Raw genomic sequence first — 144,179 nt, forward strand, 5'->3', positions numbered from 1 at the left:
CATGTAGCACAAAATAATTTGATCCACTGTCTGCCTGTATGTTCTCAATGTAATATCAGTCCAATTTGCCATACACATCTAATTAAGTCCCACATGTAACATCATTGTGAAGCACAGTGATAGCAACAAAAATGTTATTGGCATATTCACATTTATATATTCCACACTTGTCCTTAATTCCCCCAGAATGTAGGCTACTTTATTGTTATTTTCTTTTGTACATTTTCTCTTCATTGTCTTCTTTCATTGCTGCATATCTGGCCACAGTAAACAGGTAATCACTCAGCCTGTTTAAAAACGTGGCAACATCTTGATCTGCCTCACCTGAGCACACGATAGGAGCAACACGACGCTCCGCTCTGCGACAGATTGTCCGAGCTACATGCAAAGCAGCGCTGCTCTTACCCCCTGAGGGTAAGATGAAGTTGGTGAGCGGTGAGAGTTTGTCTGTGAATTCATCAATCCAGCGTTCCAAGTCCACCACTGGTTGAGGGGAGAATCTGTTTTTCTTCACGTGACTTTCTCGTGCATATGACAAAGGGGTGGCGATGTTTGAGCCCACATCTTGCATAACACACTGTATCCTGTCTAGCTGATAAGTGAATTATGGCTATGGCTGAAGACAATTCATCGGCACTTCCTAATGCTTCAAACACCTGGTCTCCTTTAGGTCTCCGTTCCCCGGTGAAGGTGCTAGAAAAACCTTTGTCTCCAGTTTTGGTGTATATTATAAGGATCCTACTCCTTCTCCAGTGACAAAACTTCTCTCAAATACAAAGGAAGTCCTTGTCCGGTTCAGGTCTAGAACTTGCCTGCCCTTATAATACAAGACAGTAGATGAGTCGGTTTGATTATTACTGAAGCCATGTTCTCTGTTGTCATATTTACAATGTCCAATAATTAATGTAAAACATTCCTGCTGAGGAACTCTCTCAACTCAACAAAGATCTAAATGCGTACTGTGGTATCTGAAAACCACAGACTTAAAGGTTTCTATTGCTTTTGTAGTTGCCAACAACGCCATATTGCAGATAAGTTTGTTGTCCCAGAGATGAGAATGAATGGTTGTAGAATGAAGGAGTCATCACTAGTTAGTGAGGTTTCGTTGCTTCCAGTTTATTCAGACAGTACAGACAGTATAGAACAGCCAACCATCTCCACAGCCCAACGGCCTGGAGTGGCACACACAGTTAGATACACTTCAGTATGGTTCTTTATAGCAGTGGTCACATTTTGAATAAGTGGGTGGGGGTCAGCCTCCAAAAGTTAGACCCCCCCAGACAAACAATAGATCCCCCTTTTGGTCCCTGATTCGATTTGCACCTGTATGAAGCAGGAAAGGGGATGGAGACAGACCTCCTGTCTCTCATGTAGAACAAAAGGCAATGCTGATTGTAACCCCCACTCAGGGCCAACAGCCACCTCTTTGAATACGCTCCCCTGTCTGTAGGCTACCTGTGAAGCAACCATATGGAAATATACAGCAGACCCCCCATGGGAGACTTCAAACGTCTTCCACAAACACGTATATTTCAAAAGAACCACAAAGAACCCGCCCCCCATGAAAAGCGACCGGAACACCAACCAGGAAAAAAAGTTAACATTCAGGAAAACTAAAACAGCAAACAACATCACACAGAACAATGCACATACAAAAACCAAGATTACATAGTACAGCGACACGGTGAATTACATCAATAGACACATCCCCCAAAACTAATTAGCGTGCAGGATCCCTCTGTTAGCCTTTTAAACTCCAGGATAAAACATTACACAGCCCCCACCCAGTGGAAGCTGACAGCACACAGTCGAATCACGCCCACCAAGCGATAACACCACCCCCCAAGATCAATGCCCCCCCCGCCCAGTCACCAAAATATACTCAAAGATAGCCTAATACTTATCCCTAAGTTTTACACCGTACCATCAAGCATATATGACAACTACCACGAAAGTGCCCACACGGAAAAAAGAAGGCAGCGTACCCCCCAATGAAACAATAACCCACAAAGTAAACTCACATTAAACACAGGAGACCAGAAAGTAAAAAAATACCCTCGCATCACTTCCCATGGCAGCCATAGCCCCATAGTTTAACCCACCCTTATCACAAAAACATAACCCCAGGTCCCATATGCGCAGTGTCCCGTTCGATAATGTCTCTCTTGCAGTCTCCCTCAATGTCATCTTCTCACCCAGCCGTGCTCCAGCGCCGTACCCAGATTTTCCAACAGATAGCCGCATGTTTACAACAGAGCGCTCCACTTGCGATCGCTGAAGATGTGTTACCACACTCTTCACGAAGAACCCCATCATCGCAAGTCCTCCACTCTGCCGGCACCCGCTGTCCTCTCCCCACAACATACCCGCCACGAAGAAATTCGACACACCAATTTCTCCGCTCTGCCGTCCGCACCGCAGCGCGCCCTTCTAGCGATCGCAGAAGATATGTTGAGCAGCCAGATGAGTCGTACAACCGTCCTAGATCTGGTCATGAAGTCCTCTCCTTGTAGATTCTCGAAAAGTTGCCGTCATGTCGTCCCGATGTCCCGCCGCACGTTCTTTCGACGCCTGGCTCAGTATCCCTGGAGACTTGCGCCTCCAAAAAAACAAACCAACACGACTGCCGACTTCGACGCCATAATGTGGTATCTGAAAACCACAGACTTAAAGGTTTCTATTGCTTTTGTAGTTGCCAACAACGCCATATTGCAGATAAGTTTGTTGTCCCAGAGATGAGAATGAATGGTTGTAGAATGAAGGAGTCATCACTAGTTAGTGAGGTTTCGTTGCTTCCAGTTTATTCAGACAGTACAGACAGTATAGAACAGCCAACCATCTCCACAGCCCAACGGCCTGGAGTGGCACACACAGTTAGATACACTTCAGTATGGTTCTTTATAGCAGTGGTCACATTTTGAATAAGTGGGTGGGGGTCAGCCTCCAAAAGTTAGACCCCCCCAGACAAACAATAGATCCCCCTTTTGGTCCCTGATTCGATTTGCACCTGTATGAAGCAGGAAAGGGGATGGAGACAGACCTCCTGTCTCTCATGTAGAACAAAAGGCAATGCTGATTGTAACCCCCACTCAGGGCCAACAGCCACCTCTTTGAATACGCTCCCCTGTCTGTAGGCTACCTGTGAAGCAACCATATGGAAATATACAGCAGTACCCAACAAAAACAGAAGTCTGTGTGTTCCTGTCCATCACTTGCCCAAATATAGAGTGACTCTGACATCATCAATATGTCATATTATGTCAGTCAGTCTTGCCCAAATATGGAGTTACAGCTCCAGATCGAGGTTATTTTTTTAATTTTGATATATTCACAGCTGATGGGAACATGTTTCAGATATTAAACATGAAATCTGTTGATTCACCCTTTCCATGCTCACCCTTTTACTTAATAACGTACGCAATGGAAGGTAAATCTGGTGTCTCTCAATCTCTGCTATCTTTGGTGGTGACACCTGCAGTCCTACTGCTATTATTACTGTTGTCACTAAAACTACCACCATTCCTAATAATGTCTAAATAACAGGCATCACATTCCACAGGCATCATATTCCACACACCACATAATGCTAAAACAATTGTTGGAAGTTGAGCATGTAAAACATTACATTCTTAATTTCACCATTTTCATTCAGGTCAGCATCCAAATAAGTCCTGTTTCCATAGCACAATAGAACCCCCTCTCAAACAGCATACGGTCATTTACACTCCTTTGTAATGTAAGTACACACAAAGTGGAGATCATTGCTTCTTGCCTAACAATGTAACATAGACAAGTGGCCAATTGTCCTGAACACTAATGCAAATCACCCGTTCAGGCAGTATACTCCAGCTATCGGCACGAACCAAATGGAAACAAGTTTAAGATGTCAAAGACGAAATCTTTAGGTAGAACATAACTGCTACCCTTTGTCAGGCAACAAATCAGTTTGAGCACATAACATTTTTGCAAGATAACATACGATGCAGTGTAAACCCTATATTATGAACACAGTGTTGACACAGTTATGAACACACCGTGTTCTATTGTTCTGCCTAAATTGTGTACAAATATGTTTTCTAAAGGTACTTGATTGGCCTATCCATCTTAATGGCTGCTTGATTCACAAGACTCTCATTCACACGTGGAGTATAAAGTCACAGTTTGTTTATATTTTGCTTCACTTTAGAATCCAAGTGCTTTTAGTATTACTCAAAAAGTCACCTTTTATTAATTTGTATTAAATCATTGATATATTGTCATTCAGTAGGAATAACAATACAGAGCAACACTATTGGTTAATTAACCCTGACTTAAAAAGGTAAAATAAAGAAAACTATCCATTCTGAAAGTCACTTTGATACTTAAATGAGAACAGCACAACTCAACTCAGATCATGGCTTGTGGACAAGCTAAGACCTCCCAACCTCAGGGCAGACACTCTAACCACAAGGCCACTGAGCTGATTGTTGTGTACCATTTAGCAAAAGATATGGCACAAATAATATGGAACATCATTTAAAGTTTAAACTAGAATTGTACTGCCCTACAAAGATCATTGATCATCAATTGACCAGTTACCAGTTGCTTTAGCAGGCAAAGGGTATTGAATGAGTGTGGGGGAAGAAGGGAGGGATGGAGCGAGTATTGGAGTAAGTTGGGTTCTGATTGGTGGAGAGATGGTTGAATTGTTCTTTGTACCACCTCTGGCCAATCATTCAAAGCAGTTAGTGGTCCCACCTCAGGCTCTCGGGTATAAGAAGGGTTTGTAGTTGTCAGTTCTCCACAGAGATCCTCCAGGATATCAATAATTTCTGATCAGATCTGACTGTGGACTCCAGACTTCAGGTGAAGATGAGGAACCCACAGGAGGAACCCAAAGACCATCAAGACCCCAGTAAGTTTTTTCTTCCTTTCTCTTGTGTTTCCTGTTCTATCATACTTGGTTTTGTTAGAGGTTTTGGACCTCTAACTTTGTGTTAGATTTTGATTGTTTGTTTTGTCTGACAGTTTGTTGATGCTTCAAGAATCCTAGAACCTTAACCATTACTGAAGTCAAGTTGTACTATTGTTATACAGTATATCAAATGGATTTGTTGTGGTTTATTTTCTTGTGTTCTCATTTAGCTTTCTCAAAAAGGCCAAATAAGGAAATCAAATTGCCCTCAGACTAACTTAACTACTTTTTACTACTATTTAGTCGTAGTCAATTGAGGATGTGGAACAACTTGATGTGATTGCAAATGTGTAATGTTTCTTTCTACCTCTCACCTATCTTCCCGCTGTCTTTGTTTTCAACCCAGTATCGAATCATCAGTCCGGCTTCCTTGTGCTCCCAGCAGTAAACAAACACAGAAGATTGGATAAGGCAAGACAGGTACGTAGTTTGTGGTGTTGCCAAAGAAATCCCAGATTTACCACTGTTGAGTTTATATCTGTCAGGAAAAATTGTTACCTTTTTGGCAGACACAGGAACAACCGTTTCTGTCTTAAGGCAGCAAGATTTAACATGTTCTTGTACAAAATGCACAGAGACCACAGATCCATATGGACAACAGTCTGTTGTTATCCTGATTCACTTGAATGGAATGATAGTTCAACATTCATTTCTTGTGAGTTCTAAACTTCCCGTGTCCGTATTGGGCTGTGATTTATTGAGTAAACTCAATTTGTAAACTCAATGTTGATGTTTACCTGATGGCATTGAAGTTCACGATCGATCAAATACATACACATGATGATGTTCTTTGCGTGTCACGTGATGATGTAACCAATTCATTCACAATTGGTTGAAACAACGGGTGCGTGGCGCTGTTCCGACGCCTCGCAGCTCCGACAGCCCGCGAGTCCGACAGCCGTCCCTGGGAGGCCTCGACCCGGCCCAGGGAGCCTCAAAGCTGGGTACTCGCTCCAGTCCGGGGGACCCACGCCTCCGGGGGACACCCGGCTCTCCAGGCGGTCCCGTGGACCCACTCTTAAGCACCCCTCGGCGGGCGTTAAGTGAAGTGGCAGGCCGCGGCCAAAGCACCGCGTGGACCTGGTGGTACAAACGGCGACGAGCGCCCATGGGACTATTATGGACTTAGCGCGTTGGACCCGGCTCACCGGCCGGTCCCGCGGACCTACTCTTAAGCACCCCTCGATGGGCGATAAGTCGGGGGGTCCCGCGGCCTATGGACCGCAGGCACCTGGTGGTACAAGCGCTGCCGCAAGAGTTTTCATGCCCATTAGCAGGGTCTTATTTCCTCGCTGAGGACTGTCTTCTTCACTCTACGGCTTGAGCCGATGTCATTTCTCTTGGCTAAAGGTTTCGCTGGGTAGAGGACAGTGGGAATCTCGTTCGATTAACTCGGGCGATCCCCGCGGCGTGCGGATCTCCTCGCCGAGCCCCGTGATGGGGCTCGAGGCGAGGCCGGCCGCGGTAGCCCTCGAGCGGTCCGTGGCAAGACAATGGGAATCTCGTTCGAATTAACCCGGGCGCAGCCACTGCCGAGATACGGGACAACCGGGCCGCAGGGCAGCACGACCAGCATAGATACGTAGCTGCTCGCAGGTTCATGTCAGGCTCCCCCACCGCCGACACCATCAAGGTAACTTGACTTGCGTGTCGGGGGCTCTGGTTTACTCGACTCCTGCGTGCCCCACACACTATGTGGTCTGCACCCATATAAAGTACTGTCCCGGCGTGGACACTTGGCAGTGCCTGCACGCCCAACTCACACAAGTCTGCTGTGCCCTTTAAGACAAGCATATGCTACTGGCAGGATCAACCAGGTAGGCCTCCTGTTCCGCCGCGGACGTCGCGCCCAGCTGAGGCGCGCGCCGTGGGGTTGCCGGTCCGCGGAGACCGCCCAGGCAGTGCGCGCCTCCGGGAGACACCACACCGCCGCCCTCCTCACGGGGGGTGAGGAGGGCGGCGGTGTGGTGTCTCCCGGAGGCGCGCACTGCGTCGGTCACCACTTCTTCCGTTGCCCCTCAGCCGGACGAAAGCATGTTACAGGGGATTGGTGCCCGTGGCCCGTTACGCAGCTGTTTGGTCGGTCGCCGGAGTACGCGACGCAAGCAGGGTTTGAGAAACGGAGTCTCCGGAGCGCGCCTTTGCGCCCCCGCGGCGTGCGGATCTCCTCGCCGAGCCCCGTGACGGGGCTCGAGGCGAGGCCGGCAGCGGGGGCCCTCAGGCGGTCCGTGGCAAGGCAACTAGGGCAGACGGTGCGTCTCGGTCTCGCTCGGCCGGGTTCGGCCGCGGAGGAGTGCGGAGGACAGGCCACCGAGGCCTCTCCGCACGTGGTCCCTCCGCGCCTGGTCGGGCCCGCAGGCTGCAAGCAGCGTCCACCGAAGCACACGAGGTGACGGCGGGGCCCTTGCAAGAGGCGGGCTACGAGTGCCTATCGATCAGGGAAAAGCAGCGGGATCCACGGCCCTTGCGGGCGGCATGGTTCCCGTGAGTGGCCACCGTGGCCGACGGCGGGCCCTGCATTCGGGCAGGCCTGCCGTCCGTGGTCCCAGCGTCCGCACGCTGGTCCTTATATCCGGTCTGGGAAAAGTTGGCGATACTCCCGGGAGAGAATTTCAAAGGAGGGGGCCAGGGCAGAGCCCAGATCCTCGTGGGCTCCACCAGGACCTCCAGGGCGACCGTCCGCCCGGCCGTGCCCGAGCGGAGGCCTCTCTCTTCCCATAAGCCCGCTGGCAAGAGGCCTCCGATTTCATGGTTCTCTCCCCCCTCGCGGGGAGGGGGGAGAGGGACCCACGGCCACCACCACCCGGGCGCCCCGCTCGGGCACCCGGGCCGCCCCGAGACGGAGCCTCGCCCCGGGCTTCGGGACGGCCGAGCTCCATAGGTACATTCTGGAACAAGTCGGCGCCTCGCCAGGGAGACTTTTTCACAGGAGGGTGGCAGGGACGAGCCAGGCGCCTCCTGGGCCACTGGGAGGGGACAGGGAGGTACGACGCGGAGATCCAGGACAAGGGACCCCTCGCGGCCCCGACACAAGTTGAGATTTTCGGCCGGGGGTCCTCCAGGGGGTCCCTGGGGACCTCTGGAGCCCATGCAGACACTTAGAAACATTTTCGTTTTTTTTTTTTTTGGGAGAACCAGGATTTTGGGCGGTCCGTGTCGCCGTCTCGGCCCCAGGCAGGTGCCTCCGTGCTGGGCATAACTACCCGATGGCACGGGTCGGCCTTTCAGGCACCTCCAGGAAAATTCCTTGAGGCAGGAAGGCAGGGGCCCACCTCCTCCAGGGGCTCCTGGACTTAGAAACATTTTCGATTTTTTTTTGAGAACCAGGATTTTGGGCGCTCCGTGGCCCATCGCTGCCCCAGGACGAGGCCTCTTCCTGGGCATGGTCCCTACCTACGAGATGGCACCAGTCGGCCCTTCTCTCTGGCTCTCCCTTCCACACAGGCCAGGGGCCAGGGAGCCCAGTCCCTCACAACACAGTGCCGGGTGCACACTCGCCCGCTCTACCCGCCCCGGGAGCCACCGTCCCTGGGTAGGAGGTGGTCCATGGACCCCCGATGGGGACCAGGGACCGGGGACGGCGCCGCCTTGTGGACGCCGGCGGTATTGCGCCCCAAGACAACAGCCTTTTACAGGCTTGTGGATCTGCTCTTTTTTCAGCCGTTTTGAGCCCAGATTCCGGCTGTCGGACCCGCGGGGCGTCGGAACAGCGCCACGCAACCTGAAACAACACCCTTTTCACACTCACTGCAACTTCACACTTTACTTCAAAGTAAGCTACTTAATGTTTTTAAAAGTAAACCTGGTGTCTGTCAATCTCTGCTAGTTTGTTGTAACACTTGTCAAAATAAAGCAGATAATTCACATTAGAAAGAAAGCCTGTGGATATGACACTAAAATACACCAAGGAATTCACACTGGAGCAAAACCCAAAACAGTGTGTTTGTTACTTCACTTGCATGTTCAGCCTTAAAACACAGTTGATATACTGTATTCAGTGTACATTCATTGTTGATAGTCTATGCATATATTCATATAGTCATTTATATACTGATAAGACTGCAATGTTACAGTGTTAAGCTATGTGTATTGTAGCTGTGTTTATAATATCACACTGGATTGTACTTTATTATTGTACATATTGTAAGTATTTGGACATACAGCGTAACACTTTTTTTCTAATAAACATTCAAAGTTAAGAGGTGGTTTGTGATGTGTGATTTATAGGAGTACTGTGTGGTGATATGGTATTGTGTGGTAATTTCAGCAATAACATGAATAACCCATGGGGTGGCAATAACACACAGGTCACATACACATTCTGACAGATAAACTAAGATGCTGTGATGTACGATCACATCATTTTCAATAGTGAGCAGTTGTTTTTCCACCTAAACTAGTTCTGCCTGGTTCTATTTTTCTGAAGGAATGTGCAGCAATCATTTGCAATTTGGTTGACAGTGAACTATTTAAGTACTGTGTTTATGTTAATCATAGTAATCATATTATATTCAAAGTCAGTTGATAATGAAAACAGCACAACATGCATTGTTGATGCATAGTCTATGCTCATATTCATTGTAGATATAAAGTCATTTACATACTAATCGTTGATAGACTTGTATGCTTAAAAAAATATCAGACCTTTTTGACCCTTTAGATGGGTACTGTGGTCATTTCAGTCAAAAACATGAAATATCATTTGGAAGCCATAACAAACTTTGTAATCTTAGAGAATATACAATGTTTCACAGATCAACTAAAATGCTGTAATGTGCAACCACATATTTTCAACACAGTATAGTGAACAGTTTCTTCACCGCCTGGATCTACCTGGGTTCTGTTCTGAAGGAATTTGGAGCAATCATTTGCAAATGAGCTTTCTATATAGTGACTGAACTGGTCAATATGTCGCAATGACAAATATGACAAATAGATACTCCCAGTCACACACAGGGACATAAGAGCTGTTTGTTGTCTCCGCCAGGCCGAAAGACATGGCGAGAGTATGTTTTACCCCCTGTCCGTCCGTCCGTGTGTCCGTCCGTCCGTGTGTCATTCTGTCTGTCTGTGTGTGTACAGCTAATCTCCGGCACGGTTGGCTTGATCACAGCGAAACTGTGCACACACACTCCCTGGATGCCAATTCAGAACCTCTGCCCCAAATTTGTCACATGGGCCTGTTATAGCGCCACCAGGAGGCCGCTTTTTGCAAAACAACATTTTGACAATAGGATTTTGTCCAAACATCACGCAAATCGCTACACAGTATCTCTATAGTCATTAAACGAAATGGGTCTTTCAGTTTTTTCATATTCCATCCTGATTGGCAAAAATGGCTTCCAAAGTTTGCAGGAGTGCTCTGTTTTGAACACATCATGAACACAGCATGCAATTTCTGTGAAATTTTGTGAAATGCCACTGGAACATTTTTAAATCAGCCTCATGGTGGCGCTATAACAGGCCGATTCGTGTTTTTACCTATTACTGCACTGATCTGTGTAAAACTTTGTATGTGCACTCCCTAGAGGCCAAGGAAAAACCTTTGCCCTGCATTTTTCACATCTGCCTTTTATAGCGCCACCAGGAGGCCGACTTATGTAAAACATAACACAAACATAACATTTTTTTATATTACTCCTTCACATTTTATCCAAATTTCACGCAAACCGGTACACATGATCTCTATAGTAAAGTGATCAAGACGGATTGTTTGATTTTTCATATTCCATCCTGATTGGCTAAGATTGCGGTCAAACTTTGCACGCACATTCACACTTGTTGAGGAACAAATGCCACCCTTTTTAACATTGGCCTGTTATAGCGCCACCAGCAGGTCTAATTTTGCAAAACACATTTCTGGAACACATCAGCTTTCAATTCCAGAGCCACAAACCAACAGTCACTGAACATGTTTCACTGCCACACCGGACCCCAACATGACAGCAACAGAGCCACTGTACATCTTGAACCACATCAGCACATGACACGAACAGCATACAACAAAAACATCATACAACATAAACTGCAGCAGCATCCAGCAAAGGAAAAGGAAAAATTAGGTATGTCACAATTATATAATGACCTGATCGCAAGTATTTCAGATAATCGCAATACTTTTTCGGAAGTCTTGTTGAAGCAGCAAGACTAAAATATTCCTAGTGCACAGACTGGAACTCATACTGGGTGCAGGAATACATAATTCATATTTGAATGAATGTTAATAAGCATGGTCCTAATTCCAGCTAAGCATCACAAAGCTACGTTATAATTGTCCCTCCTGTCAGTGGAGTCATTAATTCACACAGATAGTGTGTCTTTATCACAATATGCCCACATATGGATTACTGGTGTCATAGTACTGACACAATTCAGATCATAGATGTTGCTAAAATAGCCATTCAGGTTGAGTAAAGTAGCTATTCCATATAATGTTGTCATCACGCAATGATATCACACAGGGGCGTAGCACCAAATTCTTTTTTTTTTCCCCGGGGGAGGGGGGGGGGCCCTATTAACTCAGTCCCACTTACACCCCCCCTGTGACGCCCCTGAAAACATCATTATTACATCAGATGTAATTGTCCTTTTAAATTTTGTTATTTTAAAATGTTATTTTCCAACACAACACCAGTCAGGAACTTTTGGAAACATATTACCCTACCTTCTAACAACCTCTTCTGTAAATTAGTTGCACTGATTCACAAAGTGGTGCTGGTGTGTGAAATGTTTAACTGGACAGTACATCTGAAAGGAGCACATAGGCTTTCCTACCCAACTGCTGTGGTGGTCGGACACAAGCTCTACTCTTTTGAAGGATACAGTAACAAGAACAACAGGGATCAGATTGAAGTCCACATCTTCAACACAGTGTCTCTACGCTGGAGGAAGTTGCCCCCATGGACAAATGGAAGAGGAGAACATCACCTTGAGGTTCCCTGCGTGCACGGGGGCCACACAGCTGTTCTGGTAGAAGATATTGCATACATCTGGGGGGGATATCCTTACTGTAACGTGCTTTATTCATTTGATGTTGACAACCACAGATGGTCCAAACACAATATTTTTGGTACTGTTCCGGAGGACAGGTGCCACCACTCAGCCTGTGTCTTGAGGAAGGTCATGTATGTCTTTGGAGGAGACACCCAGATGACTGGATGCACTAATGACATCTACAAGTTGGACACCACCACAATGGTCTGGTCTTTAATTAACACCAGAGGCACACCACCACCTGCTTCATCAAGTAACTCTGCCACCATCATCGGGACAAGGATGTTTGTATTTGGGGGCTGGGGGAACCAGGGTGGCCAGTATAACATCATCAGAGTGTTTGACACAGAGACCAACAGCTGGTTGACCACGCCCTCTGCACAGCTTATTCTAGAGGGTCATGGTCATTCAGCCTTTGCCTACAATGGAGAGCTGTACATATTTGGTGGCTTCAAATGGAACCAGTACTTCAATGATCTGTGGAAAATCAATCCACAGACCTTCTCATGGAAGAAGGTTGAGCCCAAAGGGAAAGCCCTGTGTGGTCATGTATCTTGGATGGGTTGTTGCATGGTGGGAGAACGTATCATCCTCTTTGGAGGATACCACACACCTGAGCTGTATATCTTAGATTTAAGTCCTAATCTGAAGATGTTATGCAAGCTAGCAGTTATTCAGTACGGTGTGGAGCAGTCTGAACTCCCACATGACATCAGATGGGAACTGGCTGTCATGACTGCCAACAACAACTGTAAACATAACACCCCTATAAAAAGACAAAATAACTGTGATCCCACTATAAAAATAAAAAAAATACAAAAATAACTGCAGGTGGCAACGGGGTCCAAGCATAATAGATTATGAAGAGAAAGATGATGGCTCTCAGGATAAAATCTAGACGAAGAAAAAACATTTGAAAATAAGTGGATAAGTGGTTGAAGATGTATGGATGGATGGGTGGATGGATGGATTGATTCACCACATTAAGAACAATCTGGGAACCTATTCGGTAAAAAAAGGAATACGAGATCTTTTATTTTTAATTTCTCTTGAGAGATTACGTGAGAGAGAGAAATCCGCAAAGAAAAAAGTCACGCACAATATCCTTGCACACTGAGTCCGATGCGTATTAATTATATTTGTTTCAATGTTTTCGCAAAACAATCTTATTTTTTTGTCATCAAGAAGTGAAGATGATTTTTTGGTCCTGTCACTTGTGAAAAAAAGAAAAAGGAAAATAGAATCTTTGGGTTGACATTCTGTAAACAGGAAGGAGAGTTTCATACGTTGTTCAAGAAGCTGGATGGTTTTACATTTTCTTTTAGGATGTCAGTGGCCCAGTTTGATGCTTTGCTAGCAACACTGGAGCCACATATTGAAAAGAAGACCACCACACGTAAATGAAGTCAACGAACACAACACCAGAGGCAGCTCCAAGGATCATGTTCAACCCAGATTTGGCACTACAAAGGGAATTAACTCATTCTCATGCTATGCAACAAAACTGTGTAATGCCCTACCAAAACGAGTAAAGGAGTGTACAACCCGACTCACTTTCAAAACTGACCTAAAAAAACACCTTCAGGGGGCTGCAATTCCAAACTGGCCCCTGTCATTGTCTTAACCTAACAACCCCCCCCCCCCCCCCCGAGTGACCATCAGTTTGTATTGAGAGAGAGAGCATGAGGACCCGTATGAATGCAGACACACACACAAACAGGCTGGTGAGGCAGACACACAAACAGCCACGGATGTGTTACGGGTCCCAGGGCTGCTGGGTACCACAGTGACAAAACTGCTCCTGAATTAAACAGGAAAAGACACGGAACAATGAAAAGACTTGACTTGATGTTTCTCTTTCCAGAATGTAACTGAAGAAAACCGGAAGGGGTGCTCCCTTATATTGGGTCCCCAGAGAAACTGGGCTAAAAACAAACGTTCCGTCTAAGAACAAACGTTCCGTCCTCACTGCTTCACGGATGTTTAACATGAAATGTAAACAGTAGTACAAACGAAATTGTAGAACATAATTATCAGACTTTAAAATACATATAAATGGGGTCACACTCTCTTGGGGGGGCCACACTCTTCCCAACAACAAAAGTGGCTCCTGACACTTTCTTAAAATAAACAATTTCTTTCAAAGAAAACTTTCAACATCCTTTTAAGGAAATCAAAATACAAAGTACAAAACCTTCACACCATAGAGTGTATGTTCCTGAGAACTGACTGTGTATGTCGTGATCTTTCAATAATCACGTATTGGGTAAGTATCATGTACTGGGTAGGTATATGGGAATTGGGGGAGAGAGGGTTGGATGAGAGGGGGCTGGAGAAGAGGGGCGTATTGGACTGAGGGTAAGTATGGTTGCGGGTAGAACAGGTGGGTGTACGGCATGAGGTAAGTATCAACAACATTGACTGAGGGGTGGGACTGGTATGTGGGGTGGCCAAGGGATGAATAGGTGAGCATACGGCCTGGACGTCTTTCCCTTTCAGACCGTCTCAGTGGGGTAGGGGAGTTTGTATCAGAGTCTTGGGCATCTTGAAGCAGCTCCTGCTCCTCGTCAGACTGAGGTACATTGCAGACTGTCTGAACATCATCCTCCTCTGATTCAGTTTGATGAGGCCTGACCTGTTCCTCTTCAAACTGTATTTCCGTCTCCATTGACTCTGAGACTGTTTCAGGCAAGGTTCTGATCTCCACTTGTCTCTGACCGTTATCATTTTCTCGGACTGGTTTGGGCAACACTGGTTCATGTTGGACTCTGACCTCTTTCCTAGAGGTCTGAATAGTCTTTCTTTTGGATGAGGACCGTGTTTCCAGTGCTGGCGTTTGTTCTCTCTGGGACACGTTTGGCTCAGACCATCTTTCTGGTATCCTCAACCAGTAACTTTCTTCTGACTCATCTTCCGAGTCAGATGTTTCAGCACTTATAGCTTGGTCTCTCACATCATTTATTTTTGTCTGATGGGGTCTTTGGCTTTGTGGTGGCCTAGAGGTTTGCTTGGTTGGCTGTGGTGGGAATTCTACTGGTAGGTCATTGACAAGCAAGAGCAGGTTTCTGTGCAGGGTTCTGGTTTTCTCTTTGTTACCGCTTTCTGGGTGGAGGACATATACTGGATTATCTGAAATCTGTTCTTTCACCACCAGTAGTTACGCAATTTGCCAGGCCCACCGCGCTCACCCAAATTCCTTACCAACACTCTGTCCCCTGGTTGTAAGACCACTCCTCTAGCCTTCCGGTCATAATAGGACTTGCCCTTTGCACTAGAAGACAGGCTGTTACTATTAGCAATACGGTATGCTTCAGTCATTCTTTTACGCCATTTCTCAGCATACTCTTTGTGTCTCACCGGATCCATCTCTTCTGACAGACCGAACACAAGGTCAACAGGGAGACGAGGGTGTCGACCATAGAGCAGGAAGTGAGGGGAATAACCGGTAGATTCATGTCGGGTGCAATTATAGGCATGGACAACCTGTGGGAGATGTTCTTTCCATCTTTCTTTTTCTTTGTCTGTCAATGTGCGTAGCATCTGTAACAAGGTGCGGTTGAACCGCTCAGCTGGATTTCCCTGGGGGTGGTAAGGGGATGTTCGGGAATGACCTACCCCTGAGAGTTGTCCAAGTGTTCTGAATAGTTCATTCTCGAACTCTCGTCCTTGGTCATGGTGTAGTTTGTTCGGAAAACCGAACCTTGGCACAAAGTCACTGTAAATCCGTTCTGCGGCCGTCCGGCCTTATTTATTTTTGGTTGGGTAGGCCTGTGCGAACCTTGTGAAATGGTCGATCACGACCAAAATGTACTCATAGCCCCCTTTGCTCTTTTCGAGATGCAGGTAATCGATGCAGACCAGTTCTAGAGGTGAGTTGGATTTCAGGCTGCTCATGGGGGCGCGCACATGGATTGTGGGCTTTTTCTGTGCAATACAACAACATTTCTTGGTCACATAATCCTCTATACATCTTTTCATATAGGGCCAGTAGAACCTTTCTCTGGCTAGGTGTAGTACTCTCTCCGTACCCACATGCCCCATGTTATCGTGAAGGTGACTCAATACCAGGGACTGGTATTTGGAAGGAAGGACTAACTGTTTTCTCCCTGGTGTCCGTCGGTACAGGACTCCGTTATCTAGGTGCAGCCGGTTCCACTCGTGGAGAAGCTTGCGAGCAGATCCCTTCACTGCCCTTCTAGCCTCCTCTGAGACTCTATCATTCAACTCTTTGAGCCTTAAGATCTCTCCAATTGTGGGGTCTTCTCTCTGGGCTTGACTCAACTCATCATGGCTGATTTCATTTAGGGGTGTACGAGGCTGTGGGATCACATCACCGGAGGAGACAAGGAGAGCAGCCACCCAGGCAACATCTTTTCTCTGAGCTACTTGACTTCCCTCCCAAGATGCGTTCACCACCTCCTGTGACAACTCCTCTGTACACCCTGACATGTAGCCATCAATATCAAGAGGGATTCGGGACAGGGTATCCGCATCAATGTTAGCTTTCCCAGGCCTGTATCTGATGTTAAAGCAGAAGTCTGACAATTCTCCCACCCAGCGGTGACCAACTGCATTAAGTTTGCATGTGTTCATGACATACGTGAGTGGGTTGTTGTCAGTGAATATGGTGAAGTGTGGAGCGTAAAAGAGATAGTCACTAAACTTCTCACACACTGCCCACTTTAGCGCAAGAAACTCTAACTTGCCGCTGTGTAAATGATAGTTCCTCTCTGCAGCCGTTAGGGTTCGTGACCCGTATCCAATTACACGCAGCTTTCCGTTCTGCTGCTGGTAGAGAACGGCTCCGAGACCTTGTTCTGAGGCATCAGTATGAAGGACGAAAGGCAGTTCAAAATCTGGATACGCCAGGATGGGGGGGTGAGTTAACATGTCCACAAGTTCCTCAAGTACACTTTGGTGCATAGCAGTCCACTCTATAGGCGCTCTCGATGACAGCTGTGGTCCCTTTGTTTTACTCTGACGGGGTTGGGCTTGCGTTGTTAGGAATCTATTCTGGAGTAACTCATACAGTGGCTTCGCTATCTTTGAGAAGTTTTGTATGTACGAACGGTAGTAACTTAAGAAACCAAGAATCCTTCTCAGGTCACCTACAGTGTGTGGGGTCTTGGTTTTCAAGGCCATTACGGCCTCTAGGTCTTTGGGGTCGACTCGAACACCCTCAGCAGACACCAGACGCCCTACATAACGAACTTCTCCCTTGAACAGTTCGCACTTCTCCGGCCGGAGTTTCACTCCCCGACACTGTAAAGCTTGGAGGACCTTGCGAACCACCTCCAGATGGTCTTCAAAAGATCCTGAGTAGCACAGTATGTCATCGAGATATGGTATGCAACACTCATCCCTCAGAGAACACAGCATCTCCTCCATGCTTCTCTGAAAGGCTGCCGGTGCATTAGACAGACCAAACGGAATCCTTATCCACTCATAGAGCCCCCAGGGTGTGATGAAGGCAGTAAGATGGCGTGAACCTTCAGCCACAAAACCCTGGTGGTACGCTTTACCCTGGTCAAGGATGCTAAACCAAGAGTACCCCCCCAAGGTGTCTAGCAGGTCCCGTATGCGAGGCAGCGGGTGTCTGTCTGGGATTGTTTTCTGATTTAGGAGACGGTAGTCTATACAGAGACGTAGCGTGCCGTCCTTCTTCCGCACACACACGACAGGGGCAGAGTAGGAGGACTTAGATCTAACTATCCATCCCTTCACCAGGAGGTCCTGGATATACTCTTTAACCTCTTTAAACAGCGGTTTTGGAATGGACGTGTACGTCCTCTGCACTGGAATGTCATCTTTTAAGTTAATCACCATTTGCAGACTAGGGTTACATCCGATGTCATCCACATTCCTTGCAAAAGCCTTTGACTCCTCATACAACATTCTCTCAGCCATCTCTTGGTGTTCTTCCTTTAGATGACTGAGGCTCACGGGTGGATGCCACAGGGATGGAGCTGGTTCCACAGGTGCAGCGGTGACCTCATTGACGGTTACTGTGGCTGTCAATTCGTTGGGAGGATTAGCATCCAACACTCTTTCAATCTGCTGCAAGGTGCCCAAGGCTGTCTTTCGTGGTAGGGTGACATTATGCTTAGTGTTGTTGCCGACAGCAATCACGACATACGGTTTTTCAGGGTTGCGTATCTCCAACAGGCCTGCCCCTACATCCAGCTGCTCTAGTGGCTGGCTGCCCTCCTCTGCCTCAAACAACACCCAACGGTCAGAAGAGTCTATGGTTTGCGGAACCCGGCACCTCACCCAGGCTACTTGACCAGCGGGAACGACCATGTCATTTACACCTGTTCTTAGGCGACCTTGTTGCACACTCTTCCTTGCTGTCTGAATAAAGTTCACAATCGCTTCTGCTTCCTCACTAGGAACAGAGATGGCATTATGAAGCAATTTCGTCAGAGTAGGCATCAATCTTTCTGGTTGTTCTTCAATGAGCTGCTCTAAGACATTAAAGCCAATCAGTGGTTTCTCCATGGCCAGCCTACTGATAAGGAATGGGACACTGATGGACAGATTGGGGTCCTCATTCCCTGGTAGATTGATCTTGATGGCTACCCAGCCCTCGAAAGGGATAAGATCTCCAGTAACTGCATACACCTTTAGCTCTTCCATCTCCTCAACAATCTCAGAGATGGGTCGCATGTGAACATCGGGCAAATGGCTGTCTTTCCAGGCACGGCTCATCAAACTGACCTGTGCCCCTGTGTCGAGTAACGCGGTCACTGCCAAGCCATTTAGTTTGCATTGTATTAGGGCTTTCCTTCCTATCAAGTTGGCAACAGCTCCACGCCTAGTGCATGGCGGCTCAAGACTAGCCACTCCGAGGACAGTGTGGGAGGGAGGGTCGGGTTTTCTGCCCTCATGTTTGGCCTTCACTCTCACCCTTCCAGAGTGCCCAGTTTGGGGCTCTTTCTCAGATCCGATCACTCGCTGCCCCGCTGCAGTGACCGGTTCAAGTTTCCCTGGTTCTTTTGTTTCTTTAAACAGCCCACAGCCCTGTGGCCTTCCTCCCCACAAGAGAAACAATGATTACAGTCTGACCGGTTTTGCTCTACACATTTTGAACAACCGTAAGGCCTCTCGCTCTTGCTTCTCTCCTTATTTTGAGAATACTGATTCCCCTGGTCTGAGGCTTGTGGCTGTCTTTGCCGTTGCATTGACTCAATCATGTTTGTGAGCTCATCTACTTTGGCTGCAAGCTCCTTAATTTGGTCTGGCTTTGTTTTGACTGATGTGCTCTCTTGCTTGGTGCTAGGTTCTTGGCCGGTATTGAGCTCAAGCTGTGCACTATGCGCATTTGTGGTCGGCCGACGGGAAGAAGAGCCTATCCTCTTCTGTCTCTCACTTTCCTCACTAGTGATCTTCATTACATGACGGAGTATTGTGTCATCACCTACATCACTCTTTGACAGGAGAGGTTTTAGTTCTCTGCGTATGTCACCGTGTTTGTAACCTATCCCCTGGTAGACTGTGTGTAGGAAGACATCTTGAACAGTAGCTGCACTGTACTGTATGCCTGCATCTGACAGTTTGGATGTGAATAGGATGCGCTGTTTCAACCCTATCACACGGTAGAGGAACTGTTGTGGTGTCTCGTTCTCATCTTGTTTGGCACACATTAGTTCTTGGAATAACTCTGTGCTGTTTTTCTCTCTTAGGTGGGCCTGGAGGAACCCCTTGAGTTCAATTACAGTGAGGTCATCTTTATTAATTAGCATATCTTTAAACGTTCCAGGTTTTATCATTCGGAGCACACCACGGACAATTTCTGTGTCAGAGAAGCCTTCTCTGTCCCCTTCCTCTATCTGCTTACAGACATTATTGTAACTGATGTCGGATGATTGGTCTCCAATCTGACCCCCTTGTACTTTGAACTCCCTCCTCTGGAGGTAAGCCAGTTCTCTTAAGGAGATCATCCCCTCACGGACAGGCTGGACAACATACGGACTTGGACTATGAAACGGACTAGTCTGTGGGGGTAAGGGCGGGGAGTATGGAGGCTGTACTGTAGGTAGCATAATGCTTTGTCTAAGCCTCTTGCCAAGCTCTTCATAGCTAGTGAGCATATCCATTAAATCCATATTTCAATAACAGAGAGGATCGAGTTGTTATACATGATAATTTTATTGAATGGAACATTGAAGGCAATTATTCAATAAACATTATAAACATTTTGGCGATTAGACTCCGTTAACATTTATCGTACGTATGCAACGTACATATGTATAGGATATGCTTAATAGGGAGAACCCCCCCCTGTACATGAGTATGAAATATGATTAAGGGGAGAATTCCGGGAGTCTAGACGCTGGTGGTGGCAGTGCGGAGACGAGACCCTCCTTCCTTCTTAACTCTAGGCGCTAGAGACAAGGTGGAGTTCGGGGATGGAGGTGGGTTGCTTGCTGCATGCTGGAAAGAGAATGACCAGTGTGAGAGGCAGTGATATTTAAAGGCGGAGTCCAACCGCCTGATTGGCTGACTGCAGGTTGGCAGATTGGCTGCAGAGCATATGAACAACTCTAGATCTCCTTTATTGAATTTGCGCTGTGAGCTACATTTCAATAACAGAGAGGATCGAGTTGTTATACATGATAATTTTATTGAATGGAACATTGAAGGCAATTATTCAATAAACATTATAAACATTTTGGCGATTAGACTCCGTTAACATTTATCGTACATATGCAACGTACATATGTATAGGATATGCTTAATAGGGAGAACCCCCCAAAACAACTTACCGTGGCAGGTGAGACCTGAATGAAACAGAATAACCTGTTGATTCCTGACCTTCGGGAGTCCTAGGCGATGTCCGCTGCTGTGCGGTGCCCCACCGCGACTAGGATCAGGGACGGCTCATGATGAAGAACTGCATATGTTCTTGAGCCGTGATTGAGTGTTAAGCAGGGAGTGACACCAGATTTTGAGACGGCAAGAAAGGCTAGAGGCCTTCAAGGCGTCTTAATGACGTGAGAAACCACCACCACCAGCTATATATCGCTGACGATGGAAACCGTCAGTGGTTCTTAAGCATGTTAAGGCGTTTAAGCAGATGAACTGATTTTAGCATGTTAAAGTGTTTTAGCTGATAACAGAAACAGGATAAATAACGAGGCAATGGCAGGGACAGAAGAACACCAATTCATGGGGAGGAGAGGTGAAGTTATTTACAACGCTGAAGTATTCCTATTGAGAAGGGACGGCCAGAATTCACTGAAGATATGGGATAATCCGCTATAGTGATACATGACTATCTATGTGTTCGACAGGCCTGATGAATGCAGAAACCTGTTGATTCCTGAACTTCAGGAGTCCTAGACGGTGTCCTAAAGCGATGTCCACTGCTGTGCCGCATCGCGAGTAGGAGCGAAAAAGGACATTCTATTCCTATCCTATTTAAATAAATCTGATGAATAAATACGGTTGTGTGAAAAATCTATGTGTAACAGCATCTTGCTGTGGACCTCGGCATTTCATTATTTAACTATACTAAAATAATGCAGCATGCATCTTAAAAAGAGGTCATCCTACAATTAATGAGAATGAAGTCTACTACCAAGTGTAACAGCAGCGTGCTGCAGACCTTTCCTATCCACACAGATAAGAGGGATGCAGCATGCGTCCGTATATAATCCGCTATAGTGATACGTGTAGCTTAGCGATTAAGTTGGAGCAATTCCTGACGCCAACTGGCAGAAGCCCATCAGGGGTGGTTGCTTGGTCGCTGAAAGGAGAATGAGAGGTTAGAAGCAGTGATATTCTAAAACATGTAGCTTGATGTTAAAGTAGTCATTCCTGAGATGCTTGCTGACTGAGAAATGACAGGTTAGATGCAGTGATATTTGAGGATTTGCAGTGGAAGTGGAAAGTACTTGCATTACACAGATCGTCAACATGGCTCGTCTGTCTCGGGATTAGCGAGTCCTTAGCGCCACTGACACTTAAACGTACTTATCCGTTGACATGACCTTTAACCAGCAATACATGCATATAAGTATTTTTAACACATCCTACTATAATTCTACAAAGCTCTGTAGAGCGAGGTGAGGCCAAGTTCGGACCTGCCCTGATCTCCTCAGTGGCTGGAGCAATTGATTTGAAGTTGAACGCAGCCATTGACCATTACCATGAGCGTGGAACTGCGAAGCCCGTTTTTCGATTCCACCAATTCTCGGCTGATTAGAGTTTGTGTGAAATATGATGCCATGGATACGGGGCTGCCCAGCTATGGGACGAACTGCCTCCCGGGTTGCCAGATCGTGTGCGCATATCCCTCCACGGATGTGTCGACCGGGTGTGGACTAGTTTATCATAATTCTAACAGCACTATAATTTCCTTCCATTTGATAAAATGAAACCCAGTCACTGACTGCAGATAGGAAGCAGAGCCCAATTGGTTAGGGGTGCTCGGTCAGCTTTGTGAATGGAACGTTTTTTTAACAGCGTGGCAACGGGAGTGACGTAGATGATGCGAGGTGCTACAAGCATGAAGCGTCAGATCTTCTTTATTGAATTTGCACTTGGAGTGATACAATGCAACATTTATTAAATAAAATGTACAGGTTATGGCGATTAGACTCCATTTGCATTTTAATAGAGTAGAATAAGAATAGGAGAGAAAGCCCCAAAACAAGGAGAGTTAGGTTTAAGGGGAAAACACCGTGAAGACAGAAACGAACAGCGAGTGATGGGCTAGAGAAGCCCAGACATGAGATGACACTTAGCGAGGAAATGAGCGTGGCCGGAGCCCGCAACGGCAGAAGCCAGGGAAAATTTAGCCAGCAATGGAAGGCTAAGGAGATGCGTGGCCACCGCGGCCTTTAGAACGACAAGAGAGTCAGTGCGAGCCGGCAAGAAGTCAGCGCGGTTAGCTGTTTTCTTCTTTCAGCTCGATTGGCAGTTTGCTTGAGAAGTCAGCGCGGTTAGCTGTTTTCTTCTCTCAGAAGTCAGCGCGATTAGCTGTTTTCTTCTCTTAGCTCGATTGCCTGTTTGCTTGAGAAGTCAGCGCGGTTAGCTGTTTTCTTCTCTCGCAGTCAGCGCAATTGGCTGCCGGCACAGCGGCCGTTTGCAAGTCAATTGAAGTCAGCGCGATTAGCTGTTTTCTTCTCTTGAAGTCAGACGTTTGACTGCTTGCACATGAAGCCGTGTTGGCAGCATGACGCCGCGGTTGGCGATTTGAAATTAGAGGTGAAAGAGAAATTAGAGGGCCATCGCGGCTCATAGACTGACCCATTTTGTCAGGTGAAATTTAGCCAGTACTGGAAGGCTAAAGCTACTAGAAATAGCATAGACTGCTTTTACGCCAAATACAATGTAGTCGCCAAGGAGGCTTAAGTTACTAGAAATAGCATAGACCCTTTGAGTCAGGAGAAATTTAGCCAGCAATGGCCATGTAGTAATGAAATGAGAAAATGGATAAAGAAAAGGCCTGCTAGGCCAGCAGAAACGGCAACTTGAGCATTAACATTGTGATGATGGCAGCAATTTAGTACGGCAACTTTAGCATTAACGTGATGAAAATAGCATTAGCTATATTAGCCAGTAGTCGGCCGTGTTAGCAGGCTCATAACTAACCTTGATTTAGCAGTGGTTGAAGCATGAGCTGAAGCTGTAGTAGCAATGCAGTCGCAGTGTTAGCAGAATCATGACCGACTGCTTTAGGGATTTAGCAGACGTGAAAGCAGCAGGCTGAGTAAAAGTTGCGTTAGCTCATAGCAGCAGCAGATGAAATAGCATAGCTGTAATTCTTAGCAGACATGTTAACAGCAGATTGAGTGATGGTAGCATCAGCTGTAATGATAGCCGACCTGATAGCAGCAGGCTGAGTAAAATGTGCATTAGCTCATAGCAGCAGCTGTTGAAATAGCATGGTTGAAATGCTTAGCATACATGATAGCAGCAGATTGAGTATGAGTAGCATTAGCTGTAAAAAATTTATGATAGCAGTTTGAGTATGATTAGCTGAAGTTGCGATGCAGTTGGCAGCATTTAGCGGACTCATGACTGACCTTGAGTTTGCAGTAATAAAACGAAAAGAATTAGCTGACTGTAGTAGTAATAGCAAGCAATTTAGAGGCATGGACATGATAGCTCAATTTCCAGCACGCAGCGATGGTTTGCTCTCATCTATCCAACCTAAAGCTGAAATGCAGACAGCAGCATGAGCAGACCCATTACTAACCTCATGGTAGCACGGTTGAAGTAGTATAGTTGTAAAGTTTTGGACAGAATAGCAGCAGACTGATTAAGTGTAGCATTAGCTGAAGCTGTAATTGCAATGCGGTTTAGCAGAATTTGCCGGCTCATGACTGCAGCAGTTGACATTGCGTAGTTGACATGATTAACAGTAGCCTGAGTAAAGGTACCATTAGCAGTTATGTTAGCAGCAGTTTGAAAAGTTAGCATTAGCAGTGATCATTGCAGACATGAGTTAGCTGTAGCAGCAGGAGCAAGAGCAGTCAGCATTAGCTGAGTCATTATTGCATTCATGATAGCCTTACACACTGTTGAAAGCAGGGCTGGAATGAAGGCAGCCATTGCACCTGGAAGGTGTGTGGCCAGATTGTTGGATAAGGCTGAAGCACCAGCTGGTGATTGATGGAAAAAAAAAAAAAACCTAATCATGGAAGGAATGAGTTAAAAAGCGAAACATCAGATCTAAAGTAACCCTGAAAAATTATTGAGAAAAAGCTGATGAGCTGCCGCTTGTAGCTCTGTGTGTGTAAGCTGCAGAGCATGGAGAGCGCACGCTTTGTTTGTAAACTCTGTGTGTGAGCCACAGAGAGAGCATGTTTGCTTGCTGCATGCTGGAAAGAGAATGACCAGTGTGAGAGGCAGTGATATTTAAAGGCGGAGTCCAACCGCCTGATTGGCTGACTGCAGATTGACTGCAGGTTGGCAGATGAATTTGCGCTGTGAGCTACATTTGTGGCACCAGTAGGGTTACCAGTGCCTTCGGCTTGGGACATTTGGTTCATGGCATCGCCTGTGGTGGCGGCAGGGACAGTTTGGTGTGGTGTAGTGACACTGCCATCTGAACTGTGAGCAATATTTACTGTGTGAGTACCGGTCTCTGTGTTGTGTGATTTTAAACCACCTGTGTCATCTGATGAACAGTCATCACGGTTATGAATAATTTTAGCAATAGCATCATTCAAAATCAACAGTTCAGTCATACCATTATCTTCTAATTCAAGCAAGTGCTTACTATTCAGAAATGCACTTACATAGTCGAAACAGGCCTCGTGGTCTCCTTCGATCTGCTCAGATAGTTTCGGGTCAAGCCCTGGACCTAAGTTCTGGGCGAGTTGGAAGAGGTCTTCTGCTGACAAGGAGAGCAGTTTTTTTCGAATGTCCCACACAAGACGCTTTCTCTCACTGTCAGCCATGGCAGTAGCTCCTCTTTATGCTTCACGCCTAGTTATACAGTTCAACAGCGTCTTGATATGTCCTTCACCCTGGGTGTGACACAGTTTAACAACTCAGTTCCTGTTCTTCACACTGGGTGTTATACAGTTCAACAGCGTCTTATTGCCTGACTCTCTGACAACGGCTCTGCTCCAGCAGCCGATGCTCTGCCCCAGCTGATGACAACGACTCCAGCTGAGGACAATAACTCCAGCTGACGACAACGACTCCAGCTGGTGATGATAACTTCAGCTGACAGTGACGACTCCAGCTGGCGACGACGATTCCAGCTAACGGCTCCGCTTCCGCTGACAGCTCTGCTCTAGCTGACGGCTCTGCTCCAGCTGACGGTGACTTTGCTTCAGTCGCCAGCTCTCTGCTCTAGCTGACGACATTCTGCCTTTACCGACAACGCTCTGCTTTAACCGACAGCTCTGTGCCTTTAGCTGACAGCGCTCTGCTTCAGTCGACAGCTCTCTGCTCTAGCTGACGACTCTCTGCTGGCATCAGTCGGTTCCAGGTGTCATTTGGGAGATCAGCGACAGACCAGTAGGTGGCGCCGATCCCGGACTAGCCCCCAAGATTTGTTACGGGTCCCAGGGCTGCTGGGTACCACAGTGACAAAACTGCTCCTGAATTAAACAGGAAAAGACACGGAGCAATGAAAAGACTTGACTTGATGTTTCTCTTTCCAGAATGTAACTGAAGAAAACCGGAAGGGGTGCTCCCTTATATTGGGTCCCCAGAGAAACTGGGCTAAAAACAAACGTTCCGTCTAAGAACAAACGTTCCGTCCTCACTGCTTCACGGATGTTTAACATGAAATGTAAACAGTAGTACAAACGAAATTGTAGAACATAATTATCAGACTTTAAAATACATATAAATGGGGTCACACTCTCTTGGGGGGGCCACACTTGCGCGCAACTCTCTATTGTATATTAGGATGTATAAACATATTTTGAAAGTAGCAGATCTACAGGCTCACAATTCAATTCAATTCAATTCAAAGGGCTTTATTGGCATGAGAAAACATACGTTTACATTGCCAAAGCAGAAAGCACAATACAACAATACAGAAATACAATCAAAACAAAAAATATGTACATTTGAAAGTCAGAATCTTCAATAGATCAATTTCTATGTACCAAGATCACTGGGTGCAGGTATAGTGCAGGAATATACACAATGATTAGTCTTTATGGTGGTTGTGTTCCGTTTGATATCCTTCTCCTATCACAGCAACTCACAAATCTTGCTGCTGTGTTTGCACATTGTTGTACTTCGCCTAGCAGATATGGGAGTTTTTTGTCATTGGTCATGTTTTCAAAATCTCTGTGTGTGGTTGTAATCTGTGGGAAGTATGTGTCTCTGATGTCTTGGTACAATGGACAGACGGTTAGGAAATGTAGCTCGGTTTCCACTCCTCACAATGCGATGCATTGTGAGCTTGTAGATCTGCTATTACAAATGGCCGAAATGTATATAGGGCTGAAGTGGTTGTTTTGTAATAATAACCAAAATCTACAAAGAAACTAATAACTAAAGTTTTAAAATAATTATAGTGGAGTAAAAAGTACGATATGCCTCTGAGATGTAGTGGAGTAGAAGTAAAAGTAGTGCAGATTGGAAATACTCCAGACAAGTAAAAGTACCTCAGAATTGTACTTAAGTACAGTACTTGAGTACAAGTGCTTAGTTACTTTACACCACTGCCCAGTCATGCATAATGCTGTTCTGGTAGCTGTTCTCTTTCATTGCATAATGTGCGCTAACTTCTTGACGTTCCTTTTAATTGTTTCATCAATTTATAAAGCTTGTTGAAAACATAGAACATTCACGTTTTATAGAAGGACACAATATGAGGAGGCGCTCGGTACTGCACCGGGTAGACGATGAGCAAGAACGGCACATGGAGACCGTGGGTCCCGACGGCCGGACGCTCCGGTCGGCGGGGTGTGGAGACCTTGAGTCATCACTCTAGAAATCTGGCATGAATTGCTACCTGGGACTGCTCAAAAGATGAAAGACAGCTGCGGAAAATGCAAAAAATCAACCCTGGTCCGAAAAACCTTAATACGGACGAAATATTTCGCTGCATTGTTCAAACGTGATTGACATAACGTGAGGTCAATTTCTTTTTTTACATGCTCCGAAATTTGCTCCAATATTCGGACGGAAAAACGCACCAGTGTGCAAGGACCTTAAGACTGTGTTAAACTTCAGACTGGAAGGCCAAATCTAAGGGGTAGGCTTGTCTGTTTGGATGTAGTGCAACATGTAGCACAAAATAATTTGATCCACTGTCTGCCTGTATGTTCTCAATGTAATATCAGTCCAATTTGCCATACACATCTAATTAAGTCCCACACGTAACATCATTGTGAAGCACAGTGATAGCAACAAAAATGTTATTGGCATATTCACATTTATATATTCCACACTTGTCCTTAATTCCCCCAGAATGTAGGCTACTTTATTGTTATTTTCTTTTGTACATTTTCTCTTCATTGTCTTCTTTCATTGCTGCATATCTGGCCACAGTAAACAGGTAATCACTCAGCCTGTTTAAAAACGTGGCAACATCTTGATCTGCCTCACCTGAGCACACGATAGGAGCAACACGACGCTCCGCTCTGCGACAGATTGTCCGAGCTACATGCAAAGCAGCGCTGCTCTTACCCCCTGAGGGTAAGATGAAGTTGGTGAGCGGTGAGAGTTTGTCTGTGAATTCATCAATCCAGCGTTCCAAGTCCACCACTGGTTGAGGGGAGAATCTGTTTTTCTTCACGTGACTTTCTCGTGCATATGACAAAGGGGTGGCGATGTTTGAGCCCACATCTTGCATAACACACTGTATCCTGTCTAGCTGATAAGTGAATTATGGCTATGGCTGAAGACAATTCATCGGCACTTCCTAATGCTTCAAACACCTGGTCTCCTTTAGGTCTCCGTTCCCCGGTGAAGGTGCTAGAAAAACCTTTGTCTCCAGTTTTGGTGTATATTTTAAGGATCCTACTCCTTCTCCTTCTCCAGTGACAAAACTTCTCTCAAATACAAAGGAAGTCCTTGTCCGGTTCAGGTCTAGAACTTGCCTGCCCTTATAATACAAGACAGTAGATGAGTCGGTTTGATTATTACTGAAGCCATGTTCTCTGTTGTCATATTTACAATGTCCAATAATTAATGTAAAACATTCCTGCTGAGGAACTCTCTCAACTCAACAAAGATCTAAATGCGTACCCAACAAAAACAGAAGTCTGTGTTCCTGATCATCACTTGCCAAAATATAGAGTGACTCTGACATCATCAATATGTCATATTATGTCAGTCAGTCTTGCCCAAATATGGAGTTACAGCTCCAGATCGAGGTTATTTTTTTAATTTTGATGTATTCACAGCTGATGGGAACATGTTTCAGATATTAAACATGAAATCTGTTGATTCACCCTTTCCATGCTCACCCTTTTACTTAATAACGTACGCAATGGAAGGTAAATCTGGTGTCTCTCTCTCAATCTCTGCTATCTTTGGTGGTGACACCTGCAGTCCTACTGCTATTATTACTGTTGTCACTAAAACTACCACCATTCCTAATAATGTCTAAATAACAACAGGCATCACATTCCACAGGCATCACATTCCACACACCACATAATGCTAAAACAATTGTTGGAAACAACAAGTTGAGCATGTAAAACATTACATTCTTAATTTCACCATTTTCATTCAGGTCAGCATCCAAATAAGTCCTGTTTCCATAGCACAATAGAACCCCCTCTCAAACAGCATACGGTCATTTACACTCCTTTGTAATGTAAGTACACACAAAGTGGAGATCATTGCTTCTTGCCTAACAATGTAACATAGACAAGTGGCCAATTGTCCTGAACACTAATGCAAATCACCCGTTCAGGCAGTATACTCCAGCTATCGGCACGAACCAAATGGAAACAAGTTTAAGATGTCAAAGACGAAATCTTTAGGTAGAACATAACTGCTACCCTTTGTCAGGCAACACATTTTCAGTTTGAGCACATACATTTTTTGCAAGATAACATATGATGCAGTGTAAACCCTATATTATGAACACGGTATTACAAGCAGGTGTTCTTTCACCACACCATGTTCTACTGTTCTGCCTAAATTGTGTACAAATATGTTTTCTAAAGGTACTTGATTGGCCTATCCATCTTAATGGCTGCTTGATTCACAAGACTCTCATTCACACATGGAGTATAAAGTCACAGTTTGTTTATATTTGGCTTCACTTTAGAATCCAAGTGCTTTTAGTATTACTCAAAAAGTCACCTTTTATTAATTTGTATTAAATCATTGATATATGGTCATTCAGTAGGAATAACAATACAGAGCAACACTATTGGTTAATTAACCCTGACTTAAAAAGGTAAAATAAAGAAAAACTATCCATTCTGAAAGTCACTTTGATACTTAAATGAAAACAGCACAACTCAACTCAGATCATGGCTTGTGGAAAAACTAAGACCTCCCAACCTCAGGGCAGACACTCTAACCACAAGGCCACTGAGCTGATTGTTGTGTACCATTTAGCAAAGATATGGCACAGATAATATGAAACATCATTTAAAGTTTAAACTAGAATTGTACTGCCCTACAAAGATCATTGATCATCAATTGACCAGTTACCAGTTGCTTTAGCAGGCAAAGGGTATTGAATGAGTGTGGGGGAAGAAGGGAGGGATGGAGCGAGTATTGGAGTAAGTTGGGTTCTGATTGGTGGAGAGATGGTTGAATTGTTCCTTGTACCACCTTTGGCCAATCATTCAAAGCAGTTAGTGGGCCCACCTCAGGCTCTCGAGTATAAGAAGGGGTTGTAGTTGTCAGTTCTCCACAGAGATCCTCTAGGATTATCAATCATTTCTGATCAGATCTGACTGTGGACTCCAGACTTCAGGTGAAGATGAGGAACCCACAGGAGGAACCCAAAGACCATCAAGACCCCAGTAAGTTTTTTTCTTCCTTTCTCTTGTGTTTCCTGTTCTATCATACTTGGTTTTGTTAGAGGTTTTGGACCTCTAACTTTGCTGTGTGTTAGATTTTGATTGTTTGTTTTGTCTGACAGTTTGTTGATGCTTTGATTCCTAGAACCTTAACCATTACTGAAGTCAAGTTGTACTATTGTTATACAGTATATCAAATTGATTGTTGTGGTTTATTTTCTTGTGTTCTCATTTAGCTTGCTCAAAAAGGCCAAATAAAGAAATCAAATTGCTCTCAGACTAACTTGACTACTTTTTACTACTATTTAGTCGTAGTCAATTGAGGATGTGGAACAACTTGATGTGATTGCAAATGTGTAATGTTTATTTCTACCTCTCACCTATCTTCCCGCTGTCTTTGTTTTCAACCCAGTATCGAATCATCAGTCCGGCTTCCCTGTGCTCCCAGCAGTAAACAAACACAGAAGCTTGGATAAGGCAAGATGCCACGGCTGTGACCAGTGTGGACAACCCTTCTCTAAAATGTACAGACTTGAAACACATCAGGGAATTCACATTGGAGAAAAGTGGAGTGGGAAATTGGATTACCCATGCTGTGACCAGCTTGAGGACAACTGTATGACAACATTGAATCCAGAGAAACAACAGGTAGTTTGTGGTGTTGCCAAAGAAATCTCAGATTTACCACTGTTGAGTTTATATCTGTCAGGAAAAATGGTTACCTTTTTGGCAGACACAGGAACAACCGTTTCTGTCTTAAGGCAGCAAGATTTAACATGTTCTTGTACAAAATGCACAGAGACCACAGAGTCTGTTGTTATCCCGATTCACTTGAATGGAATGATAGTTCAACATTCATTTCTTGTGAGTTCTAAACTTCCCGTGTCCGTATTGGGCTGTGATTTATTGAGTAAACTCAATTTGTAAACTCAATGTTGATGTTTACCTGATGGCATTGAAGTTCACGATCAATCAAATAAATACACATGATGATGTTCTTTGCATGTCACGTGATGATGTAACCAATTCATTCACAATTGGTTGAAACAACAACTTGATTAGATCTGTGGATTCACCCTTTTCACACTCACTGCAACTTCACACTTTACTTCAAAGTAGGCTACTTAATGTTTTTAAAAGTAAAGCTGGTGTCTATCAATCTCTGCTAGTTTGTTGTAACACTTCTCTAAAATGTCAAAATAAAGCAGATAATTCACATTAGAAAGAAACCCTATGGATGTGACACTAAAATACACCAAGGAATTCACACTGGAGCAAAACCCAAAACAGTGTGTTTGTTACTTCACTTGCATGTTCAGCCTTAAAACACAGTTGATATAAAGTATTCAGTGTACATTCATTGTTGATAGTCTATGCATATATTCATATAGTCATTTATATACTGACTGCAATGTTACAGTGTTTGTAAGCTACTGTATGTGTATTGTAGATGTGTTTATAATATCACACTGGATTGTACTTTATTATTGTACGTATTGTAAGTATTTTGACATACAGCGTAACACTTTTTTTCTAATAAACATTCAAAGTTAAGAGGTGGTTTGTGATGTGTGATTTATAGGAGTACTGTGTGGTGATATGGTATTGTGTGGTAATTTCAGCAATAACATGAATAACCCATGGGATGGCAATAACACACAGGTCACATACATATTCTGACAGATAAACTAAGATGCTGTGATGTACGATCACATAATTTTCAATAGTGAGCAGTTGTTTTTCCACCTAAACTAGTTCTGCCTGGTTCTATTGTTCTGAAGGAATGTGCAGCAATCATTTGCAATTTGGTTGACAGTGAACTATTTAAGTACTGTGTTCATGTTAATCATGTTACATTCAAAGTCAGTTGATAATGAAAACAGCACAACATGCATTGTTGATGCATAGTCTATGCTCATATTCATTGTAGATATATAGTCATTTACATACTAATCGTTGATAGACTTGTATGCTTAAAAAATCTGACCTTTTTGGGATTTCGCCCCTCCTGCCTTTTTGACCCTTTAGATGGGTACTGTGGTCATTTCAGTCAAAAACATGAAATATCATTTGGAAGCCATAACAAACTTTGTAATCTTAGAGAATATACAATGTTTCACAGATCAACTAAAATGCTGTAATGTACAACCACATATTTTCAACACAGTATAGTGAACAGTTTCTTCATCGCCTGGTTCTACCATGGGTTCTGTTCTGAAGGAATTTGGAGCAATCATTTGCAAATGAGCTTTCTATATAGTGACTGAACTGGTCAATATGTCTCAATGACAAATATGACAAATAACAAGCTGGAGGGCAGAGATACTCCCATACACACACAGGGACATAAGAGCTGTTTGTTGTCTCCGCCAGGCCGAAAGGCATGGCGAGAGTATGTTTTACCCCCTGTCCGTCCGTCCGTGTGTCCGTCTGTCCTTGTGTCATTCTGTCTGTCTGTTTACAGCTAATCTCCGGCACTGTTGGCTTGATCACAGCGAAACTGTGCACACACACTCCCTGGATGCCAATTCAGAACCTCTGCCCCAAATTTGTCACATGGGCCTGTTATAGCGCCACCAGGAGGCCGCTTTTTGCAAAACAAAATTTTGAAGAGAAAGATGATGGCTCTCAGGATAAAATGCAGACGAATATAAAACATTTGAAAATAAGTGGTTGAAGATGTATGGATTGATGGATGGATGGATGGATGGATGGATGGATGGATGGATGGATGGATGGATGGATTCACCACATTAAGCGTATTAATTATATTTGTTGCAATGTTTTCGCAAAACAATCTTATTTTTTTGTCATCAAGAAGTGAAGATGATTTTTTGGTCCTGTCACTTGTGAAAAAAAGAAAAAGGAAAATAGAATCTTTGGGTTGACATTCTGTAAACAGGAAGGAGAGTTTCATAAATTTTCTTTTAGGATGTCAGTGGCCCAGTTTGATGCTTTGCTAGCAACACTGGAGCCACATATTGAAAAGAAGACCACCACATGTAAATGAAGTCAACGATCACAACACCAGAGGCAGCTCCACGGATCATGTTCAACCCAGATTTGGCACAACAAAGGGAATTAACTCATTCTCATGCTATGCAACAAAAATGTGGAATGCCCTACCAAAAGGAGTAAAGGAGTGTACAACCCTACTCACTTTAACTTTAACCAAACCCCCCCCCGAGTGACCATCAGTATGTAGTTTGTATTTAGAGAGAGCATGAGGACCCGTATGAATGAACAAGGTAATTCAGACACACAGAAGCATCAACAAATAATATATACACAGGACAAAAACAAAAGAGAAACAAAACAATGCAGAGTTAGGACAGAGCAGGATAGCTAAATACGACTAAAAGCAAGAGAGAATAAGTGAGTTTTTAGTAAGGTTTTAAAAGCCCCAATCGACTGGGCAGATCTAATGGGGAGGGGCAACATATTCCAGAGCCTGGGGCCCGCAGCCGCAAAAGCACGGTCACCCCTACTCCTCAAATTAATCGTATGAGCGACCAGCAGTAGCTTGTCCGCAGACCTCAAGGCCCTGGTTGGGATATAAGGCTCAATTATATCAGAGAGATAGGAGGGTGACAGGCCTTTAAAAACAAATAAAAGAACCTTAAAATCAATTCTAAAATGAACAGGGAGCCAATGAAGAGTGGCCAGGACTGTGGTTATGTGGTCACGTTTTTTAGTGCCGGTGAGGAGGCGGGCGGCTGCATTCTGGACCAGCTGTAGACGCCTAAGTGAAGCCTGATCAATGCCAGTATAAAGTGAGTTACAGTAATCTAATCTGGAGGAGATAAATGCATGTATGACCATCTCCAGCTGTTTTTGTGGGAGATAGGCTTTGACTTTAGCTATGAGTCTTAGCTGGAAGAAGCTTGTCTTGACAACAGAGCTGATGTGTTTGTCAAGTATTATCAAAAATAAAACCAAGATTTTTGGCAGAGGAATGGATATTTGAATTTAAAATGCCCAGGGAGTTGGAGGGTGGGACAGGATGATGGCCAAAGATTAAAATTTCAGTTCTGTTTTCATTGAGGGTGAGAAAATTGGCGTCCATCCAGGCCTTGACATCGTGGAAACAGGTGAGAAATGGCTGGAATGGATCATTGGAGTCAGTTTTTAGCGGAAAATAAATTTGTACATCATCTGCATAACAGTGAAAGGGCATATTGTGCTTTGCAAAAATTGATCCTAGAGGTAACATGTAAAGGATAAATAAAATCGGACCTAGTATGGAGCCTTGGGGCACTCCACATGAGAGGGGAGTCGCAGGTGACGCAAATTCCCCTATGTGCACGGAGAAGGTTCTATCTGAGAGGTAGGACTGGAACCAAGTGAGGACAGTGCCGGAGATGCCAACAAGGTGTTCAAGACGTGATAATAAAATATTGTGGTCAACCGTGTCAAAGGCCGCCGAAAGGTCGAGGAGCACCAGTGCAGCAGGGGAACCGTTATCAGCTGTTAAAATTAAATCATTAAAAACTCTAAGAAGGGCTGTCTCTGTGCTGTGGCCAGGTTTGAAGCCAGACTGGAACTTTTCGTGGAGACCATGTGATAATAAAAATGACTGAAGTTGTGAGTACACGACTTTCTCCAGGACTTTAGATAAAAAGGGGAGCTGGGAAATGGGCCTAAAGTTGGAGAGGATGGAAACGTAGAGATTTTTCTTTTTCAGTAGTGGGTGTACAACAGCATGTTTAAAAGCGGGGGGTCAAAACCAGATATGAGGCAAGAATTTATTAGTAGGAGGACACTAGGACCAACCGCACCAAAAACCTCATTGAGAAGGCGGGGGAATGCAGTCGGAGGGACAATTTGACGGGCGTAGGAGCATAACCATGTCAGTAAGGGCAGAGAGTGAAATAGGCTCAAACTGAGAGAGAGTTGCAGGACATGGAGAGGGGTGGGATCTAAGGCCGTGAGTGAATGTGCTGCCCTGAGGTCAGAGATTTTGGCAATAAAAAAATTCTGAAACTCGATGCAGAGGGCGAGGGATGGGACAATGGGAGGGGCTTCGCGGGGGTTAGTGAGGGAGATGAAAATATTAAAGAGAACCTGAGGTTTATGGCTGTTATGGTGACAAGATTGGAGATGTAGGATGATTTAGCAGCTTTCACTGCTCTCTGGTAGTCGAAGAGGGAGCCCCGTAAAATGTCCAATGAAACGTGGAGCCTGTCTTTGCGCCATTTTCGCAGTGACAAAACGTCTCTCAAATACAAAGGAAGTCCTTGTCCGGTTCAGGTCTAGAACTTGCCCTTATAATACAAGACAGTAGATGAGTCGGTTTGATTATTACTGAAGCCATGTTTTCCGTTGTCATATTTACAATGTCCGATAATTAATGTAAAACATTCCTGCTGAGGAACTCTCTCAACTCAACAAAGATCTAAATGCGTAACCAACAAAAACAGAAGTCTGTGTGTTCCTGTCCATCACTTGTCCAAATATAGAGTGACTCTGACATCATCAATATGATGTCATCAATATGTCATATTATGTCAGTCAGTCTTGCCCAAATATGGTGTTACAGCTCCATATCGAGGTTATTGCAGTTAAGCTTTTTTCATTATGTTTTGTATTTTAATTTAATTCCGTTTTTTTTTTTATGTATTTACAGCTGGTGGGAACATGTTTCAGATATTAAACATGAAATCTGTTGATTCACCCTTTCCATGCTCACCCTTTTACTTAATAACGTACTCAATGGAAGGTAAATCTGGTGTCTCTCTCTCAATCTCTGCTATCTTTGGTGGTGACACCTGCAGTCCTACTGCTATTATTACTGTTGTCACTAAAACTACCACCATTCCTAATAATGTCTAAATAACAACAGGCATCACATTCCACACACCACATAATGCTGATATTGTAACCAATGTATCCACAATTGTTGGAAACAACAAGTTGAGCATGTAAAACATTACATTCTTAATTTCACCATTCTCATTCAGGTCAGCATCCAAATAACTCCTGTTTCCATAGCACAATAGAACCCCCTCTCAAACAGCATACGGCCATTGACACTCCTTTGTAATGTAAGTACACACAAAGTTGCTTCTTGCCTAACAATGTAACATAGACAAGTGGCCAATTGTCCTGAACACTAATGCAAATCACCCATTCAGGCAGTATACTCCAGCTATCGGCACGAACCAAATGGAAACAAGTTTAAGATGTCAAACATGAAATCTTTAGGTAGAACATAACTGTTACATTTGTCAGGCAACAAATCAGTTTGAGCAATTTTTTTGCAAGATAACATAAGATGCAGTGTAAACCCTATATTATGAACACAGTATTGAACACAGTATTGAACACATGTTCTATTGTTCTGCCTAAATTGAAGGAATGTAGCATCATTGTGTACAAATATGTTTTCTAAAGGTACTATCCATCTTAATGGCTGCTTGATTCACAAGACTCTCATTCACACATGCAGTATAACGCCACAGTTTGTTTATATTTTGCTTCACTTTAGAATCCAAGTGCTTTTAGTATTACTCAAAAAGTCACCTTTTATTAATTTGTATTAAATCATTGATATATTGTCATTCAGTAGGAATAACAATACAGAGGCAACACTATTGTTTAATTAACCCTGACTTAAAAAGGTAAAATAAAGAAAACTATCCATTCTGAAAGTCACTTTGATACTTAAATGAAAACAGCACAACTCAACTCAGATCATGGCTTGTGGACAAACTAAGACCTCCCAACCTCAGGGCAGACACTCTAACCACAAGGCCACTGAGCTGATTGTTGTGTACCATTTAGCAAAGATATGGCACAGATAATATGAAACATGATTTAAAGTTTAAACTATAATTGTACTGCCCTACAAAGATCATTGATCATCAATTGACCAGTTACCAGTTGCTTTAGCAGGCAAATGGTATTGAATGAGTGTGGGGGAAGAAGGGAGGGATGGAGCGAGTATTGGAGTAAGTTGGGTTCTGATTGGTGGAGAGATGGTTGAATTGTTCCTTGTACCACCTTTGGCCAATCATTCAAAGCAGTTAGTGGGCCCACCTCAGGCTCTCGAGTATAAGAAGGGGTTGTAGTTGTCAGTTCTCCACAGAGATCCTCTAGGATTATCAATCATTTCTGATCAGATCTGACTGTGGACTCCAGACTTCAGGTGAAGATGAGGAACCCACAGGAGGAACCCAAAGACCATCAAGACCCCAGTAAGTTTTTTTCTTCCTTTCTCTTGTGTTTCCTGTTCTATCATACTTGGTTTTGTTAGAGGTTTTGGACCTCTAACTTTGCTGTGTGTTAGATTTTGATTGTTTGTTTTGTCTGACAGTTTGTTGATGCTTTGATTCCTAGAACCTTAACCATTACTGAAGTCAAGTTGTACTATTGTTATACAGTATATCAATTTGATTGTTGTGGTTTATTTTCTTGTGTTCTCATTTAGCTTGCTCAAAAAGGCCAAATAAAGAAATCAAATTGCTCTCGGACTAACTTGACTACTTTTTACTACTATTTAGTCGTAGTCAATTGAGGATGTGGAACAACTTGATGTGATTGCAAATGTGTAATGTTTATTTCTACCTCTCACCTATCTTCCCGCTGTCTTTGTTTTCAACCCAGTATCGAATCATCAGTCCGGCTTCCCTGTGCTCCCAGCAGTAAACAAACACAGAAGCTTGGATAAGGCAAGATGCCACGGCTGTGACCAGTGTGGACAACCCTTCTCTAAAATGTACAGACTTGAAACACATCAGGGAATTCACATTGGAGAAAAGTGGAGTGGGAAATTGGATTACCCATGCTGTGACCAGCTTGAGGACAACTGTATGACAACATTGAATCCAGAGAAACAACAGGTAGTTTGTGGTGTTGCCAAAGAAATCTCAGATTTACCACTGTTGAGTTTATATCTGTCAGGAAAAATGGTTACCTTTTTGGCAGACACAGGAACAACCGTTTCTGTCTTAAGGCAGCAAGATTTAACATGTTCTTGTACAAAATGCACAGAGACCACAGAGTCTGTTGTTATCCCGATTCACTTGAATGGAATGATAGTTCAACATTCATTTCTTGTGAGTTCTAAACTTCCCGTGTCCGTATTGGGCTGTGATTTATTGAGTAAACTCAATTTGTAAACTCAATTTTGATGTTTACCTGATGGCATTGAAGTTCACGATCAATCAAATAAATACACATGATGATGTTCTTTGCATGTCACGTGATGATGTAACCAATTCATTCACAATTGGTTGAAACAACAACTTGATTAGATCTGTGGATTCACCCTTTTCACACTCACTGCAACTTCACACTTTACTTCAAAGTAGGCTACTTAATGTTTTTAAAAGTAAAGCTGGTGTCTATCAATCTCTGCTAGTTTGTTGTAACACTTCTCTAAAATGTCAAAATAAAGCAGATAATTCACATTAGAAAGAAACCCTATGGATGTGACACTAAAATACACCAAGGAATTCACACTGGAGCAAAACCCAAAACAGTGTGTTTGTTACTTCACTTGCATGTTCAGCCTTAAAACACAGTTGATATAAAGTATTCAGTGTACATTCATTGTTGATAGTCTATGCATATATTCATATAGTCATTTATATACTGACTGCAATGTTACAGTGTTTGTAAGCTACTGTATGTGTATTGTAGATGTGTTTATAATATCACACTGGATTGTACTTTATTATTGTACGTATTGTAAGTATTTTGACATACAGCGTAACACTTTTTTTCTAATAAACATTCAAAGTTAAGAGGTGGTTTGTGATGTGTGATTTATAGGAGTACTGTGTGGTGATATGGTATTGTGTGGTAATTTCAGCAATAACATGAATAACCCATGGGATGGCAATAACACACAGGTCACATACATATTCTGACAGATAAACTAAGATGCTGTGATGTACGATCACATAATTTTCAATAGTGAGCAGTTGTTTTTCCACCTAAACTAGTTCTGCCTGGTTCTATTGTTCTGAAGGAATGTGCAGCAATCATTTGCAATTTGGTTGACAGTGAACTATTTAAGTACTGTGTTCATGTTAATCATGTTACATTCAAAGTCAGTTGATAATGAAAACAGCACAACATGCATTGTTGATGCATAGTCTATGCTCATATTCATTGTAGATATATAGTCATTTACATACTAATCGTTGATAGACTTGTATGCTTAAAAAATCTGACCTTTTTGGGATTTCGCCCCTCCTGCCTTTTTGACCCTTTAGATGGGTACTGTGGTCATTTCAGTCAAAAACATGAAATATCATTTGGAAGCCATAACAAACTTTGTAATCTTAGAGAATATACAATGTTTCACAGATCAACTAAAATGCTGTAATGTACAACCACATATTTTCAACACAGTATAGTGAACAGTTTCTTCACCGCCTGGTTCTACCATGGGTTCTGTTCTGAAGGAATTTGGAGCAATCATTTGCAAATGAGCTTTCTATATAGTGACTGAACTGGTCAATATGTCTCAATGACAAATATGACAAATAACAAGCTGGAGGGCAGAGATACTCCCATACACACACAGGGACGTAAGAGCTGTTTGTTGTCTCCGCCAGGCCGAAAGGCATGGCGAGAGTATGTTTTACCCCCTGTCCGTCCGTCCGTGTGTCCGTCTGTCCGTGTGTCATTCTGTCTGTCTGTGTACAGCTAATCTCCGGCACTGTTGGCTTGATCACAGCGAAACTGTGCACACACACTCCCTGGATGCCAATTCAGAACCTCTGCCCCAAATGTGTCACATGGGCCTGTTATAGCGCCACCAGGAGGCCGCTTTTTGCAAAACAAAATTTTGACAGTAGGATTTTGTCCAAACATCACGCAAATCGCTACACAGTATCTCTATCGTCATTGAACGAAATGGGTCTTTCAGATTTTCCATATTCCATCCTGATTGGCTAAAAATGGCTTCCAAAGTTTGCAGGAGTGCTCTGTTTTGAACAAGATGCCTCAAATCATGAACACAGCATGCAATTTCTGTGAAATTTTGCAATTTTTGTGAAATGCCACTTGAACATTTTTAAATCAGCCTCATGGTGGCGCTATAACAGGCCGATTCGTGTTTTTACCTATTACTGCACCGATCCGTGTAAAACTTTGTATGTGCACTCCCTAGAGGCCAAGGAAAAACTTTTGCCCTGCATTTTTCACATCTGCCTTTTATAGCGCCACCAGGAGGCCGACTTATGTAAAACATAACACAAACATAACAATTTTTTTTAATATTACTCCCTCACATTTTATCCAAATTTTACGCAAACCGGTACACATGATCTCTATAGTCAAGTGATCAAGACGGACTGTTTGATTTTTCATATTCCATCCTGATTGGCTAAGATTCACATCTAAAGTTTGTCCGATTGCGGTCAAACTTTGCACGCACATTCACACTATGTTGAGGAACACATGCCACCCTTTTTAACATTGGCCTGTTATAGCGCCACCAGCAGGTCTAATTTTGCAAAACACATTTTTGGAACACATCAGCTTTCAATTCCTAAGCCACAAACCAATAGTCACTGAACATGTTTCACTGCCACACCGGGCCCCAACATGACAGCAACAGAGCTACTGTACATCAGCACATGACACGAACAGCATCAAACACGAACAGCATACAACAAAAACATCATACAACACAAACTGCAGCAGCAGCATCCAGCAAAGGAAAAAAATTAGATAGATATTACATAATCACCTGATAGCAAGTATTTCAGATAATCGCAATACTTTTTCGGATAATCGACATAATAATTTCCATGTTGAAAAATGTTCATATGTTTCAAACATTTTCAAAAATAGTGGAAATAGCAGACTGCTATTTCCACTATTCATGTTTTTTTTAAAGTATAAAGTTATTGAGTTATGCAAGTTATTTATCATATCTGACCCGTGCACCTTTTGTTTACGAAGACAGACACATTTTTATTAATAATGTTACAATGTTCAGTGTACGACGCAATAATTAATTAATTCGGCCTAGTTAATCGAAATTATTTGAGCGACAATTAATCGTCAAGTAAAATGTCATAATTGTGACAGCCCAAAAGAGGTTCCTACTTTGAGTTGTCTTCATCAGCCGTCTTCAGGGGAAACCCCCGAGAAGGACAAGGTCTTCGGCCATTCGACCGTGCGGACCAAGTCTTCGGAGGAATCCCCCATGCAGCCACACCCATGGATAGAGAGATATCTCCAGATCTCGATCTCTAGGGCAGGGCTTCCTCGGATGAGCCTTCCAGCGGGCGTCTCCCATCATCTCCATCCTCCATACATCTGGTTAGCTTCACCAGTACTTTACATCTCCATCCTCTGTAAATCTGGTTGGCTTCACCAGTACTTTACATCTCTCTGGTTAGCTTCACCAGTACTTTATTAGAAGTGGATGGTCTGGGAGGGTGTTAAACTGTAGGTGAGAACCTCAGTCTTCTGGGCATTTACGTATGTTAGTGGGGGTATGGTGGGTGGGTGGGTGTGTGTTAGTGTGTGTGTGTTTATAAAATAAATAAAAACAGACTACATTAGAGTCATCTAGACCTCCTAGTTGTAGTAGTGAAGCCCAATTCTTGCTCACCTCCTCCACTGATGGCCTGTCTTCATAGTCCAGGCTTATAATGAAGAGGAGGGGGGAGGGGGGTGTGTCCCCTGCAACACCTCTGCCAGCCTTGAGTATCAGAAAGAAAGAAAAAGAAAGAAAGAAAGAAAGAAAGAAAGAAAGAAAGAAAGAAAGAAAGAAAGTATTAAATTAAATTAAATTAAATTAAATTCAAATCAAATTCAAGTAACCGAGAGCCACGACAATTGGAGGACTTATAAAGCCCGCCCCTCCCTGCTTCCTAGGGAGTATGGAGCAATAACTAACTACCTCCCAGGCAGGGTTTCAGGGTTACTTCTACTCCACTACATCTCAGAGGAAAATATTGTACTTTTACTCCACTACAATTATTTGAAAACTTTAGTTAGTTACTTTGCACTTTTGCAGATATAAATTATTACATTATAAAACATACATTAACCACCTTAGCCCTATTTTATACATAGGCTATTCAAAAATAGCCGATCTACAAGTTCACAACGCGTCACATCGCGACGCGTTGTGAGCTTGTAGATCTGCTATTTTCAAACATTTTAGTATTTTTACTTTTGGTACTTTAAGTACCTTTTGATACCAATACTTTTGTACTTTTACTCAAGTACATTTTGAATTCCGGACTTGTACTTGTAACGGAGTACTTCTGCATTGCAGTATTGATACTTTCACTAAAAAACATTTGAGTACTTTTTCCACCACCGGCCGTGGCACCCTAGGGTGCCGTGACACAAGTCCAGGGGTGCCACAGCAGGATGCTTTGATAATATTTGGAATTCATCAATATCACTTCAATTTAATCTCTTAGACTTAGTAAACCGGACCTCACTACGTTCTTTTTTGATCTACACCAAAAAATCTTTGCCAAAAATGACAGATCTACAAGCTCACAACGTGTCACCCTTGCGACCTGTTTGTGATCTTGTAGATCGGCTATGTTTGGCTAATGTTCCTCCCAGAATAGGGACGCTGTTATTGTCTCCGCCAGACCGATAGTCATGGCGAGAGAGTATGTTTTACCCCCCGTCCGTCCGTCCGTGTGTGTGTCCGTCCTTCTGTCTGTGACCAGCTAATCTCCGCCACCGTTGGCCCGGTCGCTGTGAAACTGCGCACACACACTCCCTGGATGCCACAGCAGAACCTCTGCCCCACATTTTTCAGATCAGCCTGTCATAGCACATATTTTTTGCTATTACTCCTACAGATTTTGTCCAAAAACCACGCAAATCGGTACACAGTATCTCTATAGCCATGTGATCAACACGGATCTGTCTGATTTTCCATATTCCATCATGATTGGCTAAAATTGGCTTCCAAAGTTTACAGGATTGGTACATTTTGAACAAAATGCCTCAAATCATGAACGCAGCATGCGATTTCCGTGAAATTTTCCACAGAGATTCCCACTTGGCCCAGGAAGAAATGCCTCATGGTGGCGCTATAACAGGCCGATTCACGTTTTTAGCTATAACTGCACCAATCTGTGTGAAACTTTGCACGCACACTCCCTAGAGGCCAAGGAAAAACCTTTGCCCTGCATTTTTCACATATACCTTTTAGAGCGCCACCAGGAGGCTGAGTTTTGTAATACAATTTTTTTGCTCTTACTCCTTCAGATTCTGTCCAAAAATCACGCAAATCGGTATACAGTATCTCTATAGTTATGTGATCAACATGGATGTGTCCGATATTTCATCCGACTTGGCTAACATTGCCTTCCAAAGTTTGCAGGATAGGTCCCTTGTGAACAAAATTCCTCAAATCATGAACGCAGTGTGCGATTTCCGTGAAATTTTGCACGCACATTCCCACTAGGCCGAGGAAGAAATGCCACCCTTTTCACCTTGGCCTGTTATAGCGCCACCAGCAGGTCTAATTTAGCAAACCACATTTTTGGAACAAAATGCCTCAAATCATGAATGCAGTGTCCGATTGTCGTGCAAGGCCTAAGAAGAAATGGCACCCTTTTCACATTGGCCTATTATAGCGCCACCAGGAGGCCACAATAATCTACCTGACCTGGCGGAGACTTGTGCTCCGAGGAGCACTTTTTCTAGTTCTCTCAAGTTTTCTCTGTGACACGCTGTATCTTAGGGGGAAAGATTGACATATTTGCATAGCGTAATTTGACATAATGTAAGGTGCTATAAAGTAACAATGTTATTCTGGGGTGCTGTGAATGAAAAGGTTATTTACAGGGATGACCTGAGACATATATATAAAGTGGTTAAAATGATAGTGAAACTATATTAACGTTGCATCTGCACTAATTTAGCTGGTGTGATGCATAGCCATATAAAGGTAGACGCCTCCTCCGGCTCTGAAGCGTCTGTATCTCGGGCGCGCTTCCGCTTCCGCAGGGCTAGCGGGAAACTTCCCAGTGCATCACAGAAGGGGGCGTTCGGTAGGCCAATCAGAGGCAGGCGGGACAACTAGATTCTGACAAGTCCTGGAAACGACGCACTGTGATTGGCCAGTAGTCAACACACTGTGATTGGTCAGTAGTCACTTTGAGTAGCAGCTTCCCCTGCGGAAGAGCCTTGTATTGTACCTCATTGGCCTTGTAGGCTAATGAGGTATCTAGATTTCTATATCTATGGTGTGATGTCCCACTCTAGGCTACAGTGGGTGTGTGTCAGTTGGGTTGCCTAACTCTGCTTATTCCTAGGTGAGCAGGCCTGTAATCAGGCTTGATGGCTCATGGAGGGCACCTGGGCCCGGTGCCTCCAGAGCCTACAAGTTCAGCTCATGTCATTCTCTCGAGAGACTCACAGAGACGACAGACCTGCCAGCACTCTTCCCTCAGTGCTCCATGTTCTTTTTCTTATAGGCTCTGCTTTCCATCCACACACCTGCACTACACCATATTCCACACATCCCTAGTATATACACATTCATACACCACTGATTTACTAGGCTGCCCTAGCACGTCTGATATCTGGTCTAGAGGGGCGGGTTCAAAATCTCCGGAGAGAGAATCCGTGGGCTCCCATTGGTTCACCGATCTGTGCGCCCGCCCGCCCCCGCCCCGCTCCGCGCCCCTCCTCCTCCCCCAATGTGCAGCATTGAGAGCCCTGACGTCACAACATTTGGAGCGACGACCACTGCACTCTGGTTGGTTGGGGAAATGAAAGGTTGACTCCCACTTCCTATGCCAGGAACGTCAACACCCTGGTCCAGGCTCTTATTTTTGAGCAAAACACGAAGTAAAATAAAAGCCTGGAGATCGAGGCTACTGATTTACTGACTCCACACCTCACAGTATCCTTATCTCATCTGTTCAGTTATGCCATTCATTTATATAGTAGTTGATTATGCTAGGGTTGATTCTTTAATAAACATTTGTTATTGATTTTACACCTGATGTTCCTTCCCTTATTTGTCATGGATTTGAGCCAGCCATGACACTGGGGACACCCTGCCCCCCTGGATTCGCAATTTATCTGTGCCAGATTACATTATCTGCCATATGTGTTCCTTCAAAACACACTAGGGTCATGTGATCAAGATGTAAGAGTCAGACGCCATTCCAATTGGCTATGACTGGCTTCCAAAGGGCCCTGGTAGGCAACCCGGCCTGGCGGAGACCTGCGCTCTGAGGAGCACACTTTTCTAGTTTTACATGTAAATAGATGCAGATCATACAAAATGGATAGCAGTTACAGAGAACAGATGAACAGAACTCTTACTCATCCAAACGGTTTTATCTTTTCCTTAAATTAACAATAATACTTAATGACAGAGACACAATTGGACTTAACGTGACCCAATATAGCATGGAGAGTTTATGGTCCGCCGCCCATCCAGTTGCCCGTTATCCATCCCTGAATGCATTATGGAGAGCCTACACGACTCTGTGTTCCGCAGAGACTTTGTTGACTTGGGCAAGTTCGACTGAAGTAAATCAAACACCTTCCAATTTACATTAGGCCTGTCCATTGATAACGGTACGGTTCTTCATTCCAGTTTAAAGCAGCTTTTCTTTTTTATCTATTATGTCCTGGGAAGTTGCCACTCAGAGCCAACATATCTGGTTCTCAACTGCCCCCCACCCCCATGCCAAATCCGTAAATGCAGGTCCATCTGCTTCAGTAAGAGAGCTTTGTTAAGACAAACAAGTACATTTGGACACTATTGTGTCAGGAAACAGTGCTCTGAAAAGCTCACCTGTGTTATCGCAGGAGCTGTATGAACACTGAACAGTGTGAGTCCATTGTTTTAAGTGTCCACAGCACAGCTGGTCGAATGATGCGTTAATGGACTGGTCAAACCATCATGGTTCAGGACAGGCTTTACATATTAAATTGCTACAAATTCTACAACTATGAGTCCACTGTGAGTCTTCAAACTTCCCTTTAAATGGAATTCTTTACCACAAACTGTACAAGTAAAGGGTATAGTAAAAATTATTGCAAATTCACCTCTAAAGATAATTCAAAAACTTCCGTTCATGATTAATTTCAGTAATAAAAAAAGAAGGCAAACAATTGAACAGGAGCGCACACCAGTAGTGAGGAGGTGCTGACCACGACGGGAGATAAAACGACTGTTTCAAAGAAAAGAGGTTGCACAGCTCGTAGCCACAATGCAATAACTTTTTATTTTACCAACGTTTCGACACAGTAATATGTCTTCTTCAGGGTGAAGAAATAATGATACAAAAAAGTTATTGCGTTGTGGCTACGAGCTGTGTGACCTCTTCTCTTTGAAACAGTTTTATCTCCCGTGGTCAGCACCTCATTTTTTTTTCTTTGAAATAGTAACAAGTTTAAATATTGGATTTTTACTCTTTAATCGTGCTTAAAACTCTACAATTTCCTTCCACTCTTGACCTTTTTCTTCTTTTCTGCTTTGACTCCAGAGAGTGCAAGCACGGCTTAAAGGACCATTTCAGCCATTTTCAACCTATCTTCATATAAATGGTCCTCACTAATGCTCATTATATTATGGTACAATTTGTAGATTGGCTATGTTTGGCTAATGTTCCTCCCAGAATAGGGACACTGTTATTGTCTCCGCCAGGCCGATAGGCATGGCGAGAGAGTATGTTTTACCCCCCGTCCGTCCGTCCGTGTGTGTGTGTGTCCGTCCTTCTGTCTGTGACCAGCTAATCTCCGCCACCGTTGGCTCTACACGCAATGCACCGTTTAGCCAGCAATGGAGGGTACAAGCATGAATAAATTGTATAACATTGAATGATTTTCTCTAATTTAATATTTTGCCTAGACTTCCTGGACCTCCCTGTGTGTAAAGAGGTTTTCACTGAACAGCCCCAGCCTGGTGCAGGAGGGAACCAGGGCCTCCACAGATTAGAGGTGGAAAGTGAAGATGCTGATGAAAACAGAAAGACAGAGCCTCAACTGAACACATGAAAATATACTGGTAATTCCAAAGACATAACTGGTGGAACATCTGTTCTGCCAGTTCGTCCCATTTTAGAGAAGTGTTATAACAACTAGCAGAGATTGAGAGACATCAGGTTTACTTTCCAAAACATTTAGTAAAAGGTTAAGTATGAAAAGGGTGAATCTACAGATTTCATGTTTATCATCTTCAACTTGTTTCCACCAATTGTGAATGAATTGGTTACATCAGCATCATGTTTCACGCAAAGAACATCATTGATGTGTATTTATTTGACCGAATATGAACTTCAATGCCGTCAGGTAAACGTCAACATGGACATCAACATTGAGTTTTCAAATTGAGTTTACTCAATAAATCACAACCCAATGCGGACAATTACAATTTTCAATTTAGGCATTCAGTAGACGCTCTTAATCCAGAGCAAGGACAACACAAGGTAATACATCAAATGCATAGAAATGGTCATCTAGGATTATAGGTAATCCAAGAACCTATCATCGGTCTAACAGTAGAATATAAAAAAATATCAATAATCTGTACATTGAGACTATACACACTATAGGATGACAGGTCAACAATGGCCTGGCATCTGTCAACATAATATGCTATCTAAATTACATTTTAGCCTTTGTATAAACTTGCAAGGCCGTCGAAGCTAGGGCAAATGTAACAGGCTAACGTTGAGTCTGAAGAGGCGAGTCTTCAGATTACAGCTGAAGATTGGGAGTGAGTCTGCTGTTCATTCCACAGTTTGGGAGCCAGAAGGGAGAAGAGTCTGGGACGTGTGGAGCGTTGTCCCGGATGTTTTAGCAAAGGTTCTGACACCTTCCCAGTGTTAGCTGATCTGAGTGAACGGGAGGGGTTGTAGGGTTGGATCAGGCTTTGAAGATGTGCCATACCCTTGGTTGCTTTGTAGGCCAACGTCAGTGTTTTGTACTCGGTGCGGTGGGCAGTACACTGGGAGCCAATGAGGGAGCGGAGAAGGGGGGTGACTTCAACATTTTGTCTGGTTGAAGACCAAGCGTGCTGCGGCATTCTGGATCATTTGGAGGCGTAACCCATTGAGACCGTGAAAGCATCAGTCATTTTTTTATATTAACCACTTTAACCATTATGTTATACTTTGGCTATTCAAAAATAGCAGATCTACAAGCTCATAGCGCTGCACAGAGTGCCGCACTATGAGCTTATAGATCTGCTATTTTAGAAAAATCATGAAAATGTGTGCAAATCTTTGAAAACATATATTTTTAAAGCGAACATGTGTAACTCAAATCTTTGCTTCTGGGGGGGGTCCCTGGAATTAAATATTTTGAGATGGGGGTCCGCGGCCAAATACATTGGGTCCTTGACATGAAAATGTCTGAGAACCACTGCTATTATAGCAACACAAGTGTTTCAGAGAACTGTTAGGATTTAAAAGAGATTTGTAGAATCGGCCTCAGGTCTTAATGGGTTAAGTGCACATGGACATCAACATTGAGTTTACAAACTGAGTTTACTCAATAAATCACAACCCAACAAGGACATGGGAATCTTAGAACTCACGAGAAATGTATGCTGAACTATCTTGCCATTCAAATAAATTGGGATACCGACAGACTCTATGGTGTCTATGCATCTTTTACAGGAACATTTTAAATCTTGCTGCCTTAAAGCAGACACGGTCGTTCCCGTGTCTGCCAAAAAGGGAACGACTCTACCTTTGAGAAATAAACTCAACAGCGGTAACTCTGAATGTATTTTGGCACCAACACCGTGAGCTCCCTGTTGTTGCTTTTCTAAATTAGATTTTGGCACACAGCTGTCCCCGTGCGGGTCACGACATGGCTCCTCCATTCTTCCTCTACACTTTTCTACAATGTGAGTTCTCTGATGTTTCTCTGAAGTCTGTACAAGGGTGTTGTCCACACTGGTCCCAGCGGCGGGGTCTCGGGCTTATCCAAGCTTCTTTGTTTGTTTACCACTGGCGGCACAGGGAAGCCGGACCTGATGATTCCACACTGCGTTGAACACAAAGACAACGGGGAAGATAGGTGAGAGGCAGTGGTGGGAAAAAGTACTCTTTTTTTTTTTTACTTAAGTAAAAGTATGAATACGGCAATGTAGAAATACTCTGTTACAAGTAAAAGTCCGGAATTCGAAATGTACCAGAGTAAAAGCACAAACGTATTGGTATCAAAAAGTACTTTAAGTACCAAAAGTAAAAGTAAACATTATGCAGAAGGTCCCATTTCACAAGTTTAAGTGTATAAAAAATGCTTTGAAAAAAGCAGATCTACAAGCTCACAACGGGTTGCATCGCGACACGTTGTGAGCTTGTAGATCGGCTATTTTCAAATAGCCAAAGTTTAAGGACTGAAGTTGTGTGTATGTTTTGTGAGCTAAATCTATAAAGTAACTAGTAACTAAAGTGGACAAATAATAGTAATGGAGTTAAAGTACACTATTTGCCTCTGAGATGTAGTGGAGAAGAAGTAAAAGTATTGGAAATTGGAAATACTCAAGTAAAGTGCAAATACCTAAAAATTGCACTTAAGTACAGTACTTGAGTACATGTACTTAGTTACTTTCCACCACTGGTGAGAGGTAGAAAGATTACGCATTTGCAATCCCATCACGTTGTTACGCATCCTCCTCAATTCACTACTTTTGACTATAGTAGTAAAACAAATAGTAAAAATTAGTTGATTGATTGATTGATCGATTGAATACTTTATTAACAGTTTGCAAAGACAAGCACAGGGAAGTACGGTTCAAAACAAGGTCTGTTAAGAGGATTTTAAACCCAAGAAAGCACTATGACTTGTTTCCATTGGGTCCTTTGTACCAGAGGCATAGCGTCATGAGGGCCAGTGGGGTCATGGCCCAGTCAGTAAAGACCCTGCCTACCCCGTCTAGCTGCTCAAACTCCTGGGCAAGATTTGTCAGAAAAAAATATTCTGTTCCGACAACAATAGACACATTACTGCGGCCGGCGGCTCACGTTACTGCAGTGATACATTGGCTGCCCCATTCGCACCTTTTACAAAGCTAAAAGCTGCCTACTCCTGCATATCAATGGTCCAAGTGTAACCTGTTAAGTACCGTAGTCTGTAGGAGGCATATAGGCTACTGTCAGATCATGTCTAAAGGAGTCCAAAAATGAATTGATCCTGGGATTCATGAATTAAATTACAGAGGTGAGTAAATAAGTACATGTAATCAAGCACTGTACTTTTTGAGGCATTTGTACTTTACTTAACCCATTTAGACCTGGAACGCATCTGTGTCACTTTAGGTTTCTTAGGCCATTCAAAAATAGCAGATCTACAAGCTCATAGCTTGTAGATCTGCTATTTTTGAAAAATCGTGAAAAAATATTTTTTATATTTCTTTCAAAAAACTGTTAGGATTTAGAAAACATTTTTAGAATCGGCCTCAGGCCTTAATGGGTTAAGTATTTCATTTCCATTTTGATGCAAATACTTTTTAACAACATTTCTACATTGCAGAATTTATACTTTTACTTAAAGGGATATTTCACTTTCAAAAAAACTTTTGGTCATATTATCGTCTACTCAGGCTTTTGTAAGCCCCCCAGACCATTTTTAAGTTGCTTGATTCAGTATTTAGATATTGGATATTCATTTTATCAGACACGCCCCCTTCCTATACAAACCCAGTATAACTTCAAACTCTATTTTTAACATGTTAGATTCATCAAAAACACCGTCCTTGGTTCTGGTGACTCACCCTGCCCTCCTAATACACGAGGGGGCCGTGTTTTTTCGATATTTTTTTGGAAAATGAAAACAATTTAATACAATAAAAAAATTAAATAAAATAAATGAAAAAAGTAATCGAAAAAACACGGCCCCCTCACGTATTAGGAGGGCAGGGTGAGTCAGCAGAACCAAGGACGAGTGTTTTTGATGAATCTAACAGGTTAAAAATGGAGTTTGAAGTTATAATGGGTTTTTATAGGAAGGGGGCGTGTCTGATAAAATGATTATCAAATATCTAAATACTAAATCAAGCAACTTAAAAACGGTCTGGGGGGCTTACAAAAGCCTGAGTAGACGATAAAATGACCCAAAGTTTTTTTGAAAGTGAAATATCCCTTTAAGTAAAACATTTGAGTACTTTTTCCACCACTAAAGGATGGTAGAGTGTGTTGTTTATGTTGCTTTATGGTCGTTTATTTAATTAAACGACCATAAAGGGGAGGGGGGGGGTACAGATCCTGCCCAGTCAACATTAGAATCCACGCTACGCGGCGGCTTTGTACTCAATTCATCAAACAGTTTTGACAGACAAATATACAATACTATGCAAAAACATGGGGGCTGTGGGGGGCTTTGACTATTTACAGGTGCCAGTTCCGAATTAAAGCCACCTGTAAGGGCTCTTTAGAGCGGCTTTGAAGGAGAGTAAGGATTCACACGTTTTTATAACTGTTGGTAGGGCGTTCCACATTTTAGTGGCATAGCAGTAGAACAAGTTTAAAGTTAGAACCAAATCTAGGTTGAAAGTGATTTGTTGAGCTGCCTCTGGTGTTGTGATTGTGGACGTCATTGGCATTGATGGTGGTCCAAGAACCTCAGGCCTAATTCGATTTCTTTATTTGGGCTTTTTGAGCTAGCTATGAAAAAAGAATCCTCAACAATCCGTTTGATATACTGCATAAGTATAACAATATATCAATGACGTGGTACAAATGGTAAAAGTCGTAATGCAGCGCGTTGTGATGTGGATCTTCTCTTTTCACTATTTACAACAACATCACTGTACACCCAGGTAGCATGGTGTGCCCAATTTTGGGGGGGAAATAGCCGATCTACAATCTTTTTTTAAATCAATTATTTAGTCAAAATGTGTATTTACTTTTTTAAATACTAGATTAAATAGAATAGTTTGATTGACTGTTCGGTTCTACTCCTAAACCAATGATTAAACTGACGTTATAACACAATGTACTGCGTGTACTAGCCCTGAAACATGAGTCATGACATGACTTGTTCCTGTTTAGTTTATACATTTACAACTAGTACATCTACATAAACGTTCAGAAATATAACATACTGACCCCACGGTCGCGGATGTTACAAGTTAAAGTGCCCGGGTCTAAGTACCCGAATATTCTGTATTGTTCAATAAAAGCTTTTTAATCCGATCGCCAACCATTTTCTCCGAATTGTCTTCATATGCTTTCAATTGCGCACCCCTATCGGCTGGGAGGTGTATTGCACTCTGATACATTATACCAAAAATAGGAAATACATATAACATTGCCGCCGATCGGATTAAAAAGCTTTTTATGGAACAATACGGAAGATTCTGGTACTTAGACACGGGCACTTTAACTTGTAACATCCATGGCCGTGGGGTCAGCACTTTATATTCGAAATCTGAACGTTTATGTAGATGTACGGGTTGTAAATGTAAAACATTCTCAAACCAGGAACAAGTATAGCGCCATGACGCTTGTGACAGACGAGCATCATATGAAACCATAGCTAAACTGACGTTATAACACAATGCACCGAGTGTACCAACCTACTGGTCTCAAACCAGTGTTTAAAGTGGTTTTATACAGGTGTTGACAATTTACAAACCTGTTCTGTGTGTTGGGTGAAGGTTGATTTTAAAACCACATCCAGTTTGATGTGATTTAGATGTCGTTTGGAGACACACACACATGTCTTCAGCAGTCACAGTTTAAACCGCTGGTTGATCAATGCCTTTAGTGTTTGTAGTGAATCGTTATTATCATCAGGTAAAAATAACAAACCCAGAAGCTAACGCGTTTGTTTGTTTGTGAAGCACGGACGAACCAGTGTTGCCAGATTCTGCGAGAGAAATAAGGAACCATGCAGGTCTGTGAAAACAAGCCCAAAAGAAGCGAGGCTATTTGAAAATAGCCGACCTACAAGCTCACAATGCGTTGCGAAAACAAGCCCAAAAGAAGCGAGGCTATTTGAAAATAGCCGACCTACAAGCTCACAATGCGCCGGATATTCTCATTAAAAAAATAATATTGGGGCAAAAAAAATAAGAGGTATATTTTGAACTTTCTTTTAACATTTTAACAAAACAAACGTTGTATGGGGGTCCCTGGCACAAAATATTGTCAGATGGGGGGGTCTGTGGACAAATACATAATTTGGGACCTTAAAATGTTGTAGAAGACCATGGTTTAAACATTAGGACACAAGTCCAAATAAACAACTACACTAGAAACAAGCACAAATAAACAACTACACTTTAGAAACAAGCCCAAATAAACAACTACACTTTAGAAACAAGCCCAAATAAACCGCAACCACCAACTACCAATATTAAAAAATGACTTTGCAGGGAAACAAGCCCAAAGTCGCTTATAATAGGCGGACATGGCAACACTGGAACGCACGCGCTCTGGATGTGATGATGCATTGTACTTCCGCGTCGACGAAGTCTTGCGCATGTCAGATCAACGTAAAGCTCCTGGTGGGGAGTTCATGTTTACCGCCCCTGCTGGTGAAGGTGTGAACAGCTCCATAGATGCAAGTCAACGCATATGATGAAACCACGTGATAAAAAACAAGAACTCATAAATAGCTACTGTATGGAAGCTCGCCACGTTATCATGGGAAACCAGATAATATTGTTATTCATATTAATAGAAGAAATAGGCAGGCTGCAGGTTAACTTGAAAGGCCTGTATTCAAAATTTGACTTGAGTAAAAGTATTGACGTCAAAATACACTTAAAAGTGCAAAAGTAAAAGTACTAAACCTTTTCAAAATGTGTCAAACCAATTAGAAAATGGAAAATAGCTTGATCAGCTTGTAGATCAGCAATTTATGAATAGCGGAAGACAGCAGAAGTAGCCTATAAATTAGGGCCTAAGTGGTTAGTGTATGTTTCGTAATAATAATAATATAAATCCACAAGGTAAGTAACTGGTTACTAAGGCTGTCAGAGAGATATAGTGGAGTAAAACGTACATTTGCCTCTGGGGTGTAGTGGAGTAGAAGTATAAAGTATTGAAAAATGGGAAATACTCTCGTAAAGTAAAAGTAATTCGAAATTATACTGAAGTGCCTTGAGCAAATAGTACATAATACATTATAGTTACTTTCCACCACTGACCAAAAATGCAAACAGCAGACTACTAGGAAGCTCACTAGGTTACCATGGAGACCAGAGAGTAGTATCGTTTCATAATTATGATAAATGTCTGGGTGAAATTTACAAGGGTTTACTTCAATAGTCATTAAGTCTTGGGTTATCTGACATGTGATGGATGCAACATATACATTAGACATCTCATGCTGTCTCTGAATATTTCACATATAAAAGATAAAACATCAAAATACAGTCGAGTCCTCGCTCTCACTCATCCAGGTTGATGCCAGAAGCCCAGGAAAAAACAGTTTGTTGTCTTTTTCTGAACAAAAAAATTATTTGCTTCATCAGTGTGTAATATGTTAAATGACAAGCTTGTTTACTGTTGGAAAATATAACAGTTCATGGTTAAAGGAGTAGTTCATCCATTAAATGACTTATTTTCTAACAATTACACACACCACAAAGCCTTGAATTCATGGATGTTTTTTTTTTTTTGTCGCATTCTTAAGCCAATAATTTGATGACTGGCGGAGTCTCCTACTTACCGAATCTCCATATTGACCCGCTGACCCGGTCATCAAATTATTGGCTTAGGAATGTGAATGTGGCAATCTTGTGATTGGCAAGGATTGTGGTATAGAGCACCGACGTCTGACGCCACTGCCGCTAGAGGGCGCTGTTCCCCTGGGTCGTGGCTTAATTTTTTGTGTCGATATACCCATAGGGGAAACTGTGTTCCAAACATAAACACCCCACCCTGGCATTTATGTAAGGGGGGTGGCTCTGCATCGTTTATATTAATTCATATTTGATACAGCCTGTTTCTGGAGAAAATTGAATTAATTCTGCCTTAAAGGTCTTAAGAACTACACTTCTGGGTCTGAAATCACCGTCCCTACAGAACGCATTCATGGGAAATGTAGTCTTTGGGTCGTTTGACTTGTTTCTAGCGTTTATTGTGTTACTCTTTGGGTAAATGTGTACATTTCCACCTTCAGTCGATGATTCATATCCATATAAAATCGCCGGGGTGGTGTGTTTATTTTTAGAACACAGTTCTTATATGGCGTGATCTAAGATTCCCCTATGGGGATTTCAACACTAAAAATAAAGCCACGACCCAGGGGGACAGCGCCCTCTAGTGGCAGTGATGTCAGGACTTTGGTGGTCTGTTGTAGCAGATGTCATGGAAACAAGTTGTTACAATATGAAAGAATGTCTTTATAAGCTACATAAGCTAGTGTTTTCATGTGTTCAGTTGAGGTGCTGGCTAGACGCTCTGTCTCTCTGCTTTCATGAGCATCTTCACTTTCCACTGCTGGCAACGGTAACGATGACCCATCAGCCACCTCTGTTCTCTGAACGAGCTCCTCCTGTTCCTCTTCAGTCCGTGGAGGTCCTGGTTCCTCCTGGACCAGGCTGGGGCGCCACTCCTGCTGTTCAGGGGAAACTTCCTCTATACACACAGGGAGGTCCGGGAAGTCTATAGGCAAAAGATTAAATAATTCAATGTTTTACAATTTCTTTATGCTTGAACCCTCCATTGCTGGCGGAACGGTGCATTGTGTGTAGGGCAGAGGAGGGCTGTGGACGGTTCACAAACTCACCTACCAGTGACATCATCGGTAGGCGGGTTTGGTCATTTCAAACAAGGTTTCAATTGATTTTGTATTAATGCAAGACCAAAGGCTTCTATCAAACATGCTAACTTTCCAGGAATAGAAAGCCTGCCGTCTCTATTAGCTTGGATTCCCCATCGATGATGTCACTGAGTGACTGGTAGGGGGATTTCTGAACTGTCTGGAACTACAGGAATGAGTCAAAGTCAAGTCACAATGAGCATTAGTGAGGACCATTTATATGAAGATAGGTTGAAAATGGCTGAAGTAGGTCCTTCAAGCAGTGCTTGCATTCTCTCAAGTCAAAGAAGAAAATAAGACAAGGTCAACAGTAGAAAGGAAATTGTAGAGTTTTAAGCACAATTAAAAAGTAAAAATCCAGTGTTTAAACTTGTTACCGTTTCAAAGAAAAGAGGTTGCACAGCTCATAGCCACGATGCAATAACCTTTTTTATTATTATTTTTTCACCCTGAAGAAGACCTATTACTGTGTCGAAAAGTTGGTAAAATAAAATAAAGTTATTGCATCGTGGCTACGAGCTGTGCGACCTCTTTTCTTTGAAACAGTTTTATCTCCTGTGGTCAGCACCTCCTCACTACTGGTGAGCGCTGTTTGCTTTCTTTTTCTATTACTGAAATGAATCATGGAAGTTTTTGAATTACCTTTAGAGGTGAATTTGCAATAATTAAGTGTGCCTGCCCTGCCAATGGCAAAACACTTATTGTAATCTGCCATTCTTAATAATATTTATTTAATATTTAATATATAAATTATATATAATATAAAAAATATATTATTTAATATAATACATTCTCAGGGGTCATCACCATGCTGTCTTGTGGTGGACATTTTGGTTAAATTTTTATTTTTGCCACGGACATACAAAAGTGGACAACAATATTACCAGAAACACATAAAGAGCTAGCCCTGAATGACCATATTACAGGTCTGTAACACTGAGTTATGGTAGTCCTTGCAAATAAAACATTTGAGAACCACTAGTAGGACTCCTAATATGCCGTAGTGTCATAGAAAATCAGAGTCATACATATTCTGAAGAAAACCTAGAGACTGACATTCAGTAATTGGGTCTCATGATCAAAATAAGAACATTATAATGGTGTGTAAATCAAAAATGTTCCACGGACAAGACCAAGTCTTTGCCACGGACACATTTGTTCGTGTACGGACATATCGATGACCCCTGTACATTCTTTTAAGCATGATTAAAGAGTAAAAACGTGTTTATTTTTTTTATTACTGAAATGAATCATGAAAGGAAGTTTTTGAATTACCTTTAGAGGGGAATTTACGTTCCAGCCAGGTTCTCTTCGCTGCTCGGCTTCTTTTATTTCCGCGTGGCATCTGTAAAATCTTAAAAAGTTATCATGGAAAACAGATTCCCCTAAATCTACTATATTTATTTCAGTTACAATAATTTATATTCACTTTATACTTTAGCCCCATTTTATACTAAGGCTCTTTGAAAATAGCCAATCTACAAGCTCACAACGGGAGCTTGTAGATCTTCTATTTTCAAACATTTTAGTACTTTAACTTTTGGTACTTTAAGTACATTTTGATACGAATACTTTTGTACTTTTACTCAAGTACATTTTTAACTCCGGACTTTAACTTGTAACGGAGTACTTCTTTACATTGCAGTATTGATACTTTTACTTAACACATTTGAGTACTTTTTTCCACCACTGGTTGAGTGTACCAACCTATACTGGTCTCAAACCAGTGTTTAAAGTGGTTTTATACAGGTGTTGACATTTTACAAACCTGTTCTGTGTGTTGGGTGAAGGCTGATTTTAAAACCACATCCAGTTGATGTGATTTAGATCTTAGGAATCTGTTATGATGATTCTCTCAACGACCACATAAACACGTTTCTTCAGCAGTCACAGTTTAAACCGCAGGTTGATCAATGACTTTAGTCTTTGTAGTGAAGCTATATCATTATTATCAGGGAAAATAACAATGGATTTCATTCAAACGTGGAACAACTCCCAAAGCGAACGTTAGCTCTGTGTCCATAGACGTAAATAGCAAGACCCACCATCTCTGGTTTACTTCTATGGGTTTACTTCATAGAGGTATAATATAACGGTTTACTTACTGTATTCTGTGTGAAGTGGGCGGTCGCCTTTGTAGGGGACCGGAAGCAGGTTAGAGTCTTCATTTCATATTAGGGACCAGTCGAAATTTACATAAGGGGGGGCATGGAGGAAAATAGGGGAGGGTCATGCCTTTCTAATTTTGGTCCAAGGGAGGGTCAGCTAATTTTACTTTGAATCCAAGGGAGGGTCATGCAATTTTGAATTGATAAAATAGTCCGTTTTTTATATACCTTTTTACTACAGCAGAACAGTGGTCAATGACCCCTCTCCATTTCAAAGGATACAAAGAATTCAAATCAAGTAACACCTTGTCTATTTAGAATCAATGACGGTCGTTAACAAGCCATCAACGCACAGCGAGTGTGAACGACCCAGTCAAATCTATTCAGCGTCTTAACGATGGTGGTTGAACAATTAAGCAAAACTTCAACAGGCGTTATTGGAGAGATGCATTATAAATAGGCCTACTATAAATGGATATTCATAATCATTTGAAGTAATTCTGTGCATGTGATTAATGTGGATCTATATGGACAGTTGTGTATAGATGCCTATAGCTCCACAAGTAAAACCAGAAGCATCAGGCCATAATTGATAGCCTAATTTGTTTTATGTAGGCAACAGTGTAGTTGTAGTCACTGTAGTTGATAATTAAAAGGGCAGAGTGACAAAAGTTTTAAACTACTGGTTACCAAATATTCAACTTTCTTCAATCTGACCAGGATTCAATGGGTTTCCCACATGTAAGATGAGAACACTATCCATTCTGCTACCACTACTACAGATACACTGTGCATTTAGCAAGACTGACTACACTACAGCAATGTTCTAATCAATGTGGAAAGCAAAACATTGGACATATCAGTTTTAAATGTCATGTTGTATTTGATGGGGAGGGTTAGGGGTGTCAAGAATTTCACAATACGATACATGATGTTGGGCATGATATCGATATGATATATTATTAATGTTCTTTTCTCATGTATCATCAACATTGGCCATCATCTTATAAATAACGTTATAAAGCAAGTTTTTCAAAAATTACAAAGTGCTTTGTACACAAATAAATACATTTGTGCAAGCTTAATGGAGAAGTGAAGTTCTCACTAACTATAAACCCATTGTTTCAGAGGACAGATAGACACTAATATAACAAATATAATATAATATAAGACTGCATAACTATAAATTCCACAAACCTCATATTTTTGTCATCTGGACTTTACCAACCAAGTGCAGCCTAGTTATTTCCAACAGCTAAAAAACATCTATAATACCAGATACAGTATAATACAATCTTAGATTAGATGTAGGCCTATTTGAGAGTGCAGATGCATGTCACATTAACGAGCGTCAACGAGCATCAGCTGACACACAACACCTCCCCTCTGCAGTGCTTTAAACTGAAAGTGACTGACTGGAGTCTGTTTCATTTCTCTCCAAAATACCTTGAATATGATGGAGGACATGATGAATAATTACTATGATTATGATAAGCTTTACATTTCATATCATACAGTAAAAACTCCTAACTTTCACCGGCAAAAAAAAAGAAAGTGTTTTTTTTTGTATTAAAAAAACAATTAAAAAAATATTACGATACAGTATGACATCATGACAATACCTATCATCACATTTTAATACCACGATAGGCTATATCGTGACACAATATATCGTGACACTTCTAGGCGGGGAGGGTTACTCTTTTTTTTGTAATCACTTGGGGAGGGTCATTGATTTTTTTTTTTTGTCAAAGGGAGGGTCATGGCATTTTAGATCAGGGCACATACATTTCCTCCATGCCCCCCCTTATGTAAATTTCGACTGGTCCCTTAGGGAGAGTTTTCCTCCGAGGTGGAAAGACTGGTGACGCGAGGTTAATGGGAGAGTGAACGTGAACACATTCTTCTGAACCATTTTTTAGCTCCATGGTCACTGAACTAAATATTGGACCAGATCGTCACAAGCCACACAATTTTCCGAACATTTTGAAACTAAAATGGCTTTTTTCAGAGAGACAAATCAGGAGAACATACTCCTCGCGGGATCTAGAACCAGTAAACATTGGACGTTCGCAACATTTGCCGTCAGACGCCGACGCTCACCTAGGAGACTATTTGTAGGATTTGTGTATCATGTCCCCTCTACCCTAGTGGCTCCACTTGGGATGGTGTATCTTCATAAATTAACAATCTTTGGCAAGAACAAACAATAAGGCATTGTACTTCCAGGTCAACGAAGTGAGATACTGCTGGTGATTTGATGTTTACTGACCCCTGCAGGTGAAGATGTGAACAGCTCCACTGATGCTTCATTTATGCACGTCATGCACTTGCGATGAAAACCACGTGACAAAACCTAAGGATGCAAATAACATACTTTTTTATGGAAGCTCGCAAGGTTATCATGGGAGACCAGAAAATACTATTGTTTTGTATTAATATGATCAGTGGTAGTCTGGTAGAAGAAGTAGGCGGCAGGCCCCAACAATACCACAAAACAAAATATACTAGGCTACTAAAGTAAAAGTACCTCTTCAAAATCAAAATGTACTTAAAGTACCAAAAGTAGAAAGTACTCATTATGCAGAATATCCTATTTCAAGTTTTCAAATATATAAAAATCTTTTGAAAATAGCAGATCTACAAGCTCACAATGCGTCGCATCGCAACACATTGTGAGCTTGTAGATCGTCTATTTTCAAATGGCCGAAATGTATATAGGGCTGAAGTGGTTAATGCATGTTCTGTAATAACAATCAAAATATACAAAGTAACTAGTAACTAAAGCTTTCAAATGTAGTGGAGTAAAAGTACAATATCTGGATCCGAGATGTAGTGGAGTAGAAGTAAAAGTATTGCAAAATGGAAATATTCAAGTAAAGTACAAATGCCTAAAGTACAAAATAAATTGTACTTAAGTACAGTACTTAAGTAAATGCACTTAGTTACTTTCCACCACTGATTGTGTAGATAGTCTTAACTCATGGGCCATATGGTTAGCCTTGTTTGAGTTGATTATGGCAATTGCTATAATTGTGGGTGGGTCTCACCTGGTATACAAACGGAACCAAATGGACCCGTAAGGTTCCATTTGTAGCATACACTCTCAAGAGTTATGGGGTCCTTAAAAACAAGAAGTTTAAGAACCATTGGCAGTAGTTCTCAAACAAAACAATATCCCTAAAAAAAATCAAGAACCCAAGATACAAATGACCAGAACACCACAATTCACACATCTTTTCACATTATCGGTCGTGTGCATTCCATACAACTTATGTGATGACATGTTTGCCATCAAGATTTTGCGAAGACACAGACACAAGCTATTGTTGTTTTAATCACGCTACATTAATGATGACCTCACATTCAATGCATTGATAGAATCCGAATGGGGTGCCAGTGGCACCCAAAAAAGGATAACACGCCATTGTGGTCCTATGTATTCAATTAATCAACAGACAGAATATTAACAGAGCACTGAATCATCAGCAAACAAGAACCGCTGGTATTTCGGCTGTGACAGCTGCATGAGATGTGAATGGCTTACTTTTGAGGACACACACTGTTCTAGAAGGTGTGATCATTATAAAGACAATTAGAAAATAATGAGTAACAGTTTATATTTTTGTAAAAATTTGTGATACCTCAGCTTTAATATAAATTATTTGAAAATGTCATGCTGGATTAGAATGTATCATTCATAGATTTTTTTTTGCTTGCAAAAATGTCGATCTACAAGCTAACAACGAGGAGCGATTCTTGGAGTCCAATACCATCATACGACAAAGTAAAGTTGGCTTTTAAAGCAACAGTACACATTGCTTTCTGTCTGCTTGAAAAATATTTGGATAGCCTGCTGGTAACGAAGAGTTGTTTAATGATAGGCCACATTTGTTTTTAAACATTTGCCAACTTTGCCAACAACAACTATCAATAATAAAAAAGGATCAATAAGGTACAACATTTCAATAAATTGATTTAAATCATTCTGATTATTAAAAAGCCTTTCATTTTATATCTGACTTACCTAAACCTGCAAATACCTTGACTAGGTTCCACTGTGCTTTACGGTGTTATATAATGGTACAGCAAGGAGTTTTCATTGATTAATAAAACATACATTTTAGCTTGATAAATGGTAATTGTAGATGCCCGCGAATATAAACTTTCAAGCTACGGAATCAGGGATTGTTCTCCGGAATCCTGGGGGGGACTACCTCTATGAGTCCACATGTGTGTTTTCAAATGGTCCTTTAGACGAAAGACTTTGCCACAAACTGTACAACTGAAGGGTTTTTCACCTGTATGAATTGTCATGTGATTCTTCAGCCCTCCACTTCGAATAAAATGTTTGCTACAACCTGTACAACTAAAGGTTTTCCCCTGGGGGTGACTACCTGTATGAGTCATCATGTGTTCTTTCAAATGACCCTTTAGACGAAAGACTTTGCCACAAACTGTACAACTGAAGGGTTTTTCACCTGTATGAGTTATCATGTGATTCTTCAGCACCCAACTTTGAATAAAACGTTTGCTACAAACTGTACAACTAAAGGGTTTTTCCCCTGTATGAGTCCTTATGTGCATATTCAGCCTTGCATTAGTTGGGAAGCCTTTGCCACAAACTGTACAATCAAATATCTCTTTTTTCAGATCTTCCTTTTTTTTTAAGCTGAAGAGGATATAGCTGTATGAAGAGAGCACATAAGCCTGTGTTTCCGTGTGTTCAGTTGAGGTGGAGGCTAGAGGTTCTGTCTCTCTGTTTTCACCATCATCTTCACTTTTCACTGTTGGTGATGAAAATGTTGGCTCATCACCCTCCCTGATTTCATCATCATATTCACTTTTCACTGCTAGTAATGAACATGTTGGCTCATCAGCCTCCCTGATTTCATCATCATATTCACTTTTCACTGCTAGTAAGGTGTGCGTTGACCCATCAGCCTCCTCTGCTCTTTGAAGTAGCTCCTCCTGTTCCTCTTCAAACTGTGGTGGCTCCGGTTCCTCCTGCACCAGACTAGATCTCCATTCCTGCTGTTCAGTGGAAACCTCCTCTTTACACACAGGGGGGTCTAGAACGTCAAGACAGACACAAGACAGCATTTGAGAAGATCATAAAATGTTGGAACTTTACATTTGTCCATGCAGGGTCAACACTGTTCTGTAACTGTGGTAGTAGGAGGAACCTTCGCTAAATGATTGCTCCATTTCAAAACTAGTCTATCCTTATTTTTCACAGACATTCATCAGCTGCAACCGTTCAAATTTACAAATACAAATACAAAAATCAATCTGGCACAGTTACTGAAGTTAAAATGAACCAATTCTGCATCAAACAAGTTCAACACGATTGACCACACCACCCCCCAAAAAAGACAATAAAAACCCATCTCCCTCTCTGTTCAGGTCAGGGCTCACAAACGATTTTTTTGGTGAACTGAAAACTGTCTCAGTTTTGTACTGTAATGTTTGAATGCTTTTGTACAACTCATGTGATCTTTCAGCACCTTTACTCAATTCCCACACTACTTGATTTGATTCCTTAAATCATCCCTAAATTGTCACTCATGAATGGTGGCTAGTAGGATGGACTGACTATAATACTATTGACCCAAACCCAAACCTCTACCAAAGTGGTAAGTACACTTAGAAGCAGCTGTTGGAATACATGTGTACCTAACTAGAGACTGGTGAAGGGAACAGTACATTTTCAAACTTGGATGTAGATCAAAACAAATCATCAAATTGTACATTGATATATATACTGTATATATTGAACTGGCAAACAATTCAATGAGTCAGGCACAATTACTGACGTTAGAATGAACCAATTCTGCATCTAACGCAGTCAACCGGATTGACTTGAGTCAAGCACTGACTCAGGGCAGTCAATCCTGCGAACAGCCTTTTTGCATGTAGTTGAAGCGCAAGGGGGCGGGGGGCGGGTGGGGAGAGAGTCAGCGCACTGAAGTCAAGGCACAGACTACTGTGTTGTTGACAGACAACGGATGCACGCTTATGAGAAACAACACAAATAAAACCTGGCAAAACAGTTGTGTGCATTAGCGCAAGATGAGGGTAAAGGAAACATTCAGTCTAAATGTCCAGTAATTCGCATGCGAAAAGGAAACATTAATGTCCAGTTTGCTAATCCACAACTACTGTGCCAGATAATCACCAAGAGAGTTAAAAAAGAAAAAAACGTTTCAGTCATTCAGTCCGACTTCACTGTAGCCTATAGTAGCCTTTTCATAAATTATATTTGTATTAGGCTGTCCTGAGAGTTTATAATATTTAGAGAAATGTAAAGTTTCAAATACAAAAGTATTGGTAGTAGTTGCTGGACAGACATTTAGACTGAATGTTTCATTTATCCTCATCTTGCGCTAATGCACACAACTGTTTTGCCAGGTTTTATTTGTGTTGTTTCTCATAAGCGTGCATCCGTTGTCCGTCAACAACACAGTAGTCTGTGCCTTGACTTCAGTGCGCTGACTCTCTCCCCACCCGCCCCCTTGCGCTTCAACTACATGCAAAAAGGCCGTTTGCGTCAATCCTCAAGTAAAACGACATGATCGTGACAGCCCTACTAACAGCAGGCTTTAAAAAAAAGAAAAAAAAGAAAGCATGGCCCCGAACCTGCATATTCAGCAGAACTACAAAGTCCTGTGAGCCATTCGCAATGGTGACACCTACTGACTTAATTAGGCTACTGCCTTAGAAAACGTGTGGGAGTTTACTACGAGACGATCACACACTGTGACGGAGAAGACTTTTAGCATGGACTTACTTGATGTTGAGTCAAGCACCGTTGTGTATCTTTTTGTCTCCTCCCACTCGTCACTGTCGTCAGTGTCAGATTCAGAGCTGTGTGACGAGAGCAGCTGTACATCCATAGTTAGTTGTGATGCATAAGCCTGTGTTTCTGTGTGTTCAGTTGAGGTGCAGGCTAAAGGTTCTGTCTCTCTGTTTTCATCATTATATTCACTTTTCACTGCTAGTAAGGTGTGCGTTGATCCATCAGCCTCCTCTGCTCTTTGAAGCAGCTCCTCCTGTTCCTCTTCAAACTGTGGTGGCTCCGGGTCCTCCTGCACCAGACTAGAGCTCCACTCCTGCTGTTCAGTGGAAGCCTCATCTTTACACACAGGTGGGTCTAGAATGTCAAGACAGAAGACAGCATTTGAGAAGATCATACCATGTCTGAACTTTACGTTTGTCCATGCAGTGTGGATGCTAAGAACAACTTATGACGACTTTAAAAAACAAACAAAAAAAACAACGCTTTTTTCACACAGAACCAGAGATAATGCGATCCGAAAATGTACTGCTCCATTCACTTCCTAGTTAACTTATTACTTCAAAATCCTGTATCTCGGCTCCTGTGTACTTTTTTTTTTACTATGTATTTTTGGCCGAGACATGTTATTTTCAAAGGCGTATAAAAGTGAACAGTGGAAGCACAGTGAAACCCTCTGTGATTAGCAACCATCAGGGGATCGATCTCACTGGAGATAAATATTCTGTGAGTACTTCAAAAGGTAAGAAAATCGCTGACAGTGGGTGCACGTAGCCAGAAATAAGTCTGGCAGTGAAAGAGTTAATTTCATTAGATGTGTTGCTGTTAACTCTATGACTGCCGTCGACGCGTTATCGAGTCAATTGCTAGTTTGTCCAGTTGGCCGTCGACGCGTTAGACGCGTGTTTAGCGTTTTCATTGTTTAATCTGTGATTGCGCTGTTCTGTTTATTTTTCATCATCAGTTTCGCTTTCTGATTCCTTCAGACTCACCGGGTTCCGGATTCATGACGCAGATTCCGTTTCCGGTTCTCTTTTTTTTTTTCCCGGTTATTTTAGGCCAGAATAGGGGAAAAAACGTTCTTCACACGGTATAAAAAACGAACGGAGATCCACTTCTATTTTCTTTAGTCTGGGTGACGAACAGTTATCGTCGTCGTGTATCACATCGTACTGAAGCCCGATCGGCAATCTGCGAAAACGTCACATCCGGTTATGACGTATGGACTGTTTGAGCCTGTTTGGGGGGGTCGAGCGAGTGATCGAGGTGTCTATCTGCTGCTCTCTGCTGGTCGATCTGTCGTATGTGTTTAAAACCGCAGCCAGACAAACTATTTGAAAATTAAATAACAAAATAACAAACAAAAAAAACACGAATGAAAATGAAAATAAAAAATAAAGTCAACTTCCTGTTGATTTTACTATTTGAAGATATGGATACAGATCCGCAGATCGAGTCCGGGGTTTCTTCCTTTAAAAATCTTACTACTATATAATTGACAAAAGCTCTGATGTTCGGCAGCGATTCGCAAGCACAGGATCACTCCACATGCCTCCAAGACCCGTCACAGACTGTCGATCAGCGTTAGGCTATGTTTTAGGCATCTTACCCCACCTCGATCAGTGATCGGACTCTCGGTTTGATTGATTCTCCGATTCGCCTATCAGACCTTCAGCCTGATCTGGCAGGTTGCCTTAGCATCCAGATACAGGAAGTCTGACCTCTTTATCACATGACCGAGGTTGGGAGGTTGGGAGGATGTGACTAGAGGTTAGGGCCGCAAAGAAAAGCGGGGAGGGAGGAGAGGCCAGAGAGGCCGGACTTCGCATGACGTGTGTGCAGAGCTATAATTAGGCCAGGTCGCCGTCATGGTTCATAAATATCTCTTACAGAGCCAGCGCTGTCAAAGTTTACATTGAGGGTAATGATGAGAGAACAACTGACAATATTGTTTACACTGAACTATTTTAATTAACTTTGAGCCAAGAGGAGGAAATTGACTATTTAGAAGGGATGACAAAGGAAATGTTCAAAGACTATGATGAATTAGAGCGCTGCAATAGTGTCTTGACTTTGAGCCACGCAAATGCCAGGCAGGTAGAAAGAGAAGAATTGGAACAATATAAGGTTGGGGCCTAAATGTGAGGGCCGCGAAGCATCTCCTCACACCAGGCTTTGGCGTTTTGGGTCTCTTGACCTGTATTTGTTAAACTAGATGTGAGGGCCGCTTTGCGGCCCTGACATCTAGTTAGAGTAATCAACAGGAGGTTGAATTGTATTTATTCATCCTAATATACAATCGAGAGTCCCGCGAATGCGTGACGGTCGGTCGGTCGTTCATCATACAGGTCCTTTTCAGCTGAGTGCAGCCGACTAGAGCAGAGCGAAAACGAACGGCGGCCATTGAAATGTCTCCATCTCCAACTCAACCAGACATCACTGCCCTTTCGCTCACGCACAAAAAGGTACTCATAGCTGCTTTTTCCTTCCTTCAACGTTGTGCGCGTGTGTGTACGTGGGTGTTTGTTACTGTGCCTTTGTACTTTCGCGGTTTGTCCACGGTGTCGAACTCTAGAGGAATTTCTAGTTTATATACATTACTTGTTTGTTCTTTTACAGCACAAGGTTTTGTGATATTCTATATTGGCAGAATCAGCCTTGTTTGCATTTGTTTATGCGCTAAAAAGTTACTTTGAGAGATGGTTCACCATACGATGTAAGTCAACAAGGAGCGTATTTTGAATTATCAGTTGCTAATCAACGGAGCAACATTCTTTTGTGGTAATTACATAACCCAAACCTCTACCAAAGTGGTTAGAAGCAGCTGTTGGAATACAGGTGTATGTGTACCGGCTACTAAGTAGAGACTGGTGAAGTGAACAGTACATTTCCAAATCAAAACAAATCATTAAATTGTGCATTCATTTATACTGTATGTATTGAACTGGCAAATATGATACCATTCAATGAGTCGGGCACAATTACTGACGCTAGAATGAACAAATTCTGCATCTAACACAGTCAACCCGATTGACTTGAGCACTGACTAAGGGCAGTCAATCCTCAAGTAAAATGACATGATCGTGACAGTCATACTATCTGCAGGCTTTTAAAAAAAAGGAAAAAAAAGTATGGTTCCCGACCTTTTCAGCAGAACTATGAAGTCCTGTGAGCCATTCGCAATGGTGACACCTACTGACTTAATTAGGCTACTGCCTTACATAAACAAGTACGACAACGTTTATACACTGACGGGGAAGACATTTAGCATGAACTTACTTGATATTGCATTGATAGTAAGTACATAATACATCTCTGTAAATTATAGTAACATCCACCAAAGGTTTAGAACTAAACAGTGTGTAAATCCAACACACAGTACATTTACACACACGACTGACGTAAACATAACAACCAACCTCCTTTACGGCAATGTGGTAACGCAGATCGCTTACAAGCTAACTGTCATCCAATGTGTGGTGGATATACACGCACATACAATTATTAAGTACAGTTGTAATTCACGGCGATCTCACCCATGTTTGCTAAGGCAGTATTTCCTTTAATGCATAGGTGCTGTTAGCTTTAAGAGTTAATACACAACTCTGTGGTGCGGACGTAATTACCTGCGCGACGGGTCTGTTATTGTTTTTCTTCGAAATAAACGGAGTGCTACTTGGCTTCTCAAAGAGGAATACATCTCTATCGTTTCTCTGCCTGCACTCCTACAAATGTGCCGCTCACAAGTTAAGTGAGCAGCGCATCTTGAACTCTGTGACTCATTATCTCCCGACTCATTATTTAATTATTAATCCCACCCCTTGTTGAACAATCAAATACACATAGATTTTTGGTCCAACAGCCCTGGACATTAATCATGATCAATTCATATCGAAATGGAGGTTTTTTAACTTTTTGCATTACCTTTAGAGCCTTTAATGTTCTGCCATCTTCTCACCGCTGCTTGACCATTTTTGTTTTTGCGTGGCATCTACAAAATGAAGAGCAAAGAAAAGAACAGAACAATATCCATTAATAATAATAATAATCAATTTACAATTCAGGCCTTTAGCAAGGTAAACACAAGGTTCTGATGTCATAAACTGGCATGGACTCCATATTAGGGCATGGCTGACACGGAACAGATACTGAGCTCTCCATCCATATATGGGCATAAAAGTGAGACTCAGAACAAAGACAGACAGGCAGGCAGGCAGGCAGACAGACACATCTCCATGTATGGTCATGAAAGGAATACAGACAGAGTAGACACTACAGTGTTAGTTATGTTCTTTTTCTTTTTGGCAATATGGATTGGTCAGATGGATTGGTCAGAGGAAAGATTTAGCTCAGAAAAATAGGAAAAATAACCGATCTACAAGCTCACAACACACTGCGATCCGTATTGTTGTGAGCTTGTAGACTGGCTATTGTTTTGCTATTTTGAAGATTTTTGACAAAGACTGAAACTAAGGATATATGATTTTAGTTCGTTTTGGAAACACACAAAACGTTAGTTATCGTATTTTTGTAAAGCCTTGTTTTTATTTCTATTTCAGTCAACTCAAATATTTTAGTTTTTTGTTATTTCATTCACTTTCAAGATTTTTATAAAATAAAATAGCAGATACTTGTACATCTGCTATCTGCTATTTTTGAATAGCCAACGTATGAAATATAGATAAAAGGGTTAAAATGATTGTGAAGCTGTATTAACACATTTTGCTGGGGAGTGGGGACACCCTGGTACCTATTCAAGGACCCTGGGGGTCCCCGGACTCACTTTGTGGGCCGTGAGCACACTACAAGTGGGCCCCCAAATAAAATTGGTAAATCACTCAAGATTGTAATGATAATACTAGAAAATACTGTTCCTTAAGAAACAATTTGGGCTTGCTATGTTGGTTATGTTATAGTGTTATTAATCGTGTCGAGTATTACTAGTGTGTAAAGAGTGCCGCTAGTGTTAAGTATTTACAATGTTGAGTTAAGTGTTGATAGTTTGAAGTAGTGTTAGTGTTAAGAGTTGGTTTCTAGTGTTAATAAGGCAGTTGCTAGGGTAAAACAGCAGTTGCTATGGTCTAATACGTGGTTTCTAATGTAAAACAGGTAGTTACTATGGTAAAACAGTGGTTGTTAAGGTCTAAAAAGTGGTTGGTAGGGTCTAATAGGCGGTTGCTAGAGTAAAACAGCAGTCCCTATGTCTAGCAGGTGGTTGTTAAGAGTAAAAGAGGTGGTTGCTAGGGTAAAACAGTGGTTATTTGTGTCTAATAGGTGGTTGCTAGGGTTTAATTGGTGGTTGCTAGGGTGAATAGGTGGTTGCTAGGTTACAACAATGGTTGCTGTGGACAAATGTGGTTGCTAGGATAAAATTGTTGGTTGCTATGGTCTAATAGGATGGTTGCTAAGGTAAAAGAGGTATGTATGGTCTAATATGTGGTTGGTAGGGTAAAACAGGTAGTTGCTATGGTTAAACAGTGGTTGCTAGTGTCTAATAAGTGGCTGCTAGGGTAAAACAGCAGTCAATATGGACTAACAAGCGGTTATTAGGGTAAAACAGGTGTTTGCTAGGGTAAAACAGTGGTTGCTGGTGTCTAAGAAGTGGCTGCTAGGGTCTAATTTGTGGTTGTTAGGGTGAACAGGTGGTTGCTATGGACAAAAAGGCGGTTGCTAGGGTCTAATATGTGGTTGCTAAGGTAAAACAGTTGGTTGCTATGGTAAAACAGTGGTTGCTAGGGTCTAATTAGCTGTTGCTAGGGTTTAATAGTTGGTTGCTAGGGTCTAATATTTGGTTGCTAGGGTGTAATATTCGGTTGCTATGGTAAAACTGTTGGTTGCTATGGTAAAACTGGTAATAGCTAAGGTGAAATTGATGGTTGCCAAGGTAAAAAAAAGGGGTTGCTATGGTACATAACTAAACATCAACGAAAAACACATATTGAGTGTATATGTTTGTTGAAATGTCTGTTGACATATTTGTTGATGATAGCAACGGCCCTTGCATCCTCCACCATAACTGATGGTATAAAAAGATGAACTATCAACAAATCACTTCAGTTGATCAGCATCTGAAGGAGGAGGAGCACAGCACTGAGAGCAGCATGCCACCTACAACTAACAATGGACGTACATTTAATGTACATGGATGTACACTGTTCTTTTTGAACAAGATGGATACAAGTCGTATTAAGGTGAGTGACAACAATAATTTGTTGATATATATTAATATTCTTTTTTGATAATAGAACCAATCTACTCCAACGAGAGTCATCAGTGACACTAACAATTGAACTACTTTTCATTTACAGGACAATCTGAAGGAGAGTGGAGTTGGCAAACGGGGAGAGGAATGGACCTGGCTGTATTTGCGATCAGTATATGGTGATGCCGCAGTCAACTGGACAAACGCTGGACACGAGACGGGGAAGCCCTATGATGTCACAGTGGGTCGTACTGACGGAACAACTCAGTACATAGAGGTCAAAGCAACCAAGGACGTTAGCTATCAAACCAGATTTGTTGCATCACACAACGAACTCAAACACGCTAGAAACAACCTGGCCAACACCGAATTCTACTTTGTCGTCAACGTACAGGCAGACACACCAGAGCTGTACCATGTGACCAACTGGCGAGATCATTGGGCAATTCAACTACCGGAAGGTAAAATGCCAAAGGAAATGCGTTTTGAAAAGGAGTTACTGAGATTAGCTCAGTACTCGTGCCTGTTGCCAGAGTACCCGCTGTACCCACCTGTATGTCTGCCCCCCCCTTTGAGCCCTATACAGAATATGGAGGAGATGTCTTTATCTGTCCTGTGTACCTTTGGGTGTATACACAAGTTTCCAACGGAGAGTGGGCATCAGATCTGGTTGTAAACTATACATATGCGGTGCTTCCGCCGGATATGTCCCCCACCAGGCCTGTGCATAGGGCCTGTGCCCCAGTAAATTCCTGCGGAAACAGGTGGATACCTTGCTAGAAGGTGTCAACAGATGATTCAGTGGTGAAAATGGTATGAAAAGGTAAGCAGTAGCATTTCCTTCTGTTTATCAAAAAGTATCAATATTCTGACACTGTGACTCTTGTATGAGACACAATGGCTTGTTCTGTATTAATTCAATTAATTGATTCATATAATAAAGTATCATAATCATCATTACATGTCCTTGACTTATGTTTGTGTATGTGTGTGAGGGGGGGACGCTATACTAAAATATGTATCTGAAAACATGTGGTAACATAACGTGGTAACATAAACATGCTTCACACACTGCCTATCTCTTTCTCTCTTGTGAGTTGCAGGCTACAAACATAGCCTATACTTAAATGTACCAAAGTAAAAGTACTACAAATTTAAAAAAATAAAAATCTAGCTTTTTCAAAAATAGCAGATCTACAAGCTCAAAAGGTGTCACGTTGTAGATTGGCTTTTTTTTTCTCGAATGGCAAGGACTCAAGTGGTTAACGTATGTTTTGTATCAATAATCAAATCTGTAAAGTAACAGGTAACTAAAGCTGTCAAATGCTGTCATTGTAATGGAGTAAAAAGTACAATATTTGCATCTGAGATGTAGTGGAGTGGAAGTAACAAAAATGTAAAGTATAAGTATTTCATAATCATAGTCTAGGGCATTCACAACTAATGATTTTTACTAGTCGACTCATTAGACCAAGTAGTAGTCGACTAGTCGAAATTTACATTAAAAAAAAAATACAAAAAAAAAAAAGGTTTTAGGGGGGGCATTGTTGTAATTCCATCCTACTACTATATTACTATTATTATTATCCTCCTGCCCTTATTTTTATGGCGTTTTAAGGGAAGCGCTTCTGGCACAGCAGCACAGCACCACAGCAGCGTCTCCAAGGATCCCCATTGCCCAATAATAGGCTTCTATTGGGCATACTTTTGACCCCCTTTTGATAAAAAATTAAGTCAGGAGGATAATAATAATAGTAAGATGGGCCATTACTATGGCATTACTATGGCACTATTCGACTAGTACCAACAAAGTCGACTAGTGGTTATACTAGTCGACTAGTTGGTGAAAGCCCTAAATCATACTGTGCATTGTACTGCACATTATTGTATAGTCCTTGAGTAAATGTACTTAGTTGCTTTGCACAACAGACCAGCATACATGTTGATAAGCAATAGCATTTGGGTGGATTATTCCTTTAAAAAGGACTGACTAGGCATGAAACACCAACAGGTCTACTAATTCCTACAGTGCAGAGGGACAAGGGTTGATGTGAATGGTTTGAACTCAAAACACATACATCAAATAGCTTAGAATAGATCTTTAGATTAAAGTGGAGAGCGGACCTGTGCGAACGTGGTGATGTTAAAAAAAAATCTGCAGTGTAAAAATGACAAAGACTCACTTCTGTCTCTTTCTCTCTCTCCCCTCTACAAACACCATTTGTGCGTATTGGAAAATCTGAAAAGAATGTGAGATCCACATGTGCTTTGAAGTGGGATAGCTCCAAAAGTATGAAAGTTATCAAAAAAATTATCACAGCAATGGAAGCCACAAGATAGCTCAAACTATTAACGTTTGAATGGAGTCTGTGAGCTAAAGAATGCTGAAGAAACATGACTCGACTTTAACATCCACTTTCCCATTGACTTTATTGGGTGTTTAAAGTTATATAAAAAGAAAAAAGAAACATCAAAATAAAAAATAGAAAAAATAAATGAATACAAGCACCCATGTCCACAGTAAGCTTCTTTTTCTTTTTGTTTCTAGAGTGATAAGTATAAAAAGTGAAAGGTAGGGTAAGTGATATTTTTTGGTATTTGTTTTTGTTAAAAGGTTAAAGTAGTATATTCTGATAGTAATCATTACAGAGTATTTGCTCAGTCACAGGGGTCTCTCAAACAATCTTACAGAGTGTTTGCTCGGTCACAGGGGTTTCTCCAGCTCTTTGAGTAAACAGAATATATATACATTTTCATGTTTTTTTTTTCAACATTTAAGCCAATCAGGAGAGAGAACTGAAAATGCATTTTCTGTTTAATAAAGAGCTGGAGAGACATGGGAGACTCCTTTTACTGAACAAACACTCTATAGCAATGAGTACTATCAGAATATAGAGCTATTTAACACTTATTTTAACTAAAGTAAATCACTTACCCTACCTTTAAAGAGTTTCTGGGTGAAAGTATGTAGGAGTTGCCAAACGTTTTGAGAAGTTAATCTACAAATAGTTAAGAGGACATGAGTCTGCTCGCTGAAGCGATCCCGCAATAATATTAATATGAATGTACAAAAAAATATATATAAAAGGTATGGAATTATTTTTTTAAAGTCACTGTATTTTTCGTTTGAAACATAGAAAGAGATTAGTTTTCATTGAGTCTACAGTCCTCTGAATATTAATTAAAGACTGTCTGGTGAAGGAAACAGAGTAAATGTTTTCACACGGGGGGTAACTAGAATTAAAAGTAGGGTAAGTTTGTGGTTAAAATACGTATTAAATAGCTCTATATTCTGATAGTACTCGTTGATATAGTGTTTCTTCAGTAACAGGGCGTGTTGACATTTTCCGTGTCAAGGACCCCCAAATTGCTGTATATATTTGACCACGAAACCCCAACTGAAAAATTAACTTCAAGATTTAAAAAATATGTTCAAAAATAGCAGGTGTACAAGCTCGCAGCGCGGCACAAAGTGACGGCACGTGCTGTGAGCTTGTACATCTGCTATTTTTGAATAGCCAACACATAATATATGGATAATGGGGTTAAAACGATTGTGATGCTGTATTAACACATTTTGCTGGGGACCGCCTGGAACCCCCTCAAGGACCCCTGGGGGCCCCCAGACCCCATTTTGAGAACCACTGCTATAGATCAGTGAATCTCAACCTGTTGGCCGGGGCCCACTGGTGGCCCGTGAGGACACTGCAAACACTGATGTTGGCATACAAAACAACCAGAGGTAATGGCACCCCTACATCTTCAAAGCCTGATCCAACCCTATAATCTCTACCGCTCACTCAGACCAGCCAACACAGGGAAGCTGTCAGAACCTTCCCTAAAACATCCGAGACAACGCTCCACACGTCCCAGACTCTTCTCCCTTCTGGCTCCCAATCTGTGGAATGAACTCCCCATCGCAATTAGAACTGCAGACTCACTCCCAATCTTCCACCGTAATCTGAAGACTTTTTGGGCTCTCTATGTTGGTTGTGTTGTAGTGCTATTAATCGTGTTGAGTATTGTTAATGTGTAAAGAGTTCCGATAGTGTTAGTATGTAAAGAGTGTTGATAGTGTTAAGTATTGACAGTGTTCAGTTTAGTGTTCATAGTGTTGATGGTATTGATAGTTTGAGGTAGTGTTAGTGTTAAGAGTGTTTCTGGTGTTAAACAGGCAGTTAGTTGCTAGGTTAAAACAGAAGTCACTATCGTCTAATGTGTGGTTGCTAGGGTAAAACAGAAGTTACTATGGTCTAGTAGGTGGTTGCTAGGGTGGGGGGTGGGGTCGAGGGCTGCGCATTTCATTGTTGTTAGCAAATTTTTCCAGAGAGTTGGAGTGACAACAAAAAGAATGACAGAAAACCTAGTATTACCAAAGACAAAAACAAAGGAAATATGGCAACATTTTGGCTTCGGAGAGGTGTAAAAATGTAGATCTGCCTATATGCAAGAGCTGTCTCAAAAAAGTCCCGGCTAAAGGTGGTAATACATCAAACTTGCATGCTCACCTGAGAAAGAAGCATGCCGCCATAGCTGCCAAGATGGGGCCCGCAGCCAAAGGGGGACCATCTACAAGTTCTGCTAGGCCTTCAACAGCAACACAAGTATCCATAGTAGGGGCATTTTCAATATAATCAGGACAGTGCCAGATGGAAGGAGTGCACGGATGCACTCACTAAATTCATTGCAAAAGAGATGGTTTCCTTCAACACCGTGGAAAAGCCGTCGTTTAAAGCACTTATCCATACACTCGACCGTCAATATGATCCACCTGGTCGCAAGTATCTTTCAGAAACTGCCGTTCCAGACTTGTACAATGAAGTCAGAAATGAGGTGCAAGTTTTAATTAAAGTAGTACAATGCAGGTCCACAAATAACGATTTTTAGCAGCCTCTGCTGGTCATTACCGTCACTGCATGCCGTTCATTTATTTCTGCGTTACCCAGAATTCCATTTGTTTTCACCGGAAGACGGAAGCATTTCAAAAAGCGTTCTTTTAATTGTTTTATACTATCTGTGGATCGTTTCTCTTAGCCAGTGGAGCTTTAGTTACCGTGAGCTGTGTTTTCTTTTTCTGTTGTTTTTCGATCTTCAAATGCTACAATCTCTTAAAAACAGCGTGAGATTCCTTTTTGTTATTAGCGCGGTAGTTCCTGGCCAAACAGGAAACCGGTGCGGTAGTTCCTGGCCAAACAGGAAACTGGTGCATTTCCTTTTCTGTTTTCCGGCCGGATGACGTCATTTTCACGGGAAAGGCTCACCGAGCCACATTTTCAATAGAAATTATAATAGAAAAGGCTTTCGGGGGTGAAATTCATGGAGTGGGTGTTGTGAAACATTTGCCACTCACAAAAGATATACAATTTAACTTTAGTTTTGTTGAAAAAGTTACCTAGTATTACTTTAACAAGGGCCAGGGCCACTTTGCACTGACGCACTGGTCCAGTGTTAATATGACACCATTCATGTCATTAACGGTCCATTTGATTGACAAAGAATGGAAGATGGTGTCTAAGTGCCTCCAGACAAGTTTCTTCCCAGAAGATCACACAGCAAAAAACATGGCTGATGCACTCAAAGAACAGTTACGTGAGTGGCAACTGGATCCGAAAAGATTGTCAGCAATAACAACGGATAACGGAGCCAATATTGTTGCTGCCATCACCAAGGAATTGTGCTGGCCGTGGGTTAATTGTTTTGGCCATAACCTGCATCTTGCCGTGAACAACACACTGGCAGCCGAACCGAATCGCAAGAGGATAGATAACACCATGCAGCGGTGTCGCAGCACCATTTGCCAGTTTTCTCACAGCTGGAAGAGAAAGAGGGACATGAGCCTAGCACAGAAAGACCTCGATTTACCAGACCACTCGCTTATTACGGTGAGATAACGTTCAATCAACGCGACAATCAATAAAAACATAATGTAGCCTATGGCCTTGTAGTTAAGAAAGACCACCCAGTTATTAATTAATAGAAATAAACAATACGTGCATATTAAGTAAGCAGGCTATTTCATGTTATTTATAGATACATTATCATTATAGCCCTCCATTTACAATTTTATTATTATCATCCAACAGGATTGTGCAACTCGCTGGGGCTCCAAACAGAAGATGATCGAGCGAATTGCGGAGCAGGAATCAGCAATACGTCGTATTCAAGCGAATGACCCCAAATGTAATGCCAAGCTCAACTGGTCTGATAAGGATGTGTTGATCGCGGTGAACAAAGCCCTGAAGCCAGTCAGTGATTTCAGCGACTGTCAGTGATTTCACAGCTTCTGCGTCTGCGACACAGAAGCTGCTCCGCCACCCAAAAAAAAATTGGTCATTGGGAAGTCTTCTTGGTCACAGAGCAACGGCCGCTGCACCTCCAAAAACCACAGAGGAGAAGGTTGCCAGCGAATTTGCAATTTATACACAGCTGTTATTATTGTAGATGTTGTTTTCATGTTCATTTGCACTCTGAGTAGGCTAGGCCTATACCGATTTTCTTTTATTATTATTATAATCATTGAGACATCTTTATATTGTATTGTATTATTTGAGGATGTTTACAGTTTGTTTTCATGTTCAAATGTTCATTTTCAGCCACTGAGAACGAGTAGGCTAGGCCTGCCGTTTTATTGTTATATTTGAAGTTATTTAATATTTGTGTGAGCATTGATAAATAAAGACATGTGTGACTGTCACTCTGTTGTCCAAAATATGGTCTTTACACACTAATTCATGTAACATCATAGCATAGGGGTCAACAGCAGCCACATAGAAAAAACAAAAAGGAAAAAAGACTCAAGTGCGACCTCCAGTGGTCAAAACGGTATTACGGTTTAATTCGATTTTTAATTAAATATTGAACCGGTTTAAAAATGTTCATATCGGCACATCCTCAGTTGCTATGGTCTAATCAGCTGTTGCTAGGGTTTAACAGTTGGTTGCTAGGGTCTAATATTTTGTTGCTAGGGTGTAATATTCGGTTGCTAGGGTAAGAATGTTGGTTGCTATGGTAGAACAGTGGTTGCTAGGGTCTAATTAGCTGTTGCTAGGGTTTAATAGTTGGTTGCTAGGGCGTACTATTCAGTTGCTAGGGTAAATCTGTTGGTTGATATGGTAAAACAGTGGTTGCTAGGGTCTAATTAGCTGTTGCTAGGGTTTAATAGTTGGTTGCTAGGGTCTAACATTTGGTTGCTAGGGTGTAATATTTGGTTGCTAGCGTAAAACTGTTGGTTGCTATGGTAAAACAGTGGTTGCTATGGTCTAATTAGCTGTTGCTAGGGTTTAATAGTTGGTTGCTAGGGCGTACTATTCAGTTGCTAGGGTAAATCTGTTGGTTGATATGGTAAAACAGTGGTTGCTAGGGTCTAATTAGCTGTTGCTAGGGTTTAATAGTTGGTTGCTAGGGTGTAATATTCGGTTGCTAAGGTAAAACCGGTGGTTGCTTAGGTAAAACTGGTAATAGCTAAGGTGAAATTGATGGTTGCTATGGTCCATAACTAAATATCAACGAGAAACACACATTGAGTGTATACGTTTCTTGAAATGTCTGTTGACATATTTGTTGATGATAGCAACGGGCCTTGCATCCTCCACCATAACTGATGGTATAAAAAGATGAACTATCAACACATCACTTCAGTTCATCAGCATCTGAAGGAGGAGGAGCACAGCACTGAGAGCAGCATGCCACCTACAAATAAACATGGACGTACATTTAATGTACATGGATGTACACTGTTCTTTTTGAATAAGATGGATACAAGTCGTATTAAGGAGGAGCTATGGCGCCTGAAGGAGAGTGGAGTCGGCAAACGGGGAGAAGAATGGGCCTGGCTGTATCTGAGATCAGTATATGGTGATGCCGCAGTCAACTGGACAAACGCTGGACACGAGACGGGGAAGCCCTATGATGTCACAGTGGATCGTACTGACGGAACAACTCAGTACATAGAGGTCAAAGCAACCAAGGACGTTAGCTATCAAACCAGATTTGTTGCATCACACAACGAACTCAAACACGCTAGAAACAACCGGGCCAACACCGAATTCTACTTTGTCGTCAACGTACAAGCAGACACGCCAGAGCTGTACCATGTGACCAACTGGCGAGATCATTGGGCAATTCAACTACCGGAAGGTAAAATGCCAAAGGAAATGCGTTTTGAAAAGGAGTTACTGAGATTAGCTCAGTACTCGTGCCTGTTGCCAGAGTACCCGCTGTACCCACCTGTATGTCTGCCCCCCTTTGAGCCCTATACAGAATATGGAGGAGATGTCTTTATCTGTCCTGTGTACCTTTGGGTGTATACACAAGTTTCCAACGGAGAGTGGGCATCAGTTCTGGTTGTAAACTATACATATGCGGTGCTTCCGCCGGATATGTCCCCCACCAGGCCTGTGCATAGGGCCTGTGCCCCAGTAAATTCCTGCGGAAACAGGTGTCAACAGATGATACAGTGGTGAAAATGGTATGAAAAGGTAAGCAGCAGCATTTCCTTCTGTTTATCAAAAAGTATCAATATTCTGACACTGTGACTCTTGTATGAGACACAATGGCGTGTTCTGTATTAATTCAATTAATTGATTCATATAATAAAGTATCATAATCAACATTAGATGTCCTTGACTAATGTGTGTGTGTGTGTGTGTGTGTGTGGGGGGGGGACGATATACTAAAATATGTATCTGAAAACATTTAAGGTTAGAAATATGCAACGTGGTAACATAAACATGCTTCACACACTGCCTATCTCTTTCTCTCTTGTGAGTTGCAGGCTACAAACATAGCCTATACTTTAATGTACCAAAGTGAAAGTACTCCAATTTTCAACAACAACAAAATCAAGCTTTTTAAAAAAACAGTAGAGCTACAAGCTCAAAAGGTGTCACGTTGTAGATTGGCTTTTTTTCCCCGAATAGCAAGGACTCAAGTGGTTAACGTATGTTTTGCATCAATAATAAAAATCTGTGAAGTAACAGGTAACTAAAGCTGTCAAATGCTGTATTTGTAATGGAGTAAAAAGTACAATATTTGCATCTGAGCTGTAGTGGAGTGGAAGTAACAAAAATGTAAAGTAAAGTTAAAATATTTCATAATCATACTGTGCATTGTACTACACATTATTGTATAGTCCTTGAGTAAATGTACTTAGTTAGTTATGCACCACTGACCAGCATACATGTTGATGAGCGATAGCATTTGGGTGGATTGTTCCTTTAAAAAGGACTGACTAGGCATGAAACACCAACAGGTCTACTAATTGCTACAGTGCAGAGGGACAAGGGTTGATATTAATGGTTTTAACTCAAAACATGAAACATTTCAAAGTAAAAATAAATGAATACATTGTATTACAAGCACCCATGTCCAAGGTAAGCTTCTTTTTCTTTTTGTTTCTAGAGTGAAAGTATAAAAAGTTAAAGTTAAAGAGTTTCTAGGTTAAAGTATTTAGGAGTTGCCATACGTTTAGAGAAGTTAATCTATAAATAGTTAAGAGGAGTTTTCATTGAGTCTACAGTCCTCTGAATATTAATTATATATTGTCTGGTGAAGAAAACTGAGTAAATGTTTTCATACGGGGGGCAACTAAAATTAAAAGTAGGGTAAGTTGTATTTGTGGTTAAAATACGTGTTAAATAGCTCTATATTCTGATAGTACTCATTGATATATAGAGTGTTTCTTCAGTAACAGGGCTTGTTGAAATTTTTCGTGTCAAGGACCCCCAAATTGATGCATATTTTTGGCCATTCTTTTTTTTTTACATTTCTACCCAGATTTAGAGGAATATCTAATTTTAAATGAACACTATAAACGAGGATTATACTGAAAAAAGAACTCCACAAACATGAATAATATTCATACAAAAGTTACTGTCACTGATGATCTATATGAGCAATTCAGCATATTACTCTACAACAGTGGGACACAACCTCGTTGCCCTGATCACATTGACAAAACAATCTTTGCAAGAACAGCCACAACAACCACCCAGCCTGCACTAACAATCCAGTATAGCCTTGAATTACTGGTTAACAGTTAACAATAACTGAAATTAGTAGTTTCAGTTATTAAGTATTTTAAGTAGCCTTAGATAAAAACTCTCATTGATGTATTTTATCGATTCTGACATTTTTGATCGCTACGAGAGTCTTAGCTACCACCCCCCAGATTGCCCTGCAAGGTCAGCTCCAAAGCCCATACTTCTCCAAACAAGTACAAATGCAAAATATAAGGTGCTTACCCACGTGCCCCAAATGATAACTCTGTGTCCGGTGTGTTTGTGCAACGTATTAGTTCATATTGTTCAATAAAGAAGTGTTGTATTCCCGTCTGTGGCCGAACGGCATTTCCCCCCCTTGTTTCCTTGAGTGTAATTCCGTCTTTCGCCGGATGCGCCCCGTCACCACCGCCCATTGGGAACTTCCGACAGAATTGGCCACAGACGGGATTAAAACACTTCTTTATTGAAAAATAACTCTAATACATTGCACAAACACACCTAACACCGAGTTAACATTTTGGGCACGCGGGTAAGCACCTGATATTTAGCATTTGTACATGTTTGGAGAAGTACAGTCTTTGGAGCTAACATTCCAGGGCAATCTGGGTGGGTGGTAGGCTAGCTAAGACTCTCGTAGAGATAAAAAAATTATAATCGATAAAATACATCTACGAGAGTCTTTATCTATGGCTATATTAGATAAACAAAGAGAGAGGAAATGAACAGTATAATACTTTTTTGTCCACAAATACCTACTGTATCTGTCTCAAATTAAGACGGATCACTGATTGTCTGCGCTTCTCTGTGTGCGTCTGCTCTCCTAGGTGAATGGACATATGCGTGCGTGCGCCCGGCTACATTAGGTTTCGATTGGACATATACTTCGTTGCGCGTGGTATCGCGTACCGAAAAAAGACTATCTACAAGCTCACAATGTGTTGCAGCGTGACACGTTGTGAGCTTGTAGATCGGCTACAATTCTGTGCGCGACACAGTGCTCACTTAGGTATAATCAAGCTTTACTGGAGATGCGGAGTACGGCATGGATTTCTACAGAGAGCAATTCAATTCCACATAAAATGTTGTATTCAAGTTTAGAGAGTAAGAAAGGGGCAATTCTCTTAGGCTTGAATGCTGCTTTCGAGTAGGGCATTTGCGTTTTTTTCACCATTTATTTTTCTCCATAATAAATGCTGCATCCATGGTCTAGAGAGGGCACCTTTTTTACCAACGGGTAAAACGGCAGGGGCTCGAGCCCCCTTTCATGTCTATGTGTGCACGTGCATGCCACGGACCCCCAACTGAAAAATTCACTTCAAGATTAAAAAAATAAAAATCTGAAATAGCAGGTGTACAAGCTCGCAGCACGGCACAAAGTGACGGCACGTGCTGTGAGCTTGTACATCTGCTATTTTTGAATAGCCAAAACATACTATATGGATAATGGGGTTAAAACGATTGTGATGCTGTATTAACATATTTTGCTGGGGATCCCCTGGAACCCACTCAAGGACCTCTGGGGGTCCCCGGACCCCATTTTGAGAACCACTGCTATAGATCAGTGATTCTCAACTTGTTGGCCGGGGGCCCACTGGTGGGCCGTGAGGACACTGCAAACACTGATGTTGGCCTACAAAACAACCAGAGGTAATGGCACCCCTACATCTTCAAAGCCTGATCCAACCCTACAATCTCTACCGCTCACTCAGACCAGCCTACACAGGGAAGCTGTCAGAACCTTCCCTAAAACATCCGAGACAACGCTCCACACGTCCCAGACTCTTCTCCCTTCTGGCTCCCAATCTGTGGAATGAACTCCCCATCGCAATTAGAACTGCAGACTCACTCCCAATCTTCCACCGTAATCTGAAGACTTTTTGGGCTCTCTATGTTGGTTGTGTTGTAGTGCTATTAATAGTGTTGAGTATTGTTAGTGTGTAAAGAGTTCCGATAGTGTTAATATGTAAAGAGTGTCGATAGTGTTAGTATTGACAGTGTTCAGTTTAGTGTTCATAGTGTTGATGGTATTGATAGTTTAAGGTAGTGTTGGTGTTAAGAGTGTTTCTGGTGTTAAAAAGGCAGTTGCTAGGTTAGAACAGAAGTTACTATCGTCTAATGTGTGGTTGCTGGGGTAAAACAGAAGTTACTATGGTCTAGTAGGTGGTTGCTAGGTTAAAACAGGTGGTTTCTAGGGTAAAACAGGTGGTTGGTAGGGTAAAAACAGTGGTTGATAGTGTCTAAAAGGTGGTTGCTATGGTCAAATTGGCGGTTGCTAGGGTGAACATGTGGTTGCTATGGACCAATAGGTGGTTAATAGGGTCTAATATGTGGTTGCTATGGTAAAACTGTTGGTTGCTATGGTAAAACAGTGGTTGCTAGGGTCTAATTAGCTGTTGCTAGGGTTTAATAGTTGGTTGCTAGGGTCTAATTAGCTGTTGCTAGGGTTTAATAGTTGGTTGCTAGGGTCTAACATTTGGTTGCTAGGGTGTCATATTTGGTTGCTATGGTAAGACTGTTGGTTGCTATGGTAAAACAGTGGTTGCTAGGGTCTAATTAGCTGTTGCTAGGGTTTAATAGTTGGTTACTAGGGCGTAATATTCAGTTGCTAAGGTAAAACTGTTGGTTGCTATGGTAAAACAGTGGTTGCTAGGGTCTAATTAGCTGTTGCTAGGGTTTAATAATTGGTTGCTAGGGTGTAATATTTGGTTGCTAGGGTAAAACCGGTGGCTGCTTAGGTAAAACTGGTAAAAGCTAAGGTGAAATTGATGGTTGCTAAGGTAAAACAGGGGTTGCTATGGTACATAACTAATCATCAACGAGAAACACACATTGAGTGTATACGTTTCTTGAAATGTCTGTTGACATGTTTGTTGATGATAGCAACGGCCCTTGCATCCTCCACCATAACTGATGGTATAAAAAGATTAACTATCATCAAATCACTTCAGTTGATCAGCATCTGAAGGAGGAGGAGCACAGCACTGAGAGCAGCATGCCACCTACAACTAACAATGGACGTACATTTAAAGGTTTAATGACATTCACTTTTACACCACATTCAAAGTCTTTGTCCTGGTCCTTCAAAAGTGTACAAAAAGTTTTAAGTGAAAATTCCATTCCAGTGATCAATGGCAGGTGTTTTTCTCTCACATTTCTAAAGCCTTTTCAACTGCAATGAAAAAAGAAATCTTTGCCTGCGGGTGTCGCTGGTGAGGGATTTTGCCTGTCAATCATCGCCTCTGCTCCGCCCCCCCCAAAGGAAAGGATAGGGGAGGGGAGGGGCGAGGAGGAGAGTGGGCGGGATTATTCGACAGTGACCTCACTGTCGAAGGGCCAAGCTCAGATTACTTTTCAGCCTAATTATTCAGAAAACCCCAGACCACAGAAAATCCACTGAATGTTGTAAGTTCAGTTTTTTTGGGTGTAATTGAGGTCATAAAACCCCAAATAAAACATTGAAAATAAAAAAAGTGAAAATGAATGTCATGATACCTTTAATGTACATGGATGTACACTGTTCTTTTTGAACAAGATGGATACAAGTCGTATTAAGGTGATGACAACAATAATTTGTTGATATATATTAATATTCTTTTGTGATAATAGAACCAATCTACTCCAACGAGAGTCATCAGTGACACTAACAATTGAACTACTTTTCATTTACAGGACGATCTGAAGGAGAGTGGAGTTGGCAAACGGGGAGAGGAATGGACCTGGCTGTATTTGAGATCAGTATATGGTGATGCCGCAGTCAACTGGACAAACGCTGGACACGAGACGGGGAAGCCCTATGATGTCACAGTGGATCGTACTAATGGAATAACTCAGTACATAGAGGTCAAAGCAACCAAGGACGTTAGCTATCAAACCAGATTTGTTGCATCACACAACGAACTCAAACACGCTAGAAACAACCTGGCCAACACCGAATTCTACTTCGTCGTCAACGTACAGGCAGACACGCCAGAGCTGTACCATGTGACCAACTGGCGAGATCACTGGGCAATTCAACTAGTGGAAGGTAAAATGCCAAAGGAAATGCGTTTTGAAAAGGAGTTACTGAGATTAGCTCAGTACTCGTACCCGTTGCCAGAGTACCCGCTGTACCCACCTGTATGTCTGCCCCCCTTTGAGTACCTTTGGGTGTATACACAAGTTTCCAGCAGAGAGTGGGTGCCAGTTCTGGTTGTAGGCTATACATATGCCGCGCCTCCGCCGGATATGTCCCCCACCAGGCCTGTGCATAGGGCCTGTGCCCCAGTAAAGTCCCGCGGAAACAGGTGGATACCTTTCTAGAATGTGTCAACAGATGATTCAGTGGTGAACATGGTATGTAAAGGTAAGCAGTAGCATTTCCTTCTGTTTATCAAAAAGTATCAATATTCTGACACTGTGACTCTTGTATGAGACACAATGGCTTGTTTTGAGACATACTGTATAAATTCCTTTAATTGATTCATATAATAAAGTTTCATAATCACGTGTCCTTGGCTAATGTGTGTGTATGTGTATGTGTGTGTGTGTGGGGGGGGGGGTTGACCAATACGCTCTAAATGTACAAAAGTATTGGCATCACAATATCAAAATATACTTAGAGTACGAAAGTAAAAGTACTCCCTTTCAAAAGCTTTTTTCAAAAATAGCCAGGATTTAAGTGGTTAATGTATATTTTGTATTAGTAAAGATAATAATTCATAATAACCAAATCTGTAAAGTAACAGGTAACTAAAGCTGTCAAATGCTTTAATTGTAAAATGCTTTAATTGTAAAAAAAAAAAAATACAATATTTGCATCTGAGATGTAGTGGAGTAGAAGTAACAAAAATGTAAAGTAAAGTTCATATATTTCATAATCATACTGTGCATTGTACTGCACATTATTGTATAGTCCTTGAGTAAATGTACTTAGTTACTTTTCACCACACTGACCAGCATACATGTTGATGAGCAATAGTATTTGGGTGGACAGGCTCGGCATGAAACACCAAGGTCTACTAATTGCTACAGAGCAGAGGAACAAGGGTTGATATTAATGGTTTTAACTCAAAGCATATGTATACATCAAAAAGCTGTGAGGGCCGCTCTACCTCTAGTCTTCATATAATTGATCCTCACTAATGCTCATTATAAGATGGCAACATGTCCGTCTACTCACCATGTGTCTCTATGAGGAAGGCTGTGGACAGTTCAGAAACCCACCTGGAAAGGAAATTGTAAAGATTTAAGCAAAATCAGTGTTTAAACTTGTTTCTTTCTCTTTTTTATTGCTGAAATTAATAAGGGTGACTCACTTAACTTCATTCAATGACATGGGATTTTAACAGATATTTATTTTTTCAAATATTTGGGTCTCGTCTCATCTGAAAAGTGATTTATGTGCGCCGGTGTCGCACACCAAAAACAGCTGATATACAAGCTCAAAACGCATTGCAGCACGATGTGCAGTGAGTTTATAGATCTGCCTCCCTTCAATGCAACGTGACTAGTACACCCCCTAATCTGGTCCATCCAGGCAGCCCACACTGGCCGGGCAGGTGGCTAACGGCTAGGCTAACTGCAGCAGTAACACATCCTAGTAAACAAACCAATACGTTTTTTATTTCATCTTGGGAAATACTAGCCTGGTAAACCGCTAGGGAAATTACAGCTAAGCTGTCTAATATTCAAGTAGAACATTCAAATAAAAACAGTTTTTTGGTGCAGAAGCTTCGACGGTAAAAAAAAAAAAAGAAAACAGCTTCAAAGGTCAGCCTTAGAAATTTGAAAAAATTGAAAAAATAACCATGAAGTCTCCATGGGATGACTAATCGATAGAATTTGTTTTTTTTGTTGGGTGAACTATCCCTTTAAAGTGTGATAATGATGCACTGTGCATGTTCCCAAAACCTTCCACAGCATCACATTTATTCGTCATTTATTTGTTTTACATTTTGGGAAAAATCTGCCAATGTTTTAACATTGAGGTGCCCACAATGTTTAGGTTCCCACTAGACCTATCCAGTGGTTGAAAAAGTGTCTTGCTTGTTGTTTGTTTTACTTAAAAGGGATAGTTCACCCCCAAAATGACTTTTTTTTCTATTGATTAGTCACCCCATGGAGACTTGAATTCATGGATTTATTTTGTCCCATTCCTAAGCCAATAATTTGATGACCAGCGGACCGGTAGACAGCGGTTCCGGTAGGAGACACAAAGGAGACTCTTTGTGTCTCCTACCGGAACCGCTGCCGGTCATCAAATTATTGGCTTAGTGTAACAGAGTGGTTCACTACCTCAGCCTGATGGCCTGAAAGTCTAATATCTCCCCCAAGCGATAGGGATGTCCCTTTGGCTTAATGGTTAAGATGTTGGCTTTCCACGCGGGAGACCCGGGTTTGAATCCTGGACGTTAGGAATGCGACAAAAACAAAAGAAAATCCATGAATTCAAGTCTCCATGGGGTGACTAATGAATAGAAAAAACGTCATTTTGGTGGTGAACTATCCCTTTAAGTAAAAGTATCAATACTGCAATACAGAAATACTGGAATTCAACATTTACTTGGTTAAAAGTACAAAAGTATTGGCATCAAAATGTACTTAAAGTACCAAAAGTAGAAAGTTCTCATTATGCAGAATGTCCCATATTTCACAAGTTCTCAAATGTATGAAAATCTTTTGAAAATACCAAATCTACAAGCTCACAATGCGTTGCATCACGTCGCATTGTGAGCTTGTAGATCTGCCATTTTCAAGTGGCCGAGATTTATTTATGGCTGAAGTGGTTAATGTATGTTTTGTAATAATAATACAAATCTATAAAGTAATTAGTGTGGTAAACTGAGCCCATTTTGGAAGACGGAAGCAGACATGTTTCTCTGGGCGGTAATAAATCACAATCCTTTAAAGTCCGAGGTAGTCATTTCCAACAATTCCATTTTATTGTCAGAGTTCTCAGCATCCCATACATACAAGTCAATTCGACGTACAGTGCATAGTCCATAGATCCATTTTATCCTGTTGGACGCGACATCTGTGTGTAGCCCAAAAACACAGAGAGTCCTGTTTCTCACCCTAGCACCATATTATAAGCAACCAGATATTCCTCCTTCTGACCACTCACAACACAGATTTTATAGAACAATAGACCTTCTTGGGCAGGCCTTCTCAATCGGCACAAGGAATTAGCATCTCACTTGGTTTAAACATGTGACAATTTACTTTAACCCTTATCTATAAAACTGTACCTTTACACAAGCTCATATTATGCAATCTTTGTTTAACACCTTATTACCTTCAAAATAAGACCACACATATTTGTATTCAACTTTGTATGAATGATTTAGACAGAAAGAGATGATTTAAAAGGGGACTTGGCGTTTTCCTTAGATTCAAGAAGAAAAGTCTACATGCAACTAACTGGCTTCTCCCCAACCACATTTGTTCACACTTGTGTACTTACTATAGAATAAGCTTTTACTGTGAGCTAGTTATAATTTACAATAATTCAGTTTAAGTCTATTTCTTTTAACAGCTGGCTGTAGAGAGAGAGAGAGAGAGAGACATGGCAACATGCGTGATTAGATCGCATAATTACAATGCCTTTTTGGGAACAAAGAACTCGGCTGGGTGTGGTGTTTCAGGTTCACACCTAAGACAATAGACAGGATCCCAGAGTTTTAACCCAATTACCTCTGTTGCAGACAGCTGTACTCCCCCACACTCTGACAGGGAACTTTGTTGACAATTTGTGTTCATAGTGTATTAATAGCATATTAACTTCATATTCATCAGTCTTGAATACTGATACACGACATTAGTAACTAAGGTTTTCAAATAATTGTAATGGGATGTAGTGGTCTGGAGTAAAAGTAAAAGTAATGAAAACTGGAAATACTCCAGTAATGTAAAAAAGAAAAAAATTAAGTACAAAGTAAAGTACTTGAGTAAATGTACAGTTACTTTACACCACTGACCTCATGCCTAGCTCCATAAAGAACCTCTCACTCCGCTAAGAGCTAAGAGAGGTTCTTTATGGAGCTACCTCATGCCGTGTTCTTTCAACAAACACCTCCATATATTTTCTTCAGCAGCTGTAGAGGCGCTGATTGATTGAATGAATTGGGTGTTTGTTGTTTTAGTTTTATTAGCAGTGAAAATAACAATGAATTCACTGTTTATTCAAACATTGAATGAATCCTAACGCTTACCGTTAGCTGTGTTTATGGAACAACAACAATGCCATGTACTTCCGGGTAGACAACGTGACGTCTTGCTGCGCATGTCAGGTCAACGTCAGTGTTGCCAGATTGCGAGAGAAATAAGCAACTGGGTCTATGAAAACAAGCCCAAAAGAAGCCACATGCAGCACTTCAAACCTATGCTATATATTTTTTTTAAAAGTACAAAATGTGTAATATTTTTTAAACATGATTCTAACATAAATATTGTATGAGGGTCCCTGGAACAAAATATTTTCAGATGGGGGAGGGGGGTCCGTGGATAAATACATATTAATGTGGGGGTCCTTGACATGAAAATGTTTGAGAACCACTGGTTTAAACAACATTAGGAAACAAGCCCAAATTAGCAGACACTTTAGGAACAAGACCAAAAAAATGCATCTAGCATTCTAGCAATATTTACAACAAGCAACTTTCCAGAAAAAAACAAGCCTAAAGTCACTTATAATAAGCAGACATGGCAACGTTAGTAAACGTAAAGACCGTGGTGGTGATTTGATGTTTACCGGCCCCTGCTGGTGAAGATGTGAACAGCCCCATAGATGCTTCATAATTATGCACAGTAGAGTAGACTTTCCAAAGACGCTTATTATGAAACCACGTGACAAAAACAAGAACGCAAATAAAACTTTTATGGAAGCTTGCCAGGTTACCAAGGAGACCAGAGAATAGTTCAGTGGTTCTCAAAGTGGAGTCCGGGGACCCCCAGGGGTCCTTGAGGGAAATTATAGTTAGATAAATTAGTTAATATTGAATTGGCTCTGGTCAATTGCATTACAATTAACATCATTTTAACCACTTTAATCCTATAGCCCATGTATCAGCTATTTGAAAATAGCCAATCTACAAGGTCACAACACATCACATTGCAATGTTGTGAGCTGTTGATCAGCTATTTTCGAAATATCTTTAATTTATTTTTTTACTAAATTGCAATATAGTTTTAAACACTTTAACAATACAAATCTTTTATGGGGGGTCACTGGCACAAAATATTTTCAGATGGGGGACCGCATCCATATACATAGGCTATCCATTTGGGGTCCTTGATATGAAAACGTGAATGAATATACCAAGGACCTCAATGGAAACAAAACCGCAAGGACTTTTTTGAACGGACCTTTTAGACAAAGTATTTTAAATGTAACTGTGCTGTTTTACATTTTCTGCCTAATAAAATATTCAATCAATCAATCAATCAATGCTGAACAGCACCAGTAGCCTACACAGCAGCTGTTTTTTTGTTTTGTTTAGCACATTCAGAAAAGCATCTGGCGACCCCTCCAAGTTATTTGGCAAACTCCTCCGGGGGTTGCGGCCCCCAGGTTGAGAACCACTGGTCTAGCAGGGGTTCCCAAGCTTTACAGTTCGAGACCTAAAAGATAAATAGCTGATCTACAACTTAAGCTCACCGCTCACAGCAAGTTGCGTTGTGAGCTTGTAGACCTGCTATTTTCACTATTTAAAGTACTTTTTTATTTTTTTAATGTAGCCTATGGAGTTTTCATTTTATTTTATTTTGTTTTAAAGTTCTGAACAATATATTTTTGTATGTATTATTTCTTCAATTAATCCTAAAATCTAGGATACAATAAATTATAAAAATGGGGGATATTTACTCACGACCCACAAAATTGGCTGCATGACCAAAAAATGGGTCCCGACCACTGTTTGGGAACCACTGGTCCAGAGAGGGAAGCTCACATCATGATTGGCTAGTTGGTTGCCAGCAACCTGCTGGGCCTGAACTTGAAGTTTAAAATATAAATAAAACGTATAACCTTGCAGTGTTACATAATTACCTGCAGATGGTGTTACATAAAAAGGTATATCATACATTAACAGCAGCAGCAGGTTATCAGATGTATTTGGCTACAGACCCCCATCTGAATACATTTTGTCTCAGGAACCCCCCATAAAAGATTTGTGTATTTCTTTCACATAATTATTCATATTCAACGTTTTATAGATTTATAGATAGACCATTTTATAGATTGTTCAAAGAAACATTTTGAAAATAGCAGATCTACAAGCTACAAGAATATACATGAACAGCTGTGTATGCCAACTGGGGTCCCCCACCAAATTACACAATAGGCAGGGCAAAAACTACAAAAACCTGATAAACGGGTGTATCAAACTTCTCTCAGTTGTTCCTAACATGATTTTTCACATAGAATCAATATCTGCTTGGGACATTTTTGTATTGAGCATAGTTAATGAGACAATTTGCATATTAGATTAAACTAGCAGAAATAACAAGTAGAGGTCATCCAACTTGTGTTTTGGTGGTTTTCTGGTAAAATAATGAACATTTTATCTCATTCAGGTGTAAGGACCTTTACAGTGTAACCATTGGGTGTGTTTATGGTAGCTAATTAGCATATATTATGTATATGTGACGACTCAGAGCAAACATGTGGTCATTTTCTGTTCAGTGTTACTCCAAGTACTTACTTTTTACAAATATTATTCCTGTACATCTGACCACTACTGAAGCAGTAAAAGTCCCAATAAACTGCTCTGTGTTCATGTACTAAGCTAATTATGGCCATACAAATAGGTTCTATATATCAATTATTATGACTTCTAAACCATATTTCTGGAAAACAATGGTCACATACCAAACTTTTCACAGTTGATTCCAAGGTAATTAGTCCTGTAGAATCCATTTCTGGTTAGGACATTTTTGGATTGTGCATGTAATTAGACAATTTGCATATTTGGGCAAATTAGTGGAAATAAGCATAATAAGGGTGTAGGTAAACCAATATAAGTGGTATTTAGGGCACAAAATCTAATTGTTAGAATTTGTATGCAGATTAGTTCAATCTTTATATTTATTGTTAAAATATTAGTTATTTTTCATAAGAATATCATAGCAAAGCAAATTATTCGACTAAATTAGCCTAAATAGTATAGCGTCCAAGAGCACTGGGTTAAGGGGGGTGGGCATAACATAAAGCTGTACTTTATGTAAAACTAGGACATATCAAGATACACTAGAACGAACATGTCAAATACGTTTGTGTTGCTATTTGGTTAACCAGTCTGAGGAGTGTTTGTATGGAATAAATTGCTGCTGCCAGCCATTGTCCTATGGCTGGCTATTGCTTAAGACATTGTTTCCAGATATTTGCTTGCAGGTCAAACCTCTTCAAATGTTCCTGCGAGCTACGTTTGTCAGGAAGACACAATCCTTTATTAACCTTCTGTTGACACAGTAACATGGCAATCTGTTGATTACAGTGAGGCTGGTCCACTGCGTGTAGGATACATTGTTGTCTTTGACCAAAAGTGCCCCTGTAGATCACGCAGGGAACTGTCCACAAACCTACGATAAGGAGGCACGGACAGTTCAGACAAAGTGGAGGTCAGGGCTGTTATTGCATCTTTTACAGCTGACACGTTTTTCCATCTGCAAGCCCATCTCGTTTCGCTCAGTGCTGTCAGATCTGCAGTAACACCTAGCTCCTTCTGAGCCTGCTTGTATGCGTGATGTGTTCCTGGTTGTGCGAAGAAGGTGTACAGACTCTCAAGGGTGAGAAAAAATACCACTGCTGTGCGATTTACTTTACAGGCATCCACCAAAACCAGGTTTAATTTGTGGGCCATGCAATGGATGTAGATAGCAGATGGGTGATCCTCACGCAGTTTTTTCCATTACATTAACATGCTCAGCCATTACAGCTGCCCCATCATAACTCTGTGCAACAATGGGCAAACTGTACAGTCCACAATCCTCCAGAAAGTGCTTAACATGACCATAAATTGCATTTGCGTCTGCCCCTTCAGAACAATCCACAAATCCTAGAAATCGCTCTTTTATTTCTCCTGTTTGAAGGAACGCGCTTCATCCATAAGAATGGTGTAAAATCCATTTTCCTCAACACTGCGAATAATTTAGCTTTTCACAGTTTTAGCTGCTATTTCTAACAGTTCATTTTGAGTGTTGTGGCTAGTAAGGTTGAAGGGGCTATTCAACCTGGCACTGAATGCCTCATCATGCGTTGAAAACCATTTACTCTAAAAAGTTTCCACGATTTGCTGAACTCAGACTCTCATCATGCCCTCGTAGAGCAAGCCCTTGTTTGCCAAGATAAAGCAACATCCCAACAATACTGGTGCCATATTCCCTGTTGCACTTAACAGCTGCCCTATGAGAGTTACGTAACTGTGCAGCAATGGAACCACTGGTTTTGGATTTCAAATAGGATTGCCATTGCTCTAAACACTGCCGATGTGAAGAAGATTCAGTGTGTTTCTGTAATTTTTCCAATCTCGTACACCATTGCTCACAAAAGCAGTATCCTTATAGCCACTGTTGCACTGAAAATGTCTGCAGGGGAAACAGAACACAGCGTCCTCTTCTTTGCTATATTCCAATAAACTGTACTTTTTAAAGAAGTCTGAGGAAAAGGAACGTTTCTGTTTTCCAAAATTTGTTTTGGGATATTCTAGCAGGATTGGCTGAGAGGGACCACTGTCTTTTTCTCCCAAGTCAGTGTGGGGTGGATGATTACCGGCGACGGCAGTGTTGCCTCCTCCGCCCCCCGGGTCATGGCTCCTCGCAGGCGGCCCACAGGCTGCAGCCTCTGCCTCAGGAGGAGCCTCAGGTGATCCGGTGTTTGCATGCCAAGGGCTCGCTGTGGCTGCAGGGGCGCGGTGACTGCGGTCGCTGGTGCTGCTGGCTGCAGCTTCTGAATTACTTTGTGTTTGTTTATCTTTTGCCTTGAAAAAAGACCGAATATCCATTTTGCTTTTTGAAATTAGACTCAATTTCAAAAATAGCGCACTGGTGTTCACTACAAAGGCGGAAGCTGCATTGTGGGGTGCATTGTGGGGTGCATTGCATTGTGGGCGGGGGGGGGGTGATAATCAGGTGTATGATCACCTGATTGTCATCAGGGGGCTGCAGCGACAACACACACACAATATATAGTAGCCTAAATAATGCTGCGCACATATATATATATATCTACCTTACAATCGGGACATTGGCTGAAAGGGCAAAAAACCCGCTGTTGCCAGATCGTGCGCGAGCAACAAGCAACCTAAGCGAGCAACAAGCAACCTAACACACAAAGCTGCCCACTGCGCATGCGTCGACGCACTTTCTCTAACCAATTTACACCCACTTCACGCTTACAAAACCTGGACATGGCAACGTCGCTCATCGTTCTGTGATTGACAGCAAAAGCTGGCCAATCAGGTGGCGAGTTCGAGTGAGCCCGAATGGCTCCGAGTGCAGCCGACAAAAGACGAACGGCAGCCATTGTTTTGTGCGAGTCAGGGTGCGAGTGCCTTCATTTCTTACTTTAGCTTATAAAACGCTCTCAAACTTCTTCTCTGAGGCACGGAATTTACTTATAACATATCGTTTGGATAGAATTTAGTTGTTTCACTTCATATGTGTGCTCAATTATTCATGACAGAGCCTATTTAAAAATAAAAATTCAGAGAACCGGCAGGGGTGGCCAGTCACACGCATGTATCCGAATAAGTCAACCTATTTTGGGCATGGCCATGTCAACAGTCCCGTTGCGTCAGTGTGGTGGGGGTGGGGCGGGGGGGACAGCCATGCGCGCACACAGGGAGAGAGAGGGAGGGTGGGAGAGAGAGAATAGTTAGCCAAACACAGCGACAGAATTTTCGCTGACGGACAGAGAGAGACAGAGAGACATAGAGGGAGAGAGAGAGAGAGGAAGAGAGGGAGGGAGGGAAAGAGAGAGAGAGAGAGAGAGAGGAAGACAGGGAGAGAGAGAGGGCCAGAGGGGAGAGAGAGAGAGAGAGACACAGAGATGGAGAGAGAGGAAGGACGGCAGGAGGCGATGCGCTGTTAAAAATTTAAAAACGTTTTTGGGGGAAATTTTTATCCCACGATTTTTGAACCCCAAAATAAGCGAGCCCTTGCTTATTTTTGCACAGACGTAATTTGTTTGTCATTGTGGTGAATGTTTGTGTGTGCTGCTGATGTTTATTGTGTGAAGCTTAATGTCAGAGTGTTTGTGTTGGAGCGCCTCAGTGCGGCTGCAGAGTTCATGTGCAACATTTTGCATGCGTGGCTGTGGCTTCACAGTTTTCCTTCGCAGTGTCTGTAGGTCATGGCCTGGAGACAGGGACCCCTAAGGGGGGGGGGGGTGAGACCCTCTGGGTTTTTTTTTATCCCATGATTTTGTACCCCCAAACGACATTTTCTTTGGGGGGGGTAGGGGGGGGGGGGGTACTAGAATTCTGCCCGCGTAGCGGGCAGAACTTCTAGTTATATACAATTTGCACAATTTCAATTTTTTTCCAGCATAACATTTGGGAAGGCTTAGCCTACCGTAGCCTTCATTACCCGCCGCCTATGCTTCCATAGCTGATGTAAGGCACCAGTGTTGCATGCCTCGTCCCAATGTGTCAGCCTGTGTAAGGAGCTGGTGTTGACTGCAAATTTCCGCACGAACAGGCGATAATATACCAGGTCCAGGAAGCTGCACAGCCATCCAATGTTCCAGGAGACTGACCTATGACTTTCATTGCAATGACTATGTGCCCCGGTTCTCAACATTGGTAGCAGCCAGAGCATAGGACTTTTTTCTGTCTTTCCAGTGTCTCTTGTGATTGATGGGAGACACCTGCTGTAATGGCTCTTCACTGTCCCCATCATCACACCCCCCCCCCCCCCCCACTTGGCTTGTCTGATGTAGGCAGGGTCAGTCAACATGGTAACATGTAGTATGGACTCTTATACCAATACCAATACCCTTCTTTGAGGGTATTGGGGCAATGGGGCATGGATATGCTCTCTAAAACGGCCAGGAAGGAGTCCTTGAACAAAGGCTTCGGGCACCAATTCCTCATGGACAGACATGACGCAAATTGTAATAGCTGCATTGAATTAGTCCATGCAGCTTGGTGCCATAGGCTCCTATGCTCTACTTTTCTCCTCCATCTACTGGACAATTGCTATCCTCGAAGGCAGACTGGCCAAATGCTCCTCTGGTCTGAGGATTGTCTGTGCCTGTAACGTCTGTCCTTCCAAAGGCAAGGTGGGCAGATGTTTCATTGTCAGTCAGACAAGCTATTGAGTTTGAGCCCCTATTTCAACCTGGAGGCAGTAGATGTTGATAGGCCCATTTCCATTGTGGCAAGGTAGCATGGCACCTCCTTTAGGTGGTGCGCTACCAGTGTGATTCCCAATGCTGAGTCATTGCTGCCTGTATCCCGCTCATGCCTGCACTCTTTGGCTGCACTGGCACATTCTTGCCAGTAGGAGAGGGTGGCAAATGTAAAGATGTATCTAATTTGCATGATTGATCTGCAATATCTTATCTAAAACACATTTTATATACACATTATATTTTTTAACAATTTTAATATCTGGTACCCTAAAGACATTACTCCGTCTCCTACCCACATAATCAACATAATTATCTCATTAAACAAAATGTCCTAAGCAGAAATGGATTCTACTGGAGAAATGACCTATAGAAACTGAGAAACATTTGGTAGTGACCATTGTTTTCCAGAAATATAGTCTAGGAGTCAATAATAATTGATATACAGAAACTATTTGTATGGTCATATTAGCTCAAAACATGAACAAAGAGCAGTTTATTGGGATATTTACTGCTTCAGTAGTGGTCAAATGTACAGGAATAATAATATTTGTAAAAATTTGTACTTGGAATAACACTGAACAGAAAATGACCATGCGTTTGCTTTGAGTCGTTACATATGCATAATATATGCTAATTAGCTACCATAAACATGCCCAATAGTTACACTGTAAAGGTCCTTACACCTGAATGAGATAAAATGTTCATTATTTTACCAGAAAACCACCAAAACACAAGTTGGATGACCTCTACTCGTTATTTCTGCTAGTTTAATCAAATATGCAAATTGTCTCATTAACTATGCGCGATACAAAAATGTCCCAAGCAGAAATGGATTCTACGTGAAAAATCGTATTAGGAACAACTGAGAGAAGTTTGATACACCCGTTAATCAGGTTTTTGTAGTTTTTGCCCTGTCTAACAGGAGGCAAAATATATATAGTCTCGGCCAAGCCTTCGGTCTGGCAGAGACACTAGCTCTTTCTCAATTCGGGGGTTGAGCCCTGCGAAGTGCGCGTTTGAAGTGCGAGGACGTCACAGGGGCGCGCCAAGTACCCTTTGAATGTGCCTTATTTTCCCCCGTTTCTAAGCATACACCCGATGGACGCTTCGAGCACTTCGGTGGATAGCCGAGTCCCACAATGCAACACGAACTGAGCCAGAGCCAGCCTGAGCCAGCCTGAGAAGCCACCATTTAAAAAGCCCATCGCGTCGGAATTTATTGTTTTTATAACTATTTAGTCCGTTTTTTAGGATAGTTGTTTCGTGTTTTCTTTCATTTCATTTCAAGCGGCCCTGATGATTGCAGACTGCCTGCTGGATGATGGAGGAGAACAGTTTCCTGTTCTGGTAGCACTGATGATCAGGGCCGATCGGTGGTGTTATACGGACATGGCAGCCGTCGATTGCTCCAGCTGTTCTTCCAAAGGCAGCATGTCCAGCCAGCCTTGCAAACCCAAGGGTCACTGCCTCCAGGTCTTCAGGAGTATTTGGGAAGTGGATGACCCTGTGGCGGATGGCCACCACCTCCCTTGTGACCCTGTGGACAACGCGGTGGACAGTGGAACGAGGCATATCGAACACAGCCAAAGCCTCCCTGCTCAGCCGAAAATCAGGCCGTGTGTCCGCACCATTAAAAAACCTGACCAGGACAGGGACATGCAGGTTGACCCGGGAGTACGGGGGTCTTGGCTGAGTTAGTGAAAGAATGAGAAGAATTAGGTTGGTCTGTATCTACTCAACCAGTTTTAACTGAGTGACAGCATTGTAAGATTTTTTATTGAAGATTACACAGTCAAATCAGAGGTGGAAAAAAGTACTCACATTTCTTACTTAAGAAAAAGTATCAATACTGCAATGTAGAAATACTTTCTTTTTCACAAGCTTTCAAATCTATACAAATCTTTTGAAAATAGCAGATCTATAAGCTCACAATGCTTTGCGATACATTGTGAGCTTGTACATCTGCTATTTCCAAATGGCCATAATGTAATAGGGCTAATGTATGTTTTGTAATAATAATCAAAATCTACAAAGTAACTTGTAACTAAAGTTTTCAAATAATTGTAGTGGAGTAGAAGTACTGAAAATTGGAAATACTCCAGTAAAGTAAAAAATATCTCAATTGTAAAAGTACAGCACAAAAGTACAGCACTAACTAAGTACTTAGTTACTTTACACCTCTGAGTAAAATACTGTGTGTTAAATTTATTCATTTGTAACTGAGAGTAGGCTATAGCATATGAATTTCTCTCAGAGCTGAATTAACACTCACTTTACAGTGTGTGTGCCTGTGGTTATTTTAAATATAAAAGTAGGCCTATATAATATAAACTTATATGAAAACTAGCTAGCTGTTGTTAGCTGGCTGTAAAGTATACACAAATTAACCTTAACTTACTTGTCCTGGTCATTCACAGCCTGAGATACAACACACGCCGGCGACTCTGGCGGTGGTATTGCATCTCCATCTCTTCAATAAGAAGATAAAGTATGAAATAAAAAATAATAATTTCAAAATCCATTTTGAGCTAAATAAAGTCAAACTAGGGTACAGGAATGAAATTAAGCGGGCCAGCGGGGTTCGGACGACACGCTGGTGGGCTGTAGTCGAGAGGCGGGAATATTGGTGGAAGTAGCCAGCAGAAGAAGCAGCAGAGTTATACAAATCTAAAAGCAGATGATAAGCTACAAATGTAAAACAAGCATTTCTCATTCTGAAGTGAATAAATGCAGGTATCCTTCCTATCAGCACAGTCTCTGCAAGGAGTCAGGACACTCCATTAAATCATATTCATATATTAACGGCGTAATAATACGCCTAATAATAATAATAATAGATTTTATTTATAATGCACTTTACATTTGGGTAGAAAAAGACAATAAAACATCACATTAAAACATGTTACGCGCAACAACAACAAAAAGCTTTGTTAAAAAGGTAGGTAGGTATTTATGTCATCTTGTGCTTCAGAATGCATAGGACTAACCCATCAAAAGTCACACAGTATAGGTTACGTCGGACATCAGACCGTTATGACAAAACCAGAACATAATTAATTGAATGAATATTATAACAATAAAGAGCGCGGAATCAACCACGATAAATAACATGGCCTTATGAACAAATAAGCTAGAGCAGTGGTTCTCAAACTTTTTCATATCATTTTGGGGGCAAAATGATATGTATTTGGCTGCGGACCCCCATCTCAAAATATGTTGTTCCTCTGACCCCCAGAAGCAAAGATTTTAGTGACAAATGTTTGCTTAGCAACATATATATTCAAAGATTTGCACAAATTCAAAAATAGCAGATCTACAAATAGTAGATCTAAAAGCTCAAGCTATGAGCTTGTATATCTGCTATTTTTGAATAGCCAATGTATAAAATATGGTTAAAGTGGTTAAAATTATTGTGACGCTATATTAATTAACTAATTTTGCCGAGGACCCCTGGGGGTCCCCAGACCCCACTTTGAGAACCAATGGGCTAGATGTAAGTGGGTCTGTCAATCTCATCAAGTTCGTTCCACAGACAACCGTAGGAGCAACGGGACATTTGGAAGAGTCAGGCCAAAAACAGGCTACTTTAAACGACTACATGAGTTTCACTGGCCGCCCCAGACGTGGCGGTTCTCTGAATTATTATTTTTACATAGTGTCACCACATATATGAAGTTTAAACAACTTAATGCTCTCCTAAAATATCTTAAAAGTAAATTCCGTGCCACAAAAAAGAAGTTTGAGAGCGTTTTAGATGTTATTAAATTATTGCAGAGGAAAACAATGGCCGCCGGGCAGCTTTTTTTGGTTTCACTCGGGTTCACTCGACTCAACTGGCTCGGAGGGCTGTCCCATTTCACAGGCAGAATCTGTGCTCTACGCGCCCTCCAGGGGGCAGTGCCCCCTGGAGGTACCCACCTAGGGCTGCACTTTGAAGGTTGCACCCTCTGAATTGAGACAGAGCTAATGACTAACTAACTAACTATTCATCATGATTTGTGTGCTCATCATGATTTGTGTGCGTGGGGACTCATTTTAAACAATCCAGTTTAGTAGACCTTGTATTGTGAATTGTACTTCCATGTACTGTTTCTCATGTCTTACTAAATAAAGTACATCAATCATTCAAACTAGTTAACTAAATACATAAATAAACTAGAAAAAGTGCTCCTCGGAGCACAGGTCTCCGCCAGGTCAGGTACGTTATTCTGGCCTCCTGGTGGCGCTATAATAGGCCAATGTGAAAAGGGTGCCATTTATTGTTAGATCTTTCACGACAATCAGACACTGCATTCATGATTTGAGGCATTTTGTTCCAAAAATGTGTTTTGCTAAATTAGACCTGCTGGTGGCGCTATAACAGGCCAATGTGAAAAGGGTGGCATTTCTTCCTCGGCCGAGTGGGAATGTGCGTGTGAAAATTCACGGAAATCACAAGCTGCGTGCATAGTTTGAGGCTTTTTGTTCAAAACGGACCAATCCTGCAAACTTTGGAAGCCAACCATAGGCAATGAGGATGGAATATGGGAAATCGGACAGATTCGTGTTGATCACATGACTATAGAGATACTGTGTACCGATTTGCATGATGTTTGGATAAAATCTGTAGGAGTAATGTAAAAAAATGGGTTTGCACAAATCGGCCTCCTGGTGGCGCTATAACAGGCCCATGTGAAATAATTGGGGCAGATGTTCTGAATTGGCATCCAGGGAGTGTGTGTGCACAGTTTCGGAGCGACCGGGCCAACGGTGCCGGAGATTAGCTGCTAACACACAGACAGGACGGACGGACGGACGGACAGGGCCGAAAACATACTCTCTCGCCATGCCTTTCGGCCTGGCGGAGACAATAACTATTGTGGTTCCTTTGACATCAAGGCAGTGATTCTCAGCCCACAAGTTTTATATCTGTCGTGTCGGGCAGAATCTCCACATTTCACGTTATTAATGTGTTTATTTTTTCTCTCCCTAAATAAATGGCCCACTTCACCATACAAGAGTGTTGGGCAAAAGTAGTGAAAATAGCATATCTAAGATCTACAAGCTCACGTGTGACCATGTGACACGCTGTGAGCTTGTGGATTGGCTATTTTAACAATTTTTTGTTTTGGAGATACAAGGTATCCACCGGACAGCAACGATATGAATTAGACCACGGGACCGTCATTTGATACCATTTCCTTTCACTTTGGGACCCCCAGTCTGCACTAGAGAATCCTCAGTGTTAATTCAACTTTGAGAGTGTACAAATGGAACCAAATGGACCCGTAAAGGGTCCATCTGGTTTGGACGGCGGACCCTAAGGTGAGTGATGTCATCTGTACAGGCAGCGACACAAACATCTTAATTCATTTTTTGTTATTGTATTAACATGTTTTTTTTAATTAACAAGTTTTTTAATCAACTCAGTCCTTAGAGGATGTTTAAACAGCACGAGGTTGAAAGAATAACAATAACACTTAATTAAACAACACACGCTTCAATGACTCGCTTAATCAGACACTCTGATTTTAATTGTTTATTTGAGGAGATCATCAGAAGTGTAAAATGAATACCTTTATTAAACAGATGCATAATCCCACAAAGTATATAGTCAAAGTAAATGCGCAAAGTGAATAAGTATTCAAAAGGCACCTTTTAATAGCAGTGCATGCATGCAGAACACTCCCCTCCCCCTCGCACAAAAAAAATATTTATTTCAAAAATAAAATTCCAAAATGGCTGAAAGACATTTTATTCCGACACTATATTCCGATGCCAAAATAATCAACATGGATTGAATGTTGATTTGGAATAATCAACATTGGATTATCCAATCACAATCCAGGTCAAAAACCACATAAAATGTCTTTCGCCAGCAGCCATATTATATTTTTTTGCTGGGCTAACAGGCTTTTGGGAAAAAGTAGGTCCAGAAGAAAATTTGGTGCTTGTATCACAAAGTGAACGATTCTTCCAAAACAAATTACTTAAGCTGCTGGACTGTCCTCTGAGACACAGAGTGAGTAGACAGAAATGGTAACATAATTATTATAATGAGCTTTAGTGAGGAGCAGTTATATGAAGATGGGTTGAAAATCTGTGAAGTGCTCCTTTAACCATTCACACTTTAAGTAAAACTTTGTCTCTATTTTATGCTTTTTGAGCGTAAAATTAGACTCAATGTTGAGAAGCAGTGCATTAAAGCATAATAACCTTTTTTTTCTCTTTTTTTTAATACTTTCTCAAGATTTTTAGTTTTTTAACCCATTAAGATCGGCCAAGGCCTATTCTACACATGCCTTCTCAATCAGTAGTTAGCTAACTGTTTTCGTGCCAGGAACCCCCAAAATGATATGTATTTGACCGTGGACCCCCCATCAGAAGAGAATATTTGTGTTGGACAAATGCAAATATTATATGAAAAGATTGTATGTGAACGTGTAGATCAGCTATTTTCACAATATTTGAGATAGGGCTTAATAGGTTATTTCATAATATATCTTTGGTATGTTTGGGTAGCAAGAGTAACTTCCATAGAAATCTAGTGGAGTCAAAAGTACAATATTTCTATTTAAAATATAGCGATGTTAAAGTCATTATGTGCCTACGAATAAAACCAATACTCCAAACAAATATACTTAAGTGCAATACTCAAGTAAATGTACTTATAGTTACCGTCCACCACATGACGTAATGCGGGTGGCACAGAGGATAGCTCTGTGGCACAGCACTGGCGTGTGTGTGTGTGTGTGTGTGTGTGTGTGTGTGTGTGTGTGTGTGTGTGTGTGTGTGTGTGTGTGTGTGTGTGTGTGTGTGTGTGTGTGTGTGTGTGTGTGTGTGTGTGTGCGTGCGTGCACATCACAGCAGTGGTATAAACCCCACCGCTGGACAAAGCGTTTAGGAGAGGGGAGGAGGGAGGAGGGAGTCAGAGACATGAAGATGCTTCCACACACACACCTGTTCTTGACATGCATGTTGTTATGTTCATTCTCTGATGTACAAGGTTATTATTCATGTTTAGCATTTCTCATTAGGTTTTAATTTTAATTTTATTTACATTTAATACCATTTTTAAAGTGGGTTTGTTAGTTTATTTATTTTGTTTAAGTCTTTTAATAGCCTACTATTATTGTGAGATATCGGCTATTTTCACTATTTGAAAAGGAGCTTAAGTGGTTAATTCATTACATATCTTGAGTCCCGAGTTTGATCATTTTTCATTTTTACGTGTGGGGTAGTCTGGGGCGATGTAAAGAATGTGCTGGGAAAACATAGCCGACATATAAACTCACTACCTATTTTAAACATATAAACTCACTACCTATTTTAAACATATGAACTCACTACCTATTTTAAACATATAAACTCACTACCCATTTAAAAAATGATATTGAAACGAAATTGAACTCGATAAACACAGTCAAAATGGAAACCCCAATGAAAAATGTCTGAGCTATAATACACTTGCTTTCTTCTGTGTTTTCTCCTTCTTAGCTTGGTCTTCCTGTGACATACAGGCCCACTTTGGTGTCAACAGATTTCAAAAGGTATGTATAGTATATGTTTTAGGTTTATGTAATGTATGAAATGTCTTGACTAATCTTTGACGTGTTTTTTTCTGTTTGCTCTGTCCCTGTCTGTCCCCCCTTTTGTCCTTTCCTGAAAACAACTGCCACTCTTATTTATTTGAAAACACAACTAAAGACATTTCTGTTTGCCAATGTCTTTGATTGAGTTACTTTTCTTTTTCTCTTTTCTTTTCTCTTCTGCACTGTAACCGTATCTGTCCATTTGCATTTATGTTGTTTTATGCATCCTAATGTCATTGTATAATTGTATTATTGTGTTTCCTTTACTTGATGTTATGTAATTCAAAGCACATTGAATTGCCTCGTTGTTGAAATGTGCTTTACATTAGTATTCGCATGATCTTTGGCCCTATACTTGGTTTGCTCGTTTTTCTCTCTACACCAAACCTCTTTGCCGAAAATAGCAGATCTACAAGCTTACATAGCAGCTCTATAATCTCACAAGGTTGTCAGCTTGTAGATCTGCTAATGTTCAGCAAATGCCCCCCCCCCGAACAGGGATGCCAGGGTTCAAGTGGTTACCCCTTGTGTCTCCCCCTTGTAGTAACTCGGAGGACCCCCCTTAGGGTGGGGTCCCGGACCCCCTGTTGCAGATCTATGGTTAGAATCATGATACATAGATACAACTATAATTATAACCCTGTTGTGTGTCTTGTGAAGCCAGGTGACTTGGTCCTGGGCGGTTTGTTTCCCATCCATTGGGTTCCATTCTATCCTGACCTGAGCTTCACCTCCAAGCCAGAGGAAGTTATCTGCTACGGGTGAGCCAGCACAACTTGACCCATTCAATCCGGGAACGCATCGCTGTCCTTTTAGATTTCTTTGGCTAGTAGTATTATTATTTTAGCAGATATACAAGCTCATATGAGCTCACATGAGCATGTTAGATCTGCTATTTTTTGGAAAAATCTTGAAAATGTGTGCAAATCTTTGAATAATATATATTTTCATAAAGCGAACATTTGTAACTCAAATCTTTGCTTGAACAACATAATTTGAGATGGGGGTCCACTGCCAAATACATATCATTTCGGGTGGTCCTTGACATGAAAACGTTTGAGAATCACTGATTATAGCAACAGGATTTAAAAGACATTTGTAGAATCCCCCAGAAGCAAAGATTTGAGTTAGAAATGTAAAAAATATTTTGAAAGATTTGCACACATTTTCAGGATTTTTCTAAAGAAATAGCAAATCTACAAGCTCATAACGTGGCACTCGGTGCCACACTATGAGCTTGTAGATCTGCTATTTTTGAATAGCCCAAATAAATCTAAAAAGGGCGCAGATGCGTTCCCGGTAGGCCCGTAACGATACAGTAACTGCATCGATGCATCGTTTTGAATTTTCAACGATCTACTATATCGATATGCAAACAGCTAAATATCGTATCGTTTGACTTTGTATCGTATCGAATCGTTTTGCAATGCAAATAATCGTATCGAATCGTTCTGCAATGCAAATAATCAATTATATCAAACTAAGTACTTTTAAGAAGAAAAAAAGAGAAAGAGGGATTTATATCCAGTATCCAGGTATTTATTTTTCACACAGAATTTTTGGGTAAATAAATAGTTACTATATCGATTTTAAGTCATTGAATCGAATCGTATCGTTCTAAATTAACCTGTCCTGTATCGTTCATGTATCGTATCGACTAAATCACTGAATCGAAACATATCGTATCGTTCTAAATTAACCTGTATCGTTCATGTATCGTATCGACAACCAAGTATCGTGATACGTATCGAATCGTTGTTAAAATGTATCGTTACACCCCTAGTTCCCGGTCTTAATGGGTTAATCATCGCTGTCATGGTGGAAACCTTCTCTTATGTCCTACTTTGTAATGCTATGTGTCACACAAAAGTAGGAAAATAGCCGATTTACAAGCTCACAACGCCTCAAGCTTGTTTTATAAATATTGAACCAATGAAAAGGATTATCAAGAGCTTGTGACTAAATAATAACTACATTGGACGCAGGTTATTTTTGTATTGTTTTATACAACCGTTTCCTGAAAAGCAACAGTTGGACATGTAGGGTTTCCACCTGACAGAGACAAAACACAGAGAACAGGGAACTTATATTGATTTACAGTATAATGTATGTTTCTGCAAATATATACATATTTAAAGGTGCAATTGGGGGGGTTAAAACAGAAGGTTTTTTGTTACAGAGTTAAAGATCTTTATTGTGATAGTAATCATTACTATAGAGTGTTTGTTCAGTAACAGTGTTAAATAGCTCTATATTGTGATAGTAATCATTGCTATAGAGTGTTTGTTCAGTAACAGTGTTACATAGCTCTATATTGTGATAGTAATCATTGCTATAGAGTGTTTGTTCAGTAACAGTGTTAAATAGCTCTATATTGTGATAGTAATTATTGCTATAGAGTGTTTGTTCAGTAACAGTGTGAATTAGCTTTATAGTGTGATGGTAATCATTGATACAGAGTGTTTGTTCAGTAACAGTGTTAAATAGCTCTATATTGTGATAGTGATCATTGCTATAGAGTGCTTGGTGTTCAGTAACAGTGTTAAATAGCTCTATATTGTGATAGTGATCATTGCTATAGAGTGTTTGATGTTCAGTAACAGAGGTCTCCATGTCTCTCCAGCTGTTTAGTAAACAGAAATACATTTTCAGGTGGGATACCAATTTCATCCAATCAGGATTTGTTGGTTTAGATTTTATATTGTTTCAGTTCCAGTTCTCTCTCTTGATTGGATGAATCCTTCACCTGAAAAAGAAGGTTCTCTTTATGTTGTCTTGTTTGTAATTGTAATTAGTAATTAGTCATTTGTAATGTGTGTATAGATTTGAAGTCCTAAGTTATCCTATAGTTTCAAATGTACAGAATGTTATTTAGATAGCATGTTGTCTAGACAGATGCTAGGTTCATTGTTTACCTGGTATCCTATAGTATCATATCAATGTACAGATTATATTATTGTGTGCTTGCTGCAGCAGCAGCAGCGAGCACACTATAGATATCCTCACTATTTATAGATTATATTCTCTTAAACACTTTGGCACCCTACTCCTCCTACATACTTCCACTTAGAAGCTCCAATCAAACTGTAAAATAAAAAACAGCTTACTGTGGACACGTATGCTTGTACTTTTACTTTGAAATGTTTTATAGTTCTTTTTAATATTAAACCGTCCAATGCATTGTCAATGACCATGGCCATTCAAAGGGTAGCAACAGCAAAGAACAGATGAATCTATACCCCAGGGAGCCAGATTGCTCATATGCTGAGATGAGGATTTGATCCCATGACAGAATGGTCCAGAGTCAAGAGCTCTTCCAACTGAGCTACCCAGACACAAGAAACAATGTACGTTGACGTTGCATGAACGTACAATTCTTACACTACATATATATACATATATATTTTTACATCACCAAGTTTGCACAGGTCTGCTCTCCGATTTAATCCAAAGATCTAAGCTGTGTGATGTATACCGTAGCGTCTACCTGGCTGCTTTGCATAACATTAGGCTACTCGAGAAAAGCCATGGACTTGAATTGAATGTGTACATTCCTCTCACAATGAGAGACAACAGTCTCTGCACTGCAGAGTGTGAAGGGGATCGCTTAGAAGAGGACCCAGTTCTCTGAGACAAGACAAAAACAAGTTGTCTGATTATTTTAAGTACTTATGTGTGGGTGAGTCTATGTAAAGGGCTTTTATATAAAACTAAAAGGAAAATAAAATAATTAATTAATTGAAACAAAAATAAAAACAACAAATTAACAATGCAACTAAATAATAAGATATAATTACATTAAAAATCACATGTTGAATACAGTATTTCAACTAGCACTGAGCTGATTGGCTATGTGCACATGCGTGCACGTGCGCGTGCACATGACGTCAGAAAATATAGCCCCCCTAGTTCAAAATCCACAGCTCATCACTGCTTCTACTCCACTACAATTACAGCATTTGACAGCTTTAGTTACTTGTTACATTGCCGATTTTGTTATTAATACAAAACCTACTGTAACCACATACAGCCGATCTACAATGTGACACGTTATGAGCTTGTAGATCTGCTATTTTCTGAAAATTTGAGTACTTTTACTTTGGTACTCAAGGCATATTTTGATGCTAAAACGTTTGTACATTTCAAGCTCCAAAACTCCCACCCCTCACTCACACACCCCATACTCCACCGCCACCCCACATGACATACACCCCTCTGTCATACTTCGACTATTCGAAAAAAGGCAATCTACAATGTGATGCTTTGTGAGCTTGTAGATCTGCAATTTTGGAACACACTAATGGTGTGTATTGGTCAACATACACACAACTTGGCCACTTTGTGTAGTCGTGTCCAGTCAAAGACAACGCTGGCCAGTAGCCAGGGAATTATTGATGAGCAATGATAATTTCCCTAACTAACATTTCAGCCTGTTACTATAAGTTACAATGATACACAGTTGGAAACTCAGGCTCTAATTGTTAATGGTGCTGATGCTAATTTGATTGATGCTAACTTAGTCCACCAATTAAACATTCCAGTCACTTCTGTTGATAAACCTTGTCAGGCCAGTGCTCTCGATGGAAGGTCCATTGGTTTGGTAACTCACTCAGGCAACCACTGTGAGGCTATTTCACTGCTCCTTATTAATTCACCTCATGTCCCAGTCATTTTAGGACGTCCCTGGTTTGCTTTGCATAATTCCTCCATAGACTGGTCGAGTTGAAAGATCACCTCCTGGGGGCAGTATTGTCTTGCTAACTGCCTACGGTCGGCTCAACCCCATTCTTCCCGGAGCCTGCTCCGTCCGACTACTCTCCAGACCCGTCAAGGGTTCTGCCCGAATACTGGGACTTGAGAGAGGTCTTCAACAAGTATCGGGCCACGTCTTTACCTCCACATCGTCCTTATGACTGCCCTATCAACCTGCCTCCAGATTCTTCTCCTCCCTGTGGTCACCTGTACTCACCCCTGCCCCTGAGCCCCTTCTTTGTGGGGAAGAAGGATGTGGGGTTACGGCCCTTCATCGATTACCGGGGCTTGAATGACATCACCATCAAGAACCACTACCTACTCCCTCTCATCTCCTTTGCTTTTGAGCGTGTCCAGAAAGCCTCTATCTTCACTAAACTTGATCATCGCAATGCTTACCACCTGGTCCGAATCCGAGAAGGCGACGAGTGGAAGACTGCATTCAACACCCCCAGCAGTCACTACGAGTACCTCATGCCCTTCGGCCTCACGATCGCTCCTGCAGTCTTTCAAGCTCTTGTCAACGATGTCCTCCGGGACATGTTGCACCGGTTAGTTTTTGTCTATTTAGATGACATCTTGGTCTTCTCCGCAAGATCACACTCGTCACGTGCAACAGGTGCTCCAGCGCTTTCTGGAGAATTGCCTCTTTGTGAAAGCAGATAAGTGTGCTTTCCACCAAACCACTGTCCCTTTCTTGGGCTGCGGACAGCGTCCGTATAGACCCAGAGAAGATTAGAGTGGTTGTCGAGTGGCCCCAGCCCAGTAACTGGAAGGGTCTTCAGGGCTTCCTCGGTTTCGCCAACTTTTATAGCGGTTTCGTGTGGAACAACAGCATCTCGGAGGGATTAGGCTCCTTTCACTGCTCTCACCTCTTCCAAAGTGCCATTCGTCTGGTCACCTGAGGCGGAGAAGGCGTTTCAGTACCTCAAGAACCGGTTCACGTCTGCCCCTGTCCTGATCAATCCGGAGCAAACGCACCAGTTCATTGTTGAGGTGGACGCCTCTGATGTGGGAGTAGGAGCGGTGCTGTCCCAGCGCTCCACTGAAGACCACCGAGTCCACCCATGTGCCTTTTTCTCCTGTAAACTTGACCCCGCGGAGAGAAATTACGACATTGGGCATTGGGAATTGTTGGCCGTGAAGTTAGCCCTTGAAGAGTGGAGACATTGGCTGGAGGGTGCCGAACAACCGTTTATTGTCTGGACGGATCACAAGAACCTGGAGTACATTAAAACAGCTAAGCGGCTCAACTCCCGCCAGGCTTGTTCTTCTCCAGGTTCAACGTCACTCTGTCTTATCGCCCTGGGTCCAAGAACACAAAACCTCATGCTCTGTCTCGCATGTTCAGCCCCAGGCCAGAGAGCCACTTCATGGCTTCCCTGTTGACGTGGGCTCGGATCGGGGGCCCCAGTTCACCTCTGGGTTCTGGAGAGCCTTCTGCACCCAACGGGCAATTCCCATTTAGGATAGTGGATGAGACGTTGGCTTTCCACATGGGAGACACAGGTTTGAATCCTGGGCGTTACACTGGCATGTCTTTATTTTTTTATGTCTTGGGTATCATTGTGCATCTTAATTTTCAGACAGTCGCAGGTCACAGTGTATGTAATGAGCAATTAGTAATTAGTGATATTAATTAGTAATGTATGTGTAGATTTAACATCCTAGGTTTCAGACGGTCGCAGGTCATGGCGTTCGCTGTGGACGAGATCAACGGAGACCCCGCCCTCCTGCCCAACGTGACGCTGGGGTACCGCCTCCACGACACCTGCTGCAACGTGCTGGGCGTGGGCTTCAAAGCCGCCGTCTCATTGGTCAGCGGCAGGGAGGAGCGCGTCCGATTGGACGAAAACTGTGCCGGCTCCCCTCCGGTGCTGGGAGTTGTGGGCCCGGAGTCGTCGACGCAGTCCATCGCCATGTCAAGTATGCTAGGTCTGTACCAAGTACCTCTGGTAAGTAATCTGTACTTATATATGAATACTTTTGATGGTCAGTTAATTTAATTAATTAATATATTACATAATATTTGTACATTTGTCAGGTCAGTTATTTTGCCACCTGTTCGTGTCTGAGTGACCGTCAGCAGTTCCCTTCCTTCTTCAGAACCATCCCAAGTGACGCCTTCCAGGTACTAATGAACACAAACTTGTCCATGTTGTAGTACTGTGTTAACTTACAGGTACTAATGAACAGATTGCACACTAACTAGTCCATGTTGCAGTATTGTAGGCCTGCCCCCTGAAAGGTGTTAATTCTAATAGTCAGTGAAAGACCCCCTTTCTTTTTTATCTGTGGTAAAAAAAAAAGACCCCCTGTCTTTTTTTATCTGTGGTAAAAATATGCCCTTTCTATTTATCTGTGGTAAAAAGATGCCCTTTCTTGTTTATCTGTGGTAAAAAATACCCCCTTTATTTTTTATCTGTTGTAAAAAAGACCCCCTTTCTCTTTTATCTGTGGTAAAAAGACGCCCTTTCTTTTTTATCTGTGGTAAAAAGACGCCCTTTCTTTTTTATCTGTGGTAAAAAGATGCCCTTTCTTTTTTATCTGTGGTAAAAAGACCCCCTTTCTTTTTTATCTGTGGTAAAAAGACCCCCTTCCTTTTTTTTCTGTGGTAAAAAGAAAAGACATAAGCATGTGCTGGTGCCTGGTAGTAGATGATCCGCACACTTGACAAACAGCTCCCTCTAGTGGGTGTAACGGGTATTGCATTATGGCTTCTCAGCCAGACCTTTATCTTCCTTATCCATTGTGATATGTAGGAGGTGAACTGATCTGACTATGTGAATGATCTTTCCTAAACTCTTATCATTCTGAATAAGGGTCACATATGATAGGTCCGTGTTTTGAGAAAGATATATATATTTTTTTTTACTATTAATTAGTACTTTTTCACTACCAGTTGATGCTTCATATCCATATGAGTAAAATTGCTGGACTGATGTGTATATTTTTTTGGAACACAGTATGTCATTTATTCATGTAATAAATTAATTGAATTTATTACAATAAAGACATCAATCAATTAATGCACGCGATATGACGCAATTTAAGATGACCCTATGGCATTTTCAATGTAAAACATTACTCTGTGAACCAGGAGGGATAGCGGCCTCTAGTGGCAGTGATGTCACACTTCGGCGCTCTATCTCTACCATTATTTAACCATCAGGTCATTCTTTAACCATCAGGTCATTCTTTAACCATCAGGTCAGAGCCATGCAGCACATCATGAAGAGGTTTGGATGGACCTGGGTCGGACTGGTGGTCAGTGATGATGCTTATGGACGCAGCGCTGCCAGATCCTTAAAGGTACGGCAACACATTATTTTACACGATGGATATTAAAATAATGTGGAGTAAAAAGGGGGGGGGGACTTAGGCATAATATCTGTCTACTCACTCTGTGTCGCAGGGGAGGGCTGTGGACAGTTCAGAAACCTGCCTACCAGTGACATCATCTGGGGAACCCAAGCTAATAGAAACTACAGCCTTTCTCTTTGTGGAAAGTTAGCATGCTATAATTAAAAACCATTGACACAGAGAGTAGTCGGCTTTTTTCAGAGGTATAAAATGACATGAATTAGTTCTTCTGGATCTCCTCTAATCCCTCCCTAACATTTTAGTCTAGTCTTGATTTTGTTTTTGACAAAATTGTCAGTAGGCTACATTTAGTCATAGTTTTAGTCATCATAGCTTACATTTTATTTAGTTTTCATCAGTGAAAAAAGGTAGTTGACCAACATTTTTGGTCATAGTTTTAGTCGACAACAACCCTAACCCTGGTTGTTCTACCTTTCCAGTCTGACCTGGAGCGGTCTGGTGTGGCCTGTCTGGCCTACATAGAAGTGCTGCCCGCAGACAGTGACCCAGCAGAGCTGCAGAGGATCGTCTCTGTCATGAAGACTTCTACAGCCAGAGTGGTGGCTGTGTTCGAACTGGGAGCACACATGAGGAAGATGATGGCTGAGGTATGCTCATTAACTCATTCACTGCCAGACTTATTTGCCCACTGCCAGCGATTTTCAACTGGTCACAGAAAATGTATATCCATTATGATCGCTCGTCCAACCGTTTTTAAACACAAACGGTATCAGTGTGCGTCGCCCAGAGAAAAAACAATCCAACCACGACCGCCCCTTGCCTTGTAACAGCATGTTGAAAATAGCATGTCACGTGAAATGAAGGGCAAAAAAAGTCAACTCAAGATACAGCTGTTTTCAGGAAAACACTACACAGGAAGTTGACGGAGGCGTAACGGGTGACGGATCCGTGTGAGTAGAGAATGAAAATGGTCACTCGGGTGATAGAGAGCAGCTCTAACGTGAACCCCAAAGGAAATGTAAAAGGGTGACAGGTGAAAGGCCAGTCCTCCTATATGATTTTCACTGACCTAGTGTGAAACTTAAAGCTCCCTAAAAACTTCGAACTTTAAGGGAGGCTATATTTCAAGACTCACAAACCTGTCCTGGTAACCTTTCATCATAAATAGCAGGGAAAACATAAATCTCTCATATTTTTCTAGTTTTGTTTAGAGTAAAAAGTACAGAGTCAAAAAGTCTAGAACTAGTGTATTGTGTTGAACTCAACAGGTAATAAGGCAGAACCTGACAGGAATACAGTGGATAGCCAGTGTCACCTGGGCCACGTTTCCCGGCTTCCATACCCGTGAGTTCATGCCGTACCTGACAGGCACCCTGGGGATCGCCATCCGTAGCGCAGAGATCCCGGGACTCAAGGACTTCTTTTTGAAACTCCAACCTGATGCTGAAGACCCTGACAACAGCCATGAAAATAACATAGTGATTATGTTTGTTTTCATTTACTGTTTAAGAGATGCTTTACAAAATGAAGAAAGAAGAAAGAAAATTAGTCAAAAGGCTAAAAACTAAGCATAGAAAACATTGGGGATTAGAATTAGGTGGGGAATGTGAGTCTGAAGAGGTGGGTTTTGAGGGAGGTTTTGAACAGGGCAAGGGTGGGGGGGGCGGCTTTGACTTGAGCTGGGAGTGAGTTCCAAATGGAGGGGGCTGCAACTGAGAAGGCCCTGCTGTCACCCCAGGTTCATTTGTTTCTTATGCTGCGTTCAAACTGGCAGATACAACAGATACAAAGAAACAAAGCTACACAGCATATTTGTAGCTTTGTATCTTTGTAGCTGAAGTTGAAACCAGCTCAACTTATTTGTAGTTTTGTAGCTGCAGCTACAAATGTCGTATGTATCTTTGTAGCTTCATGTCGCTGTCTTCCATTGAAAAAGAATGGTAGTCTGTATCTTTGTGGCTGCCAGTGAGCGCAGCATTAGCCTTGAGGACATCCAGGAGGTTGGCATCACCCGACCTGAGGGAACGGGAGGAGGCAGCAGAGTTTTACACATGCTGTTACACATTTCTTGGGAACTTTGGAGCTGACGCCGTTTAGTATGAAAGGAAATGACTGTAACACTGTATTTTATTAATGCTTATAAAGGTGTTGTTTCTCCTTGCAGGTGAGGCAGTTTTGGGAGCACACGTTTGGGTGTAGGTTTGCCCCCGTCCCGTCGGGCTGGTTGGATGGTGGAGGTGGAGGAAGGGTGTGCACCGGACTAGAGGACCTGGGTGCAGCAGAGACGGCCCTGTTGGACGTGTCTGACCTCAGGGCCGAGTACAACGTCTACAAGGCCGTGTACGCCATGGCCCACGCCCTGCACGACATGCTGCAGTGTGCCCCGGGTAGAGGGCCCTTCCCTGGTCACAGCTGTGCCGGCCTGACCACTGTGCAACCATGGCAGGTGGATTATTCATGTAGGCTCTAGGGCCTATATTGGTCCTATAGTGACACATTGGGGAGGGGAAATGACAAAGCTGCAAAAACCGACGCTTTGGGGTGCATAACTGAGGCTCTGATTTTTATTTTATTAATGAAAAGATTTTTTGAAAATGTTTGAATTTGTTTTCAACTCATGAAAATGTGTGCATTTTTGTGGAAATCTTTAGAAAAAATAATAATACATGATGAAAAAATTTAGGAAACAAAAAATAAACTTGCGACCCACGAAAATGGATCTGCGACCCACCAATGGGTCCCGACCCACTGCTTGGGGAAAAAGTGCTCTATATAGTGTATATTGTATACACTATTATTATATATTATTTATTATCATCCCATGTCCATAATGTTTCCAGCTTGTGCATTACCTGGAGAAGGTCAGCTTCACCACGTCAGCTGGTGATCATGTATCATTTGATGAGAACGGCGATCCTCTACCAATCTATGATGTCATGAACTGGGCGTGGCTTCCTGACGGAAGCGTCAAGCTCCGGAATGTGGGTGCGGTCAGGATGTCCGCCTCCGGCGACGAAGAACTCATCCTGGACGAAGATATGATCTTCTGGAACTTTGAATCCACCAAGGTCTCTTTATGCTAAAATAAATGCTTTGGAGCTGATGATGAGAGTGTGATTTAGTTTGGACCAGGGGTTTTCTACGACGAAGGACCCCTTAGCTGATAGAGAGATGAAGCAGGGACCCCCACTACATATCCTATATTTAAATCGGCCAATAGGAGGGCGTGCAGACCTCTGACGTCATTCTGACTCAGCCATATTTCACTATGGCATCATAACCATTAACAAATCACGTGTCAGCTCTATATATGGGCACAAAAGGGGGCATGCCCATATATGAGCATACAGATGGCATCAGGAATCTCCACATATGGGCATACAACGGACAAGGATATACAGATAGAGATCTCCTTATATGGGCATATCAGCATGCCCATATGGGCATATACTGATAGCCTGGTGGCCAGACTAATATCACTGTGTAGATATTAGTCTGTAATCTCTCTGTGGAACCTGAATTTTCAAGGGGCGGATTCCAAAAAATGCCTCTGGTGATAAACCCGGCCCATATTTGCATACTGGTTCCTGATTGGTGCCCCACAACTTCGGGGGCAGATTAGATTTCATAGATAGCTTCATAGACTTGTTTGACAGCACTGTCATCAGTGTTGTGTAAATGTATTTTCGTGTTACTTTGTTTCTTTGTTTACACATTATCTTTTCTATTCATTTGTTGGATTCATGTCAATGTTTGTTTTCAGACATTTAACCACATAGTAAACTTCACCTTTGTCTCTGTATTTGGTTCGCTCTTTTTTTCCCTCTCACCAAACCTCTTTCCCGGTGTAGAGGCAAAGTGAGCTAGCGCTGCGATACGTTGTGAGCTTGCAGATCTACTATTTTCTGCGACTGTTGCCGCAGAACACGGATTCTAGGGTTTAAGTGGTTAATGTAAAGATGCCGATCTATGGTTTTAAACTGAAATTGATTGTTGTTATTTTTGCTGTGCAGCTGTTCTCCTGGAACCTGGCTGGTTTAATTCATTTTTTTATAATTTGATACAATTTTAAATGATTATTAATTACATGACTATAATTAACGTGCAGGTATCATTGTTATTGTAGCCTCCTGAGTCAGTGTGCAGTGAGAGCTGTTCCCCTGGAACCCGTGTGGCTAGAAGGAAAGGAGAACCTGTCTGCTGCTTCGACTGCATCGCCTGTTCTGACGGACAGATCAGCAACGAGACCGGTTGGTTTACATCTGTGGTTCCCAATCGAAAATCTCATTTTCTATGCTTATACTAATACTATACTTTGATAATAAGTACAAGTTGATTTACAGAAAAACTAGCACAAAGTTGATTAAAATAAGCGGACTTAGCACCACTGACAGAATGGTAGACAGAGGTTTTCATATTTCATAGTAGAATTATAAGATGTAGCAATGTTGTGCTACCGTCATGCCCCCCTCTGTCTTTGATCTACTTCCTTGTACCTGCAGTCATTGTTTACACTAAAGAGAAGCTACAGTACAACCCTACCTGGTCTTCTGTCTCCTTATTATTATTGGTGTCATATCCAACCATTATATGGATATACAACAATACTTTACTTGTCTGTCCCTTTAACCTCGGTGTCTTTGTTAGACTCTACAGAGTGCACCAGTTGTGCAGAGGACTTCTGGTCCAGTCCCCAGCATGACCACTGTGTCCCCAAGACCATGGAGTTCCTCTCCTACCATGAGGCCCTGGGTATCTCCCTGACGACCATCTCGTTGCTGGGCACACTTTGCTGCGCCATTGTCCTGGGAATCTTCGTCTATTATCGAGACACACCCATGGTACGCGCCAACAACTCGGAACTCAGCTTCCAACTTTTGCTGTCACTGAAACTGTGTTTCTTGTGCTCACTTCTGTTCATCGGACATCCCAGACTGTGGACTTGTCAGCTGAGGCACGCGGCATTCGGGATCAGCTTTGTGCTGTGCGTCTCGTGTATCCTGGTAAAGACTATGGTGGTGCTGGCTGTGTTCAAGGCCTCCAAGCCTGGGGGTGCAGGCATCATGAAGTGGTTCGGTGCGATGCAGCAAAGAGGAACAGTTCTGGCTCTTACTGCCATCCAGGCAATAATCTGCACAGCCTGGCTTGTGTCTGCCTCACCAACTCCACATAAAAACACACAATACCACAGTGATAAGATAGTCTATGAGTGTGAGGTGGGATCAACAGTTGGTTTTGCCGTGTTACTAGGTTATATCGGTTTACTGGCGCTCCTTAGTTTCATCCTAGCGTTCATGGCAAGGAATCTTCCAGACAACTTCAACGAAGCCAAGTTAATCACTTTCAGCATGTTGATCTTCTGTGCCGTGTGGATAGCCTTCGTCCCGGCGTATATCAGCTCTCCGGGCAAATATGCGGATGTAGTGGAGGTGTTTGCTATTTTAGCGTCTAGTTTTGGCCTCTTGGTGGCGCTGTTTGCACCCAAGTGTTATATAATGCTTTTGAAACCTGAGAGAAACACTAAGAAGTCCATCATGGGTCGCGACGCCACCAAGACGTAGGAGTAGAAATGCAATGATAATACATGTTCTATTTTATAACAATAATATATATGGATATATTTGATTGCTGATAAGTTACTTGTTAGTTAGTTTTGATTGCTTGAATACTTTATTAGTCCGAAATTTCAACAGCATGGAGGTACAGTAAAACATTTAGGTTAAACGGATGATATACAAAAAAAGGTCCTGGTGACTTTTTTTCCATTGTCCTATATATTCAATTCATCAACATAGCATGCCATGTAATATTAACACATCAATCACAATTACAAACAACTGTACAAGGATATGTATGTATAAGAAGAAAAAAGTAAAAACGGCTGCACCGAATGACACCTCCTAGTCTCCTGATTCTTTTGAAAGAAACCAGTGATTCACATCCTTTAATCATGGATGATGTCAGGGCATTCCACACTGTGTGAGAGAGAGAGAGAGAGAGAGAGAGAGAGAGAGAGAGAGAGAGAGAGAGAGAGAGAGAGAGAGAGAGAGAGAGAGAGCTTTCTATGTACCTCAGATAATCATGTTTAATTGTTATGTTATGTCTGAACATAATAAATGTGTTATTTCAGTTTGAAACAGAAGTATAGTGTTTTTTTGCCTTTTTTATAGGTAAATGCGCAGTCAATTATTTTCCTTTTGTTGTGATGGTAATCATTGCTATAGTGTTGGGGTGACAGGGGCTTTCTCTGTGGCTGCCCCCTCCCTCCGTCTTTTGAGTAATAATATATAAAGTGTAATATAGTAAATATCAAATCTTGTTCATACTAGTGCAGTCCCTGTACCCGTGTGCCAGTACAGAGCAGGAGGGTTCTGGAGAACTGCTCTTCCGAAGGAATTTGTGGTGTCGTTTGCGTGCAACGGCCTTAACTTTTACGTTATTTGCCTTGCATTTGTGTCAGTTTGTGTGATTTTTGGCCATGTGTCATTTGCGTCTCGTATGACATTTCACATCATTTATGGACGGCGCCCATCATTTGCGGAATAATATGAAGCAAAGAAGAGAGGTAATTTTTTTCATTCTTTGCTGCTGGTTTTGTTTCCACGTCATTAGCGCTTTATCATTAGCATTTTCATGCATTGCGTCATTTACATTGCATAATGTGTGAGTGATGCGCCTTGTTTACGTCAGTCAACATATATTTTAAGTGATGCCCGTCAGTCACACTTCGTCTCGTATCATGAATCATTCCTGTCAGTCCACATCTTTTTAGGCGAAACCGTCATTCAAAAAAAGCTATGCTAAGAAGATAACTCCAAAAGCCCCGGGGGGCTTGTTTGCATTATTGTGACACTACTTTGAGAACGAATGGTTTACAGAACCTTTTCTGATGGTTCTTTGAGGCACTTTTAACCACATGAACCCTAGCATCCCAATTCTGGGCATGTCTTAATAGGCGAACATTCATCGTAAATAACCGATCTACACTCGACCACTTTATGTTGAACTGTTGGTCTGTTTATTATTTTGGCCAAGGATATTGAGGGAGAGTTGGACTGAAGGGGTCTATGTTTACTCACTAAATCAATATGGACTAACTAAATTGTTGGTAGTTTTATGGCCTTTGAAGCAACTATAAACAGAGAGCTTTGTTATTGTTAGTCTGGTTTGTTCATACAGGATAAGGTCAATCAAGACATCTTTATTTTTATTTCTCCTAATGGTCAGGGTTTCTACTGTTCTGGAATGTACTACTTCTGTTTTACTTGTGCTTGAGTTTACAGAAGGTCCTTGAATTTATATACTGTAAGCTACCTGAATCTCTGAATATATTCCTAAAATTGCTGCACTTTATGGTAAAACTTTCACTGAACTGTTGGTCTGTTTAGTTCCACCTTCATTAAAAAAAAATATATATATTGTTGCTTAAACTTACAGTATGTATTCACTCATTGATTCACTCATGTACCAAAATCGGTTTTAACTAGTCCCTTGAGGGGACCGTACCTATGTTCCCCAGGTTCTATGTTCCCGGCAAAAAGGTTCTATGTTCCCCACTTACCAAAAAAGGTTCTATGTTCCCTGGGTTCTATGTTCCCCTTTTACCTAAAAAAGGTTCTATGTTCCCCGTTTACCCCAAAAAAGGTTCTATGTTCCCCGCTCACCCAAAAATGCAGGAAAAATACATTCTTAATTTTTTTATTTTTTTATTATTAATAACATCTCTGAACACACACAACTGAATATAATGGGGAGAAATTACTATCAGAAACTTGCCCGTCCCTTTCCCCTGGCGGCCATCTTGATGATATAGAGCACCTTGTAGCAACTCATAATGTAATAACGGCGTCATAACAGTTCATAATATAATAAACTAAATGTCATAAAAGCTCATAATGTAATAAAATCATGAGCGATAGCGCAATAACGGGTTTTTGCATAATATAATAACGTAATAATTTGTTACATTAAGATTTTTTTTTTATATAATTGTTTTTGGCTTTATCTGCCTTTTATTAGACAGTAGTCTGAGAGGAAATGGGGAGAGAGACATGGAAGTGACACGCAGCAAAGTCCGTCGGGATCGGGAGTCGAACCCGCGACACGCTGTGCCCGGACCGCCACGCCAGCCGTCCGGGCCATAACTGGTCAAATTGTTGAGAAAAGTGTTACATCTTATAATCAGTATCAGTATCATGGTCAGTGTCATGGTCAGCATCATGCTCAGTTTCATGGCAAGTGTCAGTATCATGTTAGTATCATGGTCAGTATCATGGTCAGTACCATGTCAGTATCATGTCAATATCAATGCGGCACGGGCGGTGGTCTTTCCCTTGACACTGTCCAGGTGTTGTTTGAATGACAGTGTTCTGTCCAGCTTCACCCCAAGGTATGTCGGGGAGGACTGGGACTGTAGCCGGGCATCTTCAACCATGATGTTAATTTCACGGGTTGCTTCCTTGTTGTAGAGGTGGAACATTGTTGATATGGTCTTCTCAACACTGAGCTTGAGGCGCCAGTTCTTCAGGTATGAAGACAGAATGTTCATGTCCTCAGAGAGGCCCTCTTCTACTGCTTCCCAGGATGGCTTGCTGAGCAAAATTGCCAGGTCGTCTGCATAGCCGTACTTCCTTGATGTTGTTGTGGGTAGGTCGTGGATGTAGATGTTGAATAACATCGGTGCCAGCACTGAGCCCTGCGGGACACCGTTCTTGAGCTTTCTCACCCTGCTGCTTTGGCCGTTACTGGTGTGTAGCCGAAAGCTGCGGTTGCTCAGCAACTCCATTATGAAGCTCACCATGTGCTTGTCTGGGATGGTCTCCAGAAGCTTCATATGTAGCCCATCATGGTCAGTATCATGGTCAGTATCATGTCAATATCATGTCAGTATCATGGTAGTATCATGGTAATATCATGGTCAGTATCATGGTCAGTATCATGGTCAGTATCATGTTAGTATCATGGTCAGTATAATGTCAGTACTATGGTCAGTATCATGTCAGCATCATGGTCAGTATCGTGGTCAGTATCATGGTAGTATCATGGTCAGTATCATGTCAGTATCATGGTTAGTATCATGGTCTGTATCATGGTCAGTATCACGGTCAGTATCATGTCAGTATCATGTTAGTATCATGGTCAGTATCATGTCAGTATCATGGTCAGTATCATGGTCAGTATCATGTCAGTATCATGTCAGTATCATGGTCAGTATCATGTCAGTATCATGTGTCATGTCAGTATCATGGTCAGTATCATGGTTAGTATCATGGTCAGTAACATGTCAGTATCATGGTCAGTAACATGTCAGTATCATGTCAGTATCATGGTCAGTATCATGCTTTATAAATTAAGCACTTTGAAACTGAAGATGATGGCCAATGTTGATGATGGTAAAAATGATAATAATATCGTATCGATATCGTGAGCCCAATATCGTGTATCGTATCATATGTACCGTGAAATTAATATAGTATCGTGACACCCCTAAATCGATTTTGATTCATGTCAAATAAGTTTTCAAAACATGATATTTTGACACTTTAAAAACGGAAAAATTACAAATAACTAATGGGTATAAATACATGTATTTTTAAATGTCTCACCATTTCCTGCATTTTTGGGTGAGCGGGGAACATAGAACCTTTTTTTGGTTGAGTGGGGAACATAGAACCTTTTTTAGAACCTTTTTTGGTTGAGTGGGGAACAGAATCTTTTTTTGGATGAGTGGGGAACATAGAACCCTTTTTTGGTTGAGCGGGGAACATAGAACCCGGGGAACATAGAACCTTTTTTGGGGGGGGAGGGGAACATAGAACCTGGGGAACATTGGCCCGGATTCATAAAGGGATTTACGACCATATTTTGTACGTACCGGCATTTAGGACAAATCCTACACCTGCAGTCGGATTCATAAAAGTTTTTTGGTCTGTGTTTTGTGCGTCAGGTGCGTACGTTCTCAGGTCAGCCCCGAGGCTGTCTTACCAGGGCTGAAATGTGCGTATGTCTTTAGAATGCTTTATTCTTCATGCCAAAATCAATTACAACAGTGGCAAACCTCAAATAAAATATATATGTGCCCAACATTTGTCAACACATATATATAAAAAATAAAAAATAAATGTCAAACGATGTATTGCTTGTAGCCTATGCATAATATAGACATGATGTAGATTCCACCGCTTTTTATTTATTTTCTAGGCTATGAGTTGCATTTAGAGCTGTGTTTGCCAGCGGGTCATCTCAGCGTGTGTCACGTAATAATGAAAATAGGCTATGATGCCTTAATGAAACTGCGGAGGGACTGACTTGCATCAGTGTCCGTGCCGCGGTATTAATTTGTAAAGCCGACTGTAGGCTACTGTATATTGATCACATGAACGCCACACACAACAGCCTAATAAATATTACCATCTGATGAGGAAACTAAAGTGGATGAAAGCTGTGTCCAGAAGATGATCCATTCCCCATTCCGACATAGGACAGTGATATCCAAAATTAACTAATTTAATCAATAAGCTCAGGTCCATAATCGGATAGAAGCGTTCACTTGTATGCCCTGGATTTATTTTCAACATCATCTTTGTACCTCGGTAAAGGTGCGCTATGTTCATTAGAAAAGGCTCGCTTATATAATATCCTTTCCACGTTTTATTAGCCTTTTATTTGGTAATGGGGTTAAACCTTGTAAACTTCTTTATTCTCATTACACATGAAAGCATTTATTATGTGATCCGCTTCCAGACAGAACAGTACGTTGTCAAGGCGATGCGACACCGCATCTGTTAGCTTTGGACGAGGCGGAGTTGAACTTCAAACTTTCATCAGCGTTGCCAGATGTTGTGAGAGAAATAAGCAACCAGGTCTAGGAAAACAAGCCCAAAAGAAGCAACTGGCACTTAGGCCATTATAAGCACTGTAATTAAACCGTTGTGAGCTTGTAGATCTGCTATTTAAAAAAAAAATCTTGTAATAAAATGTGGAATATTTGGAAGATTTTTTAAACATTCTAACAACACAAATCTGCCACCAGCTGGCACAAAACATGTTCAGATGGGGCTTATAGGGATAAATTAGCATACATATTAACTTGGGGGTCCATGACATAAAAATATTTGAGAACCACCTGTTAAAACAATTGAACAATTGTGAAGCAAGCCCAAATAACCAACTACACTTTAGAAACAAGCCCAAAAAAACGCACCCCACAGCTACCAATATTTACAAGCAACTTTACAGAAAAATAAGCCCAAATTCGCTTATAATAAGCGGACATGGCAACGCTGTTTAGCACGGTTCAGCACGGTGACGTTAAAGTTGGATGCTGTTGGACGCAGCCTTCCAGAGTAAATCATCACACCTGGTCATACGCACTGGTTGTACGCACGTCTCTGTGATATACGAACCCCTTTGGGAATTGCACGTCCGTTTGTGACTACCAAAATACGACCGGCCTTTACGAACTTTATTTACCCCATATTTACGACCCTCATTATGAATCGGGGCCATTGTCCCGTTGTGGCCTGTTGAATGTGGCTTGTTTTCGCCAAAAAGCAACAGAAAGCAGAGAAAAGGCAATTTTTACAAATCCATTCACATGGAAGTGAGTATGGCTGTATTTTTTTCCATCACGTGATTTGCTGCAAAGAGTTAAGCATGTGCTGCAGGAACTACACAAAGATTCAAAGTGATAAAAGAGGCTTTACAGTGAAAATGCTATCAGAAGAATTATACGTTTACTAGTCCCGGGAATGTGTGCGTCTCCCCCCCACACACACACACCACACACGTCCCGTCGCGATGCCCCCCCACGCGTCCCGTCGCGTCGTCAACCGCACCTGCACGCGTCCCGTCGCGAACTTAAAAAATTTATAAATAAATAAAATTAAAGCCCTCCCTAACCACCCAGGTGCGGCGTCATTTCCCCCTCTTTTGTGTGCCACTTCCAGTATACTTACCCAGAGACCAGCATAGCAGCCGATCGAGCATAACACAACAGAATTAACTACCATCTTACCAATACGCAACATTTTATTTTTACTATCTGGATTAGTTAAGAGTAGGCTAGTATGCCAAAGACGTATTGTATTTCCATGGATGTAAACATCTTTATTTTAAAAGTCGATTGATGAATGGCCTGAATGCTTTACACAGTGTATTGATAGGAATAACCCCCATCTGAAGAGCTTGCCTTGTTGCCTTGAGCTTGTTATATTTTATAACAATAATATATATGGAAATATTTGATTGCTGATAACCAGATTAGTAACAGATTAATGAAGAGAGAGAGGTACAGTAAACATTTAGGTTAAAATTATGACACAAAAAAAGTCCTGGGGACTTGTTTCCATCTATGTGCCTCAGATAATCATATTTAAATGTATTCATTCATTTATTCTGAAAATAATAAATGTGTTATTTCAGTTTGAAACAGAAGTATTGTGGTGTTATTTAGCCTTTTTAAAGGTAAATGTGCAGTAAATGATTTTCCTTTTGTTAAAATAAGTGTTAGCTCTACATTGTGATGGTAATCATTGCTATAGTGTTGGGGTGACAGGGGCTTTCTCTGTGGCTGCCCCCTCCCTCAGTCTTTTTAGTAATAATATATAATGTGTAATATAGTAAATATCAAATCTTGTTCATACTAGTGCAGTACCTGTACCCGTGTGCCAGTTCGGAGCAGGGCGGTTCTGGAGAACTGCTCTTCCGAAGGAATGTCTGGTGCATTTGCGGGCAACGGCCATAACTTTTACGTAATTTTACGGACGAAGGTCAGCATTTGCGTCAGTTTGTGTAATTTTTGGCCATGTGTCATTCGCGTCTCGTAACATTTCATTTATGGACGCTGGCCATCATTTGCGGAAAAATATGGCGCAAAGAAGAGAGGTAACTTTTGTCATTCTTTGCTGCTGGATTTGTTTCCATGTCATTTGCGTGGTATCATTGTCTCCGCCAGGCCGAAAAGCATGGCTAGAAAGTATGTTTTGCACCCTGTCCGTCCGTCCTTCTGTCTGTGAACAGCTAATCTCTGGCACCGTTGGCCCGGTCGCTGCGAAACTGTGCACAAACACTCCCTGGATGCCAATTCAGAACCTCTGCCCCAAATCTTTCACATGGGCCTGTTATAGCGCCACCAGAAGACCGATTTGTGCAAAACCCATTTACTCCTACAGATTTTATCCAAACGTCATGCAAATTGGTACACAGTATCTTCATAGTCATGCAATCAACATGGATCTGTCCGATTTTCCATATTCCATCCTGATTGGCTAAGGTTGGCTTCCAAAGTTTGCAGGATTGGTCCATTTTTAACAAAATGCCTCAAATCATGAGCTTGCGCTTTCCGTGAAATTTCACACGCGCATTCCCACTAGGCCGAGGAAGAAATGAAATGGCATCCTTTTCACAGCGCCACCAGGAGGCCACAATAACGTACCTGACATGGCGGAGATCTGTGCTCCAAGGAGCACTTTTTCTAGTTTTCATTTTCATTTGCGTTGCGCCATTTTCATTTGCGTTGCGTCATTTTCATTTGCGTTGCGGCATCACTCTGATGAACCAGTTTCGGTTCCAGCTGGCTCGTTTTTTCCCCGTTTACCTGCTTTCTTATTACCACGAGGGCTTGGAGCGCAAAGGGCGTAAGTGACATTTTCAGAATTTTATAGGAGAGCAAAAAACAAGTTTTAACTGCATGTAAAAAAAACATTTAAGCAGTCTGTACTTTTATACAGATTAAAGGGATTGTTGGCAACATTAAGCCTAAATTTGAAAAATATCTCCATATATATATTTTGCATTTTCCCCCCTCTATCAGCCACTATATAATGATGCTGGGGTGTTTTCCTGCATTGAAACACAGTCCTCTTTCTGAAATCCGTATTTCCCTACTGTTTATGTTTGTGTCGGGCCGTAAATTAACGCACGCATGTGCGCATCCGTGCGCGTCCGTGTCCGTGTGAACTTTTTACTTTCGGTTTGAAAACGCTCTCAAACTTCGTTTTTGAGGCACATAATTTACTTTTCAGATAGCGGTTGGATAGAATTTAGTTGTTTAACTTCATATATGTGGTCAATTTGTCATGAAAGAGCCTATTTAAAAATAAAAATTCAGAGAACCGGCAGGGGCGGGCAGTTCCGCGAATTGTATCCGAATAAAGTAACCTATATTCGGCATGGCCCGTTTAGAAGTCCCCTTGACTCTATGGAAGTCCTCACTGCGTCACCCCCTGGTGGTCGGGGAAACGAACTGCTGGAGTTTTTTTCTTTGTTTATCTCTGAATCGCCTACAATCCCTTTAAGCTTCAAGGAATTGATATTTTAAAAGTAAAATATATGTATATATCTATTTTTTTTAACAATTAGATTTGAGCTAAAACGTCACTTACGCCTTTTGTGCGTCAATATTTTATTGCTTTGTGCTTGATGGTAAGTGTAGAAAATCCCCTCCTGCTCAATCCCAGGTGGGAGGAGCTATAGACTGTGTATTTACTCTACACACCTGTACTGTTTGCGATTACCACCACCTGCAACCAATTGCAGTAGGCCTTTTAAAAGGTGTTTGAGAGGCATGCGATTTAGTTTGTGTTTAGTTTCCTGTGTTCCATTTTCCTGTGTTCCTATTTTGATGCATTATTTGAGTAAGTACTGATTCATCATTTGTTAGTTATGGATGTATCATTTTGTTAAGTTACCTTCCCTTGGTTAAGTGTACTTTAGTTGATTGTGTTTTCCTTTGTTTCTTCATCACCATCAACTGTTTCATCGTCATTGTTTCACCTCGTTGCCCCCGGGTGCCCCTGATGTGCATAAACACTGTTGGCCACCCTAACATGGCCCCCGGGGGCCACAGGCACAGTGTTGCTCCAATCCTCACCGAACATGGCACTACATCAGTGTTACAGCAGTGTCTAACATTGCAAATATCCATAACTTGCTGACCATTGCTCTGATCAGCACAATGTTGTTAATGAACCCCATTTTGATAATTATCATTCATATTGGAACAATTAACTATTTTGCCATTATCTCTAATAAACATTCATTCAAAACCAATAGTGCAATACCATTTATTACCATGGGAAAAGTGCCATTCTCAGACTTCTCTAAATGTTTGAAATAGAATAACATTGAAATTTCATTGAACTATTTAAACAACTATTTACCATTACTCTAAAGGAGGGTTTCTCCATCTACACCAAATCTCTTTGCCAAAAACATTGGCCGATTTTTGCAAAACACATTTGTTTATATTACTCCTACACATTTTTGCATTTCTACTCCTACGTCTTGGTGGTGGCGCGTCCCATGATGGACTTCTTAGTGTTTCTCTCGGGTTTCAAAAGCATTATATAACACTTGGGTGCAAACAGCGCCACCAAGAGGCCAAAACTAGACGCTAAAATAGCAAACACCTCCACTACATCCGCATATTTGCCCGGAGAGCTGATATACGCCGGGACGAAGGCTATCCACACGGCACAGAAGATCAACATGCTGAAAGTGATTAACTTGGCTTCGTTGAAGTTGTCTGGAAGATTCCTTGCCATGAACGCTAGGATGAAACTAAGGAGCGCCAATAAACCGATATAACCTAGTAACACGGCAAAACCAACTGTTGATCCCACCTCACACTCATAGACTATCTTATCACTGTGGTATTGTGTGTTTTTATGTGGAGTTGGTGAGGCAGACACAAGCCAGGCTGTGCAGATTATTGCCTGGATGGCAGTAAGAGCCAGAACTGTTCCTCTTTGCTGCATCGCACCGAACCACTTCATGATGCCTGCACCCCCAGGCTTGGAGGCCTTGAACACAGCCAACACCACCATAGTCTTTACCAGGATACACGAGACGCACAGCACAAAGCTGATCCCGAATGCCGCGTGCCTCAGCTGACAAGTCCACGGTCTGGGATGTCCGATGAACAGAAGTGAGCACAAGAAACACAGTTTCAGTGACAGCAAAAGTTGGAAGCTGAGTTCCGAGTTGTTGGCGCGTACCATGGGTGTGTCTCGATGATAGACGAAGATTCCCTGGACAATGGCGCAGCAAAGTGTGCCCAGCAACGAGATGGTCGTCAGGGAGATACCCAGGGCCTCATGGTAGGAGAGGAATTCCACACTCTTAGGGACACAGTGGTCACGCTGGGGACTGGACCAGAAGTCCTCTGGACAACTGGTGCACTCTGTAGAGTCTAACAAAGACACAGTGTGTGTGTGTGTGTGTGTGTGTGTGTGTGTGTGTGTGTGTGTGTGTGTGTGTGTGTATATCAGACAATTGGACTCGAGTCATAGTGACTCGACTCGAGTCTGACTCGAGTCGCATATTTGACGACTTGCGACTCGACTCGGACTTTGAAGGTAAAGACTTGCGACTCGACTCGGACTTGGAAGGTAAAAGACCAACGAGACTTGAGACTCGACTCGGACTTGCTAGCCAATGACTCCCGACTCGACTCGACTCGAGACAAGATGACTCTAATGACTCGTTTTGTTTTTTCCCCTATGAATGATCTGTGTGTGAAATGCGCTCACTCTACCGCAAATGCCTCTCTCTCTTCATACAACCCCATGCTCACTCTACCGCAAATGTGCTCTCTCTCTTTATATAAACACATGCTCACTCTACCGCAAATGCGCTATCTCTCTTAATACAACCCCATGCTCACTCTACCGCAAATGTCCTCTCTCTCTTTATATAAACCCATGCTCACTCTACCGCAAATGCGCAATCTCTCTTCATACAAATCCATGCTCACTCTACCACAAACGCCACCACCGCTCCCAGCGGGGTCATTTTGATTCTATGACGGCTGCCGTCTAGTTATCATCAGTGCCAGTGTTGTGAGGAAAAACAAGCAACCAGGTCTAGGAAAACCAGCCCAAAAGAAGCGAGTCAAGCGAAAATAGCAGATCTACAAGCTCACAACGCCTGGCGATGCAACTAGTTCGTGTTTTGTTTATGACCCCAGCCACCCCAACAACAACAGTAGCACCAGCCAGCGAGATATACGTACTTGTAAACATGAAAGTCACTCACCACTGTCGAATTTACTTTATCCATGGTAACAGCAATAAAGTCTTAGTCCGTTTTTTGGTGCGCAACACAACCCTCGTTTAAGTGAATTGCTTTCACCTGCTGCTGCTGTGCAGAGTGTGCGCTATAGGGCATATCTCCGCCAAGCCAGGGTGACCTACCCAGGCTCATGAAATTCATATGCAGGCATAGTAGCCAATTAGAATGAAATCTGCAAAAACGGACTCATACTGATACAGAACCATATATTGGCTATTTATTATGGCTGTCGGGTGGAAATCTTGTATGTTCCTTTTTCATTATTATTTAAAAACAATTTGAAATCGTGAAAATAGCCAATCTACAAGCTGTAATTATTTAATAATTAAGAAATACTATATTTTAAAGACTGAAACATCAACTAAAGTCAATATTAGAGCAAGTTCATTCACATTTCATTTGAATGAAAATAACTTGTGGGTAAAATTCATTCTGTGAATCTAATGTGATTAATGTGAGCCCTACTTCAGTCAGTGAAGTCCAGGGCTGAATGTGACATATTGAGACCTATATAACTAAATATTGGTCATTTGCCAACACATTATTTTGTGAAATAAATGGGTTATATTTCACAGATAGTTATACTATTCTTATAATATATTAAAATACAATCATCCTTAACCTTCAAGTTAAATGCATTATTGACTTGCCCACAACAGAAAGACTTGGGACTCGACTTGGACTTGGGACCAAATGACTTGGGACTCGACTTGGACTCGGACCGGAGGGTTGGATTGACTTGGGACTCGACTTGGACTTGGGACCAAATGACTTGGGACTCGACTTGGGACTCGGACCTGAGGGTTGGATTGACTTGGGACTCGACTTGGACTTGGGACCAAATGACTTGGGACTCGACTTGGACTTGGGACCAAACGACTTGGGACTCGACTTGGACTTGGGACCAAATGACTTGGGACTCGACTTGGACTCGGACCGGAGCGACTTGAACAATTGTCTGGTGTATATACACACACATATAATAGCCTATTATTGGGCAATAACCCCCTTTTGAGGATCCTTGGAGACGCTGCTGTGCCAGAAGCACTTCCCTTAAAACGGCATAAAAATAAAGGCAGGAGGATAATAATAATAGTAATGGCATTAAAACAATGGCATTTTTTAAAAATATACATATATAATTTATATATTAATAGGTTAATATCGACTGGTCGACTAGTCGACTACCACTGGGTCAAATTAGTCGACCAGTAAAAATCTGTAGTCGTGAAAGCCCTAAAAAAAAATATATATATATATATATATATATATATATATATATATATATATATATATATATATATTAGTGTTGGTAGCAGGGGGGGGATAAGCCAAAGCCCCCAGTGGGGGGGGGTTATAAACCACCCCCCCACTGGGGGTGTGGGTGTGACGACGACGGCGGGGGGGGGGGGGGGGGGTTACTAGGGGGGTCCTACCAGAATTAGCATGCAGAATTGTGGGTGGGGTGGGTGGGGTTATAAGCCACAACTTCTAATCAAATGTAGTTTTTTTGCAAATGCTCAGAAGTAGTTGGGGTGGTGGGGTGGGAGGGGTGGGAGGGTTTTCTGCACACGCTCAGTAGGACTGTAATGGTGGTGTGTGAGGTCCTTGCTGGCAGACACCACAGGGGGTACATGCATATGAATGGCTCAGAGATGTATACCTTTACCTGGGTATGTGGGAGATATGTAACCTGACTCCGCCAGATGGAAGAAACTTGCGCCATTTTTGTTTCACAGGCTACTTCCATCTGGGACCTCGGTAGCACAATCGATGAAGGGGCGGTCCCGGTGATTGGATGATCCCGCCCCTAGCAGCCGCTGATTGGTTCGCACACGCAGCGGTGCGGGCAGCTCTACTCTCTGAGTGAATCCAGATGGAGGCTGTATTGTGAAGTCAATACCGCCCCCATCTGGCGGAGTCAGGTAAGGAGATACAGTATGTGTGAGGTGTTACATTTATGAATCAGGGCAGCATACCCAACACATACTCCCTTAAGTATCAGGGGGTAAGCCTTAGGAATGCCCTCCCATTATCATTGCTTTTCACCAAGTGAAGGTTAGACGGACAAGTATCATCCTAAAAAGGCTCAACATTGCTACATCTTACTACCCTACTATGAACTAAGAAAACCGCTGTCTACCATTCTGTCAGTGTTGCCAAGTCCACTTATTATAAGCAACTTTGGACTTTTTTTTCCTGTAAAGTCATTTTCTGTAAATCAACTTAAAGTATAGTAGCCTATTCCATTGAGCCATGTCGGAACACAATCGATTGATTGACAATGACTACTTAACACGGCAGCTGTGTTAAGTAGTCATCATCAATCAATCGATTTTGAGACGGTTGAGAACCGCAGATGTAAACCAACCGGTCTTGTTGCTGATCTGTCCGTCAGAACAGGCGATGCAGTCGAAGCAGCAGACAGGTTCTCCTTTCCTTCTGGCCACACGGGTTCCAGGGGAACAGCTCTCACTGCACACTGACTCAGGAGGCTACAATAACAATGATACCTCTACGTTAATTATAGTCATGTAATTAATAATCATTTTAAAATGTATCAAATTATAAATAATGAATGAAACCAGCCAGGTTCCAGGAGAACAGCTGGACAGCAAAATAACAACAATACATTTCAGTTTAAACCATAGATCTGCATTTTTACATTAACCACTTGAACCTTAGAATCCGTGTTCTGCTGCAACATTCGCAGAAAATAGTTGATATGCAAGCTCGCCACGTGTCGCAGCGCTAGCTCACTTTGCCTCTACACCGGCAAAGAGGTTTGGTGTAGAGGGGAAAAAAGAGGGAACCAAATACAGAGCCAAAGGTCAAGTTTACTATGTGGTTAAATGTCTGAAAGTGGCCATGGTTTTGTTTATGGCTGAGTCAGAATGATGTCAGAGGTCTGCCCGCCCGTACGCCCTCCCATTAGTGATGGGTCGTTTATGATCGATTTGTTCATGAGAACTAGTTCTTTACCGTTAACGTGAACAAATCCGTTCACATCCTGAAACAGTTAAATTCACGATTTTGTTCATGCACCCCCTCCCCCGTACACAGGACGGGAGGGCGGGCTTTTCCCGCGACAGACAAACAGCGGTGCGGTTGTGTTGTTTTTAAGTAGACAATAGCGCTACTGAACGAATCATTTGAACAAATCATTTGAACGGATCATTGCCGTGAACGTGAACGGCAATTTTAATATAGGATAATGTAGTGGGGGTCCCTGCTTCAACTCTCTGTCAGCTAAGGGGTCCTTCGTCGTTGAAGACCCCTGGTCCAAACTAAATCACACTCTCAGTCTCATCATGAGCTCCAGAACATTTATTTTTGCTAAAAAAAACCTTGGTGGATTCAAAGTTCCAGAAGATCATATCTTCGTCCAGGACGATTTCTGCGTTGCCAGAGGCGGACATCCTGACTCCGCCCACATTCCGGAGCTTGACGCTTCCGTCAGGAAGCCACGCCCAGTTCATGACATCATAGATTGGTAGAGGATCGCCGTTCTCATCAAATGATACATGATCACCAGCTGACGTGGTGAAGCTGACCTTCTCCAGGTAATGCACGAGCTGGAAACATTGGACATGAGATGATAATAAAACATATATAATAATAGTGTACATACAATATACATTATATAGAGCACTTCTATATACATTTTCTCCAGCACCGAGCAGTGGATGAACAGCAATTCCCTTAAATTAAATCAAGATAAAACTGAAACGATGGGACGCTGGATAACCCCACATTTGCAACTACTTTCACCTGCGCACTTCACCGGGTATGGAGTAGTTATTAGAAATCTGAGTTCCGGACCCGAACAGTACCGAGAGCTGTCGGACCCCGACCCGTATAGAACCGTGATATACCAGAACCGAACCCGTACATAACCCGAGGCCCCAAAATACCCGAACCTAAAATTGTTTGCCAACGTCAGTACTAACTTGTCCAGCTTGTCCAATCTACGTTCTTTAGATGTGTGTGATCCTTCTTCATTGCCAACTATAATCCACGTTAATTTCTGTTATTTAACATTATAATCGGTTTTGGAGTTTCCATTGTGCTTAGCAGAGCATACCGGTAACAACACGCTATGACAACTCAACTGTTTTACCATTTTGAACCATTAAAGATGGGGTGCCGTGATTTTCAGTGATTTTTCCCCCCCTAAAACATAATCATCAGGTATTATGGTTATACTAGGAGGAAGATTTTTTTCAAAAAAGTGTACAGAAATTGTTAAAATTATGTTTTTATGTGGACACGCCTCCAGTTCATTAAGTATACCTGGTTCTCACCTTAGCACCTCCTCCACCACCTTAGCACCACCCACCTGTCCTAGTCCCTCCTCCTCCTCATGCCCACACCTGTTGTGTTATGATAATGAGGGGGAGGGTATATTTTTACAATGTCACTAAAGCGCTGTTTCTCTATTGGCACTCAAAATAGTCAGAGAAGACATAAAACACCATTAAAAACACCACCAGGGGGCTTAATGAAGTTCTATCAACTGGTCCTGGTGAATCATGACCATAAAACGTTTGATTATGTGATTATTTTTTTTTGAAAACGGCAAAACAAAGGGTATTTATTAAATATAGTATATCATATAATTAAATATAAAATAAAATAAATCACAGAAAAAAACGTTTTATGGTCATGATTCACCAGGACCCTGGATGGCTTGATTCTAGGCTTAAATTAATTGATATAAATATTTTTGGAAATGTCAATGGGAAAAATGCATTGAGTTTTTCCTTCCGGCACCAGGAAAAACCAGGAAGTGGGCGGGAACTGCGATGCTCTATCAGGGCCTGACTGGGACCAAAATTCAGCCCTGGCATTTTGGTCCGGACCGGCCCACCACCCCCCGGACCGTTTTGTCAACGGGGGGGGGTTTCACTGTTTCAGCCCAGCCCTGCACATGAACTCTGCAGCCGCACTGAGGCCCCTGCTGGAAAGCATCCCAGCCCAAACATTAACGTAACTAATAATTGGGCCACACGACCCTGAAATGACCGTAATAATCCTAAAACGGGAGCAAAAATATTTGATTAAAAAAAATAAAAAAATAAAAAAAACTTTTTTTTTGTTTTTGTTTTTTTTTGGGTGGCCCAGCGGCCCACTGGCCCGCGGCCCACCGGGCATTTGCCCGGTACGCCAAATGGCCAGTCCACCCCTGTGCTCTATAGACACATGAAAAACAGAAAAAGTGCAAAACCATGGCACCACCTCTTTAACCAAAACGTTACGTTAATCAACAATATTTGATATAACTGGCGTATATAAATGAGTCGGTCACATGTCCAAGGACATGTCCAAGAATCCTTGGTATCTTTAAACCAACTTCGAACATGTAGTGAAACACTAAACAGGATTATTATTTCATGTCAACATTCAAGTACAACTATCAAAAGATGTAACTTAGGTAAAGTACTGCGTCACTCTGCAAGTTTAACTGAAGTTTTCCACCTGTCCAAAGTCGTTTCTGATACAGACAGAGCCTTGGGTCAAGCCGATCATCAAGGCTAATACAGACAACGATTTTTTAATCATCCTATCCTTGTTAATATATCGCCATTTAGGTCAATGATATAACATTATGTAGTGATAATATAAATAGCTGCCAGTCAACTGTCTTCTGAGCAACCCCCCCTCCCTCGGGGGGGCCACTCGGGTATTAGTGGAACCGTCTATTTCACAGTCGGAGTCTCGAGACCCGAGACAAACTGTAACAGTTCCGACCCAGACCCAGAGTCACTTCTCTGTGACCCAGGGGGATAGCGCCCTCTAGTGGCAGTAATGTCACACTTCAGTTCTCTATGCGCACTATAGTTTCACTGACATGACCTGTTGTATTAAAGAACTACTTCACCCATTTTCTTTATACATTTTTTATCCCATGATTTTTGTAACCCAATTCTTTCACCCAGTGCCAATTGCCTAAGCTGTTATCCTGGGCGTTACTCTCCCGAACTGAGCTCATGCTTCCTTCAATACATGAGGAGTGAGCATGCCGCTGCTTATCACCTGGCAGGGGAGAGTTTCCCCGGTAGGACGTAGCGCGTGGAAGGAACACGTTATTCCAACCAGTTCCTTTACCCTCCATCAGGCGCCCTGGCTGACCAGGGGGAGGCAGTATAGAGACCAGGATTACCGCATGTTTTTTTGTGAGGGTACTTACCATATAGGGACACGGGGAGAACATGCAAACTCCACACAGAAAGGCCCTTTCGCCAACCCCACCTAGGGGATGACGTGGAGGAGAAGACACGCCCCCAGCCCCCAGCGCCCACCGCGTCCCTGGCGGGAATCGAACCCAGGACCTTCTAGTTGTGAGGCGACATCACCCATTTTCAACCTTATCTTCATTGCTCCTCACTAATGATAATTATGATATTATATTATACTTATCTTCAAATAATTGGTCCTCAGTAATGCTCAATATAAGATGGTACCATTTCTGTCTATTCGCTCTGTGTCTCATTGGTGGTCTGTGGACAGTTCATAAACCTGCCTACCAGTGACATCATCGATGGGTATGGGTTAGGACCACACAATGAAAACAAGTCCCCAGGACTTTTTTTGTGTTCTCCTTTTAGCCCAAGTGTTTTATTGTACCTCTGTTCTGTTTACATGTTGACTAATGAAGTATGCAATCAATCAATCAATCAATCAATCAATCAATCAATCAATCAATCAATCAGAAACTACAGCCTTTCACTTCCTGGAAAATTAGCTGAAATAGAAGCCATTGTTCTTGCATTAATTAATAATGAAATTGTTTGAAATGACTGCCTACCGATGATGTCACTGGTAGGCAGGTTTCTGAACTGTCCACAGCAGACCTCTGAGATCAGACCTTGCTCTCCAAAGCATCAGTTATGCACCCCAAAGCCTCAGTTTTTGCAGCTTTGTCATTTTCCCTCCCCGTTGTGTCACTATAGGACCACTACAGGCCCTGGAGCCTACATGAATAACCACCTGCCATGGTTGCACAGTGGTCAGGCCGGCACAGCTGTGCCCAGAGAAGGGCCCTCTTCCCGGGGCACACTGCAGCATGTCGTGCAGGGCGTGGGCCAGGGCGTACACAGCCTTGTAGACGTTGTACTCGGCCCTGAGGTCAGACACGTCCAACAGGGCCGTCCCGCATGCACCCAGGTCCTCTAGTCCGGTGCACACCCTATCTCCACCTCCACCATCCACCCAGCCTGACGGTACGGGGGCAAACCTACACCCAAACGTGTGCTCCCAAAACTGCCTCACCTGAAAGGAGAAACAACACCATGAAGTCTGTATAAGCATGAATAAAATACAGTGTTACAGTAATTTCCTTTCCTACTAAACAGTGTCAGCTCCCAAGTTCCCAATAAACTACAGTATGTGTAAAACTGTTGCCCGCCTGCTCACCAGAACCCGATCCAGGGACCACATCACCCAGTCCTCCATGACCTTCGTTGTCTCCCAGTCAAACACACACAATACATTTCAAGATACTGATCACCACCTACAAGACCCTCAGTAACCCGGCTCCCCCCTACCTCTCTGACCTCCTCCAACGCCACGCCCCCTTCCGTTCCATCAGGTCGGGTGATGCCAACCTCCTGGATGTCCTCAAGGCTAATGCTGTGTTCACACTGGCAGATACTGTACAAAGATACAGGCTAACATTATTTTTCAATGGAAGACAGCGACATGAAGATACAATAAAGAAGCACCTGGGACGTATCATCAGTGTCGTAGCCTGGGGTCATCGGGTGTTTCAGGTCTCGCAACATACAACATACACCCTCGCCCAGGTGACCCAGCCGGGGTTGATCAAGCCCCGACTTACGTCCCAGTAGCTACCCACGGTCAGTCCTCTTAGGGAAAGACAGGGCCACTCAGTCCGCTTCTCCGGAACTACTCTGCCGGGACTGGGGAGAGGGGAGGCTCTGGCACGGTTCTGTGGCTCTGTGGGTGGCCTCCTGGCCGGGCTCCTCATTCGTCTTACCAGGTCCAGGACCTGAGCGTTGCACCAGACTCCCCCCATTCCAAACATTTCCTTCTGGCGTGATGGTTTCTTGGGCCGTGGTGGTACTGCAGGCTCCACATGCGGCTTGCTTGAATGGCCCTCCTAAAGGCCTCACCGTGGATTTGTTGGGCTTCTTCCTCACGGAAGACACAGACTAGGGCGCTAACCCATACTGCTCCCGGATACCGTCTACATTCCGGCTGTCAACCGTCTCTCCAGTGGTCACCAATCTATTCCTGGTTGTCACAAAGTCTATTCCTATGAGCCACTATAAATAGAATAACTAATAAAGAAAAACATCACATGGATGCACCTGCGACGTATCATCAGTGTTGTAGCCTGGGGTCATCGGGTGTTTCGGGTCTCGCAACATACAACATACACCCTCGCCCGGGTGACCCAGCCGGGGTTGATCAAGCCCCGACTTACGTCCCAGTAGCTACCCACGGTCAGTCCTCTTAGGGAAAGACAGGGCCACTCAGTGCTCTTCTCCGGATCTACTTTGCCGGGACTGGGGAGAGGAGAGGCTCTGGCACGTGGAGGGACTAGGCTCTGTGGGTGGCCTCCTGGCAGGGCTCCTCCTTCGTCTTACCAGGTCCAGGACCTGAGCGTTGCACCAGACTCCCCCCATTCCAAACATTTCCTTCTGTCGTTAATGTTTCTTGGGCCGTGGTGGTACTGCAGGCTCCACTTGAGGCTTGCTTGAATGGACCTCCTAAAGGCCTCACCGTGGATTTGTTGGGCTTCTACAAAGATACATCCAACATTTTAGGCTGCAACAAAATCAGCTACAAAGCTACAAATAAGTTGCGCTGGCTTCAACTTCAGCTACAAAGATACAGAGCTACAAATATGCTGTGTAACTTTGTATCTTTTGTATCTGCCAGTGTGAACGCAGCATAAGAAATGAACCTGGGGTGACAGCAGGGCCTTCTCAGTTGCAGCTCCCTCCATTTGGAACTCACTCCCAGCTCACGCAAAGCCGCCCTCCCCACCTGTTCAAAACCTCCCTCAAAACCCACCTCTTCAGACTCACTTTCCCCACCTAATTCTAATCCCCCTTTTTGCCTTTTAATTTCAATGTTTTTTATGCTTAGTTTTTAGCCTTTTGACTAGTTTTCTGTTTTCTTTCTTTTTTCTTTCTTCGTTTTGTAAAGCATCTCTTAAACAGTAAATGTAAACAAACAGAATCACTATGTTATTTTCATGGCTGTTGTCAGGGTCTTCATCATCAGGTTGGAGTTTCAAAAAGAAGTCCTTGAGTCCCGGGATCTCCGCGCGACGGATAGCGATCCCCAGGGTGCCTGTCAGGTACGGCATGAATTCAGGAGTATGGAAGCCGGGATACGCGGCCCAGGAGACACTGGCCATCCACTGTAGTCCTGTCAGGTTCTGCCTTATTACCTGTTGAGTTCAACACAGTACACTATAGTTCTACTGTAGTCCTGTCAGGTTCTGCCTTATTGTCTCTGCCAGGCTTGGTAAGGCATGGCTAGAGATTATGCTTTGCGCCCTGTCCGTCCGTCCGTCCGTCTGTCTGTCCGTCCGTCTGTGGACAGCTAATCTCTGGCAATGTTGTCTTGATCGCAGCGAAACTGTGCACACACACTCCCTGGATGCCAATTCAGAACCTCTGCCCCACATGTTTCACATGGGCCTGTTATAGCGCCACCAGGAGGCCGCTTTTTGCTAAAAATATTTCTTTGACAGTACTCCTACATATTTTGTCCAAACGTCACGTGAATCGGTACACAGTATCTCTATAGTCATTAAACAAAACAAGTGTTTCAGATTTTTCATATTCCATCCGGATTGGCTAAAAATTGCTTACAAAGTTGCAGGAGTGCTCCGTTTTGAACAAAATGCCTCAAATCATGAAGACAGTATGCATTTTCCGTGAAATTTTGCACACACATTCTCACTAGGCAGAGGAAGAAATGCCACTTGAACTTTTTCAACTCAGCCTCATGGTGGCGCTATAACAGGCCGATTCGTGTTTTTACCTACGTGTATAACTGCACCGATCTGTGTAAAACTTTGTATGTGCACTCCCTAAAGGCCAAGGAAAAAGCTTTGCCCTGCATTTTTCACATCTGCCTTTTATTCCGCCACCAGGAGGCCGACTTATATAAAACAATTTTTGGGGTATTACTCCTTCAGATTTGATCCAAATTCCACGCAAATCGGTAGACATGATCTCTATAGTCATGTGATCAAGACGGATTTGTTATATTTTCATATTCCATCCTGATTGGCTTAAGATTGACATCTAAAGTTTGCAGGAGTGGCCTGTTTAACAAAATGTTGCAAATCATGAACGCAGTGTCCGATTGCGGTGAAACTTTGCACGCACATTTGCACTACGTTGAGGCCACAAATGCCACCCTTTCAACATTGCCCTATTATAGCGCCACCAGGAGGCTGATTTTTGCAAAACTATTTTTTTAAATATGACACCTGCAAATGTTGTCCAAACATCACGCAAATCAGTACAAACTAGAAAAAGTGCTCCTCGGAGCACAGGTCTCCGCCAGGTCAGGTAGGTTAGTGTCGGCCAGCAATGTTCGGAATTCGACAATCAGGCTGGAATGTGAAAAATCAGGCGGATGGGACGGATCCGTCTTGATCACTTAACTAAAGAGATAATTTGTACTGATTTGCGTGATGTTTGGACAACATTTGTAGGAGTAATATATTTTTTTAAAATGCAAAAATCTGCCTCCTGGTGGCGCTACAATATGGCAATGTTGAAAGGGTGGCATTTGTGGCCTCAAGGTAGTGCAAATGTGCGTGCAAAGTTTCACCGCAATCGGACACTGCGTTCATGATTTGCAACATTTTGTTCAAAACGGGCCACTCCTGCAAACTTTAGATGTCAATCATAACCAATCAGGATGGAATATGAAAAATCTAACAGATCCGTCATGATCACATGACTAATAGAGATGTCTACCGATTTGCGTAAAATTTGGATAAAATCTGAAGGAGTAATATAAAAAAAATTGTTTTATCTAAGTCGGCCTCCTGGTGGTGCTATAAAAGGCAGATGTGACAAATGCACGGCAAAGGTTTTTCCTTGGCCTTTAGGGAGTGCACATACAAAGTTTTACACAGATCGGTGCAGTTGTAGGTAAAACACGAATTAGCCTATTATAGCGCCACCATGAGGCTGATTTGGCATTTCTTCCTCTGCCTAGTGAGAATGTGCGTGCAAAATGTCACAGAAATTGCATGCTGTGTTCATGATTTGAGGTATTTTGTTCAAAACGGAGCACTCCTGCAAACTTTGGAAGACATTTTTAGCCTGATTTTTATCAGGATGGAATATGAAAAATCTGAAAAACCTGTTTCGTTTAATGACTATAGAGATTCTGTGTACCCATTCGCGTGACGTTTGGACAAAAAATTTGTTTTGCAAAAAGCGGCCTCCTGGTGGCTATAAAAGGCCCATGTGAAAAATTTGGGGCAGAGGTTCTGAATTGGCATCCAGGTGTGTGTGCACAGTTTTGCTGCAATCAAGCCAACGGTGTCAGAGATTAGCTGTCCACAGACGGACGGACAGACAGAGAGACAGACAGAGACAGACAGACAGACGGACGGACGGACAGGGTGCAAAACATACTCTCTCGCCATGCCTTACGGCCTGGCGTAGACAATGATCTCTTTAGTTAAGTGCCTGATTTTTCCCATTCCAGCCTGATTGGCGAATTCCGAACATTGCTGGCCCACACTAACCTACCTGGCCTGGCGGAGACCTGTGCTCCGAAGAGCACCTTTTCTAGTTACCTGTTGAGTTCAATATAATACACTAATAGTTATACTGTAGTCCTGTCAGGTTCTGCCTAATCTCTCAAGAACAGATTCAGAGCTGCGCTAACTGCATCTGTCGGGAGGGCCGTTCAGAACGTGTCAACATTGGCCTACAAGTGGGCGGACGAGGAAGCAGGCCGTCCTTTACCCAATCAAATGTAGTGGCCGGGATTTACATCTAAGCGTTTGCTTCCCACTGGAAACAAACCCAAACTCAAAACCACGGAAAGTTAGTAACATTTTAACTTGTTCTTCCATTATAGAAACAAGTGGGCGTGTAACCAAAACGATCCATGTTCCGTGGGAGAAATGTTGTCAGTGTTCCGTGGAGAAATGTTGTTAGTGGGAATGAAAACATAGGCGCCCCCACCGGAAGAGGAGGGCTGAGGGCAGACCAAACGGGCCTATTTCCTGTACCCACATTCTATTGGGAGCTCCCCCCTGAGCCAAGGTAAAAAAACAGCAGAGGGCGCTGTTTTTCCTTTTTTTTAACATGGGTTCCCAGATTGGGTTCTGCCTTATTACCTGTTGAGTTCAACACAATGAACTATATAGTTCCACTATTAGCATGGTTCATTTTGTCGACTAAAACTATGACAAAAAGTTTGTAGACTACCTTTTTTCACTAACGAAACAAAAACTAAAAAACTAAATGAAAACGAGGCTACGATGACAAAAACTAGGACTAAATATACTGCTAAATATACTAAAATGCGATCCAGCAGAACTAAGACAAGTCATTGTATGCTTGGCTACGCACAGGTGTAGCACTCCAAAAGTCGGCTATTTTAATTGACAGTTGATTAAAAGTTTATTAGGTGTTACATGAACATACCCCGTCCATCATCTCCTCATGTGTCCTCCCAGTTCAAACACATTAACTGTTAATGAACATACCTCAGCCATCATCTTCCTCATGTGTCCTCCCAGTTCGAACACATTAACTGTTAATGAACATACCTCAGCCATCATCTTCCTCATGTGTGCTCCCAGTTCGAACACAGCCACCACTCTGGCTGTAGAAGTCTTCATGACAGAGACGATCCTCTGCAGCTCTGCTGGGTCACTGTCTGCGGGCAGCACTGCTATGTAGGCCAGACAGGCCACACCAGACCGCTCCAGGTCAGACTGGGAAGGTAAAACAACCAGGGTTAGAACCTCTATGTAGGCCAGACAGGCTACACCAGACCGCCTGCAGTTCACACTGAGAAGGTAGAACAATCAGGGTTAATTTAGTCAACTAAAACTATGACGAGAAATGTAGGTCGATACCTTTTTACACTGATGAAAACTAAATAAAAAGTAAGCTATGATGACTAAAACTATGGCTAAATGTACTGACAATTTTGAAGGAAAAAAAAGTGAAGACTAGACTAAAATGTTAGGGAGGGACTAGTGGAGAAGCTAAGCTATCCAGTAGAACTAAGACAAGTCATTTTATACTGAAACACTGAAAATAGTCGACTACTCTCTGTGTCCATGGCTTCTAATTATAGCATGCTAACTTTCCAGGAATAAGCCGTGGGCCGAGTGCCTCTATCTGCTTTAGTTTTTGAGTTGGTTGATCCCCAACAAGGAACTGGCTAATTTTTTAGTATTGTGTAGATTAATTGTTTATGAACACATTATCAAATCTTTCCAACCTGAAAAGTTGCTCCAGAATAATAAAACTTAGATATAATATCATTAACTAAACATTACTTATTTTCAAAAACCTGGCAACCCCATGTGAAGTATAAACCAATCAAAGCTCGCCTACTGTATTGTGCAATTCAGTTGGCCAATCACGTTCTTCGTACCACTTGAAAAGCAGAACCAGGAAATACAGCTCAGATGGAATCAAGAAAACAACAGAGGTAGAGGTAATATTTGTTTTGGGATGATTGTTGGACTTATTCTTATGAAGATGTATACAATGGATGTAGACAATAGAATGAGCCATGTTGATGACGGCACATTATGATATTAAGCATCAATATTATATAATTATAACGTTAGTGTTGCCAACAGCAGGATGGTTTGTAGCCCTAGAATGTCTGTGATCTTACATACATTTCATGTATTCCAAATACACAGTCATAGATCACCCTCGCCGACGCGCTGTGTAGTTACCATCTGCGCGGCCGTAAAAGTGCTCTAAACTCCGTCTGTACTCACCCAATAATTAATTCCTAAGACTTGGAGTCATAAATTGTCCTCTAGTTTCATATCCATTTGAAAGTTCTGCCAGAAAACGTGTGTTTAGTCAAATATCTCCACTTTTCCACGAGCTGCACACGGACGACTTTCTGTACGGGGCGAGGGGCCTGGAATGATTGCAGGACCAAATTTACCCAAACATCCTCTTGTCATCACAAACGTCATAACAAATTGACACAGGGAAGCACAAACGAATGTGGAACACAATTGACAGGTGCTTGTGATTGGTGCGGGGTAATGAATCACATCACCTGCCAATTGTGTGTCCCAAACATTTGTGCGTCCTAAAGGAAGTTTACATAGGCCTATATTCAGTCCTGCAATCATTCCAGGCCCCTCGCCCCGTACAGAAAGTCGTCCGTGTGCAGCTCGTGGAAAAGTGGAGATATTTGACTAAACACACGTTTTCTGGCAGAACTTTCAAATGGATATGAAACTCGAGGACAATTTATGACTCCAAGTCTTAGGAATTAATTATTGGGTGAGTACAGACGGAGTTTAGAGCACTTTTACGGCCGCGCAGATGGTCACTACACAGCGCGTCGGCGAGGGTGATCTATGACTGTGTATTTGGAATACATGAAATGTATGTAAGATCACAGACATTCTAGGGCTAGATGGTTTGCAGATGCAAATTTTGTTTTAACTGCTGCAAATGCTTAAGATACTATTAAGCAGTGACCAATCAATATGTACCCCTTTACAAATGTCTCGCTATCATAAATTGGCTCTGCTACACTATTTTGCCTCATTATTTTATTGATTCCCATCTCGTATAATTTCTGTTAAGATCTTATCACTGTGCATCCGTTGTCAAAGTTGGTGTTTAGATTATAGTTACGGTTGGTGATTTGTTCTTTCTCTCTTGGCAAGTTCTAAGCTAAAGTTACCAGTTAATGTATTTAGTTGGGTTAAATTACGTATGTCAAGTAAGTGTGTG

The 144,179-nt window shown here is 42.1% G+C and overlaps 1 protein-coding gene, 1 long non-coding RNA gene and 1 pseudogene across 3 annotated transcripts; all 3 read right to left on the bottom strand.

The window, feature by feature from the left end:
- Positions 1-27,860: 27,860 nt before the first annotated feature.
- Positions 27,861-38,331, bottom strand: LOC308085197 (corrinoid adenosyltransferase MMAB-like; annotated as a pseudogene). The gene is made up of 4 exons: positions 38,276-38,331; positions 37,927-38,070; positions 30,734-30,877; positions 27,861-28,405 (listed from the first exon to the last, which is right to left on the bottom strand). The product of its transcript is annotated as a corrinoid adenosyltransferase MMAB-like (transcript).
- A 10,611-nt stretch (positions 38,332-48,942) lies between these two features.
- LOC308085598 lies at positions 48,943-53,123 on the bottom strand. Its single transcript, XR_013933189.1, has 2 exons — positions 52,918-53,123; positions 48,943-49,323 (listed from the first exon to the last, which is right to left on the bottom strand). It is a non-coding gene; the product is annotated as an uncharacterized lncRNA (long non-coding RNA).
- An 8,894-nt stretch (positions 53,124-62,017) lies between these two features.
- On the bottom strand, positions 62,018-89,385 carry LOC308084991 (uncharacterized protein). Its single transcript, XM_080428002.1, has 5 exons — positions 89,352-89,385; positions 86,321-86,364; positions 68,884-68,950; positions 64,954-65,316; positions 62,018-63,235 (listed from the first exon to the last, which is right to left on the bottom strand). Exons 2-5 carry the CDS (start codon positions 86,321-86,323, stop codon positions 62,337-62,339), a joined length of 1,332 nt encoding a protein of 443 aa, XP_080284128.1. The 5' UTR covers positions 86,324-86,364; positions 89,352-89,385; the 3' UTR covers positions 62,018-62,336.
- Positions 89,386-144,179: the final 54,794 nt, after the last annotated feature.

Source organism: Gymnoscopelus braueri (assembly GCF_963280865.1).
Source record: "Gymnoscopelus braueri genome assembly, chromosome: 5".
Taxonomy (NCBI): Eukaryota; Metazoa; Chordata; class Actinopteri; order Myctophiformes; family Myctophidae; genus Gymnoscopelus; species Gymnoscopelus braueri.

What these genes read in the sequence shown, in the direction of transcription:
- LOC308084991 (XM_080428002.1), bottom strand. An exon ending in GAACATTAAAGGCTCTAAAG is followed by an intron (nt 65,317 to 68,883) that starts GTAATGCAAAAA and finishes TTGACATTCTAG; the next exon opens with ACCCACCTGTGTGTAAAGAT. An exon ending in GGTGCTTGACTCAACATCAA is followed by an intron (nt 63,236 to 64,953) that starts GTAAGTCCATGC and finishes TTGACGTTCTAG; the next exon opens with ACCCCCCTGTGTGTAAAGAG.